General features: G+C 42.9%; 3 protein-coding genes and 1 long non-coding RNA gene across 8 annotated transcripts in view; 2 read left to right on the forward strand and 2 right to left on the reverse strand.

The window, feature by feature from the left end:
- Positions 1 to 20: 20 nt before the first annotated feature.
- On the reverse strand, positions 21 to 2,832 carry LOC144715413 (uncharacterized). 2 transcript variants are annotated; one of them, XR_013584631.1, is made up of 4 exons: positions 2,665 to 2,832; positions 938 to 1,121; positions 380 to 556; positions 21 to 301 (listed from the first exon to the last, which is right to left on the reverse strand). It is a non-coding gene; the product is annotated as an uncharacterized LOC144715413 (long non-coding RNA). The 2 variants fall into 2 exon arrangements; XR_013584629.1 differs by having other exon boundaries at positions 21 to 556.
- A 439-nt stretch (positions 2,833 to 3,271) lies between these two features.
- F3H (flavanone 3-hydroxylase) lies at positions 3,272 to 4,835 on the forward strand. The gene is made up of 3 exons (XM_078590332.1): positions 3,272 to 3,675; positions 3,866 to 4,294; positions 4,419 to 4,835. The coding sequence occupies exons 1-3, from the start codon at positions 3,289 to 3,291 to the stop codon at positions 4,725 to 4,727; spliced, it is 1,125 nt and encodes a 374-aa protein (XP_078446458.1). The 5' UTR covers positions 3,272 to 3,288; the 3' UTR covers positions 4,728 to 4,835.
- Positions 4,836 to 33,695: 28,860 nt separating this feature from the next.
- LOC144716987 (uncharacterized) lies at positions 33,696 to 89,110 on the forward strand. 3 transcript variants are annotated; one of them, XM_078592287.1, is made up of 39 exons: positions 33,698 to 34,123; positions 34,761 to 34,822; positions 34,995 to 35,094; positions 35,259 to 35,366; positions 36,947 to 37,063; positions 46,645 to 46,795; positions 48,797 to 49,044; positions 49,131 to 49,322; positions 50,464 to 50,537; positions 50,621 to 50,738; positions 50,917 to 51,000; positions 51,097 to 51,192; positions 51,270 to 51,371; positions 60,981 to 61,049; positions 61,248 to 61,343; positions 61,441 to 61,548; positions 68,484 to 68,597; positions 68,700 to 68,783; positions 69,209 to 69,337; positions 70,998 to 71,196; positions 71,589 to 71,732; positions 71,825 to 71,868; positions 72,952 to 73,035; positions 77,173 to 77,241; positions 77,317 to 77,393; positions 85,174 to 85,243; positions 85,641 to 85,790; positions 86,012 to 86,077; positions 86,188 to 86,332; positions 86,422 to 86,486; positions 86,546 to 86,611; positions 87,019 to 87,112; positions 87,675 to 87,711; positions 87,816 to 87,873; positions 88,125 to 88,235; positions 88,388 to 88,455; positions 88,612 to 88,678; positions 88,775 to 88,843; positions 88,935 to 89,110. In XM_078592287.1, the coding sequence occupies exons 1-39, from the start codon at positions 34,055 to 34,057 to the stop codon at positions 89,016 to 89,018; spliced, it is 3,888 nt and encodes a 1,295-aa protein (XP_078448413.1). In that variant the 5' UTR covers positions 33,698 to 34,054; the 3' UTR covers positions 89,019 to 89,110. The 3 variants fall into 3 exon arrangements, with proteins under 3 accessions (XP_078448414.1, XP_078448413.1, XP_078448415.1); XM_078592289.1 differs by lacking the exons at positions 33,698 to 34,123; positions 34,761 to 34,822; positions 34,995 to 35,094; positions 46,645 to 46,795; XM_078592288.1 differs by lacking the exons at positions 87,816 to 87,873; positions 88,125 to 88,235; positions 88,388 to 88,455; ... (1 more) ...; positions 88,775 to 88,843; positions 88,935 to 89,110 and having other exon boundaries at positions 33,696 to 34,123; positions 87,599 to 87,710.
- A 22,172-nt stretch (positions 89,111 to 111,282) lies between these two features.
- The window catches only part of LOC144716988 (phosphoinositide phosphatase SAC7-like), a 46,202-nt gene continuing 13,305 nt past the window's right edge, over positions 111,283 to 144,179 (reverse strand). For both annotated transcript variants that reach the window (XM_078592291.1, XM_078592290.1), the window contains exons 4-21: positions 139,997 to 140,121; positions 139,834 to 139,925; positions 137,169 to 137,226; positions 130,727 to 130,783; positions 130,597 to 130,630; positions 130,434 to 130,514; positions 121,373 to 121,479; positions 121,173 to 121,259; positions 120,991 to 121,068; positions 114,373 to 114,443; positions 114,198 to 114,296; positions 113,276 to 113,375; positions 113,041 to 113,149; positions 112,864 to 112,936; positions 112,713 to 112,806; positions 112,525 to 112,617; positions 111,795 to 111,861; positions 111,283 to 111,627 (exon numbers count right to left, since the gene is read on the reverse strand). In XM_078592291.1, coding sequence (XP_078448417.1) covers positions 111,497 to 111,627; positions 111,795 to 111,861; positions 112,525 to 112,617; positions 112,713 to 112,806; positions 112,864 to 112,936; positions 113,041 to 113,149; positions 113,276 to 113,375; positions 114,198 to 114,296; positions 114,373 to 114,443; positions 120,991 to 121,068; positions 121,173 to 121,259; positions 121,373 to 121,479; positions 130,434 to 130,514; positions 130,597 to 130,630; positions 130,727 to 130,783; positions 137,169 to 137,226; positions 139,834 to 139,925; positions 139,997 to 140,121 — 1,556 coding nt within the window. In that variant the 3' untranslated portion in view covers positions 111,283 to 111,496. The remainder of the gene's footprint in view (positions 111,628 to 111,794; positions 111,862 to 112,524; positions 112,618 to 112,712; positions 112,807 to 112,863; positions 112,937 to 113,040; positions 113,150 to 113,275; positions 113,376 to 114,197; positions 114,297 to 114,372; positions 114,444 to 120,990; positions 121,069 to 121,172; positions 121,260 to 121,372; positions 121,480 to 130,433; positions 130,515 to 130,596; positions 130,631 to 130,726; positions 130,784 to 137,168; positions 137,227 to 139,833; positions 139,926 to 139,996; positions 140,122 to 144,179) is intronic.

Genomic DNA, 144,179 nt, shown 5'->3' on the forward strand with positions numbered 1-144,179 from the left:
TATAACCGTCGCCAGCGCGACGTAGGTACCCTCTTACCCGCTACCCTTTGTCTCTTACTTTATTCAGTATACTTTCGATTTGCCTCCGCCGCGCTCGGGTTAGATTTAGGTGAGCGAGACAGGTTGAGAAAACGACGAATATCTATACGAGAGTCTTACTTGCCCGGTACGAGTCAGGTTCACCCGACGCGTGTGAGCACTTTAGCGGGGCTTCCCCGTTCGACGACGTACTCGCCCTTGACCCTCTCGGGCAAGGTTTGGGAGGTCCGTTTGGCCTCACTAGAAGCGACCCCGTCAATCTCTGAAACGGCAACACCACACTTTGGCGCACACACGTACGATAGTAGAATTTTCACGCATCATCGTCATACATATATACCTGTCCATTAGCATTATCGGACGACATCGATCGTCGTTGTCTGATAGGATTCCTGATTCGACACCGAGCCGCTAACCTCGGTGTCAACCGGACGGCGTCTTGAGGACGTCCGACATCATTTATTCATTAAACTTTGTCCAATAGTTTCTAATTTTTGTCTTCTTTAAACCATGCCACCTGAAATAAATAAATTTAATGGAAGGATTATTTAACAGGAATCACTAGTTGATTTGGAAAGTCAAACAAGGACAACTTTGATTCGTCTGTCTTTCCCTTCATCTATTGCTTCCAAGTCCCGAAAGAACTACTCTAAATAAATTTTGTTAATTTTAAATGTCGTGACCTTGACAAAACTCAAATATGAATAATAGATACAATTAACCTTCAATTAGTGTAACCAAATATGACTTTGGGTGATGGCAAGATAATGGTGAAAATATCTGAGAAAAATGATAACATTCATCATAATCATGAGAATTAGGCATTAAATATAGTGAAGGATGATAAAGATGAATGTAAAAAATGTATGTTATTAGTAGCCATCCCTGAACGACATACTCTGCTGGGCCCATGAGGAGACCTGATCAAACTACCTGCTTGTAGTAGCATCAGCTCAAACATCTCCACCCGTTAATTATTTTTCCACTCATTACATGATGATAAGGATGATGGAGCAAATGAAATTGCTTTAGTGGAATGAAACAATCATGGAAAGAGTAGAGACTAGAAGCTCTAGGTGCACCTGAGAATAAAGGAAAAAAGTTAGGACTCAAATATTTATGCATCACCATTACAAGTAAACAGAGACCCAAAAATTCTATATATTTCAATACACAGAAAAAAAGAAACCCGAATCATTTTATGCACAAGTAGGTATAGATCTTAGAGATTATCGAGGAAAAGAATCATATTGGTAATTTGACAGCAAAAGCAGTAAGGAACCCAAAATATAAGAGTATTTCTAATGCTAGGGGATGTGATTGACTAGGTGATGTTTCAAAATTTAAATTGGTTTATTATAGCCATATAAATCCAAAACATTCCTTCGCAACCAGCTCCAAATTCCATAAACTTAGGTGCTCTGGCTAATAAGTATCAACTGTACCAATCACCAAGATGCTCAAAATGAACAGCATTTATGTGTCATCTCTGAACTCATAAGTGGGAAAATTTTACCTAATCGTTATAATAATCTATTTCTCAAGGACCAGCTGGAGGTAGATCTAGAAGGGGTAGAAGTTCAAGATTGCATAGTTTCTGATGAAAGGGAGGATTAAAAACTATGGGTCTAAATCCCTGATAAGCCTAAAATTGGTGTGATTAAATGCAAGTTTAAATGTGTCGTTTGGATTAAGCTTATGTAATAAATTTATAATATCTATCTATCTAATCTATCTATCTATCTATCTATCTAATCTATCTAATCTATCTATCTATCTATCTATCTAACTATCTAATCTATCTATCTATCTAATCTATCTATCTATCTCTCTATCTAATCTATCTAATCTATCTATCTAATCTATCTATCTATCTATCTATCTATCTATCTAATCTATCTATCTATCTATCTATCTATCTATCTAATCTATCTATCTATCTAATCTATCTATCTATCTATCTATCTATCTATCTATCTATCTATCTATCTATCTATCTATCTATCTATCTATCTATCTATCTATCTATATATCTATCTATCTATCTATCTATCTATATATCTATCTATCTATCGAACTATCTAATCTATCTATCTATCTATCTAATCTATCTATCTATCGAACTATCTAATCTATCTATCTATCTAATCTATCTATCTATCTATCTAATCTATCTATCTATCTATCTATCTATCTATCTATCTATCTAATCTATCTATCTATCTATCTATCTATCTATCTATCTATCTATCTATCTATCTATCTATCTATCTATCTATCTATCTATCTATCTATCTATCTATCTATCTATCTATCTATCTATCTATCTATCTAATCTATCTATCTATCTATCTATCTATCTATCTATCTATCTATCTATCGAACTATCGAACTATCTAATCTATCTATCTATCTATCTATCTATCTAATCTATCTATCTACCTATCTATCTATCTATCTATCTATCTATCTATCTATCGATCTATCTATCGAACTATCTAATCTATCTATCTATCTATCTATCTAATCTATCTATCTATCTAATCTATCTATCTATCTATCTATCTATCTATCTATCTATCTATCTATCTATCTATCTATCTATCTATCTATCTACCTACCTACCTACCACCGGCAGTGAGACAGGCGGAGGTGAAAGAGAGGGAGGTCGCCAGAAAGGGAGGTAGTTGCAGGTTGTCCGAAAGTTTGGCAGGCCGAAAATCGAATTAGGTCGCCGGCCGGCGGCGGGAGTTGGCGGCTTAGTTTTAGGAGTGCGGCCCCGGCCCGTCAGACCATCCGTCCGTATTAAGTTATTACTTTATTCCCATTATCCCTCCTATCCTTCTTTATAGTATCCTGAAAATCACTGGAAACTACCTCTTTGGAGAAGAAATACCGCAGTGGACCTACTCTTCTGCCCCACAAGGTCACGACTCACGATACCTTCCTGGAAGGGCTCCTCCCTTTTGATCCATCTACCAGTCAAAGTTAATCTAATCGTCTTTTCTCGCACACGGATGTTATGGGCTCTAGCAATAAACAGTTCCAAGAAATGATTGTAGAGTATCTATCGATAACAGAACAGAGGGGTAGCACCATACTGGAAGGTATGTTGATAGGCATGTGCGTTTATTAGCACGTGCCCCCGACCCTACCGTCGTTGTAAACCGTAGCTCAAACCAACCAGCTCTTTCCTATTTATCCGCTTTCGCTCCATTCCAGCTTGAGAATTGAGACATTAGGCTGATCATGGCACACGTTAAGTCGCCTATCCTTCTTACTCTGGCAGAGGAGAAGACGCTGAGAGAAAGCTTTGTTCGCGACAAGGACGAACGCCCGAAGGTGCCCTACGACCAGTTCAGTAATGCCATTCCCGTAATCTCTTTCGCTGGCATTAACGAGGAGGGAGTGGATGGCCACGAGCCCTCACGGAGAGCTGAGCTGCGACGCCAGATAGCGCAAGCGTGCGAGGAGTGGGGCATCTTCCAGGTGGTCGACCATGGAGTCGACCCCGCGTTAATTAAAGACATGGCGAAGCTCTCCAAAGAGTTCTTCGACCTGCCAGCAGAAGAGAAGCTCCGTTTCGATATGTCCGGCGGAAAGAAGGGCGGATTCATCGTCTCTAGCCATCTCCAGGTCACTCGCAGGCTCCATTTTTGCACCTCCGTTCATGAATGACTGTGCAGGCATGCAGAGATAAATCGGTCTTCGACGCATTATTTGATTGATAGATATAGGGATGAATAAATGGACACATACGTAGTTTATATAGTCAAGTAGTTAGATTATAATTCTGTTTTATTTTTGAACTGTTGTGGGAGAGCAGGGGGAGGTGGTGCAGGACTGGAGGGAGATCGTCACCTTCTTCTCCTACCCTAAAGCGTCCCGAGACTACTCGAGGTGGCCAGACAAGCCGGAGGGGTGGCGGGCCGTGGCGGAGGCCTACAGCGATAAGCTCATGGAGCTGGCGTGCAGGCTGCTGGGGCTTCTATCGGAGGCCATGGGTCTGGAGACAGAGGCGCTCACCAAGGCGTGCGTCGACATGGATCAGAAGATGGTCGTCAACTATTATCCAAAGTGCCCTCAGCCGGACCTCACGCTGGGACTGAAGCGCCACACGGACCCCGGCACCATCACGCTGCTGCTTCAGGACCAGGTCGGCGGGCTCCAGGCGACCAAGGACGGCGGCCAGACCTGGATTACCGTCCAGCCCGTCGAGGGTGCCTTCGTCGTCAACCTCGGCGACCACGGTCATGTGAGTATCGTATATGGTCAAGTCGAAATGGCTCTCTCTCTCTCTCTCTCTCTCTCTCTCTCTCTATTTAAACAGAGACCTCTACAGAAAGGAAGAGTTAAGAGTTATGTTTATGGATGTGCAGTTCCTCAGCAACGGAAGGTTCAAGAACGCCGACCACCAGGCGGTGGTCAACTCCAACAGCAGCCGTTTGTCAATCGCGACGTTTCAGAACCCGGCGCCGGAGGCTGTCGTCTACCCCCTGGCCGTCAGGGAGGGAGAAAACGCCATTCTGGAAAAACCCATCACCTTTGCGGAAATGTATAGGACGAAGATGAGCCGTGACCTCGAGCTAGCTAGGTTAAAGAAGCAGGCCAAGGCCAAGAAGCAGGAGGTCCTTGTCGTGGCCGCGGACCTGTCGGAGAAGAAGACGATAAAGGAAATTCTGGCGTAGGCTTTTACTTCTTCTCTCTGTGGTTCTATGGCGTGATGAATGTTTCCGTTTCGATGACAATAAAGACCTGCCGGTCCCTGATTCCGAGATAAAAAGATATTAACAGATTGGTTTGTGACAGACAAGAGACGGAAAATATCTCATTCGTAGAGTCGGATACTCTATCATTGGGTGTGATTTCTTATCATTAAATAATTACTTGCTGAGAATGTTTTGGCGTAAGGATATCGAGTTTTGAAAGAAAATACTCCGAGGATATACTTATCACTCGTTGCATCCTTGATCCAATGTCCATCTTTCGGCAAACTTACTCTCATGTATCCCTGGGAACAGATAACGGGCGGTAGATTCTAATTTTTGTGCGCACTTAGATCAAATACGCAAGCACATACACCAACCAGTTATTATAGATATCCTGGCGGGTGCAGCGATCGTCTGCGCCAGAAAGTAATTGTTTCAAGAGGAGTCCAACAGGGTATTTTGAACCTTAGCTGTTTTTGTTTATTAATTTGTCACTTTGCAGCCTACAAGGGACGCAGATGCACCAACTTTTTATTGTAGATGTCCAGACAGTCACAGCGGTCGTAGAAGACAGTTGTAAAGCATTATTTCGAGCTAGTCGTTGCAAGTAGAGACAGGGTGAAAGAATTGGAGAATTTAGATAGAAGAGGGAAGAGGAGGAAGTAGATAGATAGAGGAAGAGAAACAAAATGATTCATAATCTTATTCAGAAAATCGTGCTCATACTACTGAGAAGGATCACTTTATAGGGTAAACTGGAGAGGCCCATTTGAGATGGCCGTTCCGCCAACAGACTCACTGGAGAAGGCCGTTCCACCAACATTAGACGGTTTCCTTGTTTCATGTAACCGTTATGGGTTTTGAATTCTACTGGCTAATTCACATAATAGCAGACGGGTATGTGTCCCACTGTGATTGAGTGGGGAGCATAAATTCAAGTGGCTCCTCAGAGGAGGGTATCTATTGGACATTAATTATATTGTTTCCTATTGGTCAGATTGATTCTGTGTCGTTAAGTTAGGTTAACCCGATTGAAGTTCTGGGTCTACGGAGATGGTCCCCATCTGATAACCAAAAATAGCATGCTGATTTTCATTGTAATTTCATATATTTTATTATTTTTTTATTATCATTGAAATGATCATATGACCATGTTATTAAGGCTTCAAACGATGAAGTTGAATTTTTTCTGTATTTTATGTATATTAACACAATTTTCTGATATAAATTCATAAATAAATGTTTTTTATAAGTTGGAAAATATAAATTTATATTTAATTAATTTTTATATGGTCTCATTATATTTTTTGAATGATATTCTGATTCTTTTGGATTTTCTAATATTTTTATGGAATTTTGGGACGTTAAATTCTTAAGAAATACATTTATAAGTCATAAAATATAATTTCGAATTTATTTAAATATTTTAAATTGACTTGTTGACTTTTCCATTCCAAGATTTGGGTGCCAAGTGGAAATCGCTCCTCACAGATCAGAGGAGTGAGAAAACCAGATGGCTCAGATTTCTCTAAATCCAAGCTACGATATCTAACAATCCGGAAGGAGTTTTTGGGGTCAAATTTTAAGGGTAGTTACCATATTACCTCTTCTATCCAATCCACAATCTTTGATTTATATAAAAAATTCCTCATCATTGTTAAGAAGTCACCCTTTGATTTTATTCCTAATTAGATTAACAGAGTGATTTTCTCATTTAAAATATTATTTGGATATGTTCTTATATTCCAAGAGCAAATGATTGTAGGGGTGATGTTCAGATCAAGACTCGTGAACAGAAAGCACCACTCGGCTTATTCAGCATGTGACGACAAGGTTAGTGTGATTTTCATATTTTCTAACTCATGTCTTTTTCGGTTTACCTGGTCATCGTCACCAATAGCCTAGGTTTTCACCATCATGCACACCATTTCAGCCTCCGCACTTTGTTGGCGCATATCCACATCCATCTTCATCATCCCAATGATAGTAAACTCACCGTCTTGTATCTGCCATCTTCCCCATCAGAATCATCAAGATTATCTCTTTCATATGTTCCATTCCACTCATGTACATCACCATCAATCATTACCTGACACTTCAAAACTGCTGGCTATGGTATTTAATTTTTAAGTACTTAGTATTTTCAATTAGGAATTTCTATAATAATTTCCAAAATTATTCTATAAAATGGAATAAATTAGGTGAAATATTATAAATAATTTCTGACCTTCCTATAATTTTAGTGAATTATTTTTTTCTTGTTTGATTTCATTAACTTAGATTTAATTCCTAAAATAAATATAACAGTACAACAAATTAAAGATAAAGTTAGTTTATTCAATACTTGGTTCCTGTGGATTCAACCACTATTTGCTCTATGCTCATAAGGAAATTATAAATATTTTTGTTTAAGTTTCTTGACTTTTTCTTCGCAATGTATATCCTGAATGTAATGATTTATCTGCACAACGAGAACACTTTTCAAAACTATCAGTTAATATCACTAAATTTGACCAAAGTCATGATCAAAGGAATGGTAAGAGACGTAATGAAAATTCTAGTCTTTATGGTCCATATTTTTCTATGTGCTGTACTTATGATCATGTGGAAGAATAATCTCCATTTTTTGCAGTTTCAAAATGAAAATTATGCAGATCCCAACCTGTGTGTCAACATAATCCATGATGTCAAAAACTTGAACAAGAACAAAGGAACATCCAATGTCAAAAGCGCTATATAACAGGTCAAACCAGTGATCTTCCTTTCATTAATCTCAAGATTTTACCTGATGTTAGCTCACATGATTCCATATATTTGACTAAGGAAATAATTATGATGTTCATATGTTGTAATGTGGACGATGAAAATGACCTTGATTGATTCTCGTCAATATTTTAAGCGTAAGAGCAATAATGAAGAAGAAGAAAATATTTTTGATATTCATACGCTATTTTTAAAAGATATTTTAGTGCGGGAAAATTCATACATGATGGTTTTTAGGAACGTAAATAATACTGAGGGGAATAATTTATTCGAGAAAATGAAGGATCACAAACTTACAATATTGTTTGGAGTAGGGATACTCCTGAAGATAAAAACTAAATTTATTGAGCCATATTTTGTTAAATTATTTTTTAATAAAATTATGTTCATTGATTTACATGATGATTTATTTGGTAGCACATGAGATTTTTTTATTTATCTATTGAATATTCCAATTCTAATCTAGATATTAAAAAGCTTATCTTTGTTCGTGGCCCAATCATGTGATGAAATCACATGTATTGTTAGAGATCAATATGAATACCATTCTTGAATAAAAAAATAGAAATATCATAGCATGGCATCACTACCCTATTAAAAACTTGTCAAGGTTTATTTTTAGCCTAAACATAATATTATTTCATTTGATGTATGTTTCTCCAAGTCCGAATTTCTGCATTCCAAAATCTTGGAGTGTGAAAGTCTTCATTCCGACTTTGAAATTTTATACTTTCATATGAGTATAGACCATCACTTACACATATTTTTGAATCCATGGTTATTCTTCCTTTTAGGACTGTTTTTTCAACAAATCTAGTAGTAATTTTTCTTGTTTCTTTTCTTCTTTGTTTTTTCCATGCTTTGATTGGTGTTATTTTTGTTTTTCTTTGCAGGAATTTACCTTTTTAGATAATAAAAAGTCACTATGAGGATAAAAGCCAATTCAAACAAGGGCATGATGCATGGAGAAAAAGATATAACCCTTCAATTTGGATGGAGGTCCATGCATGAAATATCAGGGATGAATTATTCTATTTTAAACTGACATATTTTTCAAACTTCATGCATCAAGCTAAGTTTTTTTTTGTGGGGTAAGGGGGGGTTAAAACAAATTGATGACTTTGATTAATACTATAACCCCATCTTAGGAAGTCCTTTTTATCTTTGAACATAAGAGTATGTGAGGAGAAGTTAGGCTCCCAGAATGAATCTTGAACATATTTTTGATGGAAAAAACTGATGGAAATATATGTGGCCGGCAAGCTTATCACCCATTCCATATTTTTTTCCATGTTTATTAATAGATCGCGTTCACTATAGTGCATGTATGATGCTTATAATGAAGTCCATGAATACATGTTCAGACTTAGTGATTTATTATGAGATTGTAATACAAAGATTACTAGTCTTTAATCCTATGTTCCAAATATTCCTATATCAAGGATACTTGAGAAAAAACATAAGTATCCGGATAGAATATCGCTATCTAGCTTACTCATTGATGACTATGGCCAGTCCAATAGCCATTAGTGTGGAGACACTAAGGATAAATAGTGGGTGCTCTTTGGTGAAAAGAGTTCAGGGAATTGATCTGTATGAATCCATGAATGGCATTGTACCAAAATCTTAATCAGGTTGATACACATCACGGTTGCGTAAGTGGTCCATGTTGGGTTTGGTGCCTTAGTTCGTCCATGGAAAACATGTTTCCATGGATGTAGAAGCATACTGATCAATTCATAATCAATTTTTAAAGCATACATTGAATATACCTTTTTATCTGTCTATCTATCTATCTATCTATCTATCTATATCTATCTATATCTATCTATCTATCTATCTATCTATCTATCTATCTGTCTATCTATCTATCTATCTATTTGTCTATCTATCTATCTCTCTATCTGTCTATCTGTCTATATGTCTATCTGTCTATCTATCTATCTATCTATCTGTCTCTCTATCTATCTGTCTGTCTCTCTATCTATCTGTCTATCTATCTATCTATCTATCCTATCTATCTATATATCTATATACCTATCTATCTATCTATCTATCTATCTATCTATTTCTCTCTCTCTATCTATATTGCCCTCTATCTCTCTATCTATCTATCTATCTCTCTGTCTATATCGCCCTCTGACTATGTATGTATCTATCTCAATCATGCTATCTAATTCTGTATTTTATTATATATATATATATATATATATGTCCATGATCTTAATGTCTTCCCCTCACAATTTTTCACTCTCATTCTCTATGTAAGTTATGCTCTCTATTTCATTAGTTATATTTTTAAATTATATTTATGTTGATCTCTCTTTCGATTCAGCTCTATTTCATTGTTTTTTTACTTATTTGTCTCCTTATCCTTATTTCATACTTTCATGATCTCTTTCTCTTTTGAGTCTACTCTCCATTTTTTTCTTATTATATCTCACTTTCTCTATTTCTGCCCTGGTCTCTTTATGTTTTTTTCAGCTCTCACTTTATCTCTTGATATCTACATCTTTATGTCACAATCTATTTCTTTGATAGTGCAATCTATTTATTTTTTAACCTATAACTTTATCTATTTATCTCATAATGTCTTTTTTATGCTTACCTCTTTTTTATATTTTTAGTTCTATATTTTTATTTTCTTCTACTTCTCTTCTTCTCTTAACTCTCTCTTTTTTTCTCTTGATCTCGCTCTTAGTGTCATGAACTGTCTCTCTCATTCTTATTTCTATTTATTTTGAATACTTCCGTCTTTCTCTTTGTGTCTTTATCTTATCATATATCTCAATGCTGATTATGGTATCTCTCTTTCTCTTTTTTTATGTTTCTATATTTATCCATGTCTATATTTCCATCCTGCTCTTGCTATCTCTCTTATGATTAACCTGGTTTCTTTATTTTTATTATTCTTATATGTGAATCTATAGATAACTCTATTTTTGGTTCCCTCTTTTTATCTCTTGTTGTGTTTCCAGATGCAACTTATGTACCTTTCTTGTGTTTATTTATATTTAAAAGTTATATGCATATTTTTTAAGTTTCTATTTATTTCTCTCAATATTTCATTTCTAAAATGGAAATTACCATTTTCTCTAAAATTTAAATATTTATAATATATTATAAGTTAACTTTTTTACCGTCTATTTATCTGATTTTGTTTATTGAATTACTTGGCTGTTTCAAATAATGAAAAACTTTTAATATTATATTTTAAAGAAATGTTTATCGTACATGAATAATACCATTAATGTATCCTTTTTTTTATTTCCCCGAATTTTTTTGCTCTTAATTACAATGTGGTGGCCTGGAATTTAATAATAATGCTAAAACATTATTTTTTGATCTTATACATTTGTATCAATGAAATTGGGAGAGTATAACCTTAAGTGCATGCTCTGAAAGTTAAAGGAAGGTACTCATCCATTGATATAAGATCAAGTTAGAACAATAATTTTAGGCATTTATACCTACTTTTTACAACTTATTTCTGGATTTTATCTTGTATTATTCACCAATGGAGGAAAAAATGAGAAATTTATGATTGGATTTTATATGCTCTATTTTAATGTATTTTTTAGTTTTTAGATAACCCCACTTGAACCTTTAGAGTCAAGTGGATTTCTCACATCTTCATAGAATTTTATTTGAAACTCAGGACTTAGGTAAATAAAATGGTGAATTTTGGAGACAAATGGGAGGAAGGAGATACCAAAGACATCTCCTAGATAATAAGAAGAGGTCCCATACACAAGGAGCCCACTCTAGAAGGTCATTCAAACCTCTTTAAAAACCATGTAAACTAAAGGCAAAAAACTGTGAAACTAATGCACAACTTGAATGTTAAAGTCTTATTTTCAAATCTGGGAACAAGGGTAGTGGATCTAGGATAGAAATCAAGTTATCCTAGCCCTCCAAACCCTCAGAATTAAATCATGTGTCTGGGAGATTTAGGGCACTTCTATTTAATCTCTTCTCCCCTCTCTTTGTATCTCGTCTTGGATTTCTGCTCCCAACTTGTTGTTGGAGGCATGGTGCACCAGATTTATTTGATCCATTCTTTTTCTATGAGAGTGTGGCGATAAAGTTCCATGAACCATTGATGAAAATCAAGGCTTCATGGATGAATTTTTTCTGTGAACAAAGTACCTAGTTGTCATGACGCTGATAATTTCTTGAGGTATTAAACTATGTGTTCATGGGATAAGATCTGACTTAAAAGGTGATTAATTTTTGAAAGGGTTATTTATTAATTTGTATGACATTATTTGGTTGAATATAATCATTATATTGAATATTTGTATTGAATGGTTTTTTTGTTTTAAAATTTTAGGAAGGTAGCTAACTTGACTTTTTTGAAGACATAACAAAGGGTATGATAAATTTTGAGCAAGGTGATTAGAATTTTTTTAATGTTATCTTAGCATTTGAATTTATAATCGGAACGGTTCTTTACAAAACGAGAAACCATTAGTATACTTTAATGAGCTAAATGTCCCAAGATGTGATAAGCCCCATTTATAGAAACTATTGGCATTCTTTTGTCTCTACGTATTGACCGTCTGCCTATTGGCCTTCTTGCCCCTTTCTAGACCGCATGACTTCTCTCTCTATCTCTAAGGATCTGACATTTTTGCTATCTCATGATCTGGCATTTTTGGGTTCCCCAATGATCCCATATTTTGCTCTCTTATTATCTGAGTCTCAATCTATCACAATTTGATTCTTCTCTCTCACACAGTCTGGCGCTCTTTATTTGGCTCTACCTATTCCTGTCTAGGTCTGATACTCTCCATCCTCTCTATTGAGCTGGGAAAAAGAAAAAATAGAAGTAAAAAAGGCTTACGATTCTCATTCCCAGGATTCTAAGAAAAATGCTACAATGTCTTTGCTCTGCATTCTCATAAGAGACTTCACTATTAGTCTCTATAGTTGTGATCCTTAAAAATGCTCTCTCTCTCTGTTCTTGCTCTATACTTGAGCGTTGTGTTTGAACTCTCTCACAATTAGTGGCCCTTTGAAATTTTTTCCTCTAAAATCATTTTGTGCATTGTTCCCTGGTGATGATTCTATGTGATATTTCTCAGCATTACTATATATGTGATTTCTCTGTGTATTGGTCTCCAGTTATCACTCTCCCACATTATAGATCTTGGAATTGGTGCTGATTTCATTTTCTAATTTAAATGTATGTATTTTGATAAGTTTTAAAGAATTCTTTAATCCAACATTACTACTCTGATTATCCATGCATTGAAGAGATCTCAAATGATAAAACTTAATTTGAAATATTCATACATCATCAATGTCATAGTAATGTCTTTCTGAAATTTGTGATATCAATGAACTTTAAGTCCAACTATATGTGGCAGAAAAAAATGATATCTCAATCTGAAATTATACGCAGGAGTAAATTCTTAACATCACTTGGTAGTTATATTCATTTTTAATTCTAAAATTTCCTTTCATTACTGAATCTGAAATTTCTTTACAACACTCATCAATCTAGAGAATAAAATTTAATAGCAATTTCAACTATTTCGATTCTTTATTATTTCCCTGAAAACTTTCTAACGTATCAAAAAAACTTCAGAAAATATATAAAACTTTAATAAATTGAATCTCTCTCTCTCTGGAAATGTCTAAAGTATCCTGTAAATTTTCTAAATTGATAAATGGAATCTTTTTCTCTTGGGAATCTGTGAATCAATTTAGAAAATTTACAGGATACTTTAGACATTTCAGATAATAAAAGTTTTATTATCTTCACAGATCCAAAGCTTTAATAAATTGAATGTGTCTCTGAAAAACTGTCTACAATATCAAAAAATTACTTTTTTCTGCAGAGATCTACAGTTTTAAGAAATTAAAGTTCTCCCTGAAAATTTTTTCACTGTATCAAATAAGTTGTTCATTCATCTATAACTTTAATGATTTGAATCTATCTCTTTATCTGCAAAATTTTCTTTATTATAAATAAGACTTTATCTGCAGATTTCTGCTGCTTTAATAAATTCAAAATAACCATCATTCTGCAAACTTAACATAATTCTACTTCCATTTCAACTGAACGAGATACTTTATTTTGAAAATTGACTTCCAATACCAATTCTCAGTTCTTTGATAATAGTCATATTTATTCCCAAATTTTTATGCACATTTGTCTGATTTGTTTTAAACTAAGCTGTTTGTCGTTTCTCCAATTTTCAGTTATTGAACTACTGACACTGTTAGAACTGATTTCTCTATAAAGAGGGTCCAAATAGAAGTAACTTACTCCGTAATAAAAACTTGAATATTTTTATGTGCTAAAACTACATAAATGTACATTTGGAGAAGTCTTTGAAGCATTGAGGTAAAAATTACGATAGCTGTAGCAAAGGACGAGCACTGAGGTTGGGAAGAGCTATCTAGGAGAGTCTCGAACAAAGATTGGACACTTGTGATCTTCACAGACCTGTTTATATCTGGACAAAGAAAGGAGAAGTTAAAGCTTTTGTGAATACGAATTAAATGGAAGACTCGACAGCGTCCCAATTCTAGCAATTTTCAGACAGTTTTTGAGATGAGTAGACTGCAAAAAGAACATATGGAATCTGTAACTTAGATGATATATTGGTTTTTTGTCTATTGATTGTCTATAGTTTTAATTATTGAATTTGGCTGGATTATGGAACCAAGTAGGTTGGTTCTCAATCCAAGGTAAAAGAATGTTTCCAAGTGAGAATACTGGTGAATGTTAGTCCAATAATATAAAATTGAAGTTAGAAAACTATAAGAGGTTTTATTTAATCCCCAATTCAACCCCTTTCCTTGTGTCTTTCACTGTCACTTGTTCCAACATTAGTAAATTGTAAATTAATAACAAACTAATAAAGATAACTTTCTTCTTATTACATGAATTCACTGGTCTCTATATCTTGGCCTCTCCCTCTCTCTACCTCTCTCTCTCTCCCTCTAACTCTCTCTCTCCCTCTCTCTTCCTCTCTCCCTCTCTCTCCCTCTCTCTCCCTCTATCTCTCTCTCTCCCTCTCCCTCCCTCTCTCTCTCCCTCTTTCTCTCTCTGTCTCAATCTCGAGCGGTTGATCTTTCTCTATCTCTCTCTGTCTCACTCGATGACTCTCTTTTTATCCTCTTTCTTGGTCTCTCAGTCTCTCTTTCTCTCTCCCTCACTCTCACTCTCTCTCTCCCTCTCAGCCTCTCTTTCTCTCCTATCCCTCTAGGCGTATCTCGTTCCCTCTTTTCTCTCCCAGTGTCTCTCTCGCTGTCTCTCTCTTTCTCTTTTTTCTTTCTCAGTCTCTCTCTCTCTCTGTGTCTCTTTCCCTCTTTTCTCTCTCGATCTTTCTCTTTCCCTCTTTTCTCTGACAGTCTCTCCATTTCCCTCTTTTCTCTCTGTCTCTCTCTTGGTTTCTCTCTTTCCCTCTTTTTTCTCTCAGTCTCTCTCTCTATCTCTTTCTCTTTTTTCACTCTCAATCTGTCTGGGGCTTTCCCTCCTCCCTCTCTCAGTCTCTCTCTTTCCGTATTTTCTCTCTTAGTCTCTCCTTCGGTCTCTCTTCCTTATTTTCTCTGACAGTCTCTCTCTTTCCCTTTTTCCTCTCTCAGTCTCTCTCTCAGTTTCTCTCTATCCCTCTTTTCTCTCTCAGTCTCTCTCTATCTCTTTCTCTTTTTTCACTCTCAATCTGTCTGGGGCTTTCCCTCCTCTCTCTCGCTCAGTCTCTCTCTTTCCGTCTTCTCTCTTAGTCTCTCCTTCGGTCTCTCTTCCCTCTTTTCTCTGACAGTCTCTCCATTTCCCTCTTTTCTCTCTCAGTCTATCTCTCTCTATCTCCTTCTCTTTTTTCACTCTCAATTTGTCTTGGGCTTTCCCTCCTCTCTCTCTCTCTCTCTCGGTCTCTCTCTTTCCCTCTTTTCTCTCTCAGTTTCTCTCTCTCTCACTCTCTTTCTTTCCCTCCTCCCTCTCTCGGTCTCTCTCTTTCCCTCTTTTCTTTCTCAGTCTCTGTCTATTTCTCTTTCTCCCATTTTCCTCTTAGTGTTTCTCTTTTCCTCTTTTCTCTCTCAGTCTCTCTCTCTCATTCTCTTTATTTCCCTCTTTTATCTCTCTGTCTCTCTTTCTCTTATTTTCCTCTTAGTGATGAAACAAGACATGCTGGGATCGAACAGCTTGTGTTACACCACGGTAAAGAGTGTACGATCAGATATGCAGCAATGCGGATATGATGCAAGCAAAGTAAACTCAATGAAAATATATGAAAGACGCCGTGGATCTAGGGGGTAAGACCAGAGTAATGACACGAGGGGTCTATGATAGCGGCAGGCTCTGAATGACACGAGTCATCAGCTCTAAGGCCGATAGGAGGGCAACAATCACTTTCCGTGAGCATCCATGATCGTCGCCTTGAGCGATACAAATCCGACACTGAGAATAAGATTCCCTAACACGAACTTGCTGGCTAATCCTACCACTTGAAAATTTTGGCAGCCAGTAGACGAGGACATCACTGATGAAGATAATAATACTGAATATAAGGAAAGGGGAAGGGATGTGTAATCTGCAGGCCCAAGCTCGGATGCTTGAGGCGGGTCAGCAACGGTAGGGGAAGCCGACAACCTCCAAGTGATAGACGAGCGACCGTTGGCGATGGTGTGCGTGGGGGCGAAGGTTGATGGAGGCGGACATTGCGATGAGCACTACAGTGCGGCGATGCTACGACTGGTGCGGTGGCGCGTACCGGCTAGCTGGCCACGGACAAGACGACAGGGGGCTGCCGCGGTGGGCGGCCGCTAGGGCGGTGGTCGCGGTGCAGCTGCTAGGGCGGCTAGCGGCTGTTATTGCCGTGGGCAACAATCTGCTAGGGTGGCCCATGCGTGCGGCCGCTAGGGCAACCCTTGCGAGCGAGGCCGCATCTAGGGCGACCATCGCAAGCGGGGACCGTGGTTAGGTGAATCTTAACGATCACGGGTGACGGCTATGGTAACCCTTGATGTCAGGGACGACCGTGGGTGGCCGGAGGTGGCCAAGAATGGCCAGAATCTGGGTATGACCGGATGCAGCCTGGGATGGCTGTGGGGCGACGGAGGATGATCACAGGCAGTCGAGGACCGCCGAATGCATTCGAGGATGGTCGGAGACAGCCGAGAACAACTGTTGGTAGCCAGGGATGGTCGTGGGGGTCAAAAACTTGGCGAGAGACCGCAAATGTGGCGATCCAGGGCGAAAACCTGGGGAGAGGGCTGAGGGGTTGCTCGGTTGGCGGTCATGAGGGCGGTGGCTGTGGGAGTGGATGCGACTGTTCTTCCATCGGCGTCAACTATTGTAGCGGCCGGGAACCTGGCGGTAGTGCGGACGGTGACACTAATAGATTGGTGGTGAGTGACAGCAGGTGATCTTTCGTTGGCGGTATTGGCTTTGCGGCAGTAGTATTACTCTCCTTGACGGAGAAGGGCAGGAACCCAAAGAGAGAAGATGCTCAATTTTCAATTTTCGTCAATAGAATTCCAAGTGTTTCTTTGGGCGTACCTTCCCTTTTATAGGGTACAGAGGGTTGCCCAAATGGGCCAAATTAGGGGAACCTCCAAAGTGGAGGACTTCCCCTAATGGGCCAAACAAAACCAAAAAAACATGAAAAAAGATGTTGAGTCCAAAACATGGGACCCACGATAAAATCCATAAAGAAAATAAATGTGCAGAAAATAAACAAACACTTGAAAGCCTGTTGTCAAGCTGGATACTTGAAGCTTGGGTCCTTCACATCTGCTCGGACTCCATGATGCGGCTGCTGGCAAGATCGGGCTTGATCTTCTAGATGGTCCTCCATCACTTAGTGTCTCTCTTTTCCTCTTTTTTCCCTCAGTCTCTCTCTCTCTCTCTCTCTCTCTCTCTCTATTTCCCTCTTTTCTCTCTCAGTCTCTCTCTCTTTGTCTCTCTTTCTCTTATTTTCCTCTTAGTGTCTCTCTTTTCCTCTCTTCTCTCTAAGTCTCTCTCATACTCTCTTTCTTTCCCTCTTTTCTCTCTTATTTTCTCTCTCTCTCTCTCTCTCCATCTCTCTTTCTCCCTCTTTCACTCTCAATCTCTCTCAATCTCTCTCAGTCTCTCTCTTTCTCTCTTGTTCGTCTCAGTCTCTTTATTCCCTTTTTTTTTCTCTTTCTTTCTCTCTCTGTATCTCTCTTTGTCTCCTCTCTCTCGCTTTCCATCTTTTTGCATGCAGTCTCTGTCTCTTGGTCTCTCTTTTTCTCTCCTCTCTCTCAGTCTCTCTCAATCTCTCTCTTTCTCTCCTTTCTCTCTCGTTCTCTGTCTTTCCTTCTTTTTGCTATCAGTCCCTCTTTCATTCCTTTCTTTTGGTCTCTCTCTTTCCTTCTTTCCTCTCTCAATTTCTCTCTTGGTCTCACTCCTTCCCTCTTTCACTTGGTCTTTCTCTTCCCCTCTTTTCTCTCTCTATCTCTATCCATCTTCTCTTTCTCTATGTCTATCTCATTCTCCGTTTCTCCTAATCTATCTATCTTCTCTCTCCTGATATCCCTTTTTCTCATTTCTTTCTCCCACTTCTTGATAACATCCTAAATTCAGTCTCAATTTCAAGAAATTATCATAATTTTATGCATTTAAAGAGTTTAAAATGAGGTTGTTATCATATAATTAAATGTAATTAATGTTTCCAAGTGATTTATGATTTTTCCCTAATTTTTTGTAAATTGTATAAATTTTTGGGGATTTATTTAAGCTTGAAATAATTCTGTTTAAATGAAAATGGAAATTTTAAAATTTAATTTTGCTGTCAATTATTGTGGGGATGAATGACTAAATTTTCTAGAATTTTATTGGATTTTTTTGGAATTTATTCGAGGAAGAAATGAAATTTTAAAGAGGAAAAAGGATATATTTATAAGGGGAAAATGAGTTCCAAAGTAACTTATAAACTTCCATGATCATTTCATAAATATATGTTGTAATTATACCCCTAAAATGACTGTCAGTCATTTTGGCAGGGGCATAGATACAATTATGAAAATTGTGCAAGGATTTAATTGCAATTTGTCATGGTATTTTTATGATTTCAGGAAAAATTCAGAGGAGAGAGAGTGCAGAAGGGCATATACACAATTACTTTTGGGCGGCGTCAAATGGCAAAGTCACGTTTTGAAAAGGACTTACATGCAAAATGTCAAGGTGATTTTTCGGGTAAACTACGTGACCTCATCTCGACCGTCGGATGAGAATCCGAGGGCGCTTGATGAAGGGGGGGCACCGGGCGGTAAGTTCACCGTCCGCGTAGCACATACAATGCGTAGGCACCGAGCAGTGACATGCCGTATTTCTACTTGCCAACGCTGCGAAAAATGCACGCTTAAGTGCATTTAAAAATGTACAACGTCCATTTTTTTTATCTTTTTTTCTTTGTTTTTATTTTTGCCAGGAGGTACGTGGCGCGCGCAGATTCAAACCGAAAACCTAAATTCAAATGGCACCGACCAATCAGCATTCGACACATCATTGCGTGTTAAAAAATAAAATTAATAAATAAATAAATTTCAATCCAATGGCTAAGATTGGTCGAAATTCATTTATTCATAACTTTTGATTCTGAAGTCTGATTGAGATGATTGTTTTATGGATTTTCTATCTGTATGGTTGGATCATATCAAGCGTACATTGATAGATAAAAATTAATTACTAAATGGGGGTAAAATGGTAATTTTTACTATGTAACCTATGTATAAAAGCCAACTTTCGAGAGGAGTTCATTTTGGATGGTGTTCTATTACAGCTAGAAGACAGAGAGGAGCTTCAACATGGATCAACCTGTTTGGTATTTTTTTCTTCATTGTATTTGAAATTTTAGTGTATTTTAGATGATGTTTTAGTTAAATTTCTTTATCGTTCTTCTTGATCTTGGTCTGAACTTCTAAATAGCTAGGCTTGAACGAAATGTACAGGCCCTTACTGAGATTGAGAGATTTATCTAGCTATTCCAAGTGCAAATTAAGAAAAAAACTTATAAAAAATTTAATTTTTAGGAGATTAAATTACCCCCTTTTAATATCCAATAGTGTAGTTATTCTTGAATTAGCAATCTTCAAAAACCAACCAAACCAAATCAAAATTTTCCTCTCAACCTCTCTTATTGACCCCTTTGACCCTTCTCTTTATATCAAAGAAGCCAATCTAGAGGCCCTAATTTCTTCTATTCTTCCCATCTCTTCTACCCCCCTTTCTAAATTCATCATCTAATTAGGGTAATTTGATCTTCATCAAAGATCAAGGTAACTCTAGGTAGGCTCAAATCACTCAACAGATCATCAATTGAAGTCCTTGCTAGCTTCCCTTGGACGATACCCTTTACTTATCACTACACATCTTAAGTAGGGGTTTTTATAAATTTTATTGTATAAGCTGAAATTGACAACAACAAGTGATTAAAAATTTAGTAAAATTCTTCCTATTTTTGGCTTATCACTTCTCTTGTTCTCTCACAATCTCTCGTTCTCTCCCTTGGTCACTCTCTATTATGATATCTCTTTCTCTCTCTCTATTGATCTCTCTCTCTATCACAATCTCTCTTTCTCTCTTTGTTGTAGTCTCTCTTTTTCTCTCTCCCTCGCTTGGTTTCTCTATCTTGTGGTCTCTCTCTCTCTCTTCTCTATTTTGCGTGTTGGAAATATATGTTGTCGGCAAGCCAATCACACATTCCATATCTCATTATGGTCATTCATATAACATATTCATTATAGTGCATGTGTGATGCTTATAATGAAGTCCATGAATACATGATCAGCCTTGGTGAATTATGATGAGATCATAATACACAGATCATTAGGCTTTAAGCATGTGTATTAAATATTTCTATTTGATGTATACTCAAGAAGAACATCAAAATATTTGGATATAATAACACTATCTAGCCTCATTCATATGAGGAGTATGGTCGTTCTCGTAGCAATTAGTGTGGAGACACCAATGATAAATAGTGGATGTCCTTTAGTGGAAAGAGTTCACTTAATTGATCTGTACAGATCCCAGAATGGTATTATACCAAACTATCAATCAGGTTGATTCATGTCATGGTTGTGTACGTGGCCCTTAGACCTGAGACACTAAACATGTCTTGTAGATAGAGAAATGCACCTTGATTATGGCTGATTAGTCTATAATCATGGGTTTCTACATAGACTTAGTTTGGGTATGTCAAGAAGTTCACAAAGACGGTTGAGTGGTCAAGATGGGATTTTTCATCCTCAGTATAAGAGATGACAGCTCAAGGAAGACAATGTAATGAAATCCTTGGCCAATGTACTAAAATATCAAAGAAGAGTTTGCTGATGATTTCCAAATGCATCAGTTCTAACTCAGATGTGCAATTAGGGTTTCACAATTGACCATACCCTAAGTCACCTGATGAGCATCAAGAGGATGATGGACTATATGTACAAGGTAGCCGATAATGAACATGTTCGATGAGTGAGTCGATACACACTCCTTTATATCTTCTAGAGCACAAGGTGTAGCTCGGAACCCCACATGTTGGAGACTAGACCTATCGATTGGGTCAAGTTGATCCAATAATAATTAATTTATATGATGATAAATTTAATTAATTTGGAACGCTAGTAAAGGTTATTGGGTCGCTCGATTTGTTAACTAGACTGATACATAGACTTAGAGCGTCACACGCTACTAGTATTTTGAACCTCGAAAGATATACTTATGTTTTGGGGACGTTTGTGAAAAATAACCACTTAGTATAAATAGGGGAAGGCCTTGAACAAAATTCACCCAGGCTAGAATATTTTTATGGGCCTTCCTTTATTCTCCCACCTCCCCACACCAACAATCCATTCCCGATGCAATCGGGACATCGTACTCATGATGATGGAGGTTGAACAAACCTTGTCAAGACAAAGAAGGATATTCAACATGCTGAGGATCACGTAGATATTTGTAGAGGCTGCACACATGAGCAGCTTGACTCGTCTCACTCTTGGATCTAAGAAATCATGGATGTGATCCGTGCCCATGTTCTTCTTTTCAATATAATTTTTGATGTTGTTATGATTCTGTTACAAGTCTCTTGCTGCATGGAATCCTCGTGTTCATCCATATCAAGGCCTCCAAAAGCCAAAAACCTAGTCTCTCTTGCGTGTTGTGGTAACTCAAAGCTCGACTCCTTGTCCCTAATAAAAGTATACTTGAATTTCCCTAGACAAGTCCAATCACGCACTTCGCATGGTTGTCGCACAGGCCTCCACTCAAGAATGTCGCATACTCCGAGGATTAAAAATGGACATAAATCAATGTAAGGCAATGGACTAACCTTATATCCATACACTCTGCTAGGATCTCAGTGACTTCTATATGTAGAACAACCTCTCCACTTCTTTGTTGACCTTCTCCTGGCACTCCACCAAGATGAAAAAATTAAAAGATTTCATGACAAGCTTATAAACCGTCGAACCTTTCATCAAGGACAAAAGGTATGGCTTTATAATTCTCCCTTAAAACTTTTTCACGAAAAGCATAAATCTAGGGGGAATGGCCCTTTCACCATCATTCAAGTCTTTGACAATGGAGCCGTCACCGTTGGTGATCCAAAGACATGGCAAGAATTTAAGGTGAATGGGCAACGACTAAAGCCTTATGTTGACGTAGCCCTACACCATAATCTTGAAGGATCATCAATCAGACCTACCTAGTTGAAGACTTTGATTCTTCTATTTCTTTTGTTTTGGGACTTATGTTGCAATGTTTTCTTTTATAACTCTATCTTAGTGCATTTTGTCTTTTTTAAGTAATGGGAGCTAACATTATTCCTTAGCTTCCTTTCCACTTTGCTTTTTTTTTTGTTTGTCTTTCTTGCTCTTTTTCAGGAATCAAAAATAAGAAGATCACCTAAGGGTATTGACTATTTCCCAAGAACAAGGTCAAACACACATCAGTTAAATAGCTCCATGACCATAGTTTGCAATTATGAACCTCTGAAATTATTTTGAACTTTATCTTTTTACATATGTATTGAGGACATTGCATATTTTGTTGGGGAGCATTTCATATTTTGTAGAATTGCATACATTGCTTAAGAATAATTTTTAATCTAAGTATGGGGGACTGACAAGCCAAAAATAAGGGTGAATTGTATGCAATTTTTAAACCCTTGTCATTGTCAATTTTAGCTTATACAATAAAAATTTATAAAACCTCACTTAAGATGCACAATGATGAGTAGAGGTATCGTCCATGGGAGGCTAGTAAGGAGTTCAATTTGCTGATATTTTTGATAATTTGGATTAATTAGATCTTTAATGAAGATCAAATCAACCTAATTAGACAAAGAATTTAGAGAGGGAGGTAGGAGAGATGAGAAGAGTAGAAGAAACAAGGAAGCTCTATGTTGAATTAATTGATCCCAATGAAAGGATCAAGGGATTCAATTAGACGGATTAAGAGGAACCTTTTGATTTGGTTGGTTGGTTTTTGTACGTTTGATAATTCAGAATTAACTACACTTTTAGATAAAAAATAAAAAAAGAAATTTTAATACCCTAGAAATCAAAGTTTTTAGAGTTTTCTTTTGAAATGCACTTGAATTCCAAGTTAAATCTCTCAATTTCTCCTCTCAATCCTAATCAGGGCTTGTACATACCGCTCAAGCCAAGAGATTTAGATGTTTAGACCAGAATCGAGAAGAACAATCAACAAATTGAACTAATTTCATTTAAAATGCACCAAAAATTCAAATACAATGAAGGGAAAGGTACCAAACAGGTTGATCCAGGCTGGGGCTCCTCTCTGCCTTGCAGTTGTGATAGAGAACCATCAAGAATGACCCCCTCCTCTTGAAATTCGGTTTTTATACTTGGGTTAAATGGTAAAAATTACCATTTACCCCTAATTAGTGATTAATTTTTATCTATCAATGTAGGCTTGATCTTGATGATCCAACCGATAGAAAGAGGGGATCAAGACGAGCAAATCCATAAAAAAATCATCTCGATCGGACTTCTGGATCAAAAGTTATTAATAAATGAATTCAAACCAATTTTAACCATTGGATTTAAATCATTTATTTAAATATTTTCTTTTGAGACACGCAATGATGTGTCGAGCATCCATTGGTCGGCGACAGTTCAACTTCTAAGGGCGGCTTCAATCTTGTTGCGCCACGTACCCCCCTAGAAAAAATAAAACCAAAAAAACAATTCAAAACTCGGGAATTTCATACATTTTGATATGCACGTACGTGTGCGTTTGTATTCGATTTAATCGAATCATGATGTGCCACATCAACGCCCGTGCGTGTGCATTGCATGTGCCGCATGGGCGGTAATCTTACCGCATCGTGGCCCCCATCACTGCCCGCCGTCGGATTCTCATCCGACGACTGTGATGAGGCCACGTCGTCGTCCCCAGATGTCGCCCTGACATTTACATATAAATCCTTTGTGAAACAAAAATTTGCCGCCCGACGCCGCCCAAAAATAATTATGTATATACCCCTTGCGCATTCTCTCTCCTCCGGTTTTTTTCCTAAAACATTGAAAAAAAATATAAAAGAATTGCAATAAAACCCTAGAACATTTTAAATCGTATCTTTACGCCTGTAACCACGACTGAGAGCTGTTTTGAGGGTATCATTGCAACAAAACTTTACAAAACGGCCCTTCAAAGTTTGAAAATAGTGTTAATACACATTTTTTTCTTATAAATATATCTTTTTTCTTTTGTTTTTTTCTTTAAAAAAATGCATTCCTTCTTCAAATAAATCTCAGAAAAATCCTAGAAAATCCTAAAAAATCCTAGAAAATTCTAGAAAATTTCCTGATTCATCCCCGTACTGATAAATCTTGAAATTAAATATTAAACTTTCCATTTTCATTCAAAAATAATTTTTTGAGGTTTAAATAAATCCCTTAAAATTCATAGAATTAACAGAAAATTAGGGAAAAAAATCAGAAATCACTTGAAAACCATATTTTCCTGTAAATAGATGATAACAACCCCATTTTAAGCTCTTGAAATGCATAAAAATGTGCTAATAGCATGAGATATAGAACGAATTTAGGGTGTTATCAGGGACTATGTCAAAAGAACTTTATTTAAAAGCATAACCCCACTTTAAGTAACCCTTCTTCATCCTTGATCTCAAATACGTTTGTAGGGAAGTTAGGCTTTTAAAGCACATCATGATCATGCTTAAATGGCGCAAACCGTGATTTTGGGTAATGTGAGGGTCAATTTCCAAGTGGCTAGGGCACCTAGTGTGGTGTGTGTAGGGGATAGGAAAATCAAAATATTGAAGCACTATGACCCAAAAGAAAGAGTGATGAGTGCTCTATGAGGACCCCGACCGCACCACCTTCTCAATTTAATTATGAGGTAAAAGGTAGGCATTTATCAAAGTCCTAAAACACAGAATCGCCATTTTTTTATCCACAAAAAAGAATAAATCCAAAATCACATCCACTACCTACGCAACCCCCCATCTTTCTCTACTTCACATCTCATCATCTCACATGTAGGTATCCTTCTCTCAAAAAACATAATGCCATCGATGATCGCCATCTCCCAAGTTCTTCTATCTCCCTTTCCATGATATCATTATGATATCTGTCCTTCTCACCCCCATTGTCTTCTTTCACTCTTCATCTTCTTAACCACTTTTTTTCATCTCACATCTATAATGTCCTCACTAGAATAACCAATCACTCTCCATTACTATCCATTCTTATTTAATTTAGAATATAATATTGGATCTCCAAATCCTGTTATCCCATATGGAAGAAACAGAACTTTTGAATTTTAAACTCCGATTCCTGTTATCCCATATGGAAGAAAGCAGAACTTTTGAAGCGTAGATATAATATGAGGTATTAATATATCTTAAAATTTTGGCACTTGTTATGTTAAACATCTAAATTCATGTTCACATTTGACTTTTTCTCTTATACCAGATATCAAATTCTGGGATCCGGTATCCGATATCTGAGATCTGCCTCGTCCCTAGCCTAGTAGATATCTGTCCCGATATCCGTTATAGAAAGGAATGTCGATATCCGTTCGATATCCATTATCTGGTATCAAAAACCAACTTGTCATTTGCCAGATATCGGATATCAGTTGTCGAATATTGGATATCGGATGGCTGATCACTAGTTCCATAACCCAAAAAAAGGAAAAAAAGGGAATAAATGGGGTTTGTTTCTTTGATAAGAACCCTAGTTTATTTGTCCGTCCATTTCACGTGCTTTATCCTATCTTCTTGTTTAGAGAGTCTAGAGAGGACATCCATACATTTATCATCTTCTGATGTAACATGAAGGATGCCAAGATCGAACGGCTCGTGTTACACATATGGAGAGCGAGGGCAGTCATGTCATGTAGGGGAGATGACTAATGTGGACGTGATGCAAATGATGATGCAACGATGAAATCACTGAGAAGTATAAATCCGGCATCAACGTACACCAACAACCATTAAGCTATGATAAGTGTGACCTGGAAATGACACAAGGCTCTCGATGATCCAGACATCGAGTTGAAGGCCGATGGTGCGAGCTCAGCTACTACCGCGATTGCACACGCCCTTGACGGTCTCAACCAATATTATTTCTCTCCCTCTCTCTTATGGGCGGCCCCACCTTTTATAGGGGCAAATATGGGCATTCCCCCTTAGAAATAAAGGGGAGAAGGCTCAATTAAAAGTAATTAGGGCCCTTTAATAGGAGAGAGACCCCTAACACGCCCACATATGGGCTCACACGCGCACAAACGTGTAAGTCCATATAGTGCTCCAAACACGTACGAACAAACAAAAACAAACACATACACGGCCGACATACAAGGCCTATTAAATAAGGAAATATAAGGAAAGATAACGTCAAACTTTTTTGGCCCATTGATTAGGTCCGCTACTCTAAAGGCTGGATCTTGTGCGTGAACCCTCGCTCAACGAACTGGTTCAACGGGGTCTTTGAAGTTGGATGGTCCTCCATCATCCTCTTTCATTCTATCTCCCTCATATTCGTCTAAACCTTGGGAGTACGCTATCCGAAGTGACATTACCCTTCATTATCCATCTATTGTCTACCCTACCACCTTTCTTGCTGACCCCTTCCTTTTATTATTACCTTAAACCTTAGTAGCCTTACCTCATTCACTTTAATATTCTGCACTAACCAAGAGGATGAAAGTGTTTTTCGTCTAGTTTTAGGTAGTTAGAAGTTTAGTGAGAGAGACTAAGCAACAAGTAATCATTACCTGAGAGAGAGAGATACCTTAATGTGAGAGATGCAAGGCCCACCACACTCAGAAAATTGCATTTAGTGTGAATTTGTGATTTTTCAAGATTTTTATGGAATTTTACCAGATTTATTTGACTTTAGATTCATGAAGAAATTAATTTTAGAAGTCAAAGACTGCTTATTTATAATTAGTAATGGTGTTTTGTAACTTTTCTAGACTTTTCCTCCATTTTCTCATCTTTTCCAACACCATATTTACAGATAGATTCCTTTCTTCACGTGGAAGTAAAGATGAGTTGGCGACCACGGAGGAGAGAGAAAATGAAGAATTTAGATGGCCAGGATCCAAGAAAATTGAAACATTGATATCTCGAGATCTGATCGTCAGATCGACCTGAACTTTTGAGGGTAGTTTTGTGTTTTATTTCTCTTTCAATGTATCAGAGGGGTTTGTAAAATAATTTCGCGAAGGGGGTGAAAACCACTTTGAACTTACCGCAACCTAGTTGGCCAGGAAGGACACAACAAGCTATTGGAGTCAATTTTTCTGCAGTTCTTGACTTAATCTAGTAAATTTCTTCTTCCCCTCTGGACCATCTTCTTGTTTGTTGCTAAAACACCAAGCATGAGCGAAATATTCATGCTCTAGGAGGAGTCATTGAGAGGAGAGCATTAACTTAGTTCAAGAGTAAAATCTAAAATAAAAAAACAAATTAGATAGGTCATCTACCATTGCTATGATTTTATTAAGATTGAATATGATAATAACTACATCTTTTTAGCACTTAAATTCAGTTTCCCTCCAAGATCTTGATTCCCCAAGGGAGAATCAAGATCAAGAAGGGCCAGGATTTCTTTTCATCCATTTCTTCACTTAGACATTGATCCTTTCAAGAGGACCAGGCCCTAAACACCACAATTATTCTCATCATTCATTCAACTAATCTGAATATTCAAGAGAAGGTTCAGATTTCTGGATCCCCTTCTCTCCTTTAGCATTCTCTCTCTATTTATTAGGCATTTCATTCCTTCGAACAATTTCTAACCCCTAGAAATATAACATAGATTCAGATTTTGAGGACAGATGCCTCCTTATGGATCTACCCTTTTCTCATTCTATACGTTCTATATTTTGAAAAAGGGAATTTTCTAAATCTACTGCATAAGCTTAAATCCAAATTACATGATTAAACTTACATTTAATCACAGCTTTTTGGGGCTTATCAATATCTAGCCTTGAAGTTGGACGGCTTGTAGTTGTTGATTTAAACTAAATATTTCTCTCTACTCTTTAGCGCGACCACATCACTTTTAGGGTTTTGTCTTTACATTTGATCTCTTTCTCATTATTCTCCATTGATGGCTCATGTCGCACCATGTGCCATGCATGAAAAAGACAAAAGGGGGTATATCATTATTATATATAACAATAATATTACAATACAGAGACGAAGCATGTGGCGACATATCTGCACGCCACGCCAATGCACTTTTTAAAAGGGGCCTATTAATGATGGACACATCAGTGCCACATGTGCAGGCTTTTTAAAAGGAACCTATCTAGTTAATTTATTAGAAGACAATAAGTGTTTAGTCATTAAGATTACCCTAACCACACAAAGGCCAGCATGTCCATGCATATTATCTGAGGAAAAAACATGATGGATTCAACAAAATATCATGAAATATATGAGTGTTTCGCTCTTTACAGACTGATGTTTATTCTCTAGTACTTGTCAACGCTGGAGTTGAGTGTCATTGTGAAAGTAGGACTTAGGAAAACAAAGTAAATTTCAGCAATAAATATTTCTATTTTTATTGTATCTAAGTTGACCCACCTTGATCTCTTGTGGGATGGGCTACTGGACGGCAAAGCTTGTTTTATTCCATTGACGCAGCCTCAAACTTTATCCATGCATGCACCAGCCCTGTATTTTCTTCCTGATAATCTCTCCTTCTCCCTCATCTCCACTTCAATGGCTACTTGTCCAAATGAACGTTAAAGAGTGCATTCCCCATTCCACATTCGGACGTATCGTATCCTACCTGCACTGGACGTTATACCATATTCTACCCTGGTATACGTTTCGGTGATCCGATCTGATCTTAAATTAATTGCGTGTCGTCAGCACTATAAATGAACCCGGAACAGTAGGTTTAAATAGTCTGTTGCAGACAGTGGGGGACAGTGCAGCCATGGACTTCTTCACTATGAAGACTAGAAGGAAACGATGGGTGTTCGGTTGGCATGTGACTCTTGAAGGGTGGAACTTCAATGAAAACATTTAGTTTGAAGGATTACTGAGAGATAGAAATGTGCGAATATATTTTTACAATAAACACCTTACAAACACAGCGTTGAAAAAATAAAATTAAAATGCTGCCAGAAAGAAAGACGCGCACAAGAAATAAAAGTCAGCCCCTGGAAAATGCTGGATCAATGGGAGCTTATGAAAATGTATAAAACTGAACCGATGTATTAAGCAAATTTAATCTCAAACCTGAAGGTATTAGGAAATATCAAAAGACTTTAAGAAGAGTAATTTGGAGTGGCGTGCCGGATGTTATTGGAGATGAATTTGCTCTTCCTGCTTTCCCACAATATTTTAATTCTGAAAAATTTTGAATTTTCCTTAGTCAACTCCTGGACTCTTCCCAAGCCAATCTATAGCCCTTAACACGTCACTTCCTGAATCTCCAAAAGTCAATCATAAGAATCCTGTCAAGTAACAACAAGACTCTTTTGAGTCAACCACAATAGTTAAATGTACTTTCTCAAATTAACAGCAATATTCACGTTTTCCTATAACTTAAATATATACGAATTTTATGTTGAATTAATCTCCTCGACATAAAAATACCCTTAAACAAACTATAAATCACACTTCTTCAACTTTAAGTATCAAATATCCAGTAAATCTTCAGCATTAGATATCCATGAGTAAATAAAACATTTCGTACCGTCTATAAATTGTCAATACAAGATATCTAAAATATATTTATTCAATAATGATATGTAGTCACAATTCATGCAGATGTAGTCTTGATTTATTAAATCGAGCAAGAGATCAGTAGCTTCACGGCAAATTACAACAAAAATGACTTGATATTAAAAATGGTAACATAAATATTTGATATCGAAAGAGAAAGTATTGGGAAAACTTGGTTCTAAGTTCTTAGAAAATCTTATTATTCGTGAAAACTGAAGCCAGAACCTCTTCAAATATAAAACATAAGTATGTGGATCAGTAGATTAAAATCTTTCATTACTTAGAAACATTCACGACTGTTGATGGTTAGGTTTCTCGGTAAATTAATCGGTTTGCTGTATCTGTGCAGGACTGTAGATTCTGATAGATTATGGTCACTATTGACTATAACTTTCGAGATGAATTGCAGTAAACAACTACAAAAAGGAAACCGAATCAAACTCAACAACGACTTAATTTTGGGATCAAATCAGTACCCCATTTTCAAAATTTAACCCTACGAAATGCATTTGAGTTAGAATACCTGTTTCCTTGAAGAAATTCACATATATTAATCAAATAAAACCAACACGCCGAATCAAATACAAACACCAAAACATATGATGATGGGGAAATCAATGAGGTATAGGAAGTAGCAGAATGAAAACTTTTGCAGAGAGGAATCAAGTTCGGAAATCATCACATTAGATACTTCGTCCAGAATATTTTTCAGAATACGGATTCTATGGTTATTAAAATTTCAAATATATCCAAGAAGAATATTGTGGAAAACTTAAATAAACCACGAATAAAAGAAATCTAGAAATCAGATTCTGCAATAAATTGTTGACAAAGCCAAAATATTTCCGTCTTTTCTTATATATTAGTGTCCCCCCAGAACTCAAGTTGTCTCCGTGGACTTACTTGGTCAGACCTTTTTTGTCGTCTAGTGGGGGCTTTCTCATCGTCATCCTACCACAGACGACTGCCAATGAAGATTTCTTCGTCGTCACTCGTCATCTGAGAGAGGTTAACAGAGGGACGACAAGTGAGTATGTCACTCCTGTTTCCTGGGGAGGACGAAGGACGTGTCAATCACAGTGAGTGTCCATGTTAATCGTCAACGTTAACGTCATCGTCGTCCCCAATATTATGACCATTATTACCATCATCATTACTATCAAAGTAATGATTATAATTATCATCATCATCATCATTACATCTTTATAAGGTTTTTCTCGTCGCCATCGAAGACCTCGTCAACGTCATCACCATTAGTATTATTTTTAGGGTTAATATCACGGTACAGCCCAAACTAGGTCGAAAGTCTGCGAGCTAACCTTAGCTTTTTTTTGGTACGGTATATCCCAAACTCACTAAGTCGTATGCGATATATCCCGGTGATGACGTGGAGTCCATCGTGGCTGCCAGGTGGATCTCCGGCCAGATTTTGACCTGTCGGAACCCACCTGGCAGCCATGCTGGATTCCACGTCATCACCGGGATATGTCGACCTGCCAAGGGTTTTCCGATAAGAGAGAAATGGGCATTCTAGAGAGAGAAGCGGCCTGGAGAGAGAGAGAAGGAGAGAGAGGTTCTAGAGAGAGGCATTTTGTAGAGAGAGAAAGGGAGAGAGAGGCGCTCTAGAGAGACCCGACCTCTCTCTCTCTCTCTAGAAAGAGAGGTGTTCTAGAGAGAGAGGCATTTTGTAGAGAGAGAAAGGGAGGGAGAGAAGCTCTAGAGAGACTCGACCTCTCTCTCTCTAGAAAGAGAGGTGTTCTAGAGAGAGAGGCATTTTGTAGAGAGAGAAAGGGAGATGATGGCGAGGACGCCAACACATCGCCGTCGAACGCGTCACCACGATCAATCGAAGTCAACACGCCTGCTATGGACCCAACGACAAAGTCAATCGAAGTCAACCCGCCACGGTCAACCAGAGTTAACACCAAAGTCAACACGCCGCAACCGTCGACTAGCACGTCTCCACCCGCGCACGTCCCTACGCGCGTCATGACACGACGCCAAAGGCAGATCCACAACTGCCCTTTGGCGTGACACGGCGCACATCTTTACTTTCTCGTCAATTTCTCTTTCCTCCAAGGCCTATATATTGGCCATTGTTTTCAAGAAATAGTTGGCAGTCATAATTTCGAGAATTGAGTTTTGTTTAACTCTTCTTGGAGGACTGCCCAGCCTCCCCTATCCCTCTTAACCCTAGCCGTTGCCGCCGCCGCCGCCGCTGCCTCGCGACGTCGGCCTTCCATCCTCTCTCCTCCCTCTCTCGCCATCCTCTCTCTCTCTTACTCTATCTCTTTCTCTCTCTCCCTCTCACCCTCTCTCTCGCCCAAGGCCGCCCAGGCAGCCCCGCCAAGGCCGCCCAGGCCGCCCAAGGCTGCCAGGGCCGCCCAGGCCGCCCATCCAAGGCCTTGACCCCCCGCCAACTGACCGCGCAGTTGTATCCGCGACACCCTGTCGTAGTGCACGTTAGTCGTCCCGCCAACGACGCCCACGCCCAAGCACTCCCCGCCTTTGAGCAACCAGGCCGAGTCTCAACTAGGGCCATTCAATGCATGGAACATCCAGATCCCATCGTCCAGTGGGCCTCACAACGTCCGGATTCGTCCAGCCGCATCACGATCAGAATTTCCCGCATCCTCTTCACGCACTACCGTGTAGAGGTACGCCTGAACTCTCTGGTGTCGAAGTGTTCTCCGTTCAGTATTTTCTCGAGAAGTTTCCACCGCCGTCAGAATTAGATTTGGTTTGGATTTCTCACTTCCTCTCTTTCTTTCGAGTGTTTCTTCGTGACGCGAATTCGGATATTGATTTCGGAGCTTAGACATCGTCGCGGTGGGTGAAGACAGTACTCCCGCCCTCGACGAGGGTCGGAGCTGCACCACCAGTTTTTCATCGGTTTTAAAGTCCGAATCCGAACGCGTGTATTTCTGTGGCTGTTTTATCCCTCCCTACAAGCCCGTCTATTACGCTTTACCCGTCATCATCCATCCGTCCATCCCCTCAGTCACCTTTTCCTTAGTCGTCCTATGTCAGGAGAGAGGTGCTCTAGAGAGACCCGACCTCTCTCTCTCTAGAAAGAGAGGTGTTCTAGAGAGAGAGGCATTTTGTAGAGAGAGAAAGGGAGAGAGAGGCGCTCTAGAGAGACCCGACCTCTCTCTCTCTAGAAAGAGAGGTGTTCTAGAGAGAGAGGCGTTTTGTAGAGAGAGAAAGGGAGAGAGAGGCGTTGCGAGATCCGACCTCTCTCTCTCTGTAGAAAGAGAGGTGTTCTAGAGAGAGAGGCATTTTGTAGAGAGAGAAAGGGAGAGAGAGGTGCTCTAGAGAAACCCGACCTCTCTCTCTCTAGGAAGAGAGGTGTTCTAGAGAGAGAGGCATTCTGTTGGACTTCGGTCGGGTCTCCCTAGAGAGAGGCGCTCTAGAGAGAGCCGACCTCTCTCTCTCTCTAGAAAGAGAGGCGTTCTACCAGACTTCAGTTGCCTCTCTCTCCCTTTCTCTCTCTACAAAATGCCTCTCTCTAGAACACCTCTCTTTCTCTCTCTAGAACCTCTCTCTCCTTCTCTCTCTCTCTCTCTAGGCCGCTTCTCTCTCTCTAGAATGCCCCTTTCTCTCTTATCGGAAAACCCTTGGCAGGTCGACATATCCCGGTGATGACGTGGAATCTAGCGTGGCTGCCAGGTGGGTTCCGCCAGGTCAAAATCTGGCCGGAGATCCACCTGGCAGCCACGATGGACTCCACGTCATCACCGGGATATATCGCAGACGACTTAGTGAGTTTGGGATATACCGTACCAAAAAAAAGCTAAGGTTAACTCGCAGACTTTGGACCTGGTTTGGGCTGTACTGTGATATTAACCCTATTTTTAAATTTCCGTCGTCATAATAATGTCATCCCCAACGTCTACGTCAACGTCATCAGGACGACGAACAATGATCATGTGAAGGCTTTCTGACAGCAGTTGAGACGAGAGTTACACTCGGGACGTGGCGGGTGGTCATACTTGCGTGTGGCTTTTCGGCAGGATCTCCCCTGCATCACATGAACTTGGACGGTTCTGGCGAGCGAATCAGCCGGGAAGACGGGCGATCTCTACCACTCTTGCATTCGCTGTCGTCAATTCCAATGTCTGACGATCTATTCGCTTCGATCTTTAAGGTTCAGTAGTCATCCTGACTGAGACGGCACAGTGTAAAATTGCACGGTGAGGAAGATCTGTCTTGCTCTGGCACATTAGTGGCTCATGATCGACGTGATCGGTTGTCGTCAGCGCTATAAATTGAGGCGCATCAGTGGGATTAAATACTTTGTTCCAGACAATTGCGGGCAGTGCAGCCATGGACTTCTTTGCCGTGAGGACTGGAAGGAGACGATGGGCGTGTGCGGCGGTTCTCTGGTTGTTTCAGGCAAGAGAATTTAGGGCTTGGGTTGTCTTCTTCTATCCCGATTCCCCCCGGATGATTGTGTTTTCACTGACTAAGTTGCCGGGTTTCATCGTTGGACTCTGCTTCTTTCATGATCCTTTTGTTTTTTTCCTTCTCGTTGAACTCTGTTTATAGAACTGCCAAGTTGTTTCTGTAAATGAATTAAACTCAGTTGCGTTTTCGCGTAGTTTATGTGGGTTGTCGTTTGCAGTTGTCCTAGTCGCCACTCGTTTGTTCATATATGGTGAATGAATTCGACTGGATTGGTGTGATCACAAAGTATGATCCCCAAAGCCATCGCAAGAAGTTCATCTTCTGAGTCAGGAGATCACGAGTTCTTTCTAGCTTAAGCCCTTTTTTGTCGTCTCTGGTTACACTTGGGATATGATTATTCTTCTCCTTTTCTGAATTCTTGGGTGTGAATTTTATGATGTCATCCTCTGGCATTTCTCTTCTTTCTGAAGCGCGTCTTATTATCATAGAGGATATCTGAATTCAAGGACCCCAGTTAAATCATGGATCCTATCTCTTGTGAAAGTGTTCGGATGCATTATGGATACATTTTAGTGGAATTAATTTATGGCTGCCTTACTTACGTTGTACAACGTCATCTGTGTAGATGATCATGACTGTGAATTTATCGACTAGTGTCTCTGCCTTGGATCCCAATGCTACCTCGAGGTAAGAACTCTTTCAGGGTTGGGTTTTATCTTTTTGATTGAGTTAATGATTATACGGTATGTGGATAGTTCCAATTGAAATTTCATAATTTCTGGATGTTCAGTATCGCACATCTCTCTGTTTCTATTATCTGGAGGGAAACTCATTCTGCACTGTTTTCCATGGCTCTCAGGAAAATGTACGGAGAAGGGTATTGTTCCATGTATGGTATTTGTGGAAAACGCAGTGATGGGAAGGCACTCAATTGCCCGGATGCCTCTCTCTCCGTTAAGGTGAGGTTCCGTCATTTGCAAAAAATACATTATATCCTTGTTGAGTTCTGACAGCTGTGTTTTTATTCAGAATTTACTAATTTCTCATGTTTAACTCATTATGTCCTTGATAAGGTTGTGGAACATGGTTGTTAAATTTTATTCTAATTTTACACTGTTTTCAGCCCGATGATTTGCTTTCTTCCAAGATTCAAAGCTTATGTCCGGGAATCACTGGTAACGTCTGTTGCACCGCGGATCAGTTTGAAGTATTACGTACCCAAGTGCAACAGGTACTAGTGATGGATATCGTAATGTTGATTATTATTTTATTTCTCATGTCTATATCTTCATATTTGCATTTTCAGACGTTTGCATTGCGCTCCCTATATTTACGTGAAATGTTTACCCGTAATGGGTAAGAAATGATTTTCACGAAAATAAAAATTACTAAGAGTTCTAGAATTCTCGAGGATAGACCTATATATATAAAGAGAAATGTATTACTTTTATGGGCAATAGCCCATATTCTCCTATAAACATAACATATATCCTCGAAGCAGAATGTAGATATCACGTGCTTCAAGCTTCGTACATCACAAATCCATTGATCGTGTGGGAGCCAAAACCAAAGGGCTTCTCCATACGTGCACTTTCCTCCAAATCTCATGGATGAAATACATTCTCGATGTTCAATGAGCACAATGTCTTAGAGAATAAAATAGCTTGAGATGGAAAAACAGTGGCAAACGAAATCAGGGGCAATAGTGGAAATATGTCCGCATAATTCTTTCAACAGTTCTGGGAAAACCTATGTGCAACCAACATATCCCTTAATCATCATTCTCCAATGGAGCCTTCATCTGATCGATTACTGCTAGCCAAGCGAGATAATAGGGTGAAGATCTTCAGTACTGGAACTGCGTACCTTACTTTGGAAAGTTCAGATCTATGTAAGGTGGTGGTGGACCATCAGCCTAATGAAGATTGAATTAATTCACTAGAAGAAAGTGTCCTGAACAAAGTGATATTAGGCGTGACTCAGTAATGACATATAGACAAAGTTTAGCGTCAATACCCGCTCTTGAGATTTTTCTAGAAAAAAATACCCTCTTTGAGGACAAGTGTAGCCTAGGAAGACATATTTCATAGGCTTGGGTAATAACCTTCTGCCACCATACCTAAGATGCTGGACAAAATAGATGCATTTCAACATACAAGGCACATGGTGAGAAATGTCTTCAGCTCCTCACAACAGAATTCTTCTCCCCTGGTAAACCCTAATACCCTTGCAGATTAAACAACAACTAAATCTTTCACTTCTGTCCAATTGAGGTTTTACGTATCGGAATTACATCGAGATGATGCGTCCCGCCAAGAATGTATCGAAGTGACATAAGTATGAAAATCTAGACTCAGAATGGTATAAATAACATTATGTTTTTATTCTACTGCCTCCTTCTGGGTGGTGAGTGATAATACATTATGTACTTCTCATGAGTTTGAAGAATTATGATTTGATAAAGCTTTGGTTAAGAGGCTTGCATAATGTTCACTTGATTTAATCTGTGACAGGCAGACAGTTGTGTCCAATTTATTTTTGGAGGAATATACACATCGATTTTCTCTTATAACTGAATTTTTCACGCTGTGAACCATTGTAGACCGACTTGGTTTTTTCTTTCTCAGATGCTAACACGATGTGATGGTTGACAAACCTTATTTCAGCTATGTTTTTTTGGGGATGTGTTCAGTTATATAACATATACATTTTAGTGATGGCTACTTTATTCATATAGTTTTTTCTATTTTGACTGAAGACACCATTATCTTTTCTCCATGTCTAATAAATTTTTATTAAATTTTTTGCCAGGCAATTCCCTTTCTTGTAGGATGCCCAGCATGCCTTAGGAACTTCTTAAATATTTTCTGTGAGCTTTCATGCTCTCCAAATCAAAGTCTTTTCATCAATGTGACCTCTCTTATGAAGGTATCCCTCATGTTTTATTAACGCCTTTCTAATGCTTTTTTTGTATATATATTTTCAACCTGATGTTATGAAAAATAGATGAACGATTTTCTTCAAAAAAAAATTAGATGAACGATTAATACACATAATGTCCAGGATGCCCCCCTCTTCTCTCCCTTCTTAAATTTGATGGAACAAAGCTTTCCATGTAATGAAGAACACAGTCCATTGAGGCTGATCTCCCCTGCAAAACCACCTCATTTCAGTGCAGCCATATTTTTCATAGCACTGTAAGGATCCTTCCCCATTATACCTTCCTCTTGGATCTACTTTCCCGATAGATCCTTAGAAAGCTTTGTCAATGGAGGTGTTCCCCAATCGTTTATACAGTGATGCCTATGTTCTTAGGAAAACAGACATGCAAAGAAGAGGTGTGAACAGTCTTCGTCGCCCCTTGTGTGGATTGTGCATTCTGCGTAGGTGTGCTGGAACATTCTCTTATGGAGGGTTTGTGTCACATGTTGCCACCTAAGAAACAACCATTCAAAAATCTGAACCTTGACGGAAACCTTCTGGTTGCATATAAGGTGGCATGTGCTGGTGGTAGTTGGACTCTCTGGGAATCCCCCTTTTATCTTCATTTAGGGATTCTGAAACGAAAAGATGCTGCCTCTCCATTTGAAGCTATCTTGTGCCTTGCTCAAAAGTTAGAGATGCAAATAGTAAATGTATAAAGCTCCTTCCAAGATTGGACTCCAAGTGCCATCTCCACACTCCTTGGCCATGGCATGAGGACTCCGTGCATGGACATTCTTCCTGTAGAAATGCCTCTAGCTTATCAATCGTCCAATCAATATCTAAAAACAGATCCATCCCCGAGCTTGGAGAAAAGGACCTTGGAAGGTCTGTGGCATGCCATGCAAGAAGGTAGATTCCCCTGAAACCAGAATCACCTGCGTCTCCCGATCAGCCCGAGCCATAACAGACTTGTAAGATGTTCATGACCAAATGCGTCTTTGACTGCATAATTCTTCCCACCCATTTTTTTCAAAAGTGCCATGTTTGTGAAGTGTATATAAAGCACCCCAAACTTCCTCCCATTTAAAGTCGGAGCGGTAGGAAATTGGTATCCATGAAAGGATTGATCACAGTAGAACCAAGCAGCCTCCTTTGATAGTACTCGATTCTGCCACTCCAATCTCCTTTCCACTGTCTCGATAACTGATTGCCAACGTGTTTGGGAACCGTCCATTCATCAATGGCAGAAATTCTAAGCACTGTACCTGCTCCTCTTGAGATAGGTTAAATCCTACAAAAAGGTAATTTCTTTTGCAAATAGGTTTAATCATGCGGAGAGATTCCTAGATTCCCCCTAAGAGCCTTCCATGAAAGAATGTGGTGTTGGCTGCATACTGGACCAACATAATGCCTGTAGGGTAGCTCAGCCTCTAGAAACCAATGGACATCCCTTTCTAACCACTTGCTGCATGATAGAGGACATCCCTTTCTTACGCACTAGCTTAAATGATACATGTGGCCAATGCATCCACAGCTAGAACGAGCAATTTTGGTGCCAATGGACATCCCTTTCTAACCACTTGTTGCAGATGAATCCATGCCCCTCTTGACGCTCATTCACCAAGACCAAAATAGAATGAGAAGTAATGCATTGCTGCACCCATGCTGCCTATTCATAGGGACACCTCCTTTCTTGATAGAGGACCATGAAAATTCCCATTCAAGGGGGATCATATGCCTTGGCAAAGTGGTCTTTCCGCATGAAGCCTCTAGTCCCCTTTCTCTTCCATGCAGCTACAATTTCTCCTGTCACTACTGTGCCATTCACTAGCTTCTTGGCAGAAATGAAAGCTGACTTTAAAAGGTTTGACTAGATCTCTAATCACCCCACTTAAACCTGTTGGTTAAGACCTTTACAATAATGCTAATATAAATAGAATTAGAAAGCAAGACAGGCTGAAAATTACCGAGCCAAATGGCACCTTGGCATTTTGGGAAGAGAAATAAGTGAGATTGGTTGATTCTCTCTAGTTCATAGTTTTCTCTCTGAAATTCTTCCAACATGTCCTTAACCTTTGTGGCCATCAAGTCCCAGAATTCATAGAAAACTGAAATTTTGTTTGGAGATGATGGCCCTTCTCCATTCAACTCCTTTACTACTTCCCTCACATTGTCCATGGAGAAAGGCCTCTCCAGATCTCTCTGCTTTTCCTTTATATCAACCTGGTTGCCCCTCCACCACTCTGTCTCCGCCAGCTTTGGGGCCCTTGCCTGGAGAATGTCCTGAAATGATCCGCTAGTGCAACCCCTATTTCTTGTGTCCCAACATATTCCTAGTTCCCCACCTGCACCTTCAGTATCTGATTTAATCTCCTCATGGGACTGGATTAAAAAATGTGTGTTGGCATCACCCTCTTTCAACCAGTCTCCATGATAGTGGTCTCCAATCCATCTGCAATTTCTAATCATCATTCGCCACCACCGCCCTACATACCTTCCTTTCCCTCATTCCAATCGCGGTGCCTCCCATCCCAATTTTGCTTCCTGACCCTAAGTTTGTAGCATAGTAGCCCTGCACGTTTACTGGCCAACCACCACTGTGACAACCACTTTGGCCATGCCCTGCCCAAACTGTAACAACATCACGACATTGCCTCTTTCTTGAACTCCTCCCTGCCAAGAGAACCTCCAGGAACCGTCAGCCCACCAAATTCCAATCCTTTGCCTCATGACTTTCCAACATCATTTTGTTGCACACGGGCCACAATAGCACTCTGCTCGCGTTGGTATCTCCATGCTACTTGCCAGCTAACCATTTCTTTATTTGATATTTCTAATACTGTCAGTTCCTTTAGTGTCATTTCCTTTTATATGATACCGTTACATGTAACCCTTTTTTTATGCCATTATACAAGGGGTACAAGTTAACTGATCAAAGACCTTACGGGATCTATCAAGAAGTTATGCTTTCTGTTCTTTGTTTTTGGATTTCTTGATTTCTCCTCTGGTCGACAAGGGTTTGGTAGAGGAAAGATATATCCATCTACCACTTCAACATGGTATGATAGCGTGATCGGTGATGAATACGTTGGAGTCTACAGTGTTTTGTGTCGCCATTGTCTGTGGAGAGTGAATTCTTCGGCAGGGTTGACGTAGTGATCATGCTGAGTCGTCATTAAGAGTTTTTGAGATGCCCAGAAAATTCTAGAAGTGTCTGTTCTTTTTTTTTTTTTTTTTGAATAATATAGAAGATCACCCAACTTGGTGACCCTCCGTACACATGGACGTGGACGGGTCTAGGCCAAAAAGCATAAGCCCATCCTTCCGCCCATATCCACCACCTCATCCAGGACCAAACCAACAAAAAACCAGTCTCTCTACATCATTTTAGCCCTTTCCACTGACATTTCCGCCCCCTTGAAAATGACCTCGTTGCGGTGAGACCATATCGCCCAAAGCACCGCGAATCTCAGCCCCCGCTCCTTGTCAGTCCCCTGCTTGCGCCGCGGCAGTGTGGTCCATAGCTGCGAGCTCGACGTAACCTCTGTCAGCCCCAGGCTAGCCCATAGCGCCCAGCAAGCCGACATTGGAAGAACAGATGCTCGCATTCCTCTTCCTCTTCCGTACACACAAGGCATAGTGAGGATTCAGCCGGAAAGAACCTTCGCCGTCTCACACGGGTCATTGTCCGCTTCCTGGCAAGCAACCATACAAACACCCTAACCTTGAAGGGAATCTTTTGCCTCCAGATTGGGCGACATGCCCTTCAGATGATTGGGTCCTCATAGTGGTGTGGTCTCAAAATCTGGTAAACACCTCGGCTGGAAAACGGACCCGATGCCCATACCCATCCATCTGTCGTCCCCTCCATTGGCCTCCAGTTGCTCAGAGTTTGCTGAAGGCTTAAAAAATCCTCCACCCGTTGACTAGATAAGATGGCCACAAAAGTTGGACACCACACTCCATCCCAACACTCTTCCACCAAGGCATGCCGGTGACGGGCAAGGGAATATAGACGAGGGAACAGATCACGGATTCGTCCATGCGAGGTCCAATTGTCCGTCCAAAACCTAAAGCCGGCGCCATTCCCCAATTGGGCCCGGAAAAACTCCTTGACCACTGGCCATACCTTCCTCAGCCCTCTCCAAAAAGCCGACTACCCCCTCACATTACGCATCAACTTCTCCCAATCCAAATTGGATCCGTATTTGTCCCTCACCACCTCCTAAATCAAGTCATTCTCCGGTCCCACGATTTGTCTAACCCATTTCGTCAATAATGCCACATTTAGTGTATTTAGGTCAGGCACCCCAAGTCCCCCCTGTTTAGTTGGCGTGCAGATGTCATTCCATGAAACCAGCGCCATGACACGTCCTTCCCCCGCATTTGCCCCCTTCCAAAAAAATCTCCGCATGATCCCGCTCAGGCGTTTCTCAACACCCGTAGGGATTTTAAACACGGATAGATAAAAAGTTGGAATTGCTGATAATACCGATCGCAGCAGCACTAGTCTCCCCCCTCGCGACAAGACTCTTTGCTTCCACCCCTCCAATCGTCTCTCCACCTTCTCCACCACTGGTTGCCAGTATGCTTGTTGTAGGCTCTCAACAGATAGGGGTAGCCCCAGGTATCTCATAGGCACTGAACCCACTGGCATTTCAAGCGCCCTGGCACACTAGGTCTCCTCCTCTGTCGAGAGAGGCCGAAACCCACTGGCGTTTCAATTGCCCTGGCACACTGGCTCTCCTCCTCCCTCGATAGGCCGAAACCCACAAATTTTGATTTTCCTCTGTTGATGTGCAGTCCCGAACAATCTGCGAACACCCGCAAGAGTGCCGCCAAATTCTTGGCCTCCTCTACCGATCCCTCGATGAAGAACAGTGTATCATCGGCATATTGTAACAGCGGGATGCCCAATGGCTGGCTCGGCGTCTGAAAACCTTTAATACAACCCCTTCCACATACCAAAGAAGTACTTATGGCTAGTACATCAGCTGCCAGAACAAAAAGCATCGGCGCTAGTGGACACCCATGTCTGAGTCCTCTCTGTGGTCTGATCCACCCCCTTCTGGGCATCCATTTACCAACACGGCAAACGACTAAGACGTCACGCATCGCTTCACCCATTTGATCCATTCCTCCGGGAAACCCTTCCTTCGTAACGCTGCCCATAGGAACCGCCAATCCAAAGAATCATATGCCTTCGCAAAATCTACCTTCCACATGAACCCCTTGGTCCCATTCTTCTTCCACGAAGCAATAATCTCCCCTGCCAGGACTGCACAGTCAACAAGCTGTCTCCTCGGAACAAAAGCAGACTGAAACGGCCCAACCAAGTCCCCAAGTACCCCTTGTAATCGATTAGCCAGTACCTTTGCCAATAAGATATATGGAGTTGGATAACGATATGGGCCTGTAATCGCCTACATTCTCTGCTCCTTGCCGCTTCGGTAGTAAGAATAAGAAGGATTTGTTTATCCTTTCCATATTAGCTTGAGGGTTCCTGAGCTCCCCCAATGTGGCGAGCACATCATCTTTGACCTCACTCCAAAACTCCTTGTAGAAAAACACCGGTATGTCGTCTGGTCCTGGGGCGCCGTCGCCATTCAGCCCTGCCGTAGCTGCCCGAACCTCCTCCATATCAAACGGCGGCACCAGCGCATCTCTCTACCCTTGCGTTAACTGAGACGCCCCTTGTCCCGTCCACCGCCAACTGTTCCGACCCCCCCGTAGTGACATCGAACGAAAGTGCTCCGCCATTGCTCGACCCACTGCCTGTGTCCCTGTAACCCTTTGCGATCCGACCTGCACTGATAATATCTGATTCACTCTTTGTCGTCCATTTGCTGCAAGGTGGAAAAACCTCGTGTTTGCATCCCCCTCCTTTAACCATAGCTGCCGGGATCTTTGTCTCCAATCCATTTCCTCCTTCGTATCCTCCTCTGCCACCACACATCTCCACTTCTTTCGCTCCTGAGTCTCCGCACCCATTAATGTCCGACCGTCCTCCACCTCATCCAGTTCTCTAATTCTTCTGAGGGCCTCGACTTTCACTTTACATCTCGCCTCCCTTATCCTCCTTCTGTAGCTTTTCAAGTGATCTCTCAACCCATCTATGCGAGTTGCCAATCTGCTCGCCCCTGGCTCCTGCTCCTAATGTGTCCGCCATATGTCCTTTACCTCCTCTTTGAAACCCCCTTCTTGTAACCATGACTTGTCAAATTTAAAATATGTGGTCCGCCCATGGCCCTCATGAGACTGCCACATGATCGGCGTATGGTCCGATATAGGCCTAGGCAAGGTTCTTACATCTGCCCCGGGGAATCTCTCCATCAACTCCACAGAGCATAAGAACCTATCCAGCCGAGACTTATAAGCCGCTCTCCCCGAACTCCTCCATGTGAAACAACAGTCAATTGGCCCCATCTCCTGCAACCCTGCTTCCGCCAAAAAAGCCCAGAACTCTTCTGACCCTTGGTCTCGCCCCCCCCTCCATTAGGCCTATCATTTGCCCTCAGGGTCACATTGAAATCCCCCCAATCAATAGTAGCATCCCTCGGAATTTGTCCACAAGTTCCGCCAGCTCCAACCATAGCCCCTCCCTCAGACTGACGTTCACAGGTCCATAAACTGAAGCTATAGCCATCCCCAAACCATCATGTCGTGTCAACCTTACTGCCGTCGTGAATTGGCCATCCCATGCCTCCTCCTTCTTTAAGACCACCTCGTTCCAAGCAACCAGCACCCCCCCGATCGCCCGATTGCATTCATCGACACGAACCCCTCCAGCAGACTTCCTCCAACCCCACGCCAGTCCCCTGCTCCACAATCCTCCAACATCGTCTCCTGCAAGCACACCACCGTGGCACCCCACTCCCTTAAGTATTTGCCCACAATCCCTCTCCTCTTGGCGTCCCGGAGCCCCCGCACATTCCATGATATGCATTTCATGGAGACCGGCACAGACCCCTTCTGTCCTTTTAAGTCTCCGCGAAGCCTCTGAGCATACCCTCAATTCTTTCTCGTGTTGCAATGTCGACCTCGGTCACCACCGCCTCCCTCTCCGGCTCAAGTGTCTCCTCTATCACACTCTCCTCCATTGCCCTGCTTCTCAATTTGTTTGCTTTCCTCTCCATCCTGTCTCGCCTCGTCTTTCCCACTCTTACTGCCATCCATTCTCAGGGGAACTGCATCCTCCCACCTTTCCCAACCTCCAGCCATATCTTCTCTCCGTCGACGTTCTTGATAAAAATTTGCTGCCGCTCATAACCAATGCTCTGACCCAGTAAATCACCCCTTAATAGCCGTCTCCCTCTTGGCAATCGCATTATGCCCTTTCTCCTGGCCCCTTTCTGGTCAATCGCTCCCGAACTCTGGATCTCCATCCTGCCATCACTTCCATTCATGTCCTCTGATACCCGCGAGCTCTCCGCTACATTCTTCCCTTTCTCCATCACCTTCCTGGTTCCTGCCTCCCATTCTTCCACCTCATCTTCGCCATCCTTCGCATCCATCACCATCTCCCCTTCCCTTGCAGACAACCTCTCTCGCCTCCCGCCTCAGACCGCCCCATTACGGGGCTCCTGACCCTCTATATCAGGTGGGGCTGGTGGTTGACGCTCCAGGACTCTAACATTATATGTGCCCTTTCGACCTTGCAGCAGAACCCGCGCCGACGGCACCATATCCTCCTTCACTGCCACATCCAGCACTGCCAGGTCTGGGTCACCCGACTCTATGCCCGACGTAACGACCCCTCGCAGCCTCCCAAAAGATCGGACTAATGCCTTCATATTCCGGGTGGAACGATAGACAGCTGGTACTCCCCTGACGTCAATAATAGCCGGCCTCGACGATCTATCCTTGACCTTGCCTGTCCAGATGATGCGCTGCCATATGACTCTTGCTTCCCCAATCACCTGCCTCCACCCACACACTGTAATGCATTCAGATACCGGGACTTGTCGGACCACTATCTCTCCCGTCTCCAATATCTTTACTTCCGACCCCTCCATCTCCGGGAATTTCCTCACCAATGCCTCTCGCACTTACTCCTCTCTCACTTCACCTGCTTCAATCTTCCCAACAATGCACGCGGCTTGGGTAAGACTCAACTGCCTCGCGACCATTAATTTGTTTGTCTTTCTATGGTTAGAGGCAACATTGGGGCATTGCGCTTGTCGATGTCCCACCCCCCGACATTGCCTGCAGACAAGCGAACTTCGACAATCGCGTGCATGATGCCCCCACCCCAGACACCTGAAGCAGTTACTCCACGTCTCTCGTCCCCTGCCTTCCACCGCCTCACTCCTCCTTCGCCATGGCTGTCCACGCCCGTAACCATGCTCCGCCCATCCTGACCGCCTTCCCCCGCGCTTTCTCACCTCCATCCACTCCTCTTGCCCCGGCATGTCTATTCTGCCCTTCTTTGTACCTCCTCCAACGGTCCTTTCCTCCTCCGATCCTCCTCCACTGGTCTTCCTCCGATGGTCTTCCTCAAGCTTGCTTTTTTTTTTTCCCTTCACCTCCGCCAACCCCGATCCTCCTCAAGCTTTTATCCTTTCCTCGGTCGTCAACTTCTGTCGCTCACCCAGGGGTCAAAACGCAATTTCACAGCGCCTCCGATCTCCGCCGAGCTTCCCCCCTCCTCCACCATTCTCGAACTACTCCGTCGCCGCTCACCGCCGACCCCCTTCCTTAGAGCGATGGCCTCCGCCGGTCTCCGTTGACCTCCGCCGAGCTACTCCCCTCCTCCGTCGTTTACAAAACCACTCCGCCGTTCCTGACCTTCCCCCCCGCTCTCCGCCACCAATCACCGCCGATCCCCTTCCTTATAGCGTCTACCTTCGCCGATCTCCATCGACCTCCACCCTATCAATCTTCGTCGATCACCGTCGACCTCCTGTCGACCTCCCGTCGATCTTCGTCAACCTCACAAAAGTTCCCGTCGATCTTCGTCGACCTCCAGTCGATCCCCTTCCTCCCGTCAATCTTCGTCCCCGTCGCCCTCCGATCTCCTTCCTCGTCGAGCTAATCGTCCCCGTCGACCCCGTCGACCTCCCCATCAACCTCCGATCAAAAGGTACTTTTGCGAGACCCGACCTTCGTCGACCTCCGATCCCCGTCGACCCCTGTCGACCTCCGACCTCCCGGCCTCCCGACCTCCGACCAACTGATCAAGTAAGAGTTGAGCTATGAGAGGCCTGGTTGAGCCCACATGACCTTGAGGAGCTTATCCAGATGACACTACTAATGTGGGATACTCAAAGGTTATCCATTTATGTTCCTGTCTACAGGTACTTTCTGGAGCAAAGCTGCTATCCCCATTGTTGCTGCTGTCCTCGCTGCCTTGGCCGCCCTGCTGTGGGTATCACTACCACCCATGTTGTTAACACCCTTTCCGCGGGTGGGCTTTGTTTTGAATGATAATGTCCTCCTAAATGACTTTTATAGAGATTTTTATCAACAAATGTGTTATTCTTCCCATTTCTTAGATCTCTGCCTTTTTATTTTTCTGATTGTTTAAAATATAATCAGATTATTATTTTATTCTCTGTGGATTAACATAGTCTGAACGTTTCTAGGTTAACAAAACGATGACTGTTGATGGGATAGACTATTTTATCAGTCCAAAATTTTTAGAGGAACTTTACAATTCTTGTAAGGATGTGAAGTTTGGTACGATGAATACGCGGGCAATGGATTTTATTGGTGCTGGTGCTCAAAATTATAAAGGTCTCAATCTTTTCCATTCATTAAGGAGTGATGTTCTAACATGTCTGTTTCTTTTTTCAGTTGGAAGAAATTTACTTACAAATTACCTGTAGGGAAATATAGTTTGATATGATTTAGATTCTTGATTCTTTTTAAATGATTTATATACTTGAATGAAAAAGTTGAATATCATAATAAATGACAAAACTGGAGATATTTACATTCCACTGTTCATGTAATAATCTTTTCACCATGCTATCCTTTGTGTATGTTTTTTACTGTAATTTTCTTAATTTTGTATCTACTGTAATTTTCTTAATTTTTTATCTACCGTAATTTTTTTAAAAAAATGTATGGACTGTAAAAAACCATTAAGTTTGGGATAACTATTTTTTGGGGACATTTTTATTTTCAAGATAATTTTCTTCATATCTCCCTAGGTTTTATGCCTTATCATATGCTACATAATGTCACATAATGACAGTTTTGATTAGTTTGCGTGACACTCAGCAGTTCTATAGTTTTAATATGCTTGTTTGTGTCACACTCACTCTCACACTCAGCAGTTTTATAGTTTTAATATGCTTTTTTGTGTCACCCTCACACTCACACTCACACTCAGAAACTCTATAATTTTGATATGCTTTTTATATGTCACACTCACTCTCTGCAGTTCTATTGTTTGAATTTGCATTTTTGTGTCACACTCACACTCAGCAGTTCTATAGTATTAATATGTTTTTTTGTGTCACACTATCTCTCACACTCAGCAGTCTTGATTAATTCTTTTCTTGACCTTGACCTTTTTGTGTTATGGGTGACACATCCATAGTGAAGCAACCATTTCAAACTAGGCCTTATTCATCAAAATGCAAAATTTTCAATTTTTAATTACGTAGTTACATTGCGTTGTCTTGATACATCCCTGTTGAGAAGATCTTGTCATGATGCTTCCAAAAAAATGTATCTCAACTAAACGATTGAAGAATAGTTTCCTCCATGATGGGTGATGTGGTCCTGTGTAGGGATGTGATGGAAGAAGGGGGACGAGAGGAGTTCCATGTGAGAAGGTAAGTGCTATTGAAGGGAAATAGGCATGAGAGGCCAGAATGACGATGGTTTTGGAGGTTCCGTGAAGCAAGGAAATCTTTAGAGCGAAGGGAGATTATCAAGACCAGGGTGAAGAGGGGGGAAGACTCGTGCGGAGGCTGAGGGTAATCATGAGTGATTTCCTGCCTTCCTCTGTGAGGGAAAGCATTAAATGATGGGTGAAGGTCTCGCCATGGCCTATTGGGGTGGTCGGGCCTTCTTGAGATGATGTGTTTCATGGATGCGAGAGGGAATGACATCAATAGCAAAAGGCCTTTGAATTGGACACAACAAATGCAAAAAAACCCAAATGTCGATAATGGGATCAAGACGAAGGATAAAATGCAAAAATAACTAGTGATCTTCTAGGAAAATTGGACGTATCTTCTCTGAAAAATAATTTATCTACTTGAATATAAATACAAGTGTGGTCCATGAACCATCAAAGCCACTAATTCTCCTCGTTGGGAATTGCAGAGTAAAAATATTACTCTTGTCTAGTCATTTAAATATATAGCACACTACAACACGTCCTTTAAAAATAGAAGAGCCAATATGGGGCTCTCATAACTTGTGACCCAATTACAGTGTTAGAACAGAAACAATCAATAAAAGATGAACAAATAATTAGATATCTATGATGATCAATATTTGGAAGATATACACGAAGCGGAGGTTTAAAGCTTACATGGCTCCAGCGGGCGACAGGCAGAGAGGGGATGGTTTGAATATGATCAGATTGATGGTGAATCGGGTGTTCACCGATGGGGGGTGGGTCACCGATGCATCGGGTGTTCACCCCTTTTATATTTCAAAACAAATATATATATATATATATATTTATATTTGGAAAATATATTTTTTCTCCTCTACTTCCAAGTAATATGTTTTTATTCTCTTTCTCATCCTTCATGCCTAGTTTTTACTCTGCAGATTGGCTTGCATTTATTGGTCGTCGATCAGATCCTGGAGATATTGGATCCCCCTTTGCTATCAACTTTCGTTTTACTGTGCCTGATGGTTCTCCGGCAAAGCCTATGAATGCACATGCTTATTCATGTAGTGATTCTTCGCTTGGTTGTTCCTGTGGAGATTGCCCTTCAGCTGCAGTGTGTTCAGATCAAATACCTTCTACACCACTTAGCAAAGGGACATGCCATATTAAAATGGGTTATTTTAAGGTTTATATTCGAGTGACTATTTAATTATAGTATGCATTTATTTTATGAAGGTCTCTGGTTTCATATCCCGTTTATTTCCCATGCAGGTGAATTGCTTAAACTTCTCATTAGCCATCATATACGTTTTTCTTGTTTTTTCGTTGGTGGTGTGGGCTTTTATGCTCAGAAGAAGACCAAAATCTGTGTCTTCTTCTAGAACCAATCCTTTATTCACCGAAGGAGTTCAAAGTGAGGCCCGTGCTGCTGGAAACCTGGAATATTTATCAAGTCCTATTGAGGTATATCTCTCAAGTCAGAATGTACTCCGATGTTTGGATGTTTCAAACCAAAATTGATAATTTATTCCATTTAATCAAAATGCAACCCTAGTGGGCCTCATATACTGCATATTTTTTTGTTCCTTTGAGGATAAAGCAATAACCTATGTTATTTGATATAAAACAGAATTATTTTAGGATATGTTTTCCTTTAATTAAGACTAAGTTATCTGAACTGCCCTTTCTTTAGAATAGGAGATTTGGAGAAGCTGGAAACCCTGAGAAGATGCTGGAAAATGCCATGATGAGAGAGTCAGAGCAACCAAAAGAGCCTGCCCCCTGTGAGCCAAGAAAAATTCTAAACAGCTCACATCCGGTGCTCACATCATTCTATGCTATTTGATATAACATAGGGAGAGAGAACCCTTGATTCCAATGCGGAAAACGCCCATTGAAGATAAAAATTACTAGTGACGAGATTATCTAGTTGTGATGAGATTATATAAAACATGTCCATTAAGCAGTAACGAGTTTTTCCGCTGCATGGTTTTAAGGACCGCGGCCAGGGCGCAGGGTGGTCCTCTAGGCCTTATGTATACTCAAAATTGGTGAGGGTCACCAATTTTGTGTCATCTCCCCCATCTTTCTGAAGGAAAAGGGAATTCTCTAATAACTGGTGGATGTAATTTATTGGACTAAGGACCTAAGGTTTATGTCTACACATTTGAGTACTTGTTGATAAAATGAATTATGGCTCTAAAATTTTATGAATGTAAAGTATGTTTTGATGAAACACGTGGTAATGAATGGCCAACATAAGGATTCAGTTTTTGAGACCCAATTCGAAGGTGCATCTGATGTGAACTTTTCTTCTTTAGTTGGTGTTTTTCAACGTTATAATTCCTCCAGACTTCTTTAAAAAAAAATTTCTCTCGATTTATGATTTTATAAAAATAAAAAATTAAGTTAATTAAATTAAAAATAGGAGATTGATTTCTGTTTGACTTGAACGTCATTCATAGAGTTCAATTGATGGAATTTTTGGCATCTATAATTTGTATGATCTAGATTGAGACATTTCATCATGTTGCCTTTTTCACCTTTTCCTTGTTCTCTATCTATTGTTGTTTCTCATTTTGCTTCTATTACGGATGATTTCCAGGCTTCAGAACAGCATCAACGCTTAGAATATCTGCGACTAAACTTTACCCAACGACATTTATCCAAATTCTTCAGGTGTTCAAAATTTTGGCCTCAGAATCCTTGATTGAATGATGCATGTTTTACTTGATTAATTCCTGAAATATTGATACATTCAGGAGTTATGGCTCTCTGATTGCTAGAAATCCCACCATTATTCTGTGTTGCTCACTGGCTATACCTCTTCTTTTCTCTTTGGGATTGATTCGTTTCAGAATTGAAACAAGGCCGGAGAAGGTATGTTGATAGGTCATCTGTAAAATTTGAAGACAGTTTCATTCTCGTCCTTTGATCAACTAATTTATTAAGTGATGTAGTTTTAGAATTTTGATCATTTATTTACATTCAAGTATTTACTCCTGGTCATCATTGATGTTGGAGTGATCCTTCTGACCATTTTTTATGGCATTTATAGCTGTGGGTTGCCCCAGGCAGCAAGACTGCAGGAGAGAAAGAATTTTTCGATCACCATCTTGCACCATTCTATAGAATTGAACAGGTTTTGTGCACTCAGAAATGTGTTCAATTCCTTTTTAAACAAATTGTTTTTCTGCTATTATATGACATAATTTAAACCATTATACACCTGCATCAGCTCATTTTAACCACGGTGCTGGAACAAAATAACGGGAAGAAATCAGGCATTGTGACTGATGAAAATATAAAATTGCTATTTGAAATACAGAACAAGGTAACTGCTAATAATTCAAATTGAGATAATATTTTATGTACAAAAATAAATATGTAATAAGTCTTTGTTTCTTCAAGGTTGATGGACTCCGCGCCAATTATTCTGGTACAGCTGTATCTCTGTCTGACATATGTCTGAAGCCATTGGGTCAAGCTTGTGCCGCTCAAAGCATTCTTCAGGTCCATTTATTTCCCATTTGTTTAAATTTATTTTCATTTGAGTATACTTGATAGTAGATACCAAAAACCACCACTAGTTTTCTTAAAAAGAAACAGCCACTGGTTTCTTTTCTGAGAGAAACCTTTGAATCCCAGGCTACAATACCATCTGGGCTCAAAGCAAATTTTTTGAAAGTTCTTGGAAATCTACATTTTTCACTGTTTTCAGAAAACTCATGTGGGTCACTGAGATTGAGTTACACTATAAGTAATGTGTCATGGGACGGAATGGGTTCCTTTTATGCTTGTACATGGACATTTGCCGAGGGAGTAAGTGGGTTCATGTGGCATATACTTGAGCACACGATAATAAGTGGGCCAAATTTCTTCATGTAATTAAGTCATCTGAACTGGCCAGAATGTATGCTATGTACCATTGATTGTTCTGCAAAAACCTAGTTGCTGTTGAGAGCTTCTCTGGAGCTCGAATTCTCTGTTAAGCTCTTATATGGTATAGGGCAGAAGGTCACCTCATGATTTCTGCTAAGTTACAATGCTCTGTATACTTGCAGTTGATGCCATGTGGTTAACCAGGAAAAACCATCTTCTACCAGGCAGTTATGAAACTATCATAATTCTCCAAAATGGAGGATAACAAAAGTCGAGAGTTATCAATCTGATATGATTCTAACCAAATCAAGAAACGAATTCTTGAAAATTATAGAATTGACTCACAATGTAGTGTAGCAATACAATTCTTCAGATAGAGGAAGATCCCAGATCCGTAGCGCCTTCTCGAGCTCCCAGCTGAATGCAGCTTCAGCTCAGCAATGCCTCCAATCTCCAGGGTCTTTCTCCAAGTTCTCGATCCCCCTCTCTTGCAAGAGGGGTTATTCCTTATATAGGAGCAAGATGTCCTTGCTCCTAGCCCAGGCAGTTAGTTACTGCCCTGGGCAGTTACTGGTGATCTTGGACTACATGGACTCCACACATGTGGGCCCCAATGTGGTCCCACGTGCAGAGTTATTCCCTTTTTCTCCTCCTTTCTTCTTTCTTTTATATGCAATCCAAGGTATCGTAACACAATCCGATCCATCTCTTCGAGCATGTGCAGAAAATGTTCGGGTTTCTATTGTTTCATCATCTCGTAGAATGTGTTTCAATGCAGTAATCTACTCCGACACCAATGGGAGCGCTACGTGAAGCATACTCTCATCAGAAGAAGCCTTATATTGGAGGAGCATCTGAGTTTATATTGATTCTGGTTTTGGGATGTGGCAAGCTGAGGAAGCAATTGTAGATGGCTGGTTTCTAGGTTTTATGACTCATAAGATATCAAGCATTTTTTGTTATTTGGAGTCAGTGAATGATTTTTTCAAAACCCTTACAAAACTTAATGAAAAATAATCAATGAGTGGATATCTAAGGCAATACAGATTGAAGGGGATATCTGCCCGAGAGTATTTCACGACACCTGGGCATTGATAATGATGTATCCCTATCATTCCAAATAGACTTTCCATTTACTTGTGCTTCAAAATAGTTCAATGTTCCGCAATGATACAAAAGGAGGAGCCATAGTGGGAGAAATCTAAGGCATGAGAGAGAGATGACGGATAGCGGAAGGGTCTCCTAGAAGGATGCGCTGTCAGAGGATGTGTTGCCCTAGGGTCAAGAAGAGCATAAATTTTATTAGAATCTGTGGAGGGTAAGGCTCTTGAAAAAGAAGATGGAGAGAAGATATGACATAGCAAAAAACAACAGTTTGTCAAGCAGGCAGGCTTGTGTGTTCTTTCTTCATAACCCATCATGGAAGTAGGTCATCTTGGGTTGGTTGTGTCTCCTGATTGGCACACTGCGGTGTATGGGACAAGATTATGCCTCTGCAATAAAGGCTATCTGGAGGGAGAAGGGGGGTTGAGGTGCTACACCTGCAAGACATGACTAAGGCATTACTGGTAAAATGGGCAGGCAGGATCATGGAGTCAATGGAAGATATGGTCACGAAGGTAGTGGGAGACAACTATGGTGCAGAGATGAATTTGGAGCAACGAATGGCCCCAATCAGAGGAGTGTATCTCTTCTGGCAAGACATGAGACTCATCTTCCTGCTAGTCCAGAGATTCTTGGAAGCGGGATTAGGGGACAGATCTCTATTCTAATACTTGATGGATGACTAGGTGGCTTGCGGTAAGCTAGGGGAGGAGTTGCCTCGCGTATTACATCTGGCAAGGAATCCTGAAGCTTCGGCAGAGATTGTTGGGATGACTCATGGAACCTGATTTTGAGGGGATTGTTTTTTGACCGGAGGGTGGACGGATGGCCGAGCATGCTGCAGGCCTTGGCTCATTTGTGGCCTTTGAAGGGGACACATGACGGCTGGGCGTGGAAAGGCACAGCTTTTTCGGTATGGGATGCGTACAGGAAGCTTCATGAAATTGATACAGAAGCATATTCTACGGCTCTTATCTGCAACTTAATTTGGTAAACAAAAGGTCTCAAATAAAGTATGGATTTTTGGATGGCCATTGGTTAGGAGACGGGTTATGACCAGAGCCCTCAGAAAGCGTTTGCTCCCATATACATCTTCCAAGTGTCCCATGTGCACTCAAGAAGAGGAAAATTGTTCGCGCCTATTCTTTGAATGTTCGTTAGCCCAGGCGATATGGAGACTACAGAAGCTCCCTGGGGTGGACGTGTCTTCTGATGAGGCATGCTAGGGCTCGATCCAGGGGAGTTAAGGCAGGGGACATATGGGATGGGGTAGGGTCCTTGCTGTAATATGGGCAATATGGCTGCACCACAACGAGATGGTGTTCAGGGGATGGGCCGTCTTGATGGACAGTGTGTTTTTTTGAAATATAAAATGGGTGAACACCTGATGAATCAGCGAACCCCCCCATGAGGACCTTACAATCCCTTCACCATCAGTCCGATCATATTCAAACCCTCCCCTCTCTGCTTGTTGCCTGCTGGATCCAAGTCGCTTCTAAACCCTCCGCTTCGTGTATGACTCCATCTGTAGAAGCCGTTCTTCCTCTGAAGAGCACCTAGTTTTGACGCACCCAGATGGCCCACAACACTGCCAATGCGCGGCCACCTTCGACAGACAGTTTGTTGCATGATTTGGAGTAGAGTTCACCGTCCCGATACCGGTAACTGATGCCGGTATTGGGACGGATGCTGTATCGGATACGGGAAAAGGGATTTCTGGTATCCATTTTTTTCGATATCCGGATACCGGATATCGGTATCGGATATCAGTTGGTACAGTGCCGATATCCGATACCAATATCCGTCTCAATGTCATCATCCGCCTCCGTCTCAGGGGGGAAGACGACAACATCAGATATCAGGTGTGGATATTGGATTTCGATATCCACATCGAAAGGATACTTAAAAATATTTTTAATTGATAAAAGTGGATTAACGTGGGCAAGAGAGTAATAAGAGAGCTTTGTGATTGATTACACATCTCGTTTAATATATAGAGCCAAATGTTTTCAATTTCTTCCATATGAGATAACAGGATTCAGGTTTGGTGTTAAACTCCAAATCCCTTTATCCCATATGGAAGAAAATAGAACTTTTCACTTCTATTTATTGGACGATGTAATATTATGTTAAATAATGAACAAATATAAGGGCCATTAAATATAGCGAGTATAGTTTAAAATATAATTTTAACATTTAATATATACAGAGAAAGATTTCTAATTTCTTCTATGTGGGATAACGGGATTCTGAGTTTACATTAAACTTCGAATCCTGTTGTCCCATATGGAAGAAAATAAAAATTTTGCATTCTATATATTAACTGAGATTGAAAATGCATTAAAACCATTCGATGCGGATGTACATAAATCATAGATTGACACGAAAAGGCTTATTTTTTACTGTCGATACCGGATATCGATATCCGGATACAGGTTCTGATATCCGGATATCGAAATTCAATATCCGGTATCCAATACCCGTTTCGTCCTTGTAAACAACAAAAGAACAATTCTTGATAGCAAATGAAAGAGATTACAGGGTTTTATTGGAAGCCCTAATGGGCTGACTAGAGAGGGCCCTTAATGGGCTAACAAGAGAGAGAAAATAAAGACATGTAATACTCAGATCAACACTCCCCCTCAAGCTGGAGCGTGGATGTTATCCACACCCAGCTTGGAACAGAGCTCCTCAAACCTAGGGGCATGAAGCCCTTTGGTGAAGATATCTGCAAGCTGTTCAGCAGACGGAACATAAGGCGTGCAAAAATCTCCCAATTCAAGCTTCTCTTTGATGAAATGGCGATCGATCTCGATGTGCTTTGTACGGTCATGCTGAACGGGGTCATGAGCAATGCTAATCGCCGATTTGTTGTCGCAGAACAGCTGGACAGGAGAGGGAACTGGACACCGTAGCTCACGAAGAAGCTGGGTAATCCAAAGTGCTTCACACAGACCATGCGCAAGGGCACGGAACTCCGCTTTAGCACTAGATCGAGAGACCACTTTCGCTTCTTGCTCCTCCAAGTAATCAGATTGCCGCCAAGAAGGTGCAATACCCAGATGTGGACCGACGATCAACCACAGAGCCGGCATAATCTGCATCGGTGTAGACTTCAAGACGCAGGCCGGTATGGCGACGAAACAATAATCCACGGCCAATGGTGCCCTTCAGGAAACGGAGGAGATGATGAGCAGCATGAAAATGGCTCATGCGAGGAGTCTGCATGAACTGACTCAGAACACCCACTGAATATGCAATGTCCGGGCGAGTGTGGGTGAGATAAAGCAGTTTTCCCACAAGTCTTCTATATGGGCCAGGCTCAGCAAGCTCCTCATCCGCATCGGCACCAAGTCGATGGTTCGCATCAATCGGTGTCGAAGCAGGCTTGGCGTCCTCCTTTCCAAGCTCACAAAGAAGGTCCACCGTATACTTTCTCTGACAAATAAAGATCCCGCTGGAAGAATAGGCCACCTCTATGCCAAGAAAGTACCTCAACGGGCCAAGATGGCGAATAGCAAATTCTGACGAGATACATAGCCAGCTCAGTAATGGTCGTCGTATCATCAGCCGTAATAATGATGTCATCCACGTACACAAGAAGAATAGCGACTCCCCCTGACGTGGAATGGCGGTAGAAAAGGGTGTGATCACCATTACACCGACGGTATCCACGACGCTGCATGGCCGTCGTGAAACGACCAAACCAGGCACGAGGAGATTGCTTCAAGCCATATAATGCTTTCTTCAGGCGACAGACAACAGACTGCGGAGACGATGGCACTAAGGAAGTGTAGCCAGGAGGTAATGCCATGTAGATCTCCTCAGTCAACTCTCCATGCAGAAAAGCATTCTTCACATCATATTGTTGCAAAATCTAGCCCCGATCCGCAGCAAGGGCCAATAAGATCCGCACAGTATTCAACTTGGCGACGGGAGCAAAGGTCTCCTGATAATCAATGCCATGTTTCTGAGTGAACCCTTGTGCCACAACCCGGGCTTTGTGGCGCTCAATAGAACCGTCAGAATTATGCTTCACAGCATACACCCAACGGCTACCCACGAGATGCTTCCCGGCCGGTAGAGGAACCAGATCCCACGTTTCATTGTGAGCAAGAGCCTGAAGTTCTTCCGCCATGGCCTGACGCCAATGCGGAAATGAAAGGGCAATGTCCACCGTCTTGGGAAGGGAAGTGGCATCAAGGGAGGTGAGAAGGGCATGATAAGAGGGTGAGAGGCGATGAGAGGAGATAGATTCCGCCAACGGATAGAGGGGAGAGGAACGGGAAGAGGGCAGCACGGCTAATGAGGAGGTGGCAGGAGGGGTGGAGGTTGAGGGAGACGGGGCAGCAGGAGACGAAGAAGGAAGCCGAGGCTTGCGACGAGCAAGGGTAATACCATAGCGTTTTTCAGGCGGGCAGCGACGGATAGGGAGCGGAGGAATCGAAGAAGGTGCAGCAGAAGGGTCGAGCGCAGGAGCAGATACTGGAGGAGGCTCCACAGGAGGGACTGAGACGGCGGCCGGAGGCGGGTCGGGAGGCACAATTGCTGGAGGAGCAACAGGCGGAGACACGTCGGGCGGGGCCGGTGAAGAGGGACGAGGGACGAGGATGAGGAATTCGAGTGGATCGGAGGGAGATGGGGACGATGAGGGTTCAGGAGAGGAGGAATAGTAGGGAAGCAATTCATCAAACGTGGCATCTTTGGTGACGACGAACAGACGAGAGGGTGGATGATAGCATAAATAGCCTTTTTGGGTGGAAGAATAGCCAACAAACACACACTTGATAGCACGGGGATCCAGTTTATCACGACCAAGTTGGTGGTTGGGCGCATAGCATACACATCCAAATACACGAGGAGTAAGATGAGTTCGGAGAGAGAGAGTTGGAAAGGAATGCTGAAGACGGTCAATGGGAGTGGAGTAGTCAAGCACTCGAGATGGAAGGCGATTAAGAAGATGGATGGCGGTGGAGACGGCTTCCCCCCAAAAATACTTGGGCACATGCATATGGAAGAGAAGGCTCCGAGTCATTTCAAAGATGTGACGGAATTTTCTTTCGGTAACGCCATTTTGCTGTGGTGTATAGGGACAAGAAGTTTCATGGATAATGCCTTTGTCTTGGAAGAAGGTGCTTAACGTGGTGTTAACGTAGTCTTTAGCATTGTCGGAGCGAAGCGAAATGGATAAAGAGAATTGAGTTTGGATAAGGGAGTAAAATTGAGGAATGACACGAGATATCTCCGATTTGTTCTTCAAGAAATATGCCCACGTGAATCGAGTAGCGTCGTCAATAAAGATGCATAACCACCGAGAACCGGAAGTACTATGAATAGGGGAAGGCCCCCACACATCGGTGTGAATAAGGGAGAATGGGGTCGAAGAATGAGAAGACGAGATAGGATACGTGGTGCGATGATGTTTGGCAATTCGACAAGCAGTACAAACAAAACGGTCCACAGAATGGCCTTGAAAGAGTTTAGGAAAGAGACGATAAAGAGTAGCAAAAGAAGGATGGCCGAGACGTCGATGAAGAAGCCACAAACGCTCGTGGGAAGCCGAAAGGGAAACTGCCGCAGCAGCAAAAGCAAGAGAACTCGAACAATGACGAACAAGATAGAGCCCCTCATGCTCCTCAGCAATGGAAATCGTCCTCCCCGACACCTTATCACGATAAAAACATGAATTAGGAGAGAAGGTAAGGTCTTGTTTCAAGTCGCGAACAAGGCTAGATAGGGAGAGAAGATGATGAGTAAGGCGAGGAACATGAAGAACTTTAGATAGATGCATAGAAGAGGAAAGGGCCTCACGACCAATACCCGCCATGGTGAGAAGATCGCCGGAGGCTGTTTTAACTTTGGAGGAGCCAGAAACGGGTGCATAAGTTTGAAAGGCTCGAGGATTTGGGGTCATGTGGGCGGTGGCACCGGAATCAAGAAGCCAAGTGGAAGAGGAAAAAGAATGGCCAGGAGGGGATGTAGGTGTGGGAAGACTGGTGGACATACCTGCGTGGGCCAAGGAGCATGAGCCCACGACTGGAGGATCAAGCAAGCGGCGTAGACGCTCCATCTCTTCCGGAGTGAAGCTAGCGGGCGAGGCACTAGTCGGGAGAAGACCGTACAGCATAGGCACTTGACTTGGGGGGGGGCACGGACGAGGCGGCTGCAGCAAGGTTGCTCGGTGGTGCGCGTTTCCGTTGAAACTTGTAGCACGTCTCCTTAGAGTGACCTCGCTTCTTGCAGTAATTGCAAAACAGCGAAGGATCACCCTTTGGAGAATCCTCCGTCCGAGCCGTCGGACCACGTGGCAAAGAGCCGGGTGGTGGAGTCGACGATGGGCGTGCAGACGAAGAGGAATGAGCTACAAGTGCCGAAGCCGAGCTCTGGGCCTGCTGAAAGCGGGATTCTTCAACCCGCACACTGTGGAGCGCATCCTTGAAGGTAGGACCAGTCTCTCGATGAATAAGCTGAGCCCGTACAACTTCATATTCCGGGTTCAGTCCCATAAGAAACTGGAAAACCCGAAGTTGAAGAGTATATTGGCGGTCCACCGAATGGGGGTCGGGCGGCATGTAGTAGTCAATTTCATTCCACAACGAAATGAGCTCCGTACTGTACTCCATGATAGACCGGTCCCCTTGACGCAGGTTAGCGGCCCGATGTACCAATTCGTACAGAGTCGCAATGTTGTGCTTCTTGGAGTGGCTCTCAAGTGCTGCTTCCCAGACCGTCTGAGCCAACTCTAGAGACATGAATTCACCTTTAACACTAGGTGAAATACTGTCCAAGAGCCAACGATGAACTACCCCCTCAACGTCCAGCCAGTCATAATACTTGGGATCGGTCCGGGAAGGTCCGTCTTCTAGAAGATGGCGCATGAGACGCCCTTTTAAAGTTATCTGGACGTACTGGCGCCATTGCAGGAGATTGAATCCAGTAAACATACCATCCGGAGGCATCCGAGGCAAAGAGGATGGTCCAGAGGAGGACGACCAATTCTCGGGCTCGAGAGGCACCGCAGATGCATGTGGCGTAGATACCGGCGTCGAGTCTGGCGTAACAGTAGAGGTCTGGGCTTCAACCGGTTTCGTCATGATGAAAGCAGAGTAGACCACAGTCAGAAGGCGCCCGAATGATGAGAAGCCGGGACTGCAGGCGCCGAGACGTCGGGCGCGGGGACGGTGGGAGCCGGGACGGCGGGTGCCGGGACGTCGGGCGCTGACGCCGGGCGCTGGACGGCGGGGCGGGACGGCGGTCGCCGGACGGCGGGCGCGCGGGACGATGGTCGCCGGACGGCAGCGCCGGGACGCCGGTCGCCGGGCGGCGCGAGCCGGGGCGGCACGAGCCGGGGCGGCACAAGCTGGGAGGGCGCGAGCCGAGGCGGCGCGGGCCGGGACGGCGGGCGCCGGAGCGGAAGACGCTGGGACGGCGGATGTCAGAACGGCGAGCGCCTGGGAGGCCCGGAGCGAGACGGCGAGAGACCGGAGCGCGAGATCAGGCGGTCGTGAGAACCGCCGAAGATCGGAGCGCAAGGTCGAGCCCAGGAAACCCAGATTAGGGTTAGGGTTAGGGCTTTGATACCATGTAAACAAGAAAAGAACAATTCTTGATAGCAAATGAAAGAGATTACAGGGTTTTATAGGAAGCCCTAATGGGCTGACTAGAGAGGGCCCTTAATGGGCTAACAAGAGAGAGAAAATAAAGACATGTAATACTCAGATCAACAGTCCTCACCCACGATATCCGGTATTGATGGCCGTCTACACCTAAATGACGGATATCGACCGATATTCGATATCCGATATCAGACACCGTCCCCGTTTTCGGCCGGATATTGGATATCGGTTGTCCGATATCGGATATCGGATGGATATCGATTGGGCGAACGCTAATTTTGAGAGCCTCGTTACATAATGGTTAGAAAGGGAGGGATGGTTGGGGAGAGGTCCATGTTGGTCGTGTACTGCACGTTTATGTATATCATTAATTCCTGGTCGATCACTGATTTCTACTGACCTTCCCTCTTTCTTTCAAAAATCAAATGATGATAAGTATATCTTAATGTTTAAATAGCTTTATTGTATACTGCATACTTTTATAAAGTTTCTTGTTGACATACTTGATTCTCTTTCTCAGTATTTTAAGATGGATCCCGAAAACTATGATGATCGTGGAGGAGTCGCGCATGCAGAATACTGTTTTGAGGTATATTGGATTAATCTTTGATATGTTGAAGTATCAGATTTACGTCATTGAAGTTTCAAATCAATCATCCTTCTTGAAGTATTTGGAGGTTATATATTGTATCTGATGAATTAGTTGACTTCTTCAACAAATACATATTGATCTATTTTATTTTAAATCAAACCGCATCTCGCTTATCCTTTTTTATATTTTGAACAGCATTTTTCATCAGCTGAGAAATGCTTGAGTGCATTTGGAGCTCCTCTTGACCCTTTTACTGTTTTGGGAGGGTTTTCTGGGAAAAACTTTTCTGAGGTACATATTTATTTTGTTAAATGTAAGATTTTTTCCTAAAATAATACGGGCACCATTTTGCCAGTAGAACCTTAGTCCCTTCTTTTGCCTATGTTAGGCTACCTCATTTGTGATTACATATCCAGTGAATAATGCAATTGACAAGACTGGTAATGAAAATGGGAAGTCTTTGGCATGGGAATCTGCCTTCATAAGGCTTGTGAAGGTATAATTTGTTTTTTTGAATATTTTGGATCATTGTGTGCAACATTTGATACTATTTTCCGTAGTTGATGCTTTTTATATAAATTGTCGTGTGCTGGTTTTTCTCAGGATTGCCTTTTCCATATTTTTCATTTTTACCTATGATTAATCTGGATGATTCCCAAGTTATGAAGGCTTGTATTATTAGCTTTGGTTTCCCTCACTGCGTTCCCCACAGAGGTTGCAATGAGGTTGGCTTTCATGTGAAACTCTCCATTGGCTAATAGAGAGCCTATCTTATGTGTCACTAACATTGCTTTACCTTCAAGCTTTGTGTGAGTTGAGCTCTCGATTGAGGATGAACAGATACAAGGTAGAAAAGATAAAATTGCTCACTTTAGTATTCCATATGTATTTTATATATACAGAAGACTAGTAGGCTGGATTAGTCACAGCCTATTCATTATGTTGAATAGGCAAATCACCGGCCGGCAGATCGTGGCCCTGATACCATGTAGAAGCCCAAGGAGAGAGAATAGGTCGAAAAAAATTTAATCCTAGTTTAGAGTTCTCTCTGAATAGTTACATGTAGAGTAGGGCAAGAGAGAGAGAGAGAGAGAGAGAGAGAGAGAGAGAGAGAGAGAGAGAGAGAGAGAGAGAGAGAGAGAGAGAGAGAGAGAGAGAGAGAGAGAGAGAGAGAGAGAGAGAGAGAGAGAGAGAGAGAGAGAGAGAGAGAGAGAGAGAGAGAGAGAGAGAGAGAGAGAGAGAGAGAGAGAGACAGACAGAGAGAGAGAGAGACAGACAGAGAGAGAGAGAGACACAGAGAGAGAGAGAGAGAGAGAGAGAGAGAGAGAGAGAGAGAGAGAGAGAGAGAGAGAGAGAGAGAGAGAGACAGACAGAGAGACAGAGAGAGAGACAGAGAGACAGAGAGAGAGACAGAGAGACAGAGAGAGAGAGAGACAGAGAGACAGAGAGACAGAGAGACAGAGAGACAGAGAGACAGAGAGAGAGACAGAGAGACAGAGAGAGAGACAGAGAGACAGAGAGAGAGAGACAGAGAGAGACAGAGAGCACGAGAGAGAGAGAGAGAGAGTAATGGGCCCATATAAGTAGGCCCATGGAATAGAAATAAAGCCTATTCAACATAATGAAAGGTCGCCGACAGTTGCTGCTCAACAGTGCCATTCATTGTTCGGCGTCACCAACCGCCGCCATTCCATCGGCAGAGCCGCCTCAATTCGTCCAGATCAGAGAGTTACTGACGTTCGCATGAGAAGTCAGGTTTGACGATCAATCGAGATTCATCGCGATCCTTCAAGTTCTCCTAGAACTTTTCTTGGCGATTCTTCAAGTTCTCCAGCGAATTCTTGGAGAAGTCGGAGAGTTATCGATTCATCGCGATTCTTCAAGTTCTCCAGCGAGCTACTCTCGGAGAAGTCGGAGAGTGACTGATTCATCGCGATTCTTCAAGTTCTCCAGCGAGCTACTCTCGGAGAAGTCGGAGAGTTACCGATTCATCACGATTTATCAAGTTCTCCAGCGAACTACTCTCGGAGAAGTCAGAGAGCTACAGATTCATCGCGATTCTTCAAGCTCGCTGGACCTCCTCATGCTTCAAATCTAGAAGCACGCTGGTTCATCTGTTCATCGGTTCCACCTCGCCGGTTTGTGATCGCCGACTCTTCGGTGGTTCCATTTGCCGACTCCGACTCCAAATCTAGAATCTCGCTCCCGGCGATTCATCGCGATTCTGTTTGGATCCTGATTCCGTCCGACTAGTCATCGCGATTTGGATTCGACTCCAAGTCTGCGACGCGCAAGGACTCTCCTAGATATCAACTCAAGGAGTATCAGCTCGAGGCTCCGCCTATGTCGCCTCATTTTGTTTGCGGTCAATTGACCCAGCCTCAGTCAACAGAGTGACATTCACTTCCATCCCGCCCCCCACCGATTCAGGTTATGGCATGGCTACCGGCAACTCTATTAATTCCCCTGCCACTCTGCCACTGAGGCTGCCTCCTCATCTGAATTGAGCTCTTGGCACTATTCTTTGCCTGTATGCCTTCTGATTTTAGATTCACCGGGTTGAATCTTCTTCAATGGCGTCAGTACATTCAAAGTACCTTGAAAGGGAAACTTATGAAGCATCTTTTGGAAGAGCCGCCACTTCCCACTGCTTCTCCCTATGATCATTGGCTCAATGTTGAGGGTGTGGTTCACAGGTGGATTCTTGACAGTATCAGCCCATCATCTGCTGCTGAATTCTTATCTCTAAACTCCGCCAAGAAGATATGGGACGCTGCTCAAGAATCTCACTCGACGCGAAACAACTTGGCTATTATCTATGATCTTGTGACTCGCTCCACTAACTTGGTCCATGGTCTCCGATCTTTTTGGACTTATAGCATGGAATTGATATCTCTTTGGGCTGAATTGGACCACTACATACCTCCTAATCCCCACTCAGTTGATCGTGGGTATGTTCTTCAACTCCAGGTGCTCAAATTCCTCATGGGATTGAATCCTGAGTACGAGTCTCTATGCGGCCAGCTTATCCATCGGGAAAAGGTTCTTACCTTGAAGGAGGCCCTTCGTATTGGTCAGATGGAGGAGACACGCCTTGGCATATTCCACCCCGAACCTGCCTCGGCGATGGCCGTTTAGCAGCTTGGGAACTCACGACCTACACATGCCTGGGAAGGGCCACCTCATACGCCCTCTCCTACAGTGTTGTAACCTTACATGGCCCCCTTGGCCCTGAAGTCGGCGATCACCGGTCACAGGACCAATGGCGATCCTTCTCTTTTCTACAACTATTGCAAGAAAAGAGGTCATACCAAGGAAACTTGCTACAAGCAACATAGGAAGAATGCTCACCAAAGTCACTTGGTGACCACTCTGGCGCCTCATACCTATATCCCTGCCTTAGCTGGACCATCCATTGCTCCTCCTACGCCTCTTCGCGTCCTTCCTGGAGTACCCCAATCGACTTCTGCAGACACATCGTCTATGGGAGATCAGCTCAGGCGCGATGAAATCAACCAACTCCAACAGCTCCTTCAGTCTAAATTGGTGGGCTCTCCTTCACTAGTTCACTAAGGTAAACATTTTTCTTTTCCTCTTCCCATATGCAATGGATAGTTGACTCAGGTCCCACAGCACATATGACCCCTGCATCCCCGTGTTTTCTCACCTACATCCCCTCTCCTAGCTCTCATAAAATTAGTACTGCATCTGGTGACCTCCTCAGTGTGGCCGGTGTGGGGTGTGTCCAACTCTCCTACCACTTTACCCTCACGTATGTTCTTCATGTCCCACGCCTTACCCTTAGCCCCCTCTCCCTTCGTCACCTTGTCCAAGAATTAGGTCAAGACTTATCTTTCACCCCTAGTACCTGCTTCTTTTGTGATAAGGTGTCAGGGCAGACGACTACACTTGTTGAGGAACAAGGTGGCCTCCACATTCTCCACCACTCTCTGTCTGTTTCTGCTTCGGTTCCTGCTGTCAGCATGGCTCTCTCCAGTATGCCACTCAGCGTGTGGTGGATAGTTGTTGGAGATGGGGGTTTATATGTTTTTTGTAGCAAGGGTTTCTACACCGGTATGAGGATCAGGAGAACCCCTACTTGTAAAGTGAGTTAGATTGTACTTTTTTTTTGAAAAAGCAGTTAAACATAGATCTCTTGCCAAATCTCAAGGTGGCGGAGGTCCTCTAGTCACCCTGCTCGTTTGTCTCTTTGTCAGTTCCTACTTATCTACAGTACCAAATATCTCAGGTATGGGATACTGATACGTTCTTCTCAGGACGTACTGTCTTCAATGCGATCATAGCAATCCTCCCTTCTTTAATGACCAGCATTCCCGAAGCCAGGCTAAGCAAAACGGTTCGTGTGGTTAGAAGGCCCTGGTTAGACGTGGCATCGGGATCATTCTCTGCCAGTCTGGATCATCTGGTGGATATGTGACAGTGTGGAATTGCAAGTCCTTGCGACAGCCGTGGTCTGACCTGAGATCCTAGTTGCACTGCTAGCATAGACCTTTGGCTTAGCATTGGAGGAATTCATCTTTCGTCAACTTTATGTGTTGGGCAGAGTGGGGTCAGCCTTGTCCCAGCTATGGAGTGCCTTGTTTGGGGGGTGGTGGATGCTCTGGTCTTTCGTCACCCACTACTACCTAGTTGACTAAGGTGGCTTTAGCTCCAAATCTGAGTCTATGAGCTCAGAAGTGGGCGGATGATGAGAGTGGTTGACTGCAGCAGAAAGTGCCAGATGAAGGGCCAGATTAAGAGCATTCATCCTCGTGTTGTCCATCAAGTGAGGCGAATAGCCGACCAATTCAATGAAGGCAGTTACCATCTTGTCAATGGTGTCTGTCTGCTGCAGTTGGAAGAGGAAACGATAAGCATCGCAAGGCCTGAGGCCAAAACGACAGTTCAATTGCCCTTTCAAATTGTCTGTCTTGGAAGCCAGTGTGGTCATCAAGGTAACAGAACCAGGCAGAGGCTTTGCCATCCAAATAGAAGGAGACAATGTGTATGCGCTCAATGTTGTCGGCAGGGACAATGCTCCATTTTAACATGGAACAACCAATGATTTGCATCCTTGTCTGAGAAGACGGGTGGCTCAACTATGGGTGGTGGAGGCACCTGCGTTGTCGTTGTCAATAGGAGGGTGATGGGGCCACTCATATGGTGGGTACTGGGAATCAAAATGGAGCAGTCCAGGGGCTAGCTTTGATGAGGCCGTTCACAGTAGAAGAAGTAATGGCGACAATTATGGGGCTAATTGTAAAATCTGATGGATTCCTGGCCTTTTTCGTCAGTGTGTTTTAGGAAGTGTCTGAGACAGAGGATATGGACATGTTGGAGTTTCGAAGGAGGAACTATGGCTTGGGTAACATAAATAAATTGCATCTATTCCTAATACCGAAATGCCAAGGGCCGTTAGAGTTGTTAACTTTCAGCCAATTTCATTGTCTAATCTCATCTAACTCACAATGTATAAAGTTCTGGCCAATAGACTATGGGAGGTGCTTGGTGATCTTGTGAGACCCTTCCAGTCAGCTTCCAACCGCGACTGGCAGTTGGTAATGGAATAGTGGTGGGAGTTGCAATCTTAGGGACCTGTTAGAAAAAGGGAAATAGAGGCTTCATGTGGAAACTTGATTTTGGGAAGACATGACTCTCTTGACTGGAATTTTGCGTGGATCTCTATGAGGAGGATATTATTTCCCACCGAGTGGGTGGCTTGGGTTCTGAGATTTGTTACCTCCCTCTCATTCTCAGTGTTGCTGAATGGAACATCAGAGGGAGGGTAGATCTACCCACATAGGAGGTTCAGGTACGGATATCCCTTGGCACTTGCACATGTATAATCATTGCACACAGCTTATTGCAGGGCTTCCTAATTCCGAATCGCCCAAATGACATTCTGCTACTGCAATATGCAGACACAATATTTTTTATGTAAGGCTCTATCCAGGAAGCTAGAAACCTCTCCATATCATTGGACCTTTATGCATTTTTTTGGCTCTGTAAAACAATCAATAAAATCAGCCTTTGTAGGGTTTGTCCAATCACAAGAGGAAGAGTTACAATGCTTCGGTCCCATTGTCCATGCACGATTTGGTATTACCACTTACAAGGGGATGGCTTTCGCCCTCAGATTGGATTGTGGTGATCGAGAAGGTGGAGGAGACTAGAAGCCGTGTAGAGGCGCATGCCATCAAGAGGGCCCATTTAGCACTGCAGTGAGTGGTGGTCTTTGCAATTTCCTTATTTTACCTGTTGGTCTTTAAGTTGCATAACGGAATCAAAAGGTACTTGGAAGCCTTGATGAGGCAATGTTTCTATCATCCTCGCCTGCCAACTTCTATGGAAGCAGAAGGTTTCTATAAATTGTGGACTTTTAGATGGCTGTTCTTAGGATACGAGTTTTGACCTTAAGTCCACTGGAAGCACATATTTCCAGATACATCAGCAGTGACTCCCATGTGACAGAGGGGGATCAAAGGTTGTTCATACTTTTTCTGGAGTTTGCAGAATCATACGAGGGTGGATGTGGCTTTAGACAAGGCCAGTTGGGGCTTGATCAGGGAAGGTTCCTCGCAGTATTATGGGTGATATGGCTGCTTGGCAATGAGGTTGAGTTTAAGGGAAGGCTGTATTGAAGGAAAACATCCTACAAAATGTTGAAAGCTTTATTTCGTACTGGTTTCAGGGGTCGTGAAGGATGGCGATACAATCCTCAATCTAAGCTCCTATCAGAGGGAAGTAGAGGATGAGGCAAGGTAGAAGTTCCCGGGTAGAGGAGAAACGGGAATGATTTGAGGGGAGGCCAAACAGAGGAGGCAGGGCTGAACCAGGGCCTGAAGACACGGTGAGGTAGAGACAGTCATGAGAGATGGGGAACGTGGAGGGATAGAGGGACCATAGACATGGAGAGGAGAGACAGGGCACCATACTTCATTCTTTTTGGTTGCCCTCCTAAACGGTGTGCATCCCAATTTAAAGGAAACACACAATGACCAAATGACTGAAATGGTCCCCCGGATAGGTTGACGATCCTATCAAGGATCTTATCATATGGAGAGAAGACCATTTCAGTCAGCCATGTGTTTCACATTCATATATATTATTAGATTCGGGTTGATCACCATTCTTGAGTAATCTTCCCTCTTTTCTTAAAAACATCTTTGTTGAGCATTTCATCCTTGTATCCCTTAATTTATTCTCTCAATCCAAGTCTTAATTTGTTGGCCATCATAAAACTGATACTGTCATTTTGATAGGATGAGGTGATACCAATTTTTAATCGTGGAATCTCTCTATCTCTTTTTATACATTTATGCTCGTAACAATTTCCTTACATCATTTAATCCTTATACCCCCTGTATTTCTTCTCTTTATTAAGATATTACTTTGTTAGCCGTCATAAAACTGATGCATACATTTTAACAGGATGAGATTTTACCAATGGTTAAAATGAGGAATCTCTCTATCTCTTTCTCTTCAGAAAGCTCCGTGCAGGAAGAACTTAAAAGAGAAAGCACAGCAGATGTCATCACCATAATGGTGGCTATTCTTTTTTCTCCTCTAATTTTGATCATTTTCAGTGTTCTCATAGGTTTATTAAGTTAATCCCTGTAAAAATTTAACTATAATGCCTTTTTTCAGATAAGCTATATTGTTATGTTCACATACATTTCATTTGCACTTGGTGGAGTTCCTCACTCTTTTTCTATATTTATTTCCTCCAAGGTATGTGGTGCAGTATTTCATTTGATGACTGATTTTCCTCACTAAAAACGCCAAGCCCTAAATTATTTTCTGACGGAAAGAGAAGGGGAGAGATATAAATCGATTTGGGTTAGGCCCATTTAGTGCCTGCATTAAAAACACATAGTCTTAACTTACTCTTTAAAAGGCTATCAAATTACTTTTTTAATCCACTATGGAATTTTTATGTTTCATATATAACTTTATGATATAATTTTGTATGAGGCCATTTAATTAAGAGCACCCATTTCATTCATATTTAGTCACAAATTTTCATATCATTTGATATGAAAATTTTCTATCCCTTGGTTTTCAATGGCTTAGGCGCATTTTCACTGTTGATGCTTGCTACATAAATATGAAGTTTTGAACATTTTGGTTCATTTGATTAAAGTTTAGAGTTCTAGGTTTTCCTGGGCTTCGCTGGAGTTTTGATTGTCATTATCTCTATTGTGGGATCGGTGGGCTTCTTTAGTGCTATTGGTGTGAAGTCCACACTCATTATAATGGAAGTCATTCCGTTCTTGGTCTTGGCTGTAAGCTGTCCTTTTCCATATCCCTTTTTATTGAAATAAATATATTCAGTACCTTATTAGCTATGTATCTATGTCTAAGTTCTCTGCTGTAATTTTTGATCTCCATGGTTAGGGTCTTAGTCATGATTTATATATATAGAAAAATGGTTCCCTCTCACTGCATGATATGGGTATGGTCTCAGTCTCTCTGAGGCCAGTAGAGATCATACTGCTATCAAATTTTTTTTGTAGGATCCATCAAGATCTACGATATTCTTCTATAGATTATTTTTTTGACTGTTTTACTATGTCTTTGAATGAATTTTTAACATTTAGTTTTGTTTGAATGGTCTTCTTTCTATTTCTCTCTTCTAGTTCTATGTAATAACCATATAAGTACCACGTAATGAATCCCACAACACTTTTGTGAGGTATGAGTCTATTTTTTAATCCAGGTTTCTTCATGATATAAGAGCCAGTATCTTGGAGTTTTCCTCCAGATTTTATCTTTAATCCATTCCCACCTCCTCCTACCACCCGCTCAGGATTTGTCGTCATTCTTTGTGACTCCGCTACGGGCTCCTTGACAGCATCAGTCCATCCTTTACTTGCAAATTCTTATCTCTTAATTTAACCAAGGAGATATGGACTGCTGCTTAAGAATCTTTTCGAAGAAGAGCAACTTGGCCATTATGTATGATCTTGTGAGTCGCACCACAAATTTTGGTCCATGGTCCGCAACTTGCTTGGGATCATAGCACCAAAGTCACGTCCTTGTGGGCTGAGTTGGATCAATATATGCTCGCTGATCCAACTCAGTTGATCATGGGTGCTTTCATGGCCACTGATGACTCCTAAAGGAAAGGCACCCCTCTTCCCAGCTCATCTCTGTACCATAACTATCTCTCAAGACCTTCCTGGTCATGTCCTCCTCCTCTCCCATACTCTTGCCCACTCATTGTTTCAACGATGTGGTATTAATGCTTTGGAGGATTAGTACTCCTAGCCCACCATGCTCCACGAGTTGGCAAACCACCTCCCATGATACCTTAGTAGATCCACTACCCTTTGTCAACCCTTGCCCTTTCCAAAAGAGGCGCCTCATCAAGGATTCCAAGCAGTGAACTACCCCCCCCTTAGGCAGCTTGAAAACAGCACATAGCTTTGCCGGCCCTTCAGTCAGCTCTCTGCTTTCTCGGTCACCAATGCCCAATTTGTGCTTGACGACCACCCTCTTCAAGAGCAATCCCAGGTAGCGCATAGGTAACATCACAATGGGCAGTCCCATAGCCAAAGAGCATTGCGATTCTTCCTCCTGTGTAACACAGAACCCCACAATAGCAGATTTGGCTCAATTGATCTATAATCATGAGAAGTCTGCACGGAGGTCTTAGAGCGTTGAAACTGCAGAATGTAGTGTCATCGGTGTACTAAAGTAGTGGTATGCATGTTGGAAAACTCGCAACTGAAAGCCCTTCAGGCTGCCTTGTATGCTTACCTTGACTGGAAGGGGGCCAGGGCATCCACGGCTAGGACAAATAATGTTGTACCCTGTTTTTTCTTCTAGGTTCCTGTAGTTTTTATTTACTTATATCAAACATATATTGGTTTCTTCACAAAAAAATGTTTCTGAAAACTTCTACCAGTAATTTAATGCAAAGTAAGTTCTTGGTGTTAACAGGTGGGAGTTGATAACATGTGCATCCTTGTACATGCAGTCAAACGTCAGCCATGTGCTTTGTCATTAGAAGGAAGAATCAGCAGCGCACTCGCTGAAGTTGGGCCATCCATAACTCTGGCTAGCATTTCTGAAGTCCTTGCATTTGCTGTTGGAAGTTTTGTTCCGATGCCTGCATGCCGTGCATTCTCTATGTTTGCTGGTAGTCCATCCTGGCTGACAATTTTTTCCACCAACTTGGAATCTTATCAGATTAATAATTTCTCTTTTATGTCATTTGTATATATTAAATTATCTTTAAAAACCGTTAACAAAAAATTATCTTTAAAAATGTATCTTTTAGAGTTTAATTATATATCATGTTGATAATATTATTATACAATCAAATTTCATATTATATAAGTGTGACCTTGTAAAACAATTATGAAAATTGACTAGTTGACCCTTATTATGTTATCTAAGTTTTAGGCTTGGAAAAATATTTTTATGGATCCAGTAGCAAATGAAAATACCTATATTTCTGTTTTGGGAACGTCAACTTCTGGTCAAGTTTGTAAATCATTAGACTCTTTACACTTTTGCATTTTCTCACAGCATTAGCCGTCTTCTTGGACTTTCTCCTGCAAATCACAGCTTTTGTATCATTAATAACATTTGATTTCCGGAGAGCTGAAGACAACAGAGTCGATTGCTTTCCCTGTATCAAAGTAACTTGCACGGATATGGAGCCTCCAAAAGGTAGAGACTATAAATTCTTAGCTTCAGTACAATGATTACATAAACTAGATTCTTTTGGTTCACATGATTTACTTTTGCATTTTGACATTTAGATCCCAACAAGAGGAACCTTGGAAGGCTGAGAGATTTGATCAAGGTGAAGTTCATTTTCTCCATTAATATTTTCATTTTCTTCTGCCACTTGATAAAATGTGTGAGTGGAAAATTTAGAATAAAATAGATCACTGGTCCCATTAAGCTCACATATTAAAAATTTTCAAAATCAAATAAATAACGTCCAAATCCAATGTCGAAGAATGATGTAGATGGGAAGTAAAGGACTGGGAAAATGTATAATCTGTTTTTTGAAATGGGAACGTGGCAAAGAAAATAAATTTTGAATTAAGTAGTGAAATAGTTGAAGAATACCACTTGAACTGCCATAGCCAAAGCTTATTAAAACTATAGGAGGCTTCATTAACATCTCATGCACATAGATTAATATGTCAAGAAGGGGGGCTTCATTTAATAGGCTAATGCCTTCTTGGTGACATATTTATTTTACAAGGAAATACCTTATTTTTCAGGTTATGATAACTGTCCAATGAGACAGAATAGGACACAAGAAAGAGGAAGTAATTACCCTCTGTTGTGAGACATGGCTTTTAAAAAAATTACGTGGATGACATTTATACTGAATGAGGTTTGTTTCAAGAAAATAAATAATACATAATGAGACAAGGCCTTGTTCTATCGGGTAGAATTCCAGAAATTCTGTGTAGAAGGGAGTGTCACATGCGACATCATAAGATGAATTATTGGGAATTGTATTTCTGGAAGAATTCTCAGTACCCCTTATTGTAAAAACATTTTTTGGTTATAAATGTAATCGATAGTGGAATGGGAAAGAATGACATAATACAACTAAGGATGACAAGGTTTCAGAATGAAGTAATATAGTCTACTGTCTTTAAAGTTTTTCTGCTCCACTGTACTAAGTTCAATATGATAATCTTTCTATACATAAATGGTTTTACTGAAAACTTCATTAAAAAAGTGAACACAATTCCACAGTACGCTGGATATTGAAATGGGAAAGAATGACGTAGTATAGTTTGGGATGCTGAAGTTTCAGAGTGATATGGCATAACATACTTTGTCTAGAGGCTTTCAACTGCTCTTTTCTCGTAAGCTCAATAAGAAAATGTCTCAAATATTTACTTTTTTCTTTTTATCCTAGGAAGTTTATTCCGTTCTTCTGAGTCATCTGATTGTCAAAGTTGTATTGCTTGGAGTCTTCATTGGTTTTACATTAGCAAGCATTGTAAGTTTCCTGAATCATTTTGCCCTCAGTTTTGGAATTATCTAATCCCATAAAATTAACTTCCCGATACCTCATAATTTAGCTTTTAAGAATTTAGGTGCAAAAATTTAACTCTTCTTGGGTTCTATGGTTATTTTGCTCTTTATTACATAGGAAGAAAAAGTCGTTTAATATATTGGTGCCTAAATGTTTTTAATACATTTATAATTGTTTGATTCTTAAATCCAATATTCTTGATCAGTCTTTAACTTAATCGATTGCTTAGGCCTCGCAAAAGGTCACTTTGGGCTCGCACTTCAAAATCATCTGCCCACACCAATTACATAGAGAAGAATGAGAGGGAAGACTCTTATAGCATGTTGAGAAAACTGCTTCTTGATAAAGAGGAAATAGGGAATAGAAATAATGACTCACTTTCATATCTGTTCAACATGGATCTGATATCAAGGCCTCAGGCAATAGTTCGTTACTTTTATCATCTCAAACATATATCGACCATAGACGAAGAGGAATAAGAATGGCAAACTCAATATGTAGGGTTTTGAGTACGGGTGTTTAAGGTAAGAGAAGAAGGGTTAATGGGCCAATAGGCCATAAACCGAAAAAGGGAAATAAATAGAAGAAAAAATTCATGAGCACTCTAGCATTCCCTTTCAGGTTGGAGCATAGATACCATTCAGGGCTCATGTGCTTCAGAGGTCGTGGATGCATAGAGCAGACAAACCCTTGGTGACGATATCAGTTTCCAGCTTCTCCTTTGATGAAGTGAAAACACACTAGAATGTGCTTGGTGCTAGCATGTTGCATTGGTTCATGAGCAATCGCAATGGATGACTTGTTGCCATAGCATAGCTGAACTGGACAAGTACAAGGCATTTTCAAAGGTATCTATAAGTTATTGATCCACAGAGCCTCATACACTCCCTTGGCAAGATCACAAAACTCTGCTTCTGAAACGGAGCAAGCACCAACTGCTCCTTTCTTGGTGTGCTTAATGATAATATTATCGCCAAGTAAAGTACATCAGCCTGTAATGGACTGATGATTTCTTTTAAGCCAAAGGTAGCCCATAACATTCGGAATCTCCAGGTGTATGTGGGTTAGAAACAGATGTTTTCCTAAAATCACAGATAAGGACCCTGATTGACTGATTCATCATTTGCTGCTCGTGAAAGATGACGATTAGTTTCTATATTTGTGTGGGAACTTGATAGGACTGTCATCTATTGGCTCCTGCTGGTTTATTGCCCCTGTTGAGGATATGGTTCATATGACATGGATTCCTTTACTTCACTGCAAGTCATAGTCCACTCGAACGGGCAGTGCAGATCAGATTACTGGCAATGATAAATCAGGCATGTTCATCATACCAAACAACTGGCACTATCATTTGAAATTGAGGTGTTCAGTTATTTGAAATATTTACTCTGGATTGTAGTGTCCTATTTGAGGGATGGTGTTTTCTCTTTTATCCCCCTACTTTTGTTGGCATTTGCGAGAGGCAGGCAACTGAGCATGTGAGCTAGCAACAACCCATGATTGATTTAGGTCAGTATCGGCAACTGGTGGGCTAACTCATCTCTCTCTCAGATACCAGACATGATATTGGATGTGCTGTGAGCCAACCCCAACCAATTCAGGTCTGGTTCTCTAAAAGGTCATGATAAAGCTAAAGTGAGGGTTCCCTCGTGCTGAATTATACCATTAACCTGTCTTTTTCTCAGACACAACACTAATATGTATCTAACAGTTCATACTAATAGAGATTATGCAAGGCACGTTATTAATTTGAGGTTTACGTCTGGGTATAGCTCGTTTTTTAGTGTAAATTTTTCTTCTTTTTTAAAAAAAAAGAAAAGGGAAGATCACCTGAGAGTGGTGATCAACCCTTGTATAATTGTACATATGGACATGCTGAGTACATGACTGACCCATTTTGTCCCTTTACTATCCTTCACCCCCCGACCAACCAGCAGGAGTCACAAGTCTCCACATCATGCATAATAGAATCTATGGAGACAACTGTTAGAATCTTGAGTTTTTATTTTCTTAACCCTTCTTTCAGTTATATTATGTAGGTACCCGTTGTGTATGACCATTGTAACAAGCCCAATTCGGATCTAAGATCTGAACCGAACGTGTATGATTAAGAAGGTTGTTTCCCTAGAGAATTAAATGAAGAGATTTTCTTTTCCTCTATATGTTGTTGATTCTCCCTCTCGGTTGCCTGTCTCAAGCCTCAATCTCATCCCACATCTCCCAGTGAAGCACATTGGTTGCTGGTTTCCGACAACAACCCTTCCCTTGCACACAATATCATCACACTCAGCCATATCACCCAAAGTACTGATCGTCGTCTGCACGGGCCTCCTTGGAGCGAGCTCCAACATGCTTTGTTGGATGTCGCATCCAGCAGACAGTCGAAGAACAGATGTGAGCAGTCTTCCTCTCCTTGTTCACACATGGAGCATATGGCTGATGAATCTGGTTGTAGGCACTTTATTAGGACTCATGTCATCAGTCCTCATCTAAGTATCAGCCAGCCAAAAATCCTGATTTTTACCGGTGACAAGTAGTAATAATAAATTCTTCCTCAGTTGCATCCCCTCTCATCCTTTTGTAAGCCTCTAAAACTAAAAATGGCATGCCACTCCGCATCCCGCCATATCGTGCTCTGTTTTTGAGCCGTAGATGTAAGATCAATTACTGCATGTCCTATAAATCCTCCACCATCGGGTTCCATGTGGCATCCTAACAATCACACACTGAGGCCTGGGGATTCCGTGCTTGCCCAAAAAGTCAGGGAAAAGCCTCTCGCAAGCTGCCGCTCTGGCTGGCCGGTCGTCTATCCTGTGTTGGAACATAACACTGTACCCCATGGGTGGGGCGCAAAAAATCGCTGAATTTGTGGGAAGCTTTGTCTCATGCCCATCCAGAATGGGGATGCCACTCTGATTGGGTTGGACCGCTGCTCCCAACTCAAATCTTGGCGGTAACTGTCTCTCAAGACCTTCGGGATCATGACTTCCTCTGGTCCCATAATCTTGCCCATCCATTTGGTCAGCAATGCCGTACTCATGCCTGGAAGATGCAAGAACCCCAGCTCTACTAGCTTGATCGGCTCCTGATACCAGAGTCGGTCCTCTGCTTTTCCCCTGCCCAGGGCATTTCCAGAAGAAGCGCCTCATCAAAAACTCCAGGCGGTGTCCGAACCCCGTAGATAGCTTCAAAAAAGAAAGACAGATTGGCCAGCCCAGTCTCAGTAATACCAATTGGCCAGCTCTTGATAACACTCGGCACTGTCGGCCCTCCATTCTCCTCATGGTGGAGAAATAAGCAGACAGTCCTATCCTCTTCTAGCACAAAAAGATATTTCTGTGTAACGGCTCAAGGCTAAGGTGAATGGATAATAAAATACATTCTTAATGAGATCAAGATCCCTTATATATACCCTATCCTGCCATATTGCGGCAAAAAAATGGACAATTGACATAGCACATAATCTGGTGCATTATGATTTCTCCAAACCGGTGGAAAATTCACTGACATTTAAGGAGAAGGTCATTGGTGTTATTATGATACATTCCCGCGTCAGGGACGAGATGGGAGAGAGGGGAAGCTTACTGTGTGATTTCCTGCCTTGGTTGCCTCGGACGAGGCCTTTAAATAGGAATTGATACGGGTTGGGCCTGATCTTTCGTAATGGGGCCGGCTCGGGCGTTCCTCCGAACGTAAACCCGCTGTTGGATCATATCATATTATGTTCCCTCTCTATTCTGGCAGAGTAGTGTGCTTATATCTACACTTAAGGGCTCCATGGACCCATTATTAGTTACCTGATTGACAAGCTGAGAACCTCCACAAAGCTCGAGTGGGCATTTCAATACAAGGACCTTTAAGATATGTTTATTACCTCATGTATTTTCGTTGTCCCTTATATTATCTTCTTATTTATTTTATTATTGTTATGCATGTTAGGTACCTGAAAATTGGATTTATTTATTTAATGTGTTTTAGCATGAAACCTACGAATTTTAGTTAGAATATTTTTTCCTTCTACTGCCATAAACTGAGAGATCAGGCAGGTTTCATCACAAGAAGATCGAATTCCTTCAGTTTCTCTTTTGCTTGTTGCAGGCTCTTTGCACTCGGATCCAACCTGGTTTAGAGCAGCAGATCGTACTCCCAAAGGATTCTTATCTTCAGGTATAAGTATATTTATTTATTTTGTGAAGTATATTTTCGTCCAAAATTTTTAACTATATACATATTTTTGTGCAGGATTATTTCAGTGATCTAGCTAAATACCTCAGAGTGGGACCGCCTTTATATTTTGTTGTAAAAGACTATAATTACAGGTATTAACGAGATGAAATTGTTATAGATTGATTGATTTTGTCAATCAACTTATTTATTGTAGCCATCTTATTAATTTTGATTAATCTCCACTAATTTTAACACATCTTAGGTAATAAAATGTGAGCTGATGAATTTAAGGGTTAAATTCATAAAAGAGACGATCACCTGATCAATCGGTGACCATCCCACCAGTCCCTTCTTGAGTAACCGACCAATGTCAGGCCCTCCCCACTTCTCTCACCACCCGCGGAAATCACGCCGCCTTGAGCCCTTCCACTTCATGTATAGCTCCATCTGTGGAGGTCATTCTTCCCCGGAACAACACCTCATTTCTGTGTAGGCAGATTGCACCACCATTTCTTGACTACCTTCATTTCCTATGCCCCTGTACCTCTGGGCTGAGGGCCAAAACGCCTCATCAGAGGTCACCTTCACCATTGATAGCTCCTGAGTGGCCCAGATTGTGCGTACAAACGAGCATTCAAAAAATAAATGATTGCAGTCTTCTTTCCCCATTGAGCATAGCGGACAGTGGACCGATGTGTGTGGGTGTAACCTTCCATAGAATGCTCTTGTCACTAACTTTTACCTTGCCAACAGCCAGCCAAAAATCCTCACTTCAGGGGGAGTTTCTGCCGCCATATGAATCTGCACGCATGCAGTAGCTTCTTATCCTCATCTCGACCCTCCCGGATTTGCTTGTAGGCCTTCCGGACATAAAATGGATCTGATGGGCATCATAAACTGTTGGGGAAGAGAAGAAGAAGATAATGACATAACTTGAACAGAGTACATGTAAGGGTATATGTACCCTAAGAGGGAGAGAGGATAATAGGGCTAATGGGCTTATAGAATAGGGCCCATTAGCCCATGAGGGATAGTCTATCACTAACACCCCCCCGCAAGCGAAGTATGGATATCTTCCATACCGAGCTTGGAGACGGCACGTTGAAGAAGAGGGCGGGAGAGTCCCTTGGTAAGGACGTCCGCTGCCTGGTCGGCGGATGCAACAAAGTCCAGGTCAAAGATCCCTTCGTCAACTCGCTCCTTGAAGAAGTAGCGGTTGCGCTCCATGTGCTTGATGCGGCCCTGTTGCCCAGGGTTCTTGGCCAACGCGATCGTCGACTTGTTGTCGCAGAAGAAGTGAATCGGGCCAGCATACTCCACGCGAAGATCGTGAAGGATGCTGTAAATCCACTGGCCCTCAGAGGCCCCATCGGCGAGTGCGCGGTACTCAGCTTCGGCGCTAGAGCGGGAGACTTTGTCCTGCTTGCTACTTTTCCAGCTGACGAGACTGCCAAAAACAAACGTGCAGTAGCCCGTGGTAGACCGATGATCCACAACGGAGCCGGCAAAGTCAGCATCAGTGTAGACTTTCACTGTCTGGTCAGTGCTGCGAGGGAAGAGCAGGCCCTTTCCGGGGCAGCCCTTCAGGTACGCAAGGACCCGGTGGGCGGCCTGATGGTGAATCTCCCGTGGGGAGTGCATAAACTGACTGAGCAGGTTGACGGCGAAGGCGATGTCGGGCCGAGTGTGCGTCAAGTAGAGGAGCTTCCCCACCAGCTGCTGATACCGGTGGGAATTCGTCAGCGGCGAATCCTCCCCTTTGCCCAACTTCACGTTGGGATCAATGGGAGTGCTCACCAGCGCACAATCGGTCATCCCTGTCAGTGCCAGTAAGTCGACAGCATATTTCTGCTGCGAGACGAAGATCCCACGGGGGGAGTAGGCTACCTCAAGACCAAGGAAGTAGCGAAGAAGGCCTAGGGCCTTGATCTCAAACTCCTTAGCCAAGGCAGTACTGAGGCGGACAGCTTCGGCAGCATCAGATCCCGTGATAAGGATGTCGTCGACGTACACGGCAAGAATGGAGACACCGTTCGGGCGGTGACGGAAGAAGAGAGAGGCATCTCCATTGCTCTGAGTGTACCCTTCGGTCTTCATAATAGAGGAGAACCTCCCAAACCACATGCGCGGGGACTGCTTGAGGCCATAGAGGGACTTCCGCAGTCGACACACGTGACCGGGGGGGCCGAGTGAGTAGCCCGGGGGTTGCTGCATGTACACCTCCTCCGTCAAGTCGCCGTGCAAGAAGGCGTTCTTGACGTCGAACTGGCGGATGGCCCAGTGGAAGTGCGCTGCAAGCGCCAGAAGAAGCCGGACAGTCTCCATCTTCGCCACGGGAGAGAACGTCTCGAAGTAGTCCACGCCATAGGACTGAGTGAACCCCCGAGCCACAAGCCGAGACTTGAGGCGTTCGAGAGTACCGTCCGCATGATGCTTCTTGGCATGAATCCACTTGCAGTCCACTACCCTCTTGCCCGGAGGTAGTGGAACGACGTCCCACGTGTGGTTCTTGAGGAGAGACTGCATCTCCTCGTCCATCGCCGTTTTCCAATGGGGAGAAGCGATAGCATCGGCTAAGCGTCGAGGAACGGGATCCGACTCGATGCGGGTGAGGAACAACCGGTAGGGAGGACTCAGCCGGTCAAAGGAGAGGTAATGAGAGAGAGGGTAGAGGGGGGCCTTAGTGCACTGACGGACCCTTTTCCGTAGAGCAATAGGCCACCCCAACTGATCGTCACCATCGACAGGAGAAGGAGCGGAAGCAATGGGGGACTCCCCGGGAGGAGCAGTAGACGACACACCGGGAGTCGTAGGAGACTCACCGGAGGGCGAGGGTAGACCGGGAGGGGGGGGTGACGAGGGTTGGTCACCGAGAGAGGAGGAGGGTGACGCACCGGGGTTTGACAAGGATGGGGGGCCGGAAGGAGGAACGGAGACCAATGGGAGAGGGAGAGCTGCCGAAAGGGGAAGGGCAGGTAAGGAAGAAGAGGTAGAGGACACGTCCAAGGACCCCGCAGGAGGAAGTGAGGAAGAGGAATCAAGGGGAGAAAGATCCGGAAGTGAGGAGGGTAGAGTGGGAGTGGTGGACTCCACGATGGGACTGGGCCCCAAGGGGGGGGCCGAGGGAGCCTCATCCAGCGGAAGGCGTGATGAGGTAGAGTAGTCCCCAAAATAGAGTTCATGCTCGGCAAAGGTGACGTTTGCCGAGATGAAGAACCGCCGAGAAGGCGGATGATAGCACTGGTACCCTTTTTGGAGGGAAGAGTAACCCACAAACACACACCGGAGTGCGCGTGCATCAAACTTCGTGCGTGTGGGAGAAGTATCATGGACGTAGGTGGTGCAGCCGAAGATACGAGGCAAGAGTCCCGTCTGCAAAGAAGCATTCGGGAATGCCACAGTCATCCGGTCCAAGGGGCTGGAGAACTCCAGGAGTGGGGTGGGGATACGGTTAACGAGGTGAGTACTCGTCAAAACCGCCTCTCCCCAATAATGCCCCGGCGCCTTGGAGTCCAACAGCAATGTCCGCGCCGTCGAGGTAACATAGCCGATGCGACGTTCAGCCATGCCATTCTGCTCGAGCGTGGCCACACAAGAGGACTCGTGGAGGATGCCCCGGTCGGCAAAGAAGGAGGCGAGGTCAGCGTTGAAGAAGTCCTGAGCATTGTCGGAACGAAAACGCTGGATGCCTCGACCAAACTGTGTCTGTACCATGGCGCAAAAGTGTCGAACATTCTGCGCAACCTCCGACTTCGCAGTCAGGAGGTAGACCCACGTATAGCGGGTAGCTTCGTCCACAAAGAGTAGAAAGCAGCGGTGCCCTTTCAGACTGATCTGCGGTGCCGGCCCCCAAACATCACTGTGGACTCGGAACAGCGGGGTCGATGTGTGAGACGAGGATGAAGTAAAGGAGGATCTGCGGTGCTTGGCTAACTGACAAGGTTCACAAAGCATAGTCTTAAGGTCCACGCCCAAACACAACGAGGGAAAAATACGCTGTAAAGTGGAGAAAGGTGGGTGTCCAAGTCGCTGATGCTCCATCAGAAGGCGTCCCCGACGCTGCTCAGCCACCGAGAGAAGAGTCCGGTGCACCATGAAGCACTGGGAGCGGCCTCCATCGTCCAGCATCAGCAGTCCGTTCTCCCGCCTAATCGGTGTAGTCCGGCCCACCTTGTCAGACAGAAACATGCCGTCAGGTTTTAGGTGGAAGGAGCAGGAAATAACATCAACTAAGCGCTGCGGAGACATAAGCACAGCCCGCAGGTCAGGGACATGGAGAACGTTGTGGACCACACCGAGGCCGTCCACATAGACTGCCCCGATTCCGGCCACACGGAGACGTCCACCCCCGGCCGTGAGGACAGTGCGGCCACCACGATGCCGCTCATATGATACAAACCGGGCATTGCTCGGGGTCATGTGTTCGGTAGCCCCCGAATCAAGGACCCAAGTCGTATCGGAGACGACAGGTGAGTGGAAGGCCGTATGGCCACAGTACCATGCATCTGAAGATGAAGGAAGGGAAGACGCACCAAAGCCGCCGAAGTAGGCCGTGGACATATTCTGCAGGGCAGCCATCTGGTCACGGAGGTGGGCCAAATCTGCCTGAAGCTGGTCCATAGTCACTGCGGAGGGGCTGGCGGAGGAGGAATCAGAATGGGCCACCATGGCCTTGCCTTCTGCGGCCTCTTTCTTCTTTCGCCAGTCATTCAAGCGCTTCTTGCACTTGTTCTTCCCGTGGCCCAGTTTGCCGCAATACGAGCAAATTGTCATCCCAGCTGGAGGAGCAGCGGAGGTGGGCGTAGGGAGGATCGACGGTGCCTTGCCGCCTGAAGGGAGGGCAGAAAGTAGTGCGGTCGACTCACCCGGGGGGCCGGAGGAGGGAGTCCCATGGAGGAGGAAGTGGCTTTCCTCTTCTTGAAGCTCCTTCACCAACTCCTCGAGGGCAGGAGGACCTTCCTTGCGGTGCAAGGCACGACGACGTACGTCATCATACTCGCGGTTCAGGCCATTGAGGAAGCCCATGATCCGCAGAAGAAGCACATTCTGGAACGTCTTGGACGTCGGATCGTCGGGCGGTAGGTAGTAATCCACTTCATCCCACATCTTCTTGTGGGCAAGTGCATATTCAGAGATCGTCAACGACCCCTGACGGAGATTGCTGGTCTGACTTGCAAGGGAATAAAGACGCCACCAGTCGCTTTCCCGGCCACAGAAAGAGCGCACCTGATCCCAGAAGCCTTTCACCGTTTTCTGATGCGGAAGACGGTCGCGGAAATCTGGAGCCAGGGTGTACGCATACATCCAGCCGAGGATGAACTGGTCCTCAACGTCCCACGCTGCATAATGTGGGTGGTCGATGGTAAGGGGGTCTTCAGTGCAATGCTTGAAGAGCTGGCGCGCCTTCAAGGTGGTCTCGACGAAGCGCATCCACGGGAGTAGATTCGGGCCCCGTAAGAGTGTCGTCTCGGGGACCGACGGACGCGGATGAGCCACCTTGTAGGACAGTGGCTTCTCTAGGAAGTCGGTCTCGGTGAACGGCATGGTGCTGTTACGGCGCTGCTACGGTGCGCGGCTGCTGTGCGCAGCGGCGGCGTGGCGGGCTGCGGCTGCTGTGCGCGGCGGGCGGCTGCGGCTGCGGCTGCTGTGCGTGCGCGGCGGCTGCGGGCTGCGGCTGCTGTGCGTGCGCGGCGGCTGCGGGCTGCGGCTGCTGTGCGTGCGCGGCGGCTGCGGGCTGCGGCTGCTGTGCGTGCGCGGCGGCTGCGGGCTGCGGCTGCTGTGCGTGCGCGGCGGCTGCGGGCTGCGGCTGCTGTGCGTGCGCGGCGGCTGTAGGTGGGCGATGTCAAACCCTAGGGAAGGAGCTCTGGAGCTCTGATACCATGTTGGGGAAGAGAAGAAGAAGATAATGACATAACTTGAACAGAGTACATGTAAGGGTATATGTACCCTAAGAGGGAGAGAGGATAATAGGGCTAATGGGCTTATAGAATAGGGCCCATTAGCCCATGAGGGATAGTCTATCACTAACATAAACCCCTTATGCTTGAGGTTATAATGATTTGATGAGGTATGCAATAGGAGGACTATCTTTAGTGCTGACTGTTTGGTAGATTCCTATACCTAATGCTTGGTAGATTCCTATACCTAATGCATGGTTTCCACTATAAAAGGTTTGGATAAGAATGAAAATAGTGACATGGATGTAAAAGATAATCTGTTTACCAGAAAATCTGTCAAACAGGTTGTTCACACAGAAGCAACATGTTGAACAGGCGTTGGGTGCACAAACAGTCTCGAACAGCCAATTCGTTGAACAGGTTGTGGGTGCTCCACTATGTCTTTGCACTAGTAAGCCAGGCCGCACAGCAGAGGACCCTCTGCAACAGGCCACACATCAGAAAAATTCTTAGCAACTACTGGTCGTAGTTTGGTCAATGTTCTCCCAGAGACGCAAACTGTGAACAATATACTTGCAGAGTGGCAGACTGGCAATGCACCTTAAGTCTAATAAAAATGAACATATTCTTCAAAATAAAAGTAAAAATGAACATAACCCTTGATTGAGGATCAATCCAAAGTGACAGAGAGAGAGAGGGAAAGGAATGAATGTCTCGTGGTAATATCACTGAGACAGTGGATATCAGAGCAAATGGATAGATAGCTGGTAAAGTCCACTGTGCCGAGGGTACCCGAGTTCCTCTGTTTCTTAAATTACTGAAGTTCTGAGTTTTGGAGTTTCAACAAGTGAAGTGATCCTCGAGGCCGCCTGGCCAAGGGCACAACAAGTGAAGCAATCCTCGAGGCAGCCTGGCCAAGGGCACCTGCAGTTTTCATTATTTAAAATCTGTTACAGGCTTTATGTCACTTGACTTTCGGGACTTGGAAAAATGTCTCAGAGTCGACAAGGTAAACGAGATTTACTGTATGCATGTAGAGGTGAGAGCTTTAGCAATTTAATGTTTGGGAGTAGCTCGGCTAGTAGATTTTTCTCTTTAGTGTTTTATTCGGGGTGACTTCCCCATTTAAAAATATAGGATTCTCCCTGAGGGGAATTTAGGGGGGTCACCTCTATCTATCCTCTCTTCCCTTTCTGTATTCTAGGATTTTAGATCTTTCGACAGTAAAGGAGTTCTTTTAAATCTTTCCACACGCTGAGACGAGAGGCAGTGCATATCAGAGCAAATAAATTGCTAGAAGACGGATACCGGCGGGAAGAACAAGGCCTGGACAGAGATATAGGAACCAACTTTGATGTGCTTCTTGGCTGATCTTTTGAATGGAGATGGGCCCAATTTTAAGGGGACATTCAGAAAGGTAAAATGATGAGAGTTCCTCCTAGAGGGGAAAAATTATGTGAATACCCCAAATGAGGGATGAGAGATCATATCATAAGATGAGTGATTTCATAAGAGGCCAATGTTTTCAGTGATAACTCCCCAAATGCTGCCAGGGAAGCAGTAAAATCATGGCCTGGAATGGATGGTGTTCTGGGCACCCAATAAATGGCATGAGGTGCATATCGTGGATGATGCCCACTGCAGGCTACAGAAGAGCCATGTAGGTGGGGCCCTCAAAAAGAAACTTATATTATTAGAGAAAGAGAAAAGAGAAATAGCAAGGACCATTGAGCCCAATATAAGTTAGTACAGATAATAATTCAAACAAAAAAACTGTTTTGCATCAGATATTTTCTTTAACTTTACAAGCACATATGTATTTTTAACCATAAATGGAATGTTATCTATAATAGGCTAAAATGCCATAGAAGTACCGCATCAATTTCTTTACTTAGACCAGAAAATTTTGAGGCAGACATCTGATATCACTGGAAAAATTTACCAATTTTTTACTACTAATTCACCAATTTATTTCGACAATCAATAATAAGAATTTTTGTCATAACATCTCGACATTTGTTTGCCCAACTTGCAGCTTGGAGTCAAACAATACAAACCTTCTTTGTTCCATTAGCCAGTGCAATCCTGGATCACTTTTGAATGAGGTAACTTCTATTCCATTGTCAAAATGGAGAGAATGAAAGTAAAAAACGTGTTGCACTCAGTCAATGAAAGTTTTCCCATTCATTTGATTGTGTTGAAATTGGTCACTTTTATATATTGAACTTGGCCTATTTACCACTTCATCTGTTTCTTCATTCTTTGTATTCCGTATTCATGGAACCCTAATTCGAATAGGAGAATTTTTTCATACTTCTGTTTTTTGCTCTGCTCATTCAACTCGTGGACGGATCCACCAGCAAATCTTCTCTTGGTTTGGCTTCCTCACACTTTTACACGGCAACTTGCCAACTTCAGAACATGAATGGCTACTTTGAGATTATTGTTTATAATTATTGAAGTTGTTTAGGTGTGGAGCTTGTTTCTACTTCTTTCTCACAGATATCCAGAGCATCACTCTCACCAGAGTCAACTTACATCGCTAAGCCAGCTGCATCATGGCTGGATGACTTCCTTGTTTGGATATCGCCTGAAGCTTTTGGTTGCTGCCGCAAGTTTACAAATGGGAGTTATTGTCCTCCTGTTGATCAGGTTATCATACTTGAATGCATTTACCTTCAACTTCTTATTTTATGTAAAAGCATGAGGGTATTAACTAACAATGGTGATAATAACAAACATCATAAGATAATATCCATCATTCATGACATGATTGTATCCTTACCTCTTTCTCCAAAACCCCCCGCTTGGCTGTAGCCTGAGTTTTTTCCCTGTTGACTCCCCTTTTTACTGAAAACTGTATATTTTTTCAGCCGCCTTGTTGTTCTGGGGATAGAAGTTCATGTAACCTCGAAGGCATATGCAAAGACTGTACCACGGTATCGTTCTTTGTCTTGTACTTGGACTCTATCCTTTTTATTATACAGATAAATATCCAAAAGATGCACATTGGTTTGCTGAATGCTTTTATGGCTTTCCATTGTTTCAGTGTTTTCATCACTCTGATCTGAAAAACAGTCGCCCATCCACAGTACAATTCAAGGAAAAGCTTCCATGGTTTCTCAATGCACTACCGTCCGCTAGTTGTGCCAAGGGTGGCCATGGAGCCTACACTACCAGCATCGATTTGAATGGTCATTCTTCTTTCACTTAAGCTCAAATTTTTCCCATTTTATGCGTGCTGAATAGAATTAAATCGATTTGAACATTTTGGCCAAATCAGGATACGAGAATGGATCAATTCGGGCATCAGCTTTCCGCACTTATCATACTCCTCTGAATAAACAGGTAAAATGAATTTTTATTAGTTAATTTCTGGCAGTAATGACGTAACCACGTGTTTGCAGATTGACTATGTGAATTCTATGAGGGAAGCAAAGGATTTCAGCACAAGACTTTCTAACTCCCTGAAGGTAGTGAGTGTTTAATATCTTTTTTTGTTTTAATGCACGCTGAAGCAGACAATGGGCAGCCAGCTTAACATATAGGATATTTTCACCTGGGATTTTTTTTAGATGACTTAAGTTGATCATAAATTTTCGCTTATTTGAACAATTCAGTTGTTTCATTTGTTAAACTCTCTCTTAAAGCTTATTATCGAATATTTTCCTGTTAATTTATTTAATATTGATATTAAAATTGTATTCAAGATCATAAATATAAATTTATAAATTGATGTTTTTTTGACATTCATAAAAAAATATCATCATTCATGGTTTTTTTAAGAGAACTCCTGGAGTATAGGAAAATATTTTTTTGATCGCTTTCCTTGTATCTGAAGGATTATTGGGTGCAAACTGATGTGGCTATTCTCGTGCAGATTGAAATATTTCCATATTCAGTTTTCTATATATTCTTTGAGCAATACTTGGAAATTTGGAAGACTGCAGCCATTCAAATCTCCGTTGGCCTTGGTTTGGATTCCTTAGGCTTATACTTGAAATTTTTCAGTTATCAGTGCAGCTATATAACATTAACCGTAATATTTATGTTTACATAAATGTGTATTAAAGATTAGTGAACGAATCTAGTTTGTTACTGGTTTTGATTTTTTTGTATCCAATTGTTAATTGTTAATGGTGAACGAGTCTGAGTGATTTCTTGTCGGTGTATCAGGGGTCAGTTGGGATGTCTTGAATGAATTAAGGTCAGTAATTGAAGGTAGACTTGAAAGATGCTCCAAATAAATGAAATAGTAATATAACCTTCGAGAAAGTTTTTCCAATATGGAAGAGGAAGGTCAGGGAGTTATCACATGAAGAAACGATAAAGGTGTAGAATAAATATTTAATTTTTTTCTGGATCTTTCAAAAGGTTTTTCTGAAATTTATGTATTATGTTGTTTTACGGCCCTTAACTTTGCGATATTTGTGAGCATTTATATGTTCATTTTCTTACAGAACTATTTTCAATGCCGTTATGATGCATGAACTCTTATATCTGTAAAGAATTGATACGTCATTTACAAATCAACAGGTGCTGTTTTTGTCGTTTGCTTGGTTATCACCGGCAGGTGGCAACTCTTTCCTTCCGTGACCCCTCATATTATTACCAACAGCTGTCTCTAAACACATATACATTCTTACGCATTTTCTTTCTATTTGTTTTTTCTTGAAGCTTATGGATGTCAGCCATTATCCTGCTTGTTCTGGGAATGATCATCGTCAACTTAATGGTAATTTTGATTCATTCTTCCGAAATCTGTTGTTGTAAGAAAGAATGCTAAGGGAAATTTTTCCTTCGGTGAAAGGTGATCTTAGCACTGGATTAAATATATGCCTAAATTATATGTTGATGAAATTGGTATTCCCTTGGCACTCCTCAGGGAAACAAGTCCAAATTCCTCATCACTTTGATTCTTTTTTCCGTGCATTATTGCTTTTTTTCGTCTTAAATCTTCAATTGTTATGGAGTTATTTCTTGCAGGGTACGATGGGGATTTTGAATATCCAGTTGAACGCTATCTCTGTCGTTAACCTTGTCATGTCCATTGGGATTGCCGTGGAGTTCTGTGTGCATATAACACATGCATTTTCGGTTAGTTCTATTGTATGATTCAGTGTGTGCTACAGATTTTGATTACACGTTCAAAAATGGATTTAGTGGATTGATGGACCGATTTTATTTATTTAAAAGATGTTCATTTTATGAAGAGCTGCCATCAATTAATCCTGATCTTCTTTTGGCAGATTAGCAGGGGAGACCGTGTTCAACGTGCACGGGAAGCTATCTGGACCATGGGTGCTTCTGTCTTCAGGTGAACTTGAACTTTTTGTACTTGGAATTGTAATTATTTTCTGAGGAAAAATTTAATTCTATTAAATTTTCTTTGGCTAATTCTGTTCTCTTAAAACATATTTAGCGCCTTTGTATTATACAACATGAATAATATGCTCATATATCCCTTATGCAGCGGGATCACTATGACCAAGCTGGTGGGTGTCATTGTTCTTAGTTTTGCAAGATCTAAGATCTTTGTGGTGTGTATACACAATGACTCTTACCCTTTATCCATATCTTTTTATCCTCCCAGACATGCCTGATGTCTTATATAATTTTTTAATCTGTGGACACAGGTATATTATTTCCAAATTTATCTTGCTCTGGTTCTCATAGGATCCTTGCATGGGTTGGTGTTCCTCCCGGTAAGTTGTTTGTACTCATCAGTCGACCTTCTGGCTTCCTGATCTGTGAAATAATCTCTTGTACACTGGGCCATCTGCCACCAACTTGTAGGTACTATTGAGCATCTGTGGCCCCCCTTCAAAGTATCTCATTCAGGAGAGCACTACACAAGACAACCAAGAACCCCCAAACTGATCCCAGATAATAATGTTATCATATGTTCTTTAATAACAGTTATCTCAATATATAAATTCTTTCAATGTATACATATCTTTCATTGTCATGCCTATTTGAAAATGAGTGATGGTTGTTCCATTTAGGTTTTATCTAAATGTCTTCGTGATATCAAATCCACGATGGGTCGGATAAGAAACAAATCTTATGCATGATGTGGCCTGAAGAGCGTGCCTTTGATACGCGTGCCATGATAATAATATTATGTACTGGTGCTAGAATCTCCTCCTGCGGCAAATAAACCAGACTCTGCTAAAATTCGAATGCCTAATCGATGAACTTAGAAAAGCATGAGACAGACAGATAACAAGAGATAAGAGGCAAAGACGAAAGAAAACATTTTTTTGTAGTGTCCAATAAAGATTTATTTTGTTGATTACCTGCTTGTTTGTGATGACAGCACCTTGTATCACTAAGTGATTTGATAAGCGCTGGGAATTTTGAAAAAAGTTCGATGTTGTGATTATGCAGTTCATGTACATATATGTGGGCAAATATCAGTAAATTAACAATCTTATGGAAGATTATAAGTTTTATGATGCCTTGACTGAGATTTGGTTATGCTCTCTATACTTATGATATCTAAACCTTCAATGATATTTCTAACGACAAAGAGCGGAATTATCCACCAAAGAATGACACGTTTAGTATAAAAATTTGAATCAGACTCTTGATTTTCTTAAGTTAGACAAATTCTAGCTGGAAATAAAATTCTTTAAAGAGATTGAAGCGAATATGAGAGAGATACAAATTCAAATGAGACAATTGAGGGGAAACTGTGAAGTGGTACCTAAAATATATAATCAATTGATGATTACAGCATTTTTAATTTAGTATTAGCATCTAAAGAAACCCAAAAAGAAGGATGAGTAAAGAGGAAACTAAAATACTCTCATCAGGTTTTAGGTTCCACAACAGGAATACATATAGAGAGTAGGAGAGAGAGAGAGAGAGTGAAGCAGGGGTACATAAGGAAAGGAAAAACAACATATTCAATAGTCCCCCTCAAACTGGCGAGTGGATATCATCCATTCTCAGTTTGCTGCACAATTCTTGGTAACGCAGAGCGGACAGGCCTTTGGTAAAGATATCAGCTCTCTGCTTGGCGGAGGGAACATATGATATGCAAAATTGTCGGGACTCAAGCTTCTCTTTGATGAAGTGACGATCCACTTCGAAATGTTTAGTACGATCATGTTGTACCGGATCATGTGCGATGCTGATAGCCGACTTGTTATCACAAAATAGTTGAGTAGATTGATCACACGACAGCTTCAACTTTGTGAGGAGATTGGTGACCCATAATGCCTCGCAGATGGCTTGTGCTAGAGCACAAAACTCGGCTTCAGCACTGGAACGAGAGACAACAGGTTGTTTCTTGCTCCATCATGTGATAATATTCCCCCCAAGGAAGGTGCAGTAACTCGTGGTGGAGCGGCGGTCAACATGAGAGCCAGCATAATCCGCATCAGTATAGACATCTAACTAAAGGTCACCTTTACGCTTGAATTGAAGACCGAGACCAACGGTGCCTTTGAGATAGCGAAGTACACGGTTCACAGCATGCATATGACAGGCCTTCGGAGAATGTATAAATTGGCTTAAGACGCCAACATCATAAGTAATGTCAGGACGAGTATGAGTGAGATAGAGCAACTTCCCGACCAAGTGTTGATGTCGTCCTTGATCAACAGCCTCCTCGTGATCCCCCAAAGAGAGCCGATGGTTCACCTCGATGGGAGAAGGAAGAGGTTGGGAGTCTGCCTTGCCAAGCTCTTGAAGAAGATCAATAATATATTTCCGTTGGCAAAGGAAAATACCAGCCGAAGAGTAGGCGACCTCAATGCCAAGAAAGTACCGGAGTACATCAAGATGTTTCATGTCAAACTCACCAGCAAGATAAGTCACCAAGTGGGCCGCGGCCTGCGAATCATTCTCCGTAATAATAATGTCATCCACATACACAAGAAGTATGGTGACTCCCCCGGACGGGGAATGACGGTAGAAAAGTGTATGATCACCATTGCACTGATAGTAGCCAAATAATGTCATAGAGTGCGTAAAATGACCGAACCAAGCTCGAGGGGATTTCTTCAAGCCATAGAGGGCCTTCTTGAGATGGCACACCAAGGGAAGCGCCGAAGAGGGAGCCGCATAGCCAGGAGGCAAGGCCATATAAACTTCCTCATTGAGATCCCCATGAAGAAAGCATTCTTGATGTCGAACTGCTGAAGAGGCCAATCATGATGAGCCGCAAGGGGGAGAAGAAGACGAACCATGTTCATCTTAGCCACGGGAGCAAACGTCTCCTGATAGTCAACACCAAACTGTTGAGTATAGCCCTTAGCCACAAGGCGTGCCTTGTACCTTTCGAGAGTGCCATCGGATTGATATTTGACGGTATAGACCCATCGACATCCAACAAGGTGCTTGTCAGAAGGTAGAGACACTAGATCCCACGTGCGGTTTTTGTCCAAAGCAGCCAATTCCTCGTCCATAGCGCGTCGGCATTCAGAGGAAGCCAATGCTTCAGCCACAGTCTTCAAAATGGCGATGGAATCAAGACGGGTGAGAAGAGCACGGTAGGACGGGGAAAGGCGTGGAGGTGCATTGGCGAGAGACTTTTCGGAGGGCAATAGGAAGGTCGTCATTCGCGGGAGGAGGGGTCGGTTCAGTAGGGGATGGTGGCGGAGGGGTCTGGACAGAGACAGGCAAGAGGGAACGCGGACGGCGATGGTACGTAGTGCCATCAAATTTTGAGGGAGGAGCCAAAGGAGAAGAAGAATGTGGAGAGAGCGCAGGGAGGGAAGACAAGGAGGGAGATGGAAGGGGTACAAGGAAATCCAGGGATTCATCACAGGAAGGAGAGGAAGACAAAGCAGAAACATAAAATGGAGTGGATTCGTCAAAGGTGACATCTTTACTGACAATGAAGTGATGAGTAGAAGGATGATAGCACTTATACCCTTTTTGATGAGAGGAGTAACCCACAAAGACACATTTGAGCACCTTAGCGTCAAGCTTGTCCCGAGTAGGATGACATTTAGGGGCGTAGTAGGTGCACCCAAAAATACGAGGAATGAGGTTAGTTTTCAAGGGAACCATAGGGTGATGGAGGGCATCAATGGGGGAAACATGGGAAAGGACACGAGAGGGGAGGCGGTTGATGAGATGGATGGCAGTGAGAGAAGCCTCGCCCCTGAAAAATTTAGGCATGTCCATGTGAAGAAGAATGGAACGAGTGGTGTCAAATATGTGTCGAAACTTTCATTCTGCAAGACCATTTTGTTGAGGAGTGTATGGACAGGAGTTTTCATGGACAATGCCAATAGAGGTGAAGAAGTTGGAGAGGGTGGAATTAACGTAATCACGGGCATTATTGGAGCGGAAGCGTTTGAAGGAGGTAGCAAATTGAGTTTGGATTAAAGCGTGGAAAGATATGATAGTTTGCGAAAGATCGGATTTATGTTTGAGAAGATATGTCCATGTAACGCGAGTAAAATCATCCACAAAAATCACCAGGTATCGGGCGCCCGAAACACTCAGAACGGGAGCAGGCCCACATGAACATGCAAATGGGAAAGAAAGGGGACGGCGAACGTGAAGACTATGGTTCACAAACAAACCCCTCCACAGGACGTCCATGAAATAAACGAGGAAACATAAGCTTCAAGGTAGAAAAAGAAGGATGGCCAAAGTGACAGTGAAGAAGCCAAAGAGGACCCTAGTGGAGAGAGCTACACCGAGAGTAGGGACTGAAGGAGAGGCAGGTGGAGGACGATGGAGAACATTGACTACACCTTATCACGATAAAAGCAGGAATTAGGAGTAAAATAGAAGGCTTGACCAAGATCTCGGACAAGGTGATGAAGGGATACGAGATTCAAGGTAAGACGAGGAACATGAAGGACATGGGTAAGGGTAAGAGTGGAGGACAATTGGACACTCCCCACACTGGCCACAAGAAAGAGAGCACTGGATGCAGTACTGACTTGATAAGGACGAGGAGAGGGAGTGTAGGTAAGGAAACACTGGGAGAGAGGAGTCATGTGGGCGGTGGCACCCCAATCAACTATCCATTGTACATTGGAAGAAGAAGAAAGTGTACCTTGATGAACGAGGGACGTAGAGTCCATTAATTGGGATTGAAGAAGCTGGCGGAGTTGGTCAATTTCATCATGTCGAAGCTGGGCTCCCGTTGAAGATGTGGCTTCAGTAGTTGGTGGAGGTGTCTCAGGAAGCGACGTAGGAGGAGGCATGAACTGCACGGAAGGGAGAGGAAGATAAGTCACCAAGCAGCTTTGATGAGCATTCTTCCGTTGGAGCTTGTAATATGTCTCATTGGTATGACCTCATTTCTTGTAATAGTTGCACAAGATAGGGGAAGTACCAGGGACACCATGGCCTATACACGTCGAGTGCTGAACTAGGGAGTTCAGGTTCTGTGACGTCGCCTTAGGAGAGGACAGATATGGCGACACCGCCTGAGCGGATGTAGGTCGTGAGCTCCCGAGCTGTTGAGCAGCCATCGCCGAGACGGGTTCGGAATGGAAGATACTGAGGCGGGTTTCCTCCATCTGAACGGCCACCAGGGCTTCGTTCAAAGTAGGAACATTTTCCCGATGAAGGAGTTGACCTTGGAGAGACTCGTATTCGGGATTCAGTCCCATAAGGAATTTGAACACCCGGAGTTGAAGAACATATCCGCGATCAACCGAATGAGGGTCATGGAGCATGTAGTGGTCCAACTCAGCCCAAAGAGACGACAACTCCAGATGATAAGCCCTAACAGAGCGGGGACCCTGGATCAAGCTCGCGGAGCGAGTGACAAGGTCATAGATAATGGCCAAGTTGTTCTGCTTCGAGTGGATTCTTGAGCAGCGTCCCAGATCTCCTTAGCTGAGTATGAGGACAGGAATTCAGCAGCATAGGATGGACTGATATTGTCGAGCAGCCACCTATGAACTACACCCTCAACATCAAGCCAGTGCTCATAGTGAGAGGCAGTGGGAGATGGCGGGTCGTCCACAAGATGCTTCATGAGCTTACCTTTCAAGGTAATTTGAACATACTAGCGCCATTGAAGAAGGTTCAACCCAGTAAATTGGAATTCAGACGGCATGCGTGGCAAGGAATAGTGCCAAGAATTCAACTCAAATGAGTGATGGGATAGTCCCGGTGGTAGAGTGGCAGCAGAACTGGTGGAGTCATAGGAGGCCATTCTATAACCTGAACTGGCGCTAGCACGACCAAAGGAAGACCACGTATCGAGCCTGAAGAGGGCCCAACCTAACTTGAAGTCGGACTGAAGTCAACCTGACTGAGAAAGCTTGTGGAGCTGCGACTACGGCTCCAATTGCGGCTGGCAGAGCTTTGCCCTGCGACTGCGGCTTGCAGCTTGGAGGGACAGCTTGCGGCTGCGGCTTGCAGAGCTGTGCCCTGCAACTACGACTTGCGGCTTGCAGGGGCAGCTTGTGGCTGCAGCTTGCTGCTGCAGCTGCGGCTGGCATGGCTGCGCCTTGAGGCTGCGGCTTGCGGCTTGCAGGGGGGTGGCTTGTGGCTGGCAGGGGGCGGCCTGCGGCTGCGGGTCACCCTGCGTGGGCGGAGCTTGCGGCTGCGGCTTGCAAAGCTGCGCCCTGCGGCTTGCGATCTTGCTTCTTGTGGCTGAGACCTTACTAGGTGAGCGAACAAGCTATGGCTTGTGAGCGACCTAGCAACGGAGCGCAGCCTGGCTAAGAGCTGATCCTCCTGGTTGATGAGCTAGGAGAGCATTGGCTCTGATACCATGAAGAAACCCAGAGGAGAAGGATGGGTCGAGAGGAAACTAAAATATTCTCATCAGGTTTTAGGTTCCACAACAGGAATACATATAGAGAGTAGGAGAGAGAGAGAGAGAGAATAAAGCAGGGGTACATAAGGAAAGGAAAAACAACATATTCAATAGCATCCTACCTTAACAAATGTTCACCTCATATAGGTTTCTAAGAGCATTGGAGGTTACCCTCCTTTCACTTTTACCTATAAGGAATTCTAAACCTCTTTTTGGGCTTAAAACCTAGTGAATTCTACAAGATACTATAAAAGATAAATTCGAAAGGACTGTGTCATACTTTCCAAATGTTTTTTTCATGAAAATTTGGATTTGTCAAAAGACATTGAATTCATGACAATATCATTCTGTTCCACAAAGTTACTGTGTTTTTTTTATACCTAATGGCTTACTCAAGTTAGATACCAAAAAGGTGTGTCATGGGGGGGAATATCATTCCCTCTGACCAACATTAAGGATTTGATTTCTCAAAGGAAATCATTATTGGAAATATATGTGACTTGCAAGCTAACGGCGCATTCCACATTCATTCATGTATTCATTGAAACAATACATATTCATTATAATTAGACTATGAATACATGCAATGACTAGGTGAATTATGATGACATTGTACTATGGTCACCACTAAGTCTTTAAACATGTGTATGAATTCCTAGATGGTGCTATAACTTTTGTTAATCAGGTTGATTCATGTCACAATTGTGTAAGTGGTTCCTAGTCCAAAGACATCAAGGACATATTGCAGATGGACAGTAGTATTTTAACTATGACCTACTAGTCTCTAATTATGAGATTCATGACCGTCCTATCTTGGATGCATCAAGAAGTTCACAAAGATGATTATGTGGTAAAGATTGGATCGTCCATCCTCGGGTCTTAAAGGGGATTGATTCAATAAAGATGATGTCATTAAATCCTTGGCCAAGGTTGTGGTAACATCAAAGAAGTTGTTCTCAGATGATTTTGCCACACATCAATACTAACTAGAATGACCAATTAGGGCTTCGTGGTCAACTCCACCTTTTTTCATTGGGGAGTATTGCATAGAATAGGGATTGTTCATACACGATATCCAAGACCCAAAGTATCAAAGATATGTGTAGAGGCCTGCGCGCTGATCGTGCGGAGTGTGGATGCGTATTTGTCCGAGCAGAGACCCTGCATACCTAGACTCAAAATAGGATGCCAAGTTTGTCCCATGACCACGACACACAACATGAGTCGTGATGCCGGCCCTGATCTTTAAATGCGAAGCCCACAAGGTGCTCGTGCTCGCTAGTACGCATGTGTGACGAATCAGGGTAAGCTGCTAGGGCTTTCACTGCTTTCTGCACAGGGGACGAGGTCATACCCTACCATAGGGCTAAGGTGTGTGAACGTCACGATAAGTAGACATGGCATGCGAAGTACTAAGAGAATTGAGGGGCAGTTGGCTTCTCTTGGGGGGAAGTAGTATGGCGCACATGCACCATGCATGACAGCCTTAATGAGAACCAAAGCATTAAATGTGTCATCATGGATGTTATACGTGCGTGGAGCAACATGGATGTACTTTGGGTGGACGTCAGGGCGTGTGGTATGACCAATCAGCGAATGCGCCAATGGAACATGGCTCACACATGCGTGGCACAGATTCAAGGGGCATGCTTGGAACAATAGTGGTCATGGACACATGGATGGGGATGCAGGCCCTAAGGCCCCAACGTCGTGGCACTGGCACGCCGCCTGTCCGTCCCACGCACGTGCGCGCGCGCTCTCACAGACCACGCGTGCAACACGCGTGGGCATCCCCTGATCTGTCACGCTTAAGCCCTGACGGGCACACACACCATAAGGGTGATGGCCTAAAAGATCAAGGTTGGGCGTCACCACCCTTAGTGTGTTGCAAAATCGCACAAAATAGAACTCAGTTATTAAATATCGTGAGTCCACACACGAACACACCCTCCCAATAAGCACGCAGGCCTCTGGGAAAGGAATACCGCCTCGTTAGGGGCCTAACACACTATCACACAACTATCCAACAGCATGGGTTGCGCTTAGGCTCCATATTCCTCTACGGGCCTTGTACGTGATGTCACGATTACGGCCATCAATGTATCTTTAATCATGTGGTCACAAAATGTCCCAGTGTTCTGTGACGGCCCTAGCCCATTTTCCGTCTTAACCATAAGCAATCTCAAGCATTTGCAAAGAGCCTTCCACTGAACAAGTGAAGGCTGCTTAACATTCCTGTCCAAACGTTGATGCTCGCATGCCTTCAATCCATGCATTATTCTAAGCTCCAGAGTTGACCAAGTGATACAAACATATGGATTAAATTGTCTTTGTTGCATCCAACCCAACTAATGAGTGGAGTTGCCAACTTGTGCAATACCAACTACATCACATGCTATAAATAGTTTCATTAATCCTTCATGAACTCATTTTTCATCAATTACTATGTACCTATAATCCCTCATTCGCATGAAATTCCTATAATTAATTAGGTTATGCTCAATCATCACACCCTAAATGCTCATCCCAAGAAAAAAATTTAATAGAAATCATCTGATAAATCTTTCTTTGATATTTCCACTAACTTCCTTTAGTATGTTCTCCTTGTTGGGATCTTCAAGGCTTCGATAGACACAATCCGTACTATAATGCGCAGTAGAATATCGAATAAAAATGGATATGAAGACCAAAACTTAGGGAAACCAAAAACATCACATTTGCACAAATAACTGGCCTCTAGACGTGTTTATGTGATCTTCAAAGCTCCAGGTTTCCTCTTCTTTAGATGAACTGTATTGCTAGAAATCTGATTTGCTCTCCATTGTACCCCCTAGAAGAAGCACTCAAGGAAGAGAAGATAAAAAAGAGAAGCGCACTCAATCTGACTTGCACGGTTATTAAATGCGAGTTCCCTCTTCTACTTATACTATATGGGAAATTTTTCACAGAAGTCTCCGTCCTTGGGAAAATTTTATAGAAGTCCACAGATCTAGAGTATGTCCAGAAACGTCAAAAAAACTTGTGCATGTGACCTTTTAGGCCCATGTATCATTCTAGTTAATAACTTCAATGGCTGAATAACTTTTATTGGGTATAGCTTATTATTTAGTTATATCACACACATATTAAGTAATCAAGGATCAAATTTAACCCAATCCATTGGTTCAGTTGCCAGTTTGTTGGGTGCCCAGATACACATTTTGACCAAGAAGATGTCAACTCTAATGAAACTGTTAAACAGGGCCTAGCCCTACCTATTTTGTAAATGGGTTTTTGGCCCATATTTATCTATCTCTCTCTTCTCTCTCTCTCTTCTGTCTCTCTCACTCTGTTTCTCTCTAAGGGAACGTGGTCACATCACACGGAAGTGACACAATTCATTTCTTTCTAATTCACATGGTATCAGAGCTAGCGAACTAGGGTCCTTCCTCTCCGGTGGCAAATCCTCCTTGCTACCATCTTCCCCAGCGGAGTCCTCTTCGGCGGCTCCTCCTCGCCACCATTTTCTTCTTCGGCAGCGAATTCTCCTCGCCACCATCTCCTTTGGCTGAATCCTCTCCGGCGGCGAATCTTTCTCGTGGTCTTTCTTGCCACTATCTTCTTCGGCGAATTCTCTCTAGCGGCAAATTCTCCTCGCCGGTTTTTCTCACCAGCAATTCTTTCGTGGACGGCCACATTTCTTGTTGTCGCCTGGGAGATCTTTTCGGCGGTTTCTCTCTGGAGGTTTCTTGCCAGCAATTCTCCCCAGAAATTCTCTCCAGCAATTGCCGGTTTTCTCGCCTGCAATTCATTCTTGGACGGCCACATTTCTTGGTGGCGCCTGAGAGATCTCTCTAGCGGTTCCTCTCTGGTGTTTCTTGTGATCCCTATGGGTACCACCTCCTTCGGACATCACCAGCGCCGCCATATCTCCTTGCAGCGGCTGTTTTTCCTTGGGGTGATCATCTTCTCTCCTCGCCGACCAGCGCTGCCAGCTTTCTCTCACGACGACCGTCCGTATCTTCCTTGCGGCGACCAGCCATCCTCGCAGCAAGAGATCTTCTCGGCGTGCCATATCTTCAAAGCTCCGAGTGCTGCCCTCCTCGACGCCATTCATACAGTGGTTTCTTGGTGCTGCTCTTCTCCAGGGGCATCTCCTCGTCGACAGCTATACAGCCCAGGTGACACTATCTCCTTGTCGCCATCCTCCCTTGGCGTCGCCCTAGGATTGCCTGTCCACTCATCCGGCTCGACCAGCACTCTGTCTTGAGATATGGATAACCCGAGAAACTCAATTATCTTAACATGGATTATTTCTCCACTTGAGTCTCCACTTGCACAAGCTACCCATAGAAACTCCATCATGGCGCAACTGCACCGACCGACATATATCTTCAACGGCAACAACTGTGTCGTGGACGTCAGGGTTCGAACACTTCCTAACGTCTCACAACCTGAGTCACCATTTGACAACAGAACCTCCTATCTCGACATCACCCGAACATGCAGCGTGAAAGTTGTTGGATTCAGTTATTATATCGTGGATGCTCTAGAGTATTGAGCAGCCAATCGCTGAACCCCTCGGTCGAATATACCACGCCAAACGGCTATGGGCTACGCTGGAGAGTATGTACGCAAATCGGAGTAACTTCGGTCGCACGGTGGAGATCTTCGAAGCACTCATATCGTGCAAGCAGGATGATTCGACGCTCCATAACCATTTTAGACGTATTCAGGCGATAATCCAAGAATTGGCTATCTATCAGCCCATCACGACAAACATATGAACAACTGAGTGTTATCACTAGGAATTGATCGCAGGTGCATACCTTGGTGGATTAAATCTGTCCATCTCCTCACAGATCACGGGAACCATTCTCTCCGGAGAGAGCGTTCTCGATATCACTCAGATCTTCTCAGCTGCACTTCGAGTGTCTTCTAGAGCACCACAGGTCTCACAGGGGACTTTTCCTGCCCCTTCCGCTTTGGCCGCATCTACATCGCCCATCCCTCGGATGGGCAGTGGTCGACCAGCTCATGGGAAAGGAAAGAACTCCTTTCCACCATGACCATATTGCGGCAAACAGAATTATCCTTGTGATAAGAGTTGGAAATAATTTGGGCGACCTCAATCCGCCCAGGCAGCAGTGGAGACTCCAGCCGCTTCGGTCGCTCTAGTCGCACCTCCACTATCTAGCCTCCTCTCACCTGTTTTTCATGTGACACTCACACCAAGCAAGATGGATGCAGTACGACAATATCTAGGACTCTCTGGATCTTCCTTTCACTCGTCGACATCTAACCCATCCACGTCAAGTACACATGCCTTTCTTGCGTCTCCATTTTCGTCGTGGATTATTGACTCAGGGGCCTCCAAACACATGGCAGGTACACCTTCTATCCTCTCCTCCTATACTCCTACCTCTCTCTCTTCTTCCATCACCATTGTCGACGATCGGAGTTGTCCAATCAAAGGTCAGGGTGATACCACGGCCTCATCCCATCTACCTCTCACCCACGTACTTCATGTTTCCCGTTTCTGACCAATCTCCTCTAAGTTAGCACCATCACCCTTGCTCTCTAGTGCTCCGTCACATTTTATCCTACATATTGTACTTTCCAGGATCTGCATAGCAGGCGGGGGATTGGCTTGACTAGGGGAACATCATTTGGCTTGGCCCGTGAGAACGGACGGGGGATGTATGAGCTCATCACCAATGACTTCCACTCTATCACACGGGCATTCCTGTCTACCCCTTCCTCAAAGGTATCTTCTCTTTTGTGGCATCAACGTTTCGGGCATCCATCCTTTGAAAAGTTACAGAAAATATTCCCTTCTCTTACTAAATTCGTGTGCAAGTCATTTCAACTAGGGGAACATCATTGTTCTTCCTATCCACGTCGTGAAAGATCACCTACCTCCTCTCCATTTGATCTCGTCCATTGTGATGTCTGGTCCTTCCTGCACTCCCTCTATGAATGGCTCGATACTAAATCGTTTTTATTGATGACCATACCTGAGTCAGCTGGACCTATCTCTCCACAACTTTACCAAAGTCTCCACTACAATAATTCAGTTTTTCAATGAGGTACAAACACAATACCTGACTACCCCAAAAGTCTTCCGCAACGATAATGCCTTGGAGTTAGTTCAGTCCTCAATTCAAGGTTTGTTTGCTGATCGTGGTACCATTCATCAAACCTCACGTCCTCATACCTCGCAAGAGAATGATATAGCTGAACAAAAACATCGTTCTCTCCTTGACATAGCTCGCACCCTACTCATTGAGATGCATGTCCCTACATATCTATGGTCAGATGCCATCCTCATTGCCACATATCTTCAAAATTGTCTTTCCACTTCATCGTCTTCATCCCACCGCCACTCTTTTCCCTCTACCTCCACGAGTGTTTGGATGTGTTGCCTTTGTCCAAGATCACTCACCCTCTCTTCCTAAACTCGCCCCTCGTGCAAAAAAGGGGATTTTCATCGGCTACTCCCAGACGCAAAAAGGTGTTGAGTTCTCTTTCCAGATACTCAGACTTCTGTCATTTCAGCTGATATGACATTTCATGAGGAGTCTCCCTTATTTTCTCCAAAAATGGTTCTTCCTCGTATTCCCATAACACCTCCACCGGGCTTCTCTCCTCTGCTCAATGTTACGAATACCACTCCTATTCTCAGCTGTCCAGGTTACACTTCATCGGCCTCCTCTCGTCTATCATCGCCTAAGCCCCCTTCACCGGCACAAGATGCAGATCCTCCAGCCTCCGATGGTGACTCGACCACCGCCTCTCCAGCCCCAACACCCACCTCTACAGCCTCATAACCATCTCCTCCTCCCGATGACCTTCACCTCCCCATTGCCCTACGCAAAGGTACACGTACGTGCACTCATCACCATATCATTAATTTTGTTGCATATGATAGCCTTTCCCCTTCCTTTCGCACCTTTGCCCTGGGTCTGGCCTCTGAGTCATTATCTAGGATGTATGATGAAGCCGCATAGGTACCTCCGTGGAAAGCTGCAATGGATCTTGAAGTACATGCACTCATCTCTCTAGGCACCTGGACCTTAGTCCCTCACCCATGCGATGCCAATATTGTCACAGGCAAATGGGTGTTCATGGTGAAACGTTAAACCGATGAATCCATTGCTAGACACAGCTCGGTTGGTCACTCTCTACTTTACCCAGGTCTATGGGATTGACTACACTGAGACTTTCTCTCCAGTGGTCCGGTTGAATTCCGTTCGTGTGATCCTTTCTCTGGCGGTCAATCAGGCATGGAGTGTGCATCAGCTGGATGTTTCTATTGATTTCCTATATGGTGATTTGGAGGAGCAGGTTTTCATGGAGCAATCTCCTGGATATGTTGCTCCAAGGGAGTAATCCAAGGTGCGTCATCGTCGGAAAGCCATCTATGGTCTCAAGCAGAGTCCTCAGGCATGGTTCGTTAAGTTTGGAGGTCTTCTCAAGACATTTGGTTACACTACGTGTCAAGCCGATCCCACCGTGCTCATCAAACACACACCTACAGGTATTATCATTCTTGCCGTTTATGTCGATGACATGCTTATTAGCAGCAGCGACACTGCGGGTATTCAGACCACCAAGGCCTATCTCCAACAGCACCTCAGTCTACGTGACTTTGGAACTCCTCGATATTTCCTTGGCATTGAGTTCGCTTATCAGGGTGATAAACTCTCACTCTCCCAGCGCAAGTATGCTCTAGATATACTTTAGGAGACGGGACTTCCGGGCTGCAAGCCCGCATCCTCCTTGATGGAAGCCCGTCCCCCATTCTGGGACACATCTTCACCGCTCCTACCTCATGCTGACCAGTATCGAAGATTAGTTGGAAAGCTCATCTATCTAATAGTGACGCGTCCCAACATTGCATGTGGTTAGTGTTCCTAGCCAGTTCATGCAGGAACCACATCAAGTTCATTGGGCAGGGGCTTTACGGGTACTTGCTTACATCAAGAGTGCATCTAGACGGGGACTTCATTATTGAAGGCATCATCACCTTCACGTTGAAGCTTATTCAGATGCATCATATGCAGCTGACCCACGGGAATCGCAAGTCCACGACTGTCTATTGCACTTCCGTCGGTAGTAATCTGGTTACATAGCGATCTATGAAGCAGAGGTGGTCGCCTGCTCTAGTGCAGAATCCGATTATCGCACCATGGCTTCCACAGCATGAGAGATGGTATGGCTTCATTCTATGTTACGAGAACTCAGTGCAGAGAAACTTACACCTATGCCGATGTAATGTGAAAACCAAGCTGCTATCAACATCGCTAAAAATGAAGTGTTCCACAAGAGAACCAAGAATATTGAGGGAGACTGCCATTATATTCGTGACAAAGTAATGGAAGGTGTCATATCGACTCCATTTGTCACATCATCCCAGCAGCTTGCGGATGTCTTCACCAAGAGCTTGTCGGGCATCTCCTATGAGGGGCTCAGCACCAAGTTCGCATGTTTGATTTATATGCACCAGCTTACGGGGGAGTGTTAAACAGGGCCTAGCCCTACCTATTTTGTAAATATGTGTTTGGCTCATATTCATCTATCTCTCTCTTCCGTCTCTCTCACTCTATTTCTCTCTATGTAGGGGAACTTGGTTACATCACACAGAAGTAACATGATTCATTTCTTTCTAATTCACAAAAACATTTACCATCACTAGTTACCATGTATGTATAATCCCTCTTCTATGCAAGACTCATAAATGACTTAAGGTACAGTAAGACACCAAACGCTAATCAGTAAATCTAGTTAGTGCTAATGCTTCATAAAATCATCTGAAAACAAATTCTCTGATATTTCCACTACCCTATCTAGATATCTAATGGGATCATTTTCCTTGAGTCAATATCCTCTAATACTAAAGGAGAATGATCCCATCTTAACAACACAATCATAGGTGTAAACTTATATAGCATAGTTATGAATCCATGTATTAGAGACTCTAGGTCATAGTCAAAATGCAACCATCCATCTATTGTATCTCAGGTCTAAGGATCACTTACACAATCGTGACATGAATCAACCTTATTGACAATAAGTATAATACAATTTTGGGACTCGTACAATTCAGTGCAGTGACCTATTTTCCCAAAGTGCACCCACTATATACCCTTACTATCTCGACTCTAATGGTTGTAGCATTGACCATACTCATCATATGAATGAGATTAGATAATGCTACGCTATATCTATATTTTTGATGTATTTATTTTGTATATTTTAAAAATTTATGTTTATTACACATATTTTGAGAAAATACAAATGAATATTCTATCTCCATAATTATTTTTAAGTACATATGGTACTTATAAAATTACAACTAAAAATGTGCGTGCTTGTTGGGTATTAGAGGCCTTGATTTAGATAAATCGAAATGATTCACAGCAAAAGACAACAGAATTACAATGAAACGAATCACTTGTATACAGATTGCATCTGTGATTTGTTGGATCCTATAGCGACACGAGTTGAGTTGCTCACATTTGCACCCTCTAGAGGTATCAACACGGTTCATGGCACATCGAATCTCCTCCACGTTTGGCGAGCTCCATTTCACCTCTATCATGGACATTACATTGTCCCGATCACATCAGGAATAGAGGAGTCATGGCAAGAAGGGAGAAGAAGGGGAGGCCCATGAAAAATTATGGCCCGGGTGAATTTCATTCAGGGCCTTCCCTTATTTTCTAAGCGGGTATTTTCCATAAAAACCCTCTAAACTTCAGTATATCTTCCGACGTCAAAAAGACAACTTGTGTGTGACCCTCTAGGCCCACGTATCAGTCTAGTAAACAATTCCAGTAACCTAATCACCTTTGTTGGCATTCCAAATTAATTATCTATATCATCATATAGAAAAATTAATGTCGGATTGATGTACCCAAATTGATAGGTTGAGTCTCAAACTCGTGGTGTGCCAACCTACACCTCATTTTCTAGAAGATATAAAGGAGTGTGTGTCGACTCACTCATCGAACATGTTCATCATCGGTTACCATGCAGCCTCATCCACTTAACGCTCCAAGGTGGACATAGGATATGATCAATTGTCAAACCCCAATTGATCATCCGTACACATGCATTTGGAAATTATCAAAGAACTATTCTCTGATATTTCACTACTTTGGCCGAGGACTTCATCACCTCATCTTCCTTAAGCTATTGCCTCTTATACAGAGGGTGGACGATCCCATCTTGGCCACTTAATCGTCTTCGTGAAGTTCATGATGCACCCAACCTAAGACCGTTTAGAATCACATGATTAGGAACACGTAGGTCATAATCAAAATACAACTGTTTGTCCACAAGAGGTCTTTGGTGTCTTAGGTCTAAGGATCATGTACACAACCGTGACATGAAATAACCCGATCGACAGTTTGGTTTAATACCATCCAGAGAATTGTACAGATCAATTCAGTGAACTATTTCTACTAAAGTGCACCCACTATCTATCCTTCTTGTCTCCACACTAACGGCTACGGGCCATACTCATCATATCAGTGAGGCGAGATATTGCTATTCTATCCGGTTACTTTGATTTCATTCTCGTGTATCATTCGAATAGGAATATTTATAACACATGCTTAAGGACTAGTGATCTTCATATTATGATCTTATCATAATTCACTTAGTCAGATCATGTATTCATGGACTTCATTATAAGCATCACACATGCAATATAATTAATATGTTCTATTAATGAGCATGGAACGAGATATGAAGCGTGTGAATAGCTTGCGTGCCTCATATTTCCATCAATGACATGGTATTGATAATCTTTTAGAGCTCGTCTCTATTTATGACTTGCCTAAACTTGTCTTTTATTACATCAAACTTAGTCCGTAGGTGGTTGAGTTCATATTTTACATTACAAAACAAGACAAACATGACCTAAGAATACTCCAACATTTTTTTGCCTAAAAGTAAGAAATAGAATTTATATAAATTTTAAAAATATTTTCCTATACCAAAATGGTATTAGAAATTCACATTTACTGAACAACTTTCTATACACATGAACATATGACATTGTAAGAGATGAAATAGATGAATTGTATTGTATATCTCTTTCATAATGTGGTATTTCTAAGACTATAAATTTTAGTCATTTCATATTCAAAAAATAATTATTTGGACTCATGAATTGTACCAATTTATTCAAGAACCTCTCCATTTATTGTTTGAATAATTCTTTTGCATTCAAACTTCCATTAACCATCAAGCATATAAAAATAGATGAATAATGAAATCTGTGAAACATGTTTTTTAGATTCTTTTTCAATGTTGATATTGCTGAATACTGAAGGTTATTTTTTATCTTCCGACTCATCTTGACTTGTGAATATATCTTTAATGAATATAAACCTTGTTGACAAAATACTGGACCCTCGTCCAATATCTGAAAAAAAATGAAACCATTTGGTATTTATAAAAACTATGTTCAGATTATGGAAATCAACGTCTTCATGTATGTTATGGCCTTTTAAAATCAAGTTCAATAAGTAAAAAATGGGACTTTGAAAAAACATAAACAGTGGGAACCTCAACCTCTTAGGAGTAAGAGAAAGCATTTTCATGTTTATCCAAATTCTCATTCCTTATCGAATCCCATTCTAAACCATCAATAATATATCAATGTTTTTATCAAATGAATACGTTGAGAATTGAATATTTTGCCAAAAAGGTCAAAATATTTCATGGACTAAATATCAGAAATTATTTCTTTTCCTACATGGTTTTATTGTATTTTTACCATAAAATTGAAAAAACTATTGTAGTTTGACCAAATTCATTGATATTCCAACTATGTACTGTCGCTTGAATTTCAAATGTATCATTTACTTAATTAATACGTATCTGATTTCCATTGATATTAACCAACTATTTGGAGTTTTGAAAATTTTAAAAACATACTATTTAGATATGAGACTAGCCAATATAAAATAATCTAATGTTTGACATGGAACAAGAAAGAGAATAAGACATTTCTTATGATTTGTTTGTCAACTATTAACTTTTTTGAGTTTCACCAGTCCAATTTTTGGTTGCATAAATTTCGACATTTTCACTTTAAATGTAGTTATATAATGACTTACAAAACCACTGATAAATTAATTTTAAACAAGTTCTAAAATATTATCTCGTTCTAATTAGCAAAATACTCTGAGAATATACAAAATAAATATTCTATATAGAGGAATCTACGTTAAATAAAATAATTTAATTTGTAAAATAAATGATTTTTAAAGCATCCATATCATAAAAACATTAAAATATGCAAGAATAAAGGAGAAACCCTCTCAGATGAGACAATCTCCCCTATCACTCGAAGTTTTAGTCATTCACATTAAATGTATTAAAAGTATAATTATTGGGGCCCTTCTCTTTTTAAGAAATTTTGAGGTCAAATTAACGTGTAAAATAGGCACAATTTGAAGATTGTTTCACTTGATATTTTATTCTTGAGATGGATATACTGGCAAAAAGTGTTAAGAAAATGGGATACATTGGTTTATTGGACAATTAATACTAGTGAATAATGAAAGTTTTCAGATTTGTTTAAACATAATTTTTTAATTATATTGAGTTCAAAATTTAATTGAGATATTTTCATATTTACCAAATCATTTGAATCTACATATTAAACATCTATCAAATATATTTTTCATCATTATCCTCAATTTTAAGCCACCTATTGATATTTATACTTTTTAACTTATTTTCCTAGTGCACGTTAAAGGGATCTATCATCACAGTTCATTAAGATGAAATTATTTATTTTTCTAAAAAATATTTATCCACTAAGAAATATTATAAGAGATAAGTTATATGTTTCGTCCTCTAAAAAAGTAAAATCAAAGAATTTTCGTCATATGAAATTCCTTGATTAGAGCGGAAAAATACTTGTATCACTTTCAATAGCTAAATGGCGATAATTCCACCCTATGTTACATAAAAAAGAACCCAAATATGAGATATATAAAAAATATTTTGACAATTCAAGGAGAGAGGATAGGTTCCAAAATAAATAACAGATAAATGGATCGCCCCAGTCATTGATCTACTCTAAGGCCTCGAAGAGTATAAAATGACATTTGGTTTGATAAGCATGATGCTTTCCATCAAAAGCATTTTTTTGAGACAAAAATACAACGAACACAGCGAAATATTAACCAATATAAATTTGCTGAACTATTCCTATTATTTTTGTAGCATCAGGAATCTATACTACTTCAAAAAATTCCCTAATCACAATAGTTTTCTTCAATCTCAAAAGAACATCAAAGAAAATCCTTAAGATTAAAAAACATACATTAATATTGAATTTCTCTCTGTGATAAGTTATCCAGAATATTGCCCACATTACAGAAAATGAAAACATATCAGGATTTCAAGCATGATTGTAATAAATGTGTTGGTTTAGCATAGGATCCGTTTCAGCAAGGATATTGGTTGATTCTTATCATAAATGTTTGACTGTTTCAAACATTCATTTGACATTCCTGATCGACATCCTAATTAGTCTATTTATTAAAACCTTCCCAGTGAAAGTAGCAAACTCTAATGACTTAATAAATAGTGTTGTAACCTGAATAATATATTAACTTGATATGGTGTTAACTATATTAAATAAACTAATGATTAATTTTTGTTCAGATAAGAATATTAATTTATTTAGGAAAGTAGTCTCTTATGATATAATCTAGAAAGCTTTCTACCACACAAAGAATGATTATTTTAAGGTAATATGCCATTCCCATTGGTGGAAGCTTGTTACCATGTACAATGCATTAGTTTATTGATAAATGTTTTGATCCTTTTATATTGCTTAGATATGGGAATATGGCTCATATAATGCACTTAAATAGAAATATTCACTATATTGACACACTTAAAGTTGAACATAGGATAAAATGAGCTTTTGGAAGAGGTTGGTTGTACCATAGATATTGAAATCCATGAGTTATGTCTAGTGTTCGCCGTCCCGATATCCGTCCGATATCCGGTATCGGACAACCGATATCTGATATCCGGAAAAAAATGGGACGGTTCCGGATATCGGATATCGGGCAATATCCATCTATCAGGGGTTAGACGGATATCGGTACCGGATATCGAGGGGTGAGGACGAAGACGGTATCGAATACCGGATATCGGAAAACCGATATCCGGATATCGGTTTCGCGATATCCGGTATCCGATACCGACCGATAAAATAATGATCCGTCTGACACAGTATTAGTTTGTTAGTATCACATAAGTAGATTTTAATAGATATTCAATGCCCGTTATTATATAGTAACAAATTTTTTTATCTTTCCATATGGGATAAAGGGATTCCGAGTTTACGACAAAACCAGAATCCCTTTATCCCATATGGAACAAATAAAAAAAAAGTAACGTGTATATAATAACTTTGTTGTATAAAAAAATAATAATTTCTTCTGGTGCCACCTTGCCAACGTTACCCCTACGAAATATGAAATGTCAGTCGACCATATTTTTAGAGAAACATGGTTTCATGTGCTTATCATATTTTTAGAGAGCGAGGCATGAAAAGCTAGAGAGAGAGGGAGAGAGGGAGGGGGAGGGGGAGAGGGGGAGAGGGATAGAGCGAGAACTAGAGAGAGAGAGAGAGAGGGGGAGAGGGGGAAAGGGCGAGAACGAGAGAGAGACTGAGAGAGAGAGAGAGGGAGAGGGGAGAGGGGAGAGGGCGAGAACGAGAGAGAGACGGAGAGAGGGAGAGGGGAGAGGACAAGAACGAGAGAGAGACTGAGAGAGGGAGAGGGGAGAGGGTGAGAACGAGAGAGAGACTGAGAGAGAGGGAGAGGGAGAGGGCGAGAACGAGAGAGTGAGAGAGGGAGAGGGCGAGAACGAGAGAGAGACTGAGAGAGAGAGAGTGAGAGAGATAAGGGTATACGATGCGGATATCGAAAACGGATATCCGCATCCGATATCTGGTACCGTCATCTGTCGGGCTTAGACGGGAGGCGGATGCCGGTATCGGACGGATACCGGTATCGGATATCGGCACTGTAGAAACCGATATCCAATACCGATATCCGGTATCCGGATATTGGAAAAAACGGATACCGGAAAATTCATTTCCAGTATCCGGTTCAGCATCCGTCCCGATACCGGTATCCGATACCGGCATCAGGACGGGCAAACACTAATTATGTCATTCGTGCGCATGATATGTGGGTCATCATTCATTTTTAAAGAAACCACATTTTCTGAATTCTATCAAAATTTTATAATCTGCTAGTGTAGAATACACATATGTTCATTTTTATACTAAATAAGGCTATATATATATGGTTCAGAATTCTTGTGAGAGTGTATGACTGTGCGCACTCTTCTTCTCTTGTAAATCTAACGCATTAATATCCAACAATTCCACTTTCAATAAAAATAAACCATTTTCAGCTATGTTTACAATATTTAGAAGTAGTTTCCTTAGTTGATTGATGGGTAAATACTTTAATTTAATCTGAACATGTTTCTACCTCACTAAACATAGAGAAATATGGAAATAAATACCATTTGATTATCTGTTTCCAAGTAAAATGTTACAATGAAGCCTCCTCTTTTACACATTATTAAACAGATCACTATAACAACATGAAATTGGCATAATGCATTTGTTTGAGTCATGATGAAATCGTCTACCTCACAGCCTCTATTTTTATAAAATTGTTTTTATTAGAAGAAATTAAGCTAGCTGTTTTATGTGTTTTGATGCATTGGCAAAATCTTCACTCTTCAAGGAGACCCATCAAAAGGAAAAGCTGAATTGGTATATCAAGTCACAAATCTATAAGATTTATATTCTTCGACATTATTTCTTTGCTTCCCACCATCTATTATTACTGAGTTGAGTTTGTATCTTTATATTCTCCAAAGATATTTTGAATTTTTCCAATACATTATGGATAGATATTTTTAAGCCTGAGAGGGAACCTTGAGTCTTTAGCAGGGCATCATCTTATTAGGTCAAACATACAGTTTCATCTATGTGGCCCTTGATTCATCATATGAGTTAAACCGTTTCCAATTTTAAGGCTTTTTATTCTTCGCAGAAGCCAGGAACTATGAGTTCAGCTGGGATAAAATGAAGAATCATGAATGTAAGCAAACATGCTATTTATCACAGACTCCTAACAAGAAACTATAGAGCTTTATGTGGCAAGCTTGAACCATTGTTTTATTTTCCTTGTCTTGGCGCATTCACTTAAAAAGTCGACAAGCACAAACCTTAGGGTTTGAAAGATAGATAGGACTAGTCCTTAGCAGCTGAACCATCATAATAGGCAAGAGCTAATGGATCATCACCTATTCACTTAATCATCCCCATTGAGACCCAAAAGTAATGTCTTCAGGCCGACAGAGAACAATTTATGCTCAAATCATTTGACCAAGATGAAATTTTCAATGCAAAAGTGCACTCTCACTTGAGGAATATTAATATTGTGAGACGAGTAAAAATGGAGAGGGGATCGTACTGAATGATGACTGTAATAGCCCATTTCTTAAAAACAATGCTTGGAACGAGCTTATTGCCGCTGGGTTCTCAGAGTCCACGTCAAAGTCAAACATGACTTGGACGAAGGCGAGGCCGATTGGTGAACAGCCGACCATGGGCTCTAACAAGAGCCATGATGCCCAAGCTAACACCAGCCCAGGCCATAGAAAAGAATAAATGAGTGATATCATTACTTGCTGCAATTAGAAAAGAGAACCATTTTAGCTGCGCTCAAGGATTAAAAAAACATCCATAATAAGAACCCCTAATCTTTGCAGCAACATTGATGCTCAAATGACAGAGAAAAGAATACAACTACACCCAAACTTGGCTAAAGCCTGCAATAATGACAAGGATGCCTCACCTTTCCTCAATGAGATAGATGCGAATATGACTCCAGCAAGGGCCAATGCTGAGGCCAGTGGAAAGGACTGAAATCAGGAAAATTAATTGATTACATGATGAGAATTCCCTTAACTCCATTCAAGTTTAGCTATCATATGATGTTAAGCTTGATGATAAGTAAGAATAAAGAAAATGCATGATGTCAGCCACAAATTTCTATGAAAATCTTATCATAAAGATCCAACTGAGAGACAAATTTTAGACTGACATGGTATACACCCAAAGCTTACTGCCATATACAGAAATGTTTACGATACCTAACCTCAAAGGAGATGGTTCAACAATAGAAAGATATTTGATACCTTATTGAACCAAAATGTTTATAATTTGAAAACAATTTTTTTTTTTTTGAAGAAAATGTTTAGGGACACCAAATATTGATGTAGATAAATACGCTCTCTTCAGTTTAACATACAGCAGCATATCTGAAGGCCAAGGTTATTTTATTAGACACAACCGTGACCATCCGTAGCCATTACCAGACACTTTGCAGGAAATTATAAATCAAATCATCCCATGTATAATGTCAGAAGTATCAACAACTCATCCATTATAACCACCAGAAAAAAAAAATTGCTCAAAAAAGAAACCATCGGCCGTTGGACCGATACCTTTCACAGAAATGGACCTGAAGATCACTAAAAAATAACCTGCTTCGAGTTAGAAGGGTGATGAAAGAGGGAACTCACAGTCAGAGACTCCAATGCCCTATTTTGTGAAGTGAAGGTCATATCTCGATTAACAGCAGCAATGTAGTTCCCATGCAGTAAATCGATGGCATCCTTTTGCAGGAAAAAAATTCATTTTCAGAAACTTCAAAAATAGGACTAAAAATTTCAAATCACACGCAACCACAAGAGTAAGAAATTATGAATGCCTGTTTGGATCCGTCCACAAAGTTGTTGAAGTAATATCTTGCTAAAGCGTTCCGTCCATCATTAAAGATTCCTTGAAAAGTTCGCTTGCCATACCTATTGGATCACAATTCTTTAGAAGAGAACACGAGAAACTTCAAAATATAAGTTTACCTGACAAAATCCCCTTTGAGTGCAGGAGTACCAGAGTACTGCATACTAATCTCATCTCCATGGTTAGCCCAAGCTGAGAATCGCAGAAAAGAGTTAATCAGGAAAAGTAGTTCCCTCGACCGCCAACATAATTTTGTGTCTTCTTTCAGCAATAAAAAGTTAATAAGAATGACATACACATTTTGAATCGGGCATCAAAATCTGGATGGAGATTGATTGTGTCAACATCAGAGAAAATTCCTAAACGACGGAGCTGCCTCTCCAACATTTTCCTCCCGATCAAGCTCTACAGACCACATTAATACACATAGTACAAGAAGAAGATTAACGGAAATTCAAAAACATAACAAAATAATGACACGATAAATTGGTCAGAAAAGATCACTGAAAACAATTCTTTAGTAATGTTGACCTGTGTCACATTTGTTCGGTCTAAACAATCGATGCAATTAGATCTGACAATGCCCATCTGTGTATCAAGTTTTGCACCGCTTGGGTCTGACAGGAAATATCTGCATGGTAACAAGGTGACCATCTTATGAAGATGTTTTAATATGCTGGTTGTTTCACCAACCCAATTGATGATCCCTCAACACTGATCACAAGAGAATAAAAGTGAAGCACTAAAATGAATTTCTGGATAAAGGAAAAAATGTAAGGCATACGAACGACGGACTTATTAGACATTTGAGTCGAACAAATATATAGACATGATGAACAAATATATAGACATTTGAGTTGGAGTATCCTTTATAACATAAAAGTAACAGAGGTCTTTTTACCACTCATGGTCTTTTTCACCAACCAGAGATATGATTGTGAAGATATATCCTGATACTATATGATAACATTGCAAATAATAGAATACTTTTAAAATTTTAACCCAATGAAAAGGTTCATAAGTGTTAACCATTTTACAGGAAATCTGGAGATGGATGAACGGGAGACCCAACTTAGTGCACACTGTAAAAATTTAGGGTACTCTTGAAAGATCTCAACCCGCCCAAGGAACTCCTCATTTTATTTCTTCGCAAATGATACAGGTCAAACTTCAACTATCTGAATATTACTTGATATATGAGAGTAAAAGACTTGGCCAGAAGTATGCAGAAAACGTAGGCATGAGAAGTATCATTTTCCATGAAAATACTATTAGATTGTGAACCATATCCGTCAGCAACTTCCCTTGTGGAAAGAACTAATCCTATAAAACTATATTTTTCATAAAACTCAAAATGATAAAGAGAGAATTAAGACAAACCAATGGAACTGTGGACGAGGGAAAAAACACAGAATACTACATCAAGACAATTAAACAAGACCAAAGACTTTACCCTTGTTTCTCCAAATAGCCCTCAATCTGCTCGTAAAGTAGAGAGAGCCGCTCAAACCGAGTATGGCCACAAACACTGTGGAAGTCAAAGTGAAGGTATCTGCAAACAACATAATAAATTAGAGTCCAAAATAGTATTTCGTAATCCAGGTGAGACTTAAAGAACAAGATTTTACTGGGTATCTTCGATGTTGATCTTCTCCATCGAACTTGCATACATTTCATTCAACCGACCCTCACCTCCATGCTGAAGTTTAAAGACATTTACGACATCAAGAAAATTCATGGAAGAAAGCAATAGTAGGGTAATTTATGAAAGAAAGTTTATCATAAATAACATAGAATACAAAAATTATTAAGACAAAATAAAACTTTCGCAGCACCAAATCTAGTGAAAAAATTAAATAGCAAACGACAATCTCACTTCAATTATAATCAGAAGGTGTCATCAAAGACCCAAAGTTAGCTTTTCTTTCTGTTTGAAAAGACAATACAGACACTGCATGGAAGAACCACAAGAAATTTAGTTGACAACAGTAATCTTCCACTACACGTTATTATTCAAGTCTCCCAGAGAAAAGTCCAGCATCATTCTTTATCATGATTTGATTGAAACATTCGATACTTCAAATATTATGCATGTTGCAATACACTTAACTCTGTCAACAATGCATGGCGTATAACATTTAAAACTAACAAAGATCTTCCTCTTGCCCAGCTTGTCCCATTTAAATTCACGTTCCCATTAAGCTGCTGTTAAATATTTTTAAAGTGCAAGGCAACCAATTGCTTCGTTCATTCTCTGACAGGTCATGGGAGGAAAAATACAGAAATAAGGAACACCAGAGTAGATAAAATTTTAATTTCCAAATCATACTTGTTTCATAAAATAGTCATTTTTAATACTTCTCTGCAATAAATTTTTAAAAACTAAATGGTCTTCTGGTAAACAACATATGAATATTCCAAAACAGGACAAAGGAATTCTGAACCTGAGACACTCAAAACCATATTTGATAAATCTATTATTGATTAATAATGTTTTCAGATTAGTAGTCTATACTGTATTTAATCTATTAACTACAACGACAGTCTGCCTCGCTCACTCAGTCGCTTCATTAGTGACATTTAAATCATGAATCCCCAATCCCCTTCATGGATTATGCAAGTTCCTTGGTTTGTCTTACTAACAGCATCAAACAATTTTTGAAAGCCAAAATCTTTTATCTCTTTAATAGATTATTAATAAAAAGGGGTTATAAAATGCTTGGAAATCCCATCAGAATGAGTTACACAGTATCGGCAATACTGATTCATGGGAATCGGCCGAGATAATTGAAGATCATTAAAAGAAGTAAGCGTCTAATTCTTATTATTATTATAAAGTGTTGAATATGTAGTATTTTTCATAATTCCTTTTGTACCCCTGCATTCTTCTCTCTCTTCTTCTTGCTACTCTCAATATGTACTCCCGTTATGGAACCAACTAGACCTAATGTGAAATTTGTAGTTTCTTCTGAACCATCCTTCCTCTCTGGGTCTCAACATGGTATCAGAGCTATGGTAGTCAAGCTTGTTAACCTCCCATCGTTCTTCAAGTTTCTATAACGTTCACATCGCTCTTGAAACTTCTCACGGTCGGGATTCGTACACGGGATTCGTCGTCAAGTTTCTGCCGTCGGAGCTTCTTGCCAAGAACCTTCGACCTCGTCCAACGACTTCGCCCACGAAATCGTCTCCGACAGTCCTGTGATTTCGCCTTCGATATCCCCTTCGACCTCGTCCAGATTCGACCTCGTCCAAATTCGATTTCGTCCAGATTTTGTGGATCTTGTCCACGGTAATCTTTGGCCGTGAAATTGCCTTCTAGGTCCTTCGACCTTGGCCGTGACATCGCCGTCGGATTTCTCCACGGCAGCGTCGACTTCTCGACCTTGTTCAACGATTACCGAAGTACGCCAAGTGGTTGAAAGGGAAGCTTGGCGGTCGATTACCCAAGCAACCACATACTGGCGCCGTCGGATTTCTGGCAATTCGACCTTGGCGGTCTCTTAGCGGTCGTTTGGACCGTTCTTAGCGGCTGTTTTTGGCGAGTAGTTGCTTGGCCCTTTGGTCGTTTGGACAGTCTTCGGCCTTCTACTTGGTGGTCGTTCTTGATAAGTCGCCTTTTCGAGCCCTGTTCAAGCCTCGTCAAAGGAAGCTTTGGTCTTCTACTCAGACTTCTACCTGACCGTTGACTGGGATTCTTCGGTATTCTCTGTTACTTGGGCATTCTTTAATATGGGTGACACCGATTCTACTACTTCTACTGTCTCTCTGCCTCACTCATCTGAATTGAGCTCCTTACACTATTCGCTGCCACGTATGCCTAATGAATTTCGATTCACGGGATTGAACCTTCTTCAATGGCGCCAGTACGTTCAAATTACGTTGAAAGGGAAGCTTATGAAGCATCTTGTGGAAGCTCCGCCGTCTCCTACTGCTCCGCACTATGAACACTGGCTTGATGTTGAAGGTGTAGCCCACAGGTGGCTGCTCGACAGTATCAGTTCCTCATATGCTACTGAATTCCTGTCGTTAAACTCAGCAAAGGAGATCTGGGACGCTGCTCAAGAGTCTCACTCAAAGCGGAATAACTTGGCCATTATCTATGACCTCGTTACTCGCTCCACGAACTTGACACAGGGTCCACGCTCTGTTCGGGCCTATCACTTAGAGTTTTCGTCTCTTTGGGCTGAGTTGGACCACTACATGCCTCACGACCCTCATTCAGTTGACCGTGGATATGTTCTACAGCTTCGGGTGTTCAAATTCCTCATGGGATTGAATCCTGACTACGAGTCTTTACGAGGTCAGCTACTTCATCGGGAGAAGATTCCTACCCTGAAGAAAGCCCTGGTGGACGTTCAGATGGAGGAAACTCGCCTCGGGCTCTTCCATTCCGAACCCGCCTCGGCGATGGCCGCTAAGCAGCTCGGGAGCTCACGACCTACATCTGTTCCAGCGGTATCGCCGTATATGCCCTCTCCTAAGGTGCCGTCACCAAACATGCACTCCCCTGTCCAACAATCGGCGTCTATAAGCCATGGTGCCCCAGGTAATTCCTCTATTTTCTGCAACTATTGCAAGAAACGCGGTCATACCAAGGAGACATGTTACAAGCTCCAACGGAAGAATGCCCACCAAAGCCACTTGGTCTCTCATCCTACTCCCCGGTCCAGGCCATTTGTGACTCCTACGTCTATAACTGCCATACCTCAGTCAACTGCTCTGCCAACTGCTGACGCCGCATCCTCCACGGTCGCCCAGCTTCGACATGATGAAATCGATCAACTTCGCCAGCTTCTTCAATCCAAGTTCATGGATTCTACTTCCTTCGCTCATCAAGGTACTTCTCCTTCCATCTCCAATGTACAGTAGATAGTTGATTCCGGTGCCACTGCCCATATGTCTCCTTTCTCCCAATGTTTTCTTACCTACACTCCTCTTTGTCCTCATCATGTCCGTACTGCTTCCGGTGCTTTCCTTCTTGTGGCCGGTGTGGGAACTGTCCAATTGAATTCCACCCTTACCCTTAGCCATGTTCTTCATGTTCCTCGTCTTATCCTGAGTCTATTATCCCTTCATCATCTTGTCCGAGATCTTGGTCATGATGTCTTTTTTACTCCTAATTCCTGCTTCTATCGTGATAAGGTGTCGGGGCAGACGACTACACTTGCTAAGGGCCATGGTGGCCTCTACATTTTCCATCGTTCTCCACCCGCCTCTCCTCCGGTCCCTACTCTCGGCGTAGCTCTCTCCACGGCGGCGTCGGACCCTCTTTGGCTTCTTCACCGACGCTTGGGCCATCCTTCTTTTTCTACCTTAAAACTTATGTTTCCTCGTTTATTTCGTGGACGTCCTGTGGATGGATTTGTTTGTGAACCATGTCGGTTAGCTAAACACACTCGGACCACATATCCTTCCTCAGATCCGTCTTCAAGTCCGACGTCTCCTTTCTCTCTCATCCATAGTGATCTATGGGGGCCTGCTCCCGTTCCGAGTGTCTCGGGTGCTCGCTATTTGGTGATTTTTGTGGATGATTTTACTCGTTACATGGGCATATCATCTCAAAAATAAATCCGACCTCTCCCAAACTCTAATCTCTTTCCATGCTTTAATCCAAACTCAATTTGCTACCTCCTTCCAACGCTTCCGCTCCGATAATGCCCGTGATTACGTCAATTCCACCCTCTCCAACTTCTTCACCTCCCATGGCATCGTCCATGAAACTTCCTGTCCATACACTCCTCAACAAAATAGGCTTGCGGAACGAAAGTTTCGACATATATTTGACACCACTCTTCACATGGACATGCCTAAATTTTTCAGGGGGGAGGCCTCTCTCACTGCCGTCCATCTCATCAACCGTCTCCCCTCTCGTGTCCTCTCTCATGTTTCTCCTATTGACGCCCTACATCACGCCTACCCCACAGTTTCATTGAAAACTAACCTCATTCCACGCATTTTTGGGTGCACCTGCTACGTCCCTAACCGTCAGTCTACTCGGGACAAGCTTGACGCTAAGGCGCTCAAATGTGTCTTTGTGGGTTACTCCTCTCATCAAAAGGGGTATAAGTGCTACCATCCCCCTACTCATCACTTCATTATCAGCAAGGATGTCACCTTTGACGAATCCACTCCATTTTATACTTCTGTCCCGTCTTCCTCTTCTTCCTCTTCTCCTTCTTGTGAGGAATCCTTGGATTTCCTTGTACCCCTTCCATCTCATTCGTTCTCTCCACTACCTGCGCCCTCTCCCTCTTCTTCTGCTCCTTTGGTTCCTCCTCAAAAAATTGATGGAACCACGTACCATCGTCGTCCGCGACCCCTCTTGCCTGCTGCTGCCTCGACACCTCTGTCATCATCCACTCCTGATCTGATCCCTCCTCCCTCGGGTGATGATCTTCCTATTGCCCTCCGCAAAGCCACTCGCCAATGCACCTCCACTCCTTTATACCCGTTAGCCAATTATCTTTCTTCTCCTCGCCTCTCTCCGTCCTACAGTGATCTTCTTACCCGTCTCGATTCCATCGCCATTCCGAAGACTGTGGCTGAAGCATTGGCCTCCCCTGACTGGCGACGTGCTAAGGACAAGGAATTAGCTGCTTTGGATAAGAACCGGACGTGGGATCTGGTGTCTTTACCGTCTGGCAAGCACCTCGTTGGATGTCGATGGGTCTACACCGTCAAATATCAGTCCGATGGCACTCTTGAGAGGTACAAGGCACGCCTTGTGGCTAAGGGCTATACTCAACAATTCGGTGTTGATTATTTGGAGAAATTTGCTCCCGTGGCTAAGATGAACACAGTTCGTCTTCTTCTCGCCCTTGCGGCTCATCATAATTGGCCTCTTCAGCAGTTCGACGTCAAGAACGCCTTTCTTCATGGTGATCTCCATGAGGAAGTTGAAATGGCCTTACCTCCAGGTTATGTGGCTCCTCCTTCAGCAACTCCCTTGGTTCGGTCGTTTTACGCACTCTAGACCTTATTTGGCTACTCTCAGTGCAATGGTGACCATACACTTTTCTACCGTCATTCCACGTCCGGGGGAGTCACCATCCTTCTTGTGTACGTGGATGACATTATTGTCACGGGGAATGATTCGCAGGCCGCGGCTCAATTGGCGACTTATCTTGCTGGTGAGTCTGACATTAAACACCTTGGCGTACTCCAGTAGTTTCTTGGTATTGAAGTTGCCTACTCTTCGAATGGGATTCTCCTTTGCCAACGGAAATATATTACTGATCTTCTTCAAGAACTTGGCAAGGCGGACTCCCAACCTCTTCCTACTCCCATCGAGGTGAACCATCGGCTCTCTCTAGGGGATCACGAGGAGGCTGTTGATCAAGGGCAGTATCAACGCTTGGTGGGGAAGTTACTCTATCTCACTCACACTCGTCCTGACATTACTTATGCTGTTGGTGTCTTAAGTCAATTTATGCATTCACCAAAGGCATGTCATATGCATGCTGTCAACCGTGTACTTCGTTATCGCAAAGGTACCGTCGGTCTCGGTATTCAATTCAAGCGTAAAGGTGGCCTTCAGTTAGATGTCTATACTGATGCGGATTATGCTGGCTCTCATGTTGACCGTCGTTCTACCACGGGTTACTACAGCTTCCTTGGGGGAAATATTATCACATGGCGGAGCAAGAAACAATCTGTTGTCTCTCGCTCAAGTGCCGAAGCCGAGTTTCGTGCTCTGGCACAAGGCATATGCGAGGCATTATGGATCACCAATCTTCTCAGAGAGTTGAAGCTGTCGTGTGATCAACCTACTCAACTTTTGTGCGATAACAAGTCGGCTATCAGCATCGCCCATGACCCGGTACAACATGATCGTACTAAACATGTCGAAGTGGATCGTCACTTCATCAAAGAGAAGCTCGAGTCCCGACAATTTTACATATCACATGTTCCCTCTGCCAGCAGTTGGCTGATATCTTTACCAAAGGCCTGTCCGCTCCGCGTTTCCAAGAATTGTGCAGCAAACTCGAAATGGATGATATCCACTCACCAGTTTGAGGGGGACTGCTGAATATGTAGTATTTTTCGTAATTCCTTTTGTACCCCTGCATTCTTCTCTCTCTTCTTCTTGCTACTCTCAATATGTACTCCCGTTATGGAACCAACTAGACCTAATGTGAAATTTGTAGTTTCTTCTGAACCATCCTTCCTCTCTGGGTCTCAACATAAAGTATTATAAATTACGAAAAAAAATATTGAGGTTTTGATGGATTTCAGAGTTTTACCTTATTGATTAGGTCCACAGCTATAATAGAGCCGTATCGTTTGCTTAAATCCATAAAGTGCCTCTCTGCAACTTTAGGCTGAAAGAGAAAAATACTTATGAATTTAGGGTTTTACTTAACATATTATCCGGAGAAATTATGAAATAAAATATAATAGAGGCAAGCCATTTATCAACACTCACCGCCTCCTCCGGTCTCACAACTTCAAACCTTGGTTTATATGTTAGATCCACAATCTGTTCCCATAAAAATGGTATAGAACCTCGGACCTGCTTGACAGAAATAATTTCATTGATATCTTAAATGCAATGGACATCTGATTTAGATAGCAACGCATATCTCACGAAGAAGGCTTAGCACAAGAAAAAAGATGGGATCTAACTTGAACAAATGAGGCTGTAAATCCATTTAACTGTAAGATCTGCTCTGTTTCTACAAAATTAGCGACATAGCCATCTGAATCCGCACCTCGTCTCCACATCCGAGTACCTAACATTAAAACACCAAGAGAATGTCAAAGTATCAATCCAAACTGAGCACCAATTAATTACGAGCAGATAATGACTTTAATAACAAATAACTAAATCGCATAAAAAGTCAGTGAAATAATAACATAATCAGGAGTGCTTTAAATTGATACATAATAGATGTCAGGATGCGTTTCTTGGTGATGCAATGCGGCAAGAGTGACATCGCGCGAGCGAGTTTGGGGGAAGGAGAGCTCACGAGAGGGAGAGGGAGAGGGGAAGATTGCGACGATGGAGAAAGGATGGCGCCAGATCACGATCGAGATTGATGAGGGCCAAAGAGACACCGGTGTGGCGGGTGCAACCACGCCAATGGGCATATATGACCGCACGATCAAGTGCGAGGGCGAGACCATGAACAAGGAGGCTCGATCACGTCCGAGGACGAGAGATGTCAGGGGACGAGGAAGGAGGAGGACCGGTCATGTTCCGTACGACCTCGCGATCTCTCGAGACAGACAGGAGACTTTACCGGAAGGTCGAGAGAGGAAGTTGGCCAAATGGAAGGGAGCTTTTGCGATCAAGGGAGGACCTGCACTATGTGCATCCACAACATCAAGAAGCCGAAGAAAGGGGAAGTAGCCAAGGTTGCAACAAAAGCTTCGGGGTGTACCCGCCTCGCAATCCTCCCAGAGGGCGTGAGAGAGATGTTGTACTTCGCACACAGACACGTGAGGGAATCCGAAGGCGAACTACAAGCCACCACCGAACGGTAAATTGGACAACATCGCAATGGGTGGGATCAACGAAAGAGATACCGTAATGGAAAAGAGACGTCCGAAGTTTAGTGCCACAAGCAGATCCCATGGAGGGCCGCACGCAAAATGAAAATCCCGCACAAGAGCACCCCACCAACAATGCCGGGGGGGAAATGCCGAAAAGACGACGACAAGCCTATCCGGTCGTATGCAACTGCCGTAAAAGTTGGGGAAGCACACACACTGCAAGCGGAGGAGATTGACGGATGGGTGGTGGTGGGACCAAGGAGACGGAGAAACTGGCAACCCCCCTCACAGAGAGAAAAAGCAGAGAGTACAGAAGCATGTTACAAATGTTTGAGAAGCGGACACAGGGCGAGGGAGTGTCGAGGAAGCGTGGTATGCCTCAAATGTAAAGGGGTAGGAAATAGGGAAGCTGAATGCGCAGGGAGAGATAGAGAAGATGACAAGACTAAAATTTCAAGCCTATTTGCCACCTAACAATATGAGCGGACAGCAGGGGGCCCGTGTGGGCTGCCTAATCGGGGAAATCACGAAGGGAGCCCCTTCCCTATTAGAGGTACGTTGGGGGCTGCTGGAAAAATTTACAACCCCAGATAAACCTGAAGTATGGCTCCTCGAATGCGGACAGTTCTTCCTGAGGGGGATCTCCATGGCAGCCTACATAGAGGCGATAGGCTGGGAACAGGTGGTCGGAGATGGAATGCTTAAGTGGTGTCTGGTGCTGCCAGGAGACGTACTCACAAATCCGTCATTGAAGCCCGAAGCATCCCTATGGGGCATCGGATAGGGCAGGCGCTAGAGGCGCTAGTCCATCCTTTGGGCACCCTTAAACGTATCATATCTGACGGTTTGCAGTCCGGTGACCCCAACATCGTGCTTCTAGAGGTGGAGGGGAGACATGCATCATCCCCACCACCTATTCTAAACCTATGGGGCCCGGATGGCATTTTCGAAATCAGAATCGCCACTATACCACCCCCGGCACCACCGCCAATGGGGGGAATACTGGGCAGTGAGACGATAAAGCATTCAAAGGCGCTCCACCTAGAGGGAGAGACGTCTGGCGCAAAGGACGTCGTAGTCAATCTGGGCCGTCTCCAATCAGCTGCAATCGTGGAGACGTAAGCAACCAAACGGATGAAAATCGACGGGTTGATATTGACACAACGCGCGACCAAATTTCCGCTCAGGGGCACGGTGGAGACATCACAAATCAAGGCAAGGATGGGTGACGAGACCGAGTGCCCGGACACGACAACCCACACAGAAGAGGCAGTGGAAGGGTTACCCCCTCAGGGCGAGGCTTAATCGGGAGAGGACCCGAGCGAGAGAGCAGCAGTAATACAACGGACAGAGACCTGAGGCCAAGCAAAAAGGGAGAGAAAGGCCCGGATAGTATTGTCTACAAGCGAAAGAAGCTCGGCATACACCAGGATAAGCGAATCGTCGCAGGTAAAAGTGGATGAGTGCTTCTGGCGGCGGAATTTATGACCAAGAGCAACGTTAAAAATGAAAGAGGGAAAGGAGACTACGGGGCACGAGGGAAAGGCAAGGAACCCTTTGGGTCATCCAGTTGCGGGGTCACAGAGTCCGCCGGAGTTGAAAAAGTTGCAGAAGAGGGTTCGATTATGACCCCTCGGGCTCAAGTGATCGGGAAAACGGTGGGACTGAAGCTGACTCCAGGTGACGGAGGGGGAAAAAATAAAAGATTAATATGAAATGTATACCATGGAACGTTAGAGGCCTCCGGGACGAAGGGCGTCGTCATGTAGTGGGAGGCTACTTAAGAGAATGGGGGGCCACATGATACAACCCCGACGTATCTAGGCCTTTTTGTTCATTTAGCCACTAGGGGCATTTAGGTCATTTGGACCTTTTGTAATCTCTTTAAATAGAACAGCCCTCCCTTGAGGAGGGCAGCCAAGAAGTGTCATCAAGAATGAGTCTGACTCACGTAGGCGACATCCACTCCACCTGCCCCTACTTGCCGTAGTCCATTCCGGCACGCCGACGACCATCCCGGCGCCTTCTTCCTCTCTTCCCGTCTTCTCCCGATACGAACCAACTAGGTTCGTATCACCACAGTGGTATGCTTACAAGAAACCATGCTTGAACGTTGCAAAGCTAAGGAGTGGAATGAAATGGGCAGAGGTTTCCTGGAGGGGTTTCTAGCAGTCAATGCGGTTGGACGGTCCGGTGGAGTACTTATAGCATGGAATGAGGCCTTGTTCACAAAAGTGGCAACATGGACAGGGCAGTTTGCTGCAGCGACCAAATTGAAGCGTTTGAGCGCAACAATTTCGAATTGGTCGTAGCCTCGATATACGGTCCAGCCAATATTCAGAGAAGAAGAGGCCTATGGAGAGAGCTAGCTGAACTAACGAACACTTTCAGCGGGTGGCCTCTGCTACTGGGGGGCGACTTCAATGTGACACTAGAGACAAGGAACAGACCAAATGAAGCTGGAGGGCAGGATCCTGACTCAGAAGATTTCTGGGCTTTTATTACAGAGACATCACTGCAAGAAATGGGGCCCACCGGCTGCACTTATACGTGGAGAAGCACAACGGGACGCAACAGAATGTCGCGTCTAGATCGATTTTTGTGCTCAGTAGAGCTAGCAGAATGCTTTCCTTTAGCGGAATTGAGATCACTTCCCCGCCCCATGTCCGACCATACACCGATAGCATGGGACTGCAACGAGACGACCAGGAGATCCACTTATTTCAAGCTGGACAAGTCGTGGCTACAAGAGGTGGGCTTCAAAGAAGAGGTGAAAGACAAGTTGTCATCACAACCCCAACTACGATCTGAAGCGGAGACATTAGCCGCCAAGCTGCAGGCACTTCGACGTCACTTGGTGGAATTTCGGAAACGAGTGCACGGGCAGCGAAAGATGACTAGGAACAAGGCCCTTAGCAGAATCAAATGTCTGGATGACCTAGAGGACACGAGATTCCTGGAAGAAGAGGAGGCACATGAGAGAAGAAAGTGGAGGGGGGTGGTAATGGCGGAAGACAAGAAGCTTGAGATGGATTGGAGACAAAGATCCAGGCAGCTGTGGCTAAAGGTTGGCGATGCAAACACGAGATTTTTTCATCTTACCGCAAACCGAAGACGTCAGCCAAATAGTATATGCAAAGTGTCGGTGGGAGGCCAAGAACATGTTGGAGCGCAAGCGGTGGAAAAGGCAGTTGCAGACCATTTTCGAGCTTTCTATAGAAAGGGCAGACGCAATAGGTGGACGTGGTGCGGATGGGGGGCCAGACTACTGGATCCTTCGCGTAAATTAGAATTAATCAGCGCTTTCTCTGAGGAAGAGGTCAAGGAGGCGATTAAAGGTCTCAATGCAGGAGCGCCAAGACCGGATGGCTTGCCAGTCTTCTTCTATAGTGAATTCTGGGAGCTGGTAGGTTCAGACTTAATGGCCACGCTTGAAGAACTCCGCCAAGGGTCGGGCAGCATGGAGAAACTAAATAGAGCCTACCTGATCCTTATACCTAAGCACCAAGGCGCCGAAAGAATTGAAGACTTCCACCCTATTTCTCTGTCCAACTCCATTTGCCTAATCATCGCCAATGTCTTGGCTAATAGATTGTGGGGGGTGATTGGGGAGCTTGTTGGACCCTCCCAATCAGCATTTATCCCATGGCGGCAACTAGTCGACAGTTGTGTTGCAGCAGGCGAGATTTTAGCGGCTTGGAAAAGACAAAAAACCAAAGGCTTCATGTGGAAGGTTGATTTCGTCAAGGCATATGACACATTGGACAGGGGCTTCCTCTGGGCAAACATGAAAAGGAGGGGGTTTCCTAGTGAATGGATCTCGTGGATGAAGAGATGCATTATAACACACGCCTTTTCAGTGTTAGTGAACGGGAGACCGGAGGGTGGATTTATACAACCGCAAAGGGGAGTCAGACAAGGATGCCCACTCACACCCCTTCCGTTCGTATTAGCGGTAGATGCATTAGCCACATGTACTAAAATAGCCTGCTCGCATAGCCTCTTGAAGGGCTACCAAACGCAGAGCTACCCTGAGGGAATACCTCTGCTGCAGTATGCAGACGATACCATTTTCTGTATCATAGGCTCGGTGGAAGAGGCAAAAAATCTGTCCACGCTTCTCGATTTATTTGCAGACTTCTCAGGCTTACGTATAAACCGGGCCAAATCAGCATTTCTGAGTCTGAATCTTCCCCAAGAGGAGATGGCACAATGTGCCAGAGCACTGGGTACACCAATGGGCAGCATCCCTACGAGATATTTGGGACTGCCACTGACCTGAGGGCGGGTGACTAAGGCGTACTGGCTGCCAGCGATGGCTGGAAGAATGGCAAGCTAAGGTGCTATCCCGAGGCGGCCTGCTGGTGCTACTAAGATCAGTACTGTCAGCTATTCATATCTTTCATCTTTCCGTGTACAAGATGCCAGTCGGGATACGTCAGAGACTGGAAAGCCAGATGAGATGCTTTTTCTAGAAGGGATTGGGAAATGGTCAGAGCCAAGGACTTGCTCTGGTCACTTGGGACACCATTTGCAAACCCCTCAAGCTGGGAGGCTTGGGAGTGCTGCACATCCAAAGAATGAATACAACCCTTTTAATGAAATGGGTAACAAGGATCATGCAACCAAGTGAGGATCAGGTCATTCAGTTCTTGAGAGACAACTACGGCAAGGGCCTAAATTGGGATGAGAAAACGACTATGTTTAGGGGGGCGTCACCGTTTTGGCAAGGCCTCACGAAAATCTTCCCCAAAGTTTGAGATTTCTACTCAGCCCGACTAGGTGACGGCTCGAGGTTTCGCATCTGGACAGACCACTGGTCGACATGTGGACCCCTGAAAGAAAAATTCCTGAGGCTATGTGCGCTAGCGCAAAGCCCCGAGATTACAGTGGGGGAGTGTTGGGATGACGCATGGAATCCGAGATTCGTGGGTGCCCTTTCAGACAGAAGAGCGGCGGACCTCTTGGAGATACAACAAGCTTTGAATCAGTTCCGTCTCAGTCAGGACAAAAAGATGGTTGGGACTGGACCAATGCCCCTTTTAAAGTGCAGAAAGCCTACGAGGGGATTCGTCAGGGAAACACAGAAAACTCAGAGGCTTCCCCGGCATTCCGGGTGATATGGCGCCTAAAGGTCCCATTAAAAGTAAGGATCTTCGGGTGGCTTCTACTTCGAAAGAGAAATGTTCTCTGAGGCACCAACGGAATATGTATTATGCACAAGAGGAGATGAGGACTGCAACCATCTATTTTTTGGATGCCCTTTTGCTCGTATGATATGGGCCATACGAGCTCAGGGGGTGGTGATCACGACCTCAGAAGAGGCCTTTTGGGAGTCAATACAGAAACTTGGTGCCAGTTGAAATGAAGAGGGGGGCAAAGCGATGACAGTGCTTTGGGGAATCTGGCGCCACCGGAACAAAGTGATATTTCGAGGTGCAACAGCCTCTACGGACGGCCTAATCCATGAGGTGGAGGGTCTCATGGAGGCATTTATCATTCAAAAAAAAATAGGATTTTCATTCTTGATAAAATTCTGGTAACATTCTGTCATATATCAAGGAATACATGTAAAAGAAGGAATTATGCATCCAGATGGCATGGAAGAAGTTGCATGTGCCACAACACATGGAAAGTCAAAAGATTCAATCACTGGTACAACACCGGTAATGGAGGGGGAAGCTACTCAATTTGGTAAAAGGAAGCCCCACTGGAAAAGTGGGGTATCAGGCTTTTGGATGGGACTTTCAGAGCAGCAGGCATCTAGAGAGCTGGCGGCTGCAGGTTTTTTATCCCTAGGATCCAAAAGCCTAGGGGGGATCACCCCAATCGATAATCAAGCCAAAATTAATAATAATATACATGATCGTGACAACTATATGATCAACCAGCCAGGCCTCTTTTCCATCCTTCACTTCCTAGGTTCTTGATTTGGTTGGTACAATACACATTGAGCAGGGAAGCTAGGATAGGCATGTTCTGATCCAGAATTCCTTGCCTGTTTCTGGTGGCTCAATGACTGGAAGAAAGTAGGTCCTGAGGATTGGCATTGCTATATTCTACTGCATCTGTTTTACTTTGAAGAATGTGTTATTGATTTGGTTTTTCTTTTTGAAGAACCTAGGGGGGATCACCCCAATCGATAATCAAGCCAAAATTAATAATAATATACATGATCATGACAACTATATGATCAACCAGCCAGGCCTCTTTTCCATCCTTCACTTCCTAGGTTCTTGATTTGGTTGGTGCAACACACATTGAGCAATCACTTCTTCTCAGGGATTCCTGGTAATGAAACAAAAGATGTTTCTTTCTCTCTGAGTCTCTGAAGAAGATAATGGAGGAAGAGTTTGCCTCTTGTCCGGAATCAGCACTGCTTTGTATACCTTTGATCGGCTACCCTCTTCTGCCTGAACAAGTGAAGCAGCTGCCTGGATTCTGACAACAGGAAAAATATGGGAGGATCTCTGCTGATGAAGATTCTACAGTTCTTGATTCTTTTACATAAGGAAGACCACCTGATGATATGGAAATAGATGAATGCTTAGTAGACACGATGACCAAAATGGTCCCCCATCCATCCCCTTCTAAACCAGTATGACAGAGGGCTAGAGCCCCTCCTTAATCTGTCTTCCCTGACAGAGCCCCAAAAGGCCACATTAGAAAAGACAACCACCCTGGGATCTTTTTGTTTTTTGAAGAAAGATTGGGGAGATTACAAAAAAATGAATTTTGTGATTGATAGGGTTCCCCAGGCCACATCGGGGGCATTCTCGTCATGTTTGGCTTTATGTTCCTTTAAATAGCACAGCCCTCCCTCTAGGGGGGGCAGACTGTGGTTCTTAAGTGATCTTTGGTGTTTTCCCTCCCCTCTCGTCTCCTCTGTGTCCATTCTCCGTCTCTCTACGATCCCCGTCCTCACGATCGTCTCTGCCTCAGCACGTCTTCAGGCGGCTCGTTCCGGCCGATCCCTACCTCCCCTGCTAGGCCTCCTCTCCTACCCTTCCCATTTCTCCTCTCTACCCCCGGAAATTCTATCTCGTCTCGTCCTCCACTCCTTCCGATACAAGCCTAGATCAAGGTTCGTATCAGTGATGCCCAAATTATCTGGGCAAACTGACATGCAAAGAAGAGATGAGAACACTATTCCTTAACCCTTGCACACATAATTCTTTTTTTGAGGTGTCTGGTAACATTTTTTTCAGAGGGGCTATGTCACTAGTCGCAGCTCCATTCACAAACCAAAAATCGTCACCTTTATGCAAACTTTTGGTTTCCACGTCAGGCCACACATGGTAATGGTTTATTGAATCCTCTGACACTCCCCATCTGATCTTTATGTAGGAATCTTTGACCAAAAAGGAGGTGCCCTGCAACTCCCATCCATCTTATGTCTCGCCCAACAGTCTGATAGGATCCCCAGCCCACGTGAAGGGCATTATCGTCATTCGCTATGTTTCCTTTCCCCTATGTTCCCTTTAAATAGCACAGCGCTCCTTGGAGGAGGGCAGACTGAGATTTGGTTATTAACAATCAGCTGTTCTCTTCCTCGCTCGTCTCTCCTACATCCACGCGCCTCCTCCCTCGACGATCCCCGTCCTCGCGATCGTCTTCACTTCACCGCGTCTTCAGGCGGCTCGTCCTTGGCCGATCCTTACCTCCTCAGCTCGGCCCGTCCTCTACCATTCCCGTTTCACCTCTCTACCCTGGGAATTTCTACCCTCCCTCTGATACGACCCGAGACCAAGGATCGTATTACAGTCTAAGATGTATGAGCGGCTGTCGCATTCTTGCCAACTCTTCCACCCTCTGATTCAATAGAGTCCCGTAAAGATCAGGTTCCATGCACCATCATAACTCTATAGTCCTTGATTTACACACTCCCACAAAGATTGTTCTGGTCTTCTGTACGAACCTGAGCTCTGATATCAAGTCAGTTTTACTGTACTGCCTGAGTCACTTCAGCTGAAAATACAAGGTCTTCTATTGATTCTCAATCTGTATGTTTAAATACAGGGCACATGGCCATGGGCAACGCAGCTTACAAGCGTTATGGGCTTGTATTTCATTGGAAAACCTAAAATACGGAATGCTTATTGAAACAATGGTAAACAACAAGACGGACGTATAAAAAAGGCACCTTGTCTTATAAAAATTAAAACACTTAACGAGAAAATAGGAAATATACCTGTTCTTCTAGTGCATCTGCGTGCAATCAATGTAACATCGATTTTATTATTCCCAACTTCTGTTTGAAAGCTCTGATAACCTACGGAGAGTAAAGGGGGAGACAGAAATGCGCACTGAAATATATTTACATAGTTAAAGAATCAAAACATTTTTGAGGATACTTCCTTGGACAATTGGAAGCAAGAAGGGCTCCAACTGAGAAAATGGCAAAGAATGGTGTCACAATGGCTCCAAACTGGGAATCCCAGGGACAAAAACTAAAAAACAAAAGGGTTACAATGTTTCACCAACCTTAGATTCAATAAGCGATTCCATGAGATAATTATTCCACATGTAGTGAGGGTCAGCCTGAAGAAGTGACAAGCTCATCACCATGATAGTGCCGAAATATGGGCACAGAAATTCAAGGAAAATGATCAACCATATATTACGACATATGTAACAGAAAAAAATGACCAAACACATTCCACTGAAAATATAGTACATGCTTAGTTTGACAAAGTTCATCAAAGCTATAAAACCTCTGAGATGCACATCGACAAATTTTCTTTTTATTCAAGAAAGTGTTAAGGAAAGTGAGAGGCCAAGATGTATTCAAGAAGAGGGAAATAGAGAAAAAGATGGAGGGGCTCATGATCTTCAATCATACAGCCAATAAGGCTGGAAGATTGAAGTGTTAAACTGACTATTGGGCCAGAGGCCAATGTAAATGTAATAGCTAATCCTAGGGAATAATGAAAGAAAACTAACTAAGGAATCTTTAAAGCCCATTAATGGGCCCATTAAGGGCCCATTAATGATCCTCGGTGGGCCCATTAAGGGCCCATCGTGGGCCCTAATATTTGGTCCATAAAGGACCCAATATTATGGGCCTCCTATCTTGATCTATTTCAGATCAGGATAGGGATTCCAACGGCTAGTTTTCTAGCCGTTGGAATCTATCAGAGCCTCCAACGGCTATATTCTGTTTGAATATAGCCGTTGGAAGACAGGCTATTTCTGGCCTTTGTTTCTGAGTTCAAAATTGATATAAAAGGGGAACTATTGATGCAGTAATAAGATTATCTTTTCTGCCCCCATCTGTTGTTCACATTCTCTCTCTCTCAGCACAGTCTCTCTCTCTTCCACATTCTCTGATTGTTCACAGAAAGTGAGAAAGAGAGAAATGGGAATCAGACAGTGCGCACGCGATGGTCAGAGCCACCGCCCAGGGAGACATATTTTGGTAAGAAAAGATTCATCTAACCAAGTCCATAACAGAGTTATTTTAGCCTCAAAATATGACTGTTTCATAGCTGTCCATTGTCCTTCAGTTGTAGCAATGCACCATTGTTCCTCTTCTTGAATTAACAGAATCGGATCGAACAATCTTGAACTAGGTTGACCGTTGCTTCCATAATAGAAAGTTTGATGAAAAAAAATAATATATAAAGAAACCAAATCCCTATGTTAACTCTAAATGGTAAGCAGAGGGGGCTTTTGATAATGATGGAAAGACCTCGCACAATGAGTCTACATATGTCTGTACTAACCTGATCTGGAGATCACAAATCTCCCAGTCGATTTGGTTCACTTATTGGAGGAAATCAATCATGCAAAAGACTTCAAAAACATATCATGAACATCCAAGAGTCTAAATCAAATTTCAGATCATGGCACATATATGGTGCATGCTGTAGATGGTGATAAGGCGCAGATACTGGAATGGGATGGTTTTTTATCCTGAGATAAAATTTTGTATCAGCCCAGCCCAACAGATAGTATGTGAGGAAACTTGTCTCCGGTACTAAAAAGAATAACAACCCATTGCGTTCACGGATAAAGTAATAATATTTGAATCATTTTATGAACTCGACAAAACTAAAGATAATTATCATTTTTTTTGAAAAAAAATTAATAATATTTTCCACAAGCACTTGGCACCATTCCATTTTGTCCCCAGATGTAGGACTAAATGGAATGATGATATGATCCCGGGCGTGTTTAAGAACACCGGCGGCCTATGAAGCCGAAACAGTCCAATGGCCCACCAGAAGCCCTAACTTAAGGACCAGAAGAAGGGGAAGAAAACAGGGGATCCCGACGTGAGTGAACCTTCCCTTCCCTAGCGTCTCCCCTTTCTCCTCCCTCAGCCAGTTCTCACCATCATCATGCAGATGATCTTTCTTGCAGAGATGGCGTTTTCTCACACCTTCTGGGAGCGATGGTCTTCCCACGTCTCTCTTATCTCCTTTTCCTCCGTCCTGGACTAATCTCTACTGACTTCTTTCCCTGAACACTGGACCCTTGTCTGAGTTCAAGGGCATTGATGAAGGCCTAAACAAGAGTATTCCCTTCTTGCTGTTTTGATAACACTAGCGGGGTTTTATCAGATGACCCTGGAGGAGATGGTCCTTGGATGAGAACCAATAACTGGTGGAATTGGACAGGACAAAAATTTAAGATAATTGGACCGAACAGCCAAGCGCCGGTTTGGGATGGCTGGGATGACACAGGAATCCGATGTTGGAGGGTGTGTTATCAGATCAGAGGGTGGGTAATCTGCTGGGCATGCAGCAGTATCCATTACATGTATGATCTTCGAGCAAGATATCAGATGGCTGGATGTGGAGAGGCACAGCATTTTCAGTTTGATATGCCAACAAGATTTCAGAGGGCCATCAGGAGGAAATGACACTAATCCTGTCCCGCAGACTCCTACGGAAACAGAAGGTTCCCTTAAAGGTGCAGATTTTTGGCTGGTTGCTGCAATGGCAACACATTATAACATGAGCCCTGTGGATGCAAATGCTCCCAGATACCTTAGCAGATTGCCCTATGCATACACAGGGTGCGGAAGACTGCTCTCACCGGTTCTTTAAGCTTTTGTTTGCTCTGGCGACATGGAAAGCATAGAAGTTCACCCGGGGTACCTGGCTTCCAACGAGGCCTGCTGGGGCTCTATCCATGGAAATGTGTGCAAGGTGCAAATGAAATGGGAAAGGCTCCTCACAGTATTATGGGTGATATGGCTGCATTGCTAGGAGATTGTTTTTTTCTAAATATAAATAGGTGACACCAGATGAATCCGTGAACCCCCCATGGGGACCTTACAGTTCCTTTACCATCAATCAGATCATATTCAAACCCTCCCCTCTCCGCCTGTCGCCCGCTGGATTCATGTCACCTTTAAACCTTCTGCTTCATGTATGGCTCCATCTGTAGAAGCCGTTCTTCCCCTGAACAACACCTCGTTTCGATGCACCCAAATGGCCCACAACACTGCCAATGCTCAGCAACCTTCTTCATTTCCTGTGCCACTGCAATTCTGGACTGAGTCCCAGAAAGTCTCTTTAGATGTCACCTTCACCGATCAATCGTGCGAGCAAATGAGTGCTCAAACAAGAGATAATTGCAGTCTTCTTACCCATTAGAGCATAGCAGCCATTGTGAAAGACTCGTCAATAGTCTTCTTCGCTCAAGCAACCAACCAAAGATCCTCACCTTCAGCATGACTCTTTGTCACCATATGAATCTGCATGCTCGGATTTGCAACCTGTCTTCCTTTTGCCCTTCCCGAATCCTTGCATAGGCCTTCTGGACTGAGAAGGAGCCATTTATCCATACCCAACTATCCCACTCTGCGCTATTCGGTCTTAACTAAATTAGGGATTGTTGCATGTCCATGACATCAGACACCCGCTGTTTGGATAAGGCACCCTGTATGATCAGGATCCACGCTCCATCCCAACAGTCCCGAACATGGGCCTTTTGATTGTGCAAGCATGTATATACGCAGGAAAGTCTCATTCAAGATGTCTTGTGCCGACCATGTATCCCTCCGTTATTAAAATGTTGCCCTGTGGCCTAACTTTGCAGAAAAGAATCCTCCTACTCGTTGAAAGAGCTGTCTAAACCCTTGGCAGAATAGTGATGCCCCATGATACGGATCTGGCTTTCTGTCCCAATTCAGTCCCTTGCCCTTGCCAGAGTTGCTATAAGATTGCGCCTAAGGGAAAGGCTCTCTAAATGGACAATGTCCTGCAGATTGTGGAGAGTTTTATTTCATACTGGTTACACAGGGAATGAAGGGAAGAAGTCTTATGTGTGTTTCACGCTCAAATGTATTACTAACTTTGGGCTGATCGCAGACTTCAAGTGATCTTCTCTCTTTTCGTCAAAAAGCAAATCCTAAATAGCTGATGACGACAAAGGTGATCCCTTCTCGTTCTATCATTCCATCGTAGAACCTGCCCCTCTTGCCTTCTAGGTGCTCCACTTTGTATAGAGTCCCAAAAAGCCACCTCTGATGAAATATCCACCCCCTTGAGTGGTTCACAGGTCCATATCATTCCGGCAAAGGAACAAACAAAAAAGAGGTGAGTGCAATCCTCATCACCATTTGTGCACATAGCACACAATGCCGGAGCTTCTAGGAGTCATTTATTCCAAAAAAACCGTCGTCACTATTCTTCGTCGAAGGAGCAACCAACATAAAATTTTCATCTTAAAGGGAAACTTTTGTCGCCATATAATGCAACATGTGTAGAGGATCCTCAGTTCATCCCCTCTGTCCGCAGCTGAGCTTCACATAAGCATCTCGAACAGAGAAGGATGCACCTATCCACTTCCACCAATCACGTGTCGCTCCTAGCGGACGTAGGTGGATTAGGGTTTGCTGCAACCTCATACAATCATTCATTCTTTGGTCTGATAGGGCGTCGCCTAGGCATGGGGTCCATGTGCATCCCAAACACATGCTAACTGTGGCATGGGGGGTCCTTGCAAGGGTATACAGGCAGGGGAATTCTGTCTTCAATGTGCCTTGGGTGCACCATGCGTCTAGCCAAAACCAAAATGCTGTGCCATCTCCCAGCTTGTCTTCGAAGAAATCACGAACTTGAGGAAACACATATCTCAACCCTTGCTAGAATGCAGAGGCTGCTCGGACTGGATATCCAGGAACTTTCCAGTTCAAGCTCGAGCCATAAATCTCTTTTAAAACCAGTGGCCATCGTTGTATCATGTCCCATAATTTGTGCACCCACTTGGCCAGTAATGCTAGGTTGAGATCCTGCAATTTCAGTACTCCTAGTCCCCCCCAAGCAAATGGGTCTGCACACTATATCCCAGGATACAAGGGAAAAATTTTATCATTATACTTTCAGGACACTTCTTGGTTCCCACTGGTATGTTCAAAACTGAGAGGTCGAAAATAGGCATCGCTGACAGCACGTGGCATAGAAGCACCAATTGTCCCCCCCTCGATAACACTCACTTTTGTCATCCCTCCAACTTCCGCTCTATCTTCTCCACTACTGGATGTCAGTCTATAAATTTGATATGGCCCACTGTCAATAGGAGACCCAGATATTTCATGTTGTATCACCAGGTGTTCCCAAGGCTCTAGAACAAAGAACTTCTCCAAACCTGACAAAGGTTGATTTGGCGCGGTTAATGTCTAGTCCGAACAGTCTGCGAAAAGGTCACGCAGGATTGATAGGTTTTTAGCCTCCTCCTCAGCCCCCTCTATGAAAAAGTGGTATCGTCTGCATATTGCAGAAGAGGAATACCTGCCTGGAAACTGAAGGTCCGAAAACCTTTCAGCAGGCCATTGGAGCAAACCTCCATTGTGCTTATTACAAGGGCATCCACAGCCAAGACAATGAGTAGCAGGGCTAGAGCGCATCCTTGTCTAACCCCTCGTTGCGGTTGAATCCAGCCTCCTTTGGGGCGTCCCTTCACCAGCACCACGAAAGAGTGGGATGTAATACATCATTTCATCAACCCCACCCATTCGACTGGAAAACCACGACGCTGCAGAGAGGCTCATAAGAAGTCCCAATCAAGGCAGTCATATGCCTTTGCAAAATCCACTTTCCACACGAACCATCTTACTTGAAATCTTTTCCACCCAGTCAAGATTTATGATGCGACAACTGCACCATCTATCAATTGTCTCCCAAGAATAATGGCAGACTGAAAAGGACCTGAGCCAATTGGCCAGGACCTTGGCTATGATATGATATATGGAGTTGGATAGTGCAATAAGTCGAAAATCTCCCACTCTTCTAGCTCCTTGACATTTGGGGAGAACTAGATATGTACAAAATGGACAGAGATGATGTTGAGGACAGGACGAAATAGACGAATATTTTTCCACCTGAAGCTATCAGAGAGCGCCTTTCCGTTCAGCCCCATTCGGCTGGTTCTGAGATGGCCTCTGCCATCCAGCTATTAAACAAGTGGCTGTTGGATACATTGTGCAGGCATAATTATGGATTCTTACTCAAGGCTTTTGTGGGACATTGTGGATTAATATCCCTCTTGGTGATCTGAAGATAGCCAGCGATCGTCCTTTTTAAATATTTTGTGATTGCAAATCAGTTATCACTATAGCTCAAGATCTAATACAGTACAATTGCACCAGCATATTGAAGTTGATCCACACTTCAGAAAAAGAAAAACTGGAGAATGGACAATTCAGAATCATTAGATGCTTAAAAAATGCTCAAATAGCTATTGCCAAAGTTTAGATTGATAAAGAAACAGGCCCATTTATATTTAAAAAAACAACATGTCCTCTATTTCTGCACACATAACTACTTTAGTGAAGAAATTAAACAGCAGAGCTAAAATAATCAATATCGGTCACTTACAAAACATACTTACTTTGTGTTCCTACTTGTCCAATATAAAACATTAAATTTATAGTTTTGGGACATGCTAATAATGTTAGGACACGCAGTCGCACCTGTCTCCAAAGAGGAAGCAGCTTTGAGCCCTCGTTCAAAGTTTGCATCCTTTGAATGCTGTGATACACAAAGATAGGGAAAAATGAAAATCACAGAAAAAGTAGCATAACTCAAAGAACAAAAAGAGGAAATAATTTCTTTTTGAAAATAAATAAGGAAGATAACCCGAGAATGGCGATGAACCTGATGCTATTAATATATATAAACATTCAATATATATGATGACCAAAACGGTCTTCCCTACAACCCTGTTAAACCAGTATGAAATAAGAAACTCTACATCATGCAGAACTTTGTCTTTTGAGGCCGCCCTACCCCCAAACATCATCTCATTTTGGTACAACCAGATTGCCCATAGTATCGCGAGAAACCTTCCCCATTCCATCTTTTTCCTAAATCTGACTTCTCTGATAGAGTCCTAGAAGGCCTCATCAGAAGAAACATCCATTTCATGTCTCACTCAAAGGTCTAAGATGTATGCACACCTGTTGCATACCCATCAATTCAACAACCCTCTTCTCCAACAAAGTCCCTTAAAATATTGGGTTCCATGCTCTATCCCAAGAGACGCACTTCATGCCTGACCTGTGCCCCCCTTCCTGCAGCTGCACTCTCTGCAGCACCACTGTCTTGGACATCACATGTGCCCACCAGTTCATGAGAGGGTTATTCTCTGCCTCCTCTTCGTCTCTACTGTTAGGTTACTCCTTGATCCCTTTTCTGTAGCATCCATTCGTCTTGTGGCCTTTTCTTTGTATCTTGTCTCCGCTCAGCAGCATTCCCCACATGTCCCCCCTCCACTAACCCTAATCTGGCATTCTTCCTGGTCTCCACCCGGCTTTCTCCCTGCATTATCTCTCAATGCCAGTTCACCCCTTGAGCCGTATAATCTCTCTTTTTAAGTCGCTAGTCCTCTGGGGTGCTCGCACCTCCCTCCTTGTTTGTCACCCTCTTCAGCTTTATTTGTCTCCTCTTGTGTAGATATCAGTCTCACACCCAATGTAGCTTCCTCATGTCCACCTTTGGTGACACGTTCTCTGGCGTCAGAAATGATTGACTTGGTCCAGCTGGATCTGTCAACTCTGCTGTCTCCGGCATCATCGCTGTCCTTGGCGGTATGGGCAGTAAAGTTATCTCCTGGCTGTCGAGGGGTATGGGATCACCCTGGTTTGTTGACCTTGACTATGTTTGAGCATGATCCAGCTTTGAAGACCCATTGTCTGGTGATCCACGAGTGCCAGGGACACTTTTGCTGGCTGCCCCCTTCCTGTGTCTCGAGACAAATGGATCCCACAGTTTGTAGCTCCAACTGAATACCAAGAAGGTCTCTGGGTGTCCTCCCCTCCTGTCCCCACCCCAAGGCAAGTATCCTCTGCTACCCCGTGTCGCACCCCAAGTCTCCAAGATGATTGTGATGTTGGTGGAAGAAGTTGAAGCCTTTTTTCGTGGCCATACACTGAGGTGTCCTCCAGGCCTTGAACCTGAACTATCTTACGCAGCTGGTATCTTTAGGTCACTGCCACATCAAATATCGCCACGTTTGGGTCCCTGCACACCACAGTTCCTGAAGGGAGAACACCACGTTAGAGTTTCGTGAAGGGTTTGAACATATCCTCCATTTCCGGCCATCTTTGACATCCCATTGGAACCCTCGGACTTACATGACATCAACTGGTTCTATTCCTTACATGACATCTGCAGGGAGAACCCAACACCATCATACTTCCATGATCCAATTGACCCTCTGTTTCCAGCTATACACTACAACATAGGCCATCACGGATGCTGCTCATATAAATGGAGCTCCTGTAAAAAAAAAGATAAAAAATAAATAAATAAATAAATGGAGCTCCTGTATTGAGCCTCCACAGTTCCACCTGCCAAACACTGGAAATTTCTTCCATAGCTCACAGCACTCCTACGGCTCCAGGGAACCCTCAACTACCTCTCCCATCAAACACTTTTGGATCCATCCTCTTCCCCCCCCCCCACTATTGGGTTCGCTCCCTGGTTTGGATCATTCCCTCTCCTCCACCCTCCTGCACATGGGGTATCTTGCCTTTGTCACCTACCTGCTGGCAGTCTAATTGGCAGTGACCCACGTATCTACACCTGCGGCAAATCAATTGCTCTCAGCAATGTGCATGGTGATCCCACTCCAAGCATATAAAACAAGTATCCCCCTTACTAATATACCCCCTAGTCAATGTGTCTCTTTTCAGCCATGATGTTTTTGCTCATCGTGATTTCACCTTCACTCATCCTTCATCAGTTGGCACCTTGTTCGGACTATCGAGTGACTCAGAAATCCCAGGAGATTCACCTCTGCCATTCATTGGAATCCACCTTCCTTTCTCTATTCGTCTCCCCCAAATCTTACACGAAATCGTCTCCCAGGGTGCATCATTCCCACGTCCATATGCCCATGTCCTGATGACTCATTCCCAGCATGCAAATTAGGAAATGAGATCACGGTCACCTCCTCTATCCTGGAAGTGGGTGTTGTCTCCCTCCAAATGCTCTTGTGTTATAGTCATGTTTGCTGCCACCTTCATATGTTTGTTAAGAAACATCAAGATTATGTCACTGACACAGAGCTAATAGCAACAATTAACAGTTGAAATAATTTGAAATTAAGAAAGTAAATAGTAGGAAATGTCAAACCTTAGGGTCAAATTAATATCATAGGAGAAATATAATCCAGTTGTCTTCTCAGCAACATTCAAGAGAGAAGAAAACTCCAAATCCACTTTTCTCTGTTAAAAAAGATAATTACTGAAACCAAGCTCGAGACAGATGAAAAAACTAAACAAGATAAAACCTTTACCTGTTCCTTGGAAATGTTTGAAGCATTGTGGCATGGCAAAACTCGTAAAGACGAGACTTTAAAAATTGGATGGCCTAAATACGAACCAACACATTCCCGTTCTGTAATCACCAACAAACAGCCTCCTGTTTACAAAAGAGAAGATGATACTGAGAATATATCCCACAAGTCTTACACCAGCATCCAACTTGAAAATCAAACAGAATTGTCTTCATTTTTGTCTTGTATATTTGAATTATATTTCCTTAGCAGTGCCACATCTGTTTTTTTCCACCACTGTTGCTGGCAATGGTAATCTATTCTGCATGTCATCTGCCATACTTTTGGCTATGCATCAACATGACGTACATCTTCTGTGGGCCTCTTCACACTATTCTTGTGTCATCCCCCATAGAATAAGCATGTCCTGCTTCCTCACATCTTCTGAGGGCCCTCAGGTCTGTGCCATGTCGTGCCACCTATCAACCACCATAGCCCATGACTTCTCATGCTGCACAGCTGCAGAACTGTTAATGTGTCCCATCTCATCCTCTCTCAGTGGCTTTCATTTCCAAATTATTTTATCAATGGGAGCCATCCTTTGTTGTGTCACAAAAGTTGTCATGTTGTGCCATTTCTCTTCTGCACAGACCACCTTAATTATGCTCCTTTACACCTCTGTACCGATTCTTCTCTGCATAATTTTTACAATGGGCATCTGTTAAAGGCCCAATAGCCTGTACAAGAGGCGGCTAACACCTCTTGACCTTTATTAATGGAGGATTAGAACAGTCAGGAGGGAAGAAAGTAGACCTTAGAGAGATGGGAGCCTGGAGCTGAGGATCCCTGGGAGGCCAACGAGGCTCCCTAAGAATATTCCTGTACTTTGGTCTCCTTTTCTGTCACCTAGATTTTCTGCTTCTAGGGAGTATGATAAGATCTTGTACAGACTTATCACTGGAAGAAGAGGCTCAGGGTCATTGGCATCACGCATATAAACTAGACGGCACAGGTGATACTCTATCAATAGTATCAATGAACTATACCCACTAAATTGATATCGAATTTTGAATGTAGCAGAAATCGACATTGTATTTGCAGCAAAAGAACAGGATAGTGTAGATCAAGACAGCTCCTCCTCCAGCAGAACTCCTTGATCTCGGGCGGCTCCTCCTCCAGGCGAAGCTCCTCCCACCAAATCGGTTGGGGTGTCTCCCTCCTACCGCTCTGGGCCTCCCGACTCGTAACCATCAGGTGCTACTCCAAGAAATGACAAAAGATCCCATACCTGGTTTGTCAGCCGTTATTTATAGGGGAGAGACACCACTTCTACTTTTCTTGGTCAACATGCCTGGTCAACGGTCCGTTGACCAGGTACACTTTTCCTCTTTCATTGGTACTTCCTTGAGTAGAATCTATCAACATGTCATCCTTCCAAAAACATGGATGGCAAGAAAGACAGGCATAAATGCAAAAAAGAGACCATTTTGTTTTCGCATCTGGAGTTCAAAAAGCTATAACAGCTGGAAATTCATCCCACACTAGAGAAGGTAGGACACCCTGAGTTATCCATCTTCTCTTGTCTCTTGTTGACTTTTGGAGGCACTAATTTCTCATCACGCCATTGTCCTGTCTGAAGGATTTCTATTGTTGGAGATACGATTTGCTGGAAGTTTTCACATTCATAAAGCAGAGCTAAACAACCTCATGAGATCATTTTCCCATTGCTTCATGGAGGATATTGTATACAATCATCCAGGATGTATCAGAGTCCATGGTTCTGACCCAAGGATAGATGGATTCCCAGGAAACACAAATTGACCTTATGGCAGAGCATCAAAAGAGGCATTAAGATGTGTTGGACTAATCATTTGGCCATTGGTAAGGGTAGAAGCTTCTCTTTCCAGTTCACAACATCCATGCAAACCGATCTTCCTGACAAACTTGAACCTCCTTTAACTGGAGAGATGTCCGAACCATAAAGGTAGATGCAAAGAGGGAAAATACCAGTTTTTTAATCTGGGCATGAGTAAAGTTGGATGGGCCTTGCCAAATGATATTTTAAGTTCAACCCCATCACTGAACCTTAATATCTTGAGCTCATCATGCTACATCTGGAGGGTGAGGAACTTTATTGGCATCTACTGGAGAAGGATCATGATTTGTGGATACAGATTAATTCATGTGCATCCAATGGAAAATCAACAATCTTCTCCACCAAGAAGGATCCAGCTTCTCAAGTCGATCACATTGGAGGATGCACTGGTGTTAGGCAGCAAGACATCAGTCCCAAGGAGCAAGAGCTTACCCAAGGGAGGATGTGTTTTGTGCGCACTGCAAGAACAGAAGGCACACAAAGGAGAATCACTAGAAATTATCACAAAAGAACCACAGCATTCAAAGAGGGTTTATGGGGCTAATCCCAGCATCAGGCCTCAAGAGACTGGGAAGCTATCATCTGCAACGGGAAAGCCAGTTGAGACTCTGGAAAGAGGTGATGAGGTGCAACAGCTGAAGGAAGACATGAGACAGATCAAAGAACTGTTGAGTTCCACATTCCTGGCACAGTCGGATGAGAGTAATGCACTACTTGGGGTAAAAGATTTTTCTAACTCAAGTCACAACTGAATTTTAGACACAAGTGCTTGACCATATTACTGATAGGTTACTATGCCTCGTCGAGGGCATTCTCGTCATGTTCTCTTTTTTTGTTCCTTTAAATAGCACAGCCCTCCTTCTGGGGAGGGCAGACTAGAATGTTGTCTCCTAAGTGATTATTGACTTCTCTTCCCCTCTCGTCTCTCCTATATCTACCATATGTTTCCCTCCATGATCCCTGTCCCCGCGATCGTCTCTACCTCACCGCATCTTCAGGCGACTCGTCCCTTGGCCGATCCTTACCTCCCCTGCTCGACCTCCTCTCCTACCCTTCCCTTTTCACCTCTCTACTCCAAGAATTTCCCACCTCACCTCATCCTCTTCCCCTTCCGATCCGAACCTAGCACAAGGTTTGTATCAATTGGTATCAGAGCCAATATCCACCTCGCCTCTGCTGCTGCCTTTGTAACCATGGAGACGAAGTCTGAATGCTCGTCCTCCACGGGGGGCGTCGACACGTTAGCGAAAGCCATAGCCGATGCCCTGGACAAGCTGTGACGCTTCATGGACAAGCAGTGACGGTTAGCGAAAGCCATAGCCGATGCACCTAGCACAAGGTTCGTATCAATTACCCAAATAGTTCGCAGTATATCACTTATTTCTGTCAGTGAACCATGCAAATTTCTTTCTGCAGGGGCAAGCATTTTATCAGTGGTGAGTATTGGAGATAATCATATTAACCACCCCTGCCTGCTCTAAGGAGTTTTACATGTGCCAGAGCTCAAGGTGCAATTGATATCCTTGCAGAGATTGGTGTGATACTAGCTGGACATTTGTACTTGACAGTGATGTTTGTTTCTTGTATGACAAGGTGTCCAGGGGAGGAATTCAACAGTTAAAAGAATGGAGAGACTGCAACTTGAAAACTGTCCCATCGCTTGTCCTCCTCAGTGAAGCTGTCTCAGGCTGCAGACTGGATTCAGTTAATGCATAGGTACATTGATATCCTGATTTTGAACTTATAAAATTGTGTTTTCCTAAAATTCGTATTCGAGGTGTGATATGATCCGAGCCCGCGTTTATGAACACTGTTGGCCCATGAAGCCGAAACAGGCCAATGGCCCACCAGAAGCTTTAATTTAAGGGTGAGAGGACGACGGAGAAGATAGGCAATCTCAATGTGAGTTCACCCTTCTCCTTCCCAGGTCACCTTCCTTCTCTTCTCTTGGCCAGCGGTCACCATCCTCGTCATGCAGAAAGAAATTTGCAGAGAAGCATCACTCATGGATCCTCATGTTTCAATACACCACGGCAAAATGGTATTGATGAGAGAAGAAATGAGTACACCTTGGCAACTTCCAGAGCATTGCTCTTCCAAGCACACATGCCTATGCATTTTGATACGGTCCCTATAAGAAAATATGAAAGGAGAAAGAGGAAGGGGCTGAAAGTTAGTGGGCTAACTGGCGCTGAGCTGGCCAACTAACTAACTTTTTCTTGAAAAGTAGCTTAGAAAGGAAATGAAGAGGGAGTTATAAATAAGGATACAGGACAGGAAATAAGCACAGAAGCTTTTGGCTTTTCTTGGAGCGAGCTATTCTTGAGG

The sequence above is a fragment of the Wolffia australiana genome, chromosome 2, assembly GCF_029677425.1.
Source record: "Wolffia australiana isolate 7733 chromosome 2, ASM2967742v1".
Classification (NCBI taxonomy): domain Eukaryota; kingdom Viridiplantae; phylum Streptophyta; class Magnoliopsida; order Alismatales; family Araceae; genus Wolffia; species Wolffia australiana.

Excerpts from the sequence above, each read along its gene's own strand:
- F3H (XM_078590332.1), top strand. The coding sequence starts at position 3,289 with ATGGCACACGTTAAGTCGCCTATCCTTCTTACTCTGGCAGAGGAGAAG. Across the intron at positions 3,676-3,865 it reads TCGTCTCTAGCCATCTCCAG|GGGGAGGTGGTGCAGGACTG; the intron begins GTCACTCGCAGG and ends GTGGGAGAGCAG. Across the intron at positions 4,295-4,418 it reads ACCTCGGCGACCACGGTCAT|TTCCTCAGCAACGGAAGGTT; the intron begins GTGAGTATCGTA and ends ATGGATGTGCAG.
- LOC144716987 (XM_078592287.1), top strand. The coding sequence starts at position 34,055 with ATGGACTTCTTTGCCGTGAGGACTGGAAGGAGACGATGGGCGTGTGCG. Across the intron at positions 68,784-69,208 it reads CTATATTTATTTCCTCCAAG|GTTTTCCTGGGCTTCGCTGG; the intron begins GTATGTGGTGCA and ends TTAGAGTTCTAG. Across the intron at positions 85,791-86,011 it reads ATTGTCCTCCTGTTGATCAG|CCGCCTTGTTGTTCTGGGGA; the intron begins GTTATCATACTT and ends ATATTTTTTCAG.